This window comes from Tenrec ecaudatus, chromosome 14 (genome assembly GCF_050624435.1).
Source record: "Tenrec ecaudatus isolate mTenEca1 chromosome 14, mTenEca1.hap1, whole genome shotgun sequence".
NCBI classification, from domain to species: Eukaryota; Metazoa; Chordata; class Mammalia; order Afrosoricida; family Tenrecidae; genus Tenrec; species Tenrec ecaudatus.
Genome location: NC_134543.1, coordinates 44,602,087 through 44,746,265, shown reverse-complemented (window position 1 = coordinate 44,746,265; position 144,179 = coordinate 44,602,087). Strand labels below are relative to the sequence as shown.

The window sequence follows — 144,179 nt, the reverse complement described above, 5'->3', positions numbered from 1 at the left end:
CTCTGCCTCTCGCTGAAACGGCAAATTCCATGTCATAAGCATGATGCAAGATGGACCAACACCGTGGCTGCAACAAGGGGCTTGGGCACAGGACCAATTGTGAGGATGGTGCAGGACTGGGCAGTGTTCCGATCTGCTGTGCGTAGGGTCGCTGGAAAATGGAACTGACTAGATAGCACCTAACAACAACAACAACAATCCCCATCCTCCACTCCTCTGTGCCCAGGTCACTGCCCCACGCCACCCCCACCCCACCCCCTCACATGCATTTTCCTGAACCAGGCTCTCCTGTTTCTTTGGAGTTCGCTTAGCGATGGGAACAATGCTACACCTACGTACAATTAGCTTCTTTAAGCAAGGTGTGCTTTTTGTTTTATTTTTCCCCCCAATGTTAGCTGCTCTCTTAGTTTATAGAGTGATTTGGGGCCTGGAAGCTACGTCTTCCTGTTTCCTCCTAAAAGCCTAAGGATCCATGCCAATTGCACATGGAGATGCCAAGCAGCTGTCCCAGCTGTGCAGTCATCGTTTCCGATTGTGCGCTCAGCTCTGCCCTGAGTGCCATTGTTCTGATTGGAGTGGAGCCTTGCAAGGTATTAATTGTGTCTCATCACTGGTCCTTGATCTTCTTTTCGGTCCTGGTCTGTGTGAAGTTGACAAAGGATATATAACCAATAAACAAAACTGTGTGTATTTCTGTCCATTGTTCATGAGGCAAAGCATTTGAGAACTTCATAATTGCACATGTATTTTAGGGCATTTTGTGAGATACTTTTGGGTTTTTTTTAAATGTTTTTAATAGTGAATTGGGTGAAGGTTGACCTGAGCAGATGATCAGTTTTACATTCAACAATTCATACATATTTTGTTTCAATTCTTCCATTGCAATCCCTTCAACATACGATCACTTATCCCCCTTCCTCCCTGTGTCTCCACTCCTCCTTTCTTCACCCTCAGAACTTTGTCCTGGGGGAAGGCTGCCCTTTAGACCTTAAATGGTTACGTATTCTAGCCTGGCGTTTCAGGGAGAGGGTGGTGAGTTGAGGTCCTGATCTGAGAGATGCCTAAGAACAATAGTCTTGGGGATCCCCCGTTTTTGAGGTCCTTATAAAAAATCCGTGCAGCATTTCTATCACAGTGCAACTTCAGACCCGAATTGTGGACCGATTTAACCAGAAAGACAACAATTATGAAGCTTTCCCATGAACATATTACAGGATTTTACGCAGCATTGCCCAACGCTAACGGAATAAAACGTCCAACTATAGCAAAACTGGGGCAGATGGAAAATAGAAAATACAGACGTCGATAAGATTGCTTCAGAGTGACGTCTTAATACAGCAGGATTTTATCTTGTGTTGCCTATAACCTGGATTCCTAGCAATCCCTGGAGTGAAGTAGTAGAACCCAAGACACATTTCAAATATATATTTTAAAAATCTGTGGTATAAAAATACAAATCTTGTTTATAGACCGGATGAGTGTTGCTTCAACATCAAAAGCTCACTGCCACGGAGGTGGGCCAGGCCCATAGTGACACCAGAGGAGGAGTAGGTTTCCGAGACTGAATGGTCACAGGAGTAGAAAGTCTCATCTGTCTCCCTTGGAGCCTCTGCTGGTTTCAAACTGCTGAACTTGCAGCTAGCAGAGCAAAATGTAGCCCTTTAAAGATATTTTTTAAAAATCTGTGGTCTGAAAATGTGAACTTTCTCTCTCAAATCGATAAATGTTGCTTCAATAGAGAGAGACCAAAAGAGAGTAGTTACAAAGTGACATGAGTCACTTTTTAAGACATCCTTGGGTCAGGACCAAGCCCTTGGAGAACTCTGCCTCAAACACACTGTCTTCCTGTGGGTCCGCCAGAGGCACTAGAAGTTAGAAGAAATATGAAGTCCATCAGCTATGAGTTTCAGGCGTGACTTAATAGGAGTTCTTTTACCGGAGAGTAATTTCTGGAATAAAATTCACAGAAGAGCCTTAATTTTTGGATTCCAACATGATCTTTAATTAAAAGAACTGTGCATATATTAGCCTATGTTCCCATGAAGGATGCTCTTACAGGGCTGAGTATGCAGTGGCAATGGAAGAGCAGACGCTTGATTCGGTGTGTGTGCACCCACACGAACCTATTCAGCATGTAAAAATCATCGCCCTGAGCACATTTCCTGTCATTTTAATCACCAACAAAACACAGAGACTATTTTGAGTGGAAAGAAGATTCCAGTCTCAAGGAAAGCATCACTAAGAAGGAAAAAGGGGAGAAAAAAAATCTGTGACAATTATTATTCAGTTTGGGTAACGTTTTCATTGTCCAAGAAAAAGTGAGTGCTTTTTTTGGGCCAATAGCCTATAATTGTGCTTTCTTGGGTTGAAAAAGGTTAATTAGGAATGGGACTCAAAGTTAATTTTGGAAGGTCAGCTGCTATGCTATTGGGTCCCGTGACCCTGTCTTAAGAAATCACAGCATTAACATACAAGTTACAGTTCTCCTTTCACTTGATGACATAATCTCTTTAATTGGTGTTGGGAAGGCGGCATGTGAAAGAAGGGAGGAAAACACCTAGCGACTCTAATTTTCCTCTCTCCATTCAGACGGCAAAAGAAACGGCCCAAAGAAGATGCTAGAGACTCATTACCACCGCCGGGCTGTCAAACAAAGCCCTCACATTGCAAACCAAGAGTTTTAGGAATGAGGCTCTGTTCAGTTATACCTTTGGCTGGTGAACTATTAACCTTTCCGGAGCAACCAGTGAATGCGACATGTCAGATCACCTTCTGTGAGAACGCGCCAACGGTGGATAATGTGGATTAACTGATGAGGAATACAAGGGAGGAGGTAATGTTTGCAAAATTATTAAGCGTGCGTGCTGAATGAAGCTAGGGCAGTGAGCCTGCCTGCCCCTCACGTCCCCACCACCCTCGACGCGCGTGTTTCTTACAGCCCCCGGGCTCAGCAGGCAGACTCGGTAGCCCACTTTAATTTGAGTGTAAATTGATGTCTCACGGGGAGCTGCTCTGCCCCTGGATCAGCGCAGTGGAGACTTTTCCCAAAGGTGTGGGCCCAGTGGCTTATTTTTAATAGCCCTGAAGAGTCCCCATTTGAATCCCAGGTTGCCAAGACCTGCTCTGTGGAATCGGAGGGAGGAAGGGACTGCTTCCAGGCACCCTCCCAGCACCCTGCTCCAGTACGTTGAGGGGCGCTGGCCATTGGCTTTAGTCAACGCGGCCCATTGCAGCGAAGCGAAGATCTTCACAACCACCTGTTTCCACTGAAACACCCCCGAGTACTGTGCCCACGGCCACGAAAGGACGCAGGGACAAAACTAAAGCATGAGTTCAAGTTTGACATTAAGGAACGCAGGGGCACAGTGGTTAAAGATGCTTGCCTGTTAAGCCAGAGGTTGGTGGTTTGAGCCCACCAGCTGCTTGGAAGGAGGAAGTTGTGCAGCCTGCATCTGAGAGATTAACCCATTGCTGCCCAGGTGAGCCTGAGTCACAGCAGTTCTGTAGAATGGGGCAGCGTTGCTCTGTGAGGTTCCAGGTTGAAAATCTTGAAGGACGTGGACTGCCTCCTCTTTCTCCGGCTAAGCAGTTGGTGGGTTCAAACTGCCCACTCGAGGCTAGCAGCCTGATGTGTGGCCCACTTTCCGTTAACACTGTCGTCTTGGGAACCCTATGGGCAGCTCTGCTCTGTCCCGCACACGCGCTGGGAGTCAGAATAGACCCAATGGCAGCGTGGTCTTTTGGTTAAACAACTGAATCTCTGTTCTGAAACATAATGGTGAAAAGCACTGGGCCCGAGGTACCCCAGAATCCCAATTCCTCTTTTCTTAACAGCGTGTAGACGGCCAGGCCCCGGGCTTGTTGCTCTGGGTCAGGGTGGGAGGGTGGTGTGTGTGTGTGTGTGTGTGTGTGCAGCGCTTGTCCTCATAGCACGGGGCATTTTAATTCTGCTCTCTCTCTGTGACCTTTTTGTGCCTCTTGAATCTGATTGGCCTTTTTCAAAATGAGGTAATTCTCCACATAAAGAGTGCTGTGCCTGGAAGACTTTGTTCTGGTTCTTGTAGTTGATGCTATCAGCAATGTGACAAAGGTTGGCCGGGGGCGGGGGGGGGGGGGTTGTCTTGCCTGCAGAGAGAGGAAAGCATCCTTTAGAACTTTTCATCTTTGGTTTCTGCCACTCGGAACTCTCCCTCTCATTCCTCATCTAGACAAAACCTACCCTCACAGTGTGCAGAGAAAGATCGTGGCTGTGTGTGAACAAGCTTGCCTGCTAAGCTAAAGCATGCCTCTCAGGAGTCCTGGAGGCCCAGGTGAAGTGCTCAGCGAACTGAAGGTCTTCAGGCTGAACACACCCAACTTCTCGGCAGGACAAAGACCTGGCTATCTGGTTCCATAAGGATGACAGCTTAAGTAAGGGGAGTAATGATTCCCTGAAGATGCGGGAAGAGAGGGGAAGGGGGAATTGACAGCATTGATGACTGTATAACCTCGCTTGATGGGAATGAACATCAGAATTCTAAGTGAATGGATAACATGGGATGGTGTACGTTACAGCAAACAATAACAACAACAATAATATATAATGTATTAAGGGTTCAGGGGGGTGGTAGGGTGGGTAGAGGGAGGGGATAAAGAAGAGCTGATATCAAGGAGTTCAAGAAGAACAAAAATGTATTGAAAATGATAATGCCAGCAATTGTCCAATTGTGCTTCATCTGTAAGAGTGCCTCATAAAATGTCTCAACATAAATAAATAAAAGATAATGGAATTTTTATTTTTTAAGGATGATAGTTTAGAAATCCTGGAGAAACACCTCTTCACCGTCACGTGCGGTCACTATGAGTCAAAAGAGAGCCTAACAACCACCATCCTGGCTCTGTGTAGGTCATACTTTAGTCTCTGTTCAAAATAATCTTCCTTTTTTTTTTTTCTGTCCCGATGTAGAATGTACACAAGCCATCCACCCAGGTCAGGCACAAAGACAGTCAAACGACAGCTGTGTTTTCATCATCGGGAACGACAGACTCGCACCTTCAAGACTAGAAATCCATCAAATAGCTCTGTTTGCCCCGTTGCTCTGACTAGGCCCTTTTGTGAATCTGCACACCAATGCACACAGCCGTCATCACTTCCTGCTTTATTCCTGTCGTTTCCCCCTCAGCCCTGTTCCCCACCAGCGTCTTCACTAATTCAACAGCAGTAGCAGCGAACTTACACTGCTTGGTTACCGGAGAGCTTCCCTCAGGAAAAAGAAAGTCCTAAGTCGGTTCCTCCAACTGTGATGGTAAATCTTCCCTGAGAAACACCTGTCAGCCTCTTCCCACTCCCTGCAAGAAAAAGTCTTGCACTTGGCAACAGAAGCTGGGTACACTTACTTCTCCACCTTGAACTACACGCCGTGCTCTTTCTCTTTGGACTCTTCGGACAATCTTTTCTCGCCTGGAATTTCTTCTTCACCTAGATGACTTCCACTCATGCACCCTCTAGGCAGCAGTTCTCAGCCTTCCTCCTGCCACGACCCTTTAGAATAGTTCCCCCCAACCATAAAATTATTTCCGTTGCTATTTCCTAACTGTACATTTGCTACTGTTATGAATCATCATGTAAATATCTGATATGCAGGATGTATTTTCATTGTTACAAGTGGAACATAATGAAAGCATAATGATTCCTCACCAAAACAATATGTAATTATATATTGTGAAATATTTATTTCTAATGACAAATAAACGAAATTTTGTCTTGAAGCATGGTGTAGTGTGGGTAATAGTCTTCATGCCGGGTGTATCTGCATGTGGATGGACCCACCTGGAGATGGGATAGAGGAGCGGTGTCTTGTGTCATACGACCTCCAAAAGGGTCGCGACCCACAGGTTGAGAACTGCTGCTCTAGGGGTTAGTTGCAGTGTGAGCTCCTTCGGAAAGTCTAAGCGTGCAAACTCCCCTGCCCCCGCTCTGGGTCACATTTCCCCCCAAACGTTCACTGCCAGCCCTTCTCCGTCATCCTTCATGCCATGGTGCCATTGTGAGCTACAGCTCCGTTTTTGTGAGGGCTACAACTGTGTCCTGGTTATTTCTGGGCCCCCAGCACCTAGAGCCGTGCCTGGTATGGGCAGGTGACTCTTAAGGGTTCCCTGAATGTGCCAAACGGTGCAAGAAGTCGTTTCTTTGGCACGATGAAATCATCACCATATAGGAACCCAGACAACTATGCGAATGGTTATGAATCTATCCAAGGACTCCCTGGCGGGACACATAGTGATGTGCAGGCCTGGGGGTTCAGACCCATCCCTGGGCATCTCGGAAGACGAGTCTGGCTGACAAAGGGTCAGTCCTGAAACCCTACAGAACCCGTGCAGGGTCGCCATCAGTCGGAATTAAAGCGATAGCACCCAATAACAACAGTTTCAGAATAATTACAGTCTTATCTCAAAATCAGTAACTTCAATTCTCTGTTTTTAGAACCCTCTGTTTTAATCGTCACGATTGCTACCATGCCGGGTCTCGCTCTGCGAGGCTGAGAAAGACAGAGGCTGCACGGAAGGGAAGGGGAATGGCTGTACCCGATCAGCAAAGGACAAGCTAGGGCTGGACTCACAGTAGGTGCAGGGAATGACGAATGTGCACCAAATTCCAACGAATGGTCGACGAACGACCAGCCTTGGGGCAGGGTTTTGATTCTTGACAGGAAAATGGTTCTCTGGTCCACTTGCTTTCCAATGTCTTCCAAGTGGGTATGGTGGTGTCTTTGTGGTGACTTCTGGTTCCTTTACCCCAGAACTTTCCTGCTGGGGTGACCTGAAGGTGTACCTATTCTTCCTGCACGTGGTCAGGGGTCTAGAGCTGGTCAGAACTGCTGTCTGCTATGAGGGGGTACTTTCCCAGGAGAAAAGGGCTCAGAACAGACAGCCTTTCGGGAAGGGAAGCACAGGTTAACTATGGGCAATAATTGAAGGACATATATTTTAACATCCTGTGACACCACCACATTTCCTAAAGGTAGGTTCCTTGGAAAGCTGTGGAATTTACAGCCTTACCTAGGACTCGGCAGGCTGGGCAGCAGGTCTCCACAAAGACCCCAAGCTGATTAAAAAAAAAAAATTAGGAAATCAACTTAAACCCTGCAACTTACTAATCAACTTAATACCCTTTAGGGAATGTTTTAAATGAAGAAGATAAGCTATTCTGTCCTCATCTAATCTCTGCCCTGTCCTCGCCATCAGGTTAGGGTTTCATGGGCATCTCGGCGCACATCTTTGAAACCATGACTGAGTTTTGACCAGCACTTCATGGCCTTTTCACCTAGGGCACTGCTGAGAAACCCGGATTCCCTCTGCCATTCCCGTCCAGTTGTTGTGCACATGAATGACTGGACGCTGCCTGGTGCCCGCAGCATTGTGTCAACCACCCTGAAGGGAAGTCTTCCTGTTTACCTTCGATCACTTGTTTAAGGTCTAAGGAGGGACACCTGGCCATTTTGTTCCAGAACGGGTGTTTTCAAAGAACGGGAGGAGGGGCGAAGAAGCAGCGGCAAAACCGCAGTGTTGAGTTTGCACAATGTTTGCCCCTTTTCCCAGCAGGGATGTGTTTTGAGTGCCAGGAGACAAAAAGTGTGGCCTCAACAAGCAGCATTTTAAAAAGAACATCATTTTCATTATGCAGTCAATCTCAATTACAAGCAAATGTTTTCTCTGTGGAGACTCCTCTCCTTTCAGGGCATTGTGTGAGCCTCCTTTGTGGACTGAGAGAAAGGATCAGTGGTCAATAGGGAGCAGAGTGCTGTGTACAGTGGATTTTTGTGTCCCTCGGCTCCCACATAATGTGTTTTGTCAGGAGAACAGCCCGCCATCCTGAGCAGATTTGCTGAATCAAAGAGCACAGCGGGGACAGGAAACTTGTTGCTAGGTGACTGACGGCCGCTGCTTGGCAGGCCTGGGCCTAAGGTGACTCTGGGCTTTTCTTCCACTACTTAATCTGCCTTTTAATCTGCATCTATAATTGACTCTGTTAATGCCACACATCCATTTGTTTCTCCCCCTCTCTCTAAACTGCACTTCAGGCTACCAATTTATCATTATTTAGTCTCTACACTCAAAACAACAAACTATTTTTTCTCGATTAGCGTCATACGAGGCGAGGCGAAACGTTTCCCAGGTTGCCGGAGACTATTCCCCTCCTCTGGGGATTCTCGGAGACACCCCTTGCTCACCTGAACGGACAGCCCAGCCTCAGGAGCACGCCCCGCTTCCTCTGTTTCTCACCGCGTGACTGGGCCTGATTAATTGAAATGTTCTCAGTTGAAATTCCTCTCAGTTGTGATACCAACAAACAATTAGCAATTGTTCCCGCCCCCTGAGCTTTACATAACTGCTTCATCTGACACAACTGCGTGGATGGAAGCAACTTCGCAGGGCACCCTCTCTGTGGCACCGACAACCAGAGGAGACTGGGGGCGGGGCGGGGAGCGACTCGCTGAAGCCTTTTGGGTGAGGGGTGTCCCTGTAGAGTCCGGAGGGGCGGGGCGGCGGACTCCGGGGGAGCATCCAGACCTCCACAGGCTGGTGTGAGTGGTTCCAGTGTGATGTGCCCAGAGAGAGACCGGCAGCGTCTCCAGGAGCCCGGTCTGTGGAGCTCCTTTGCCTGGCTCTGGACCTGGAGGAGTCTGAAGACAGTCTAAGGACCCTTATTCATGCAATGGGTGTGACTTGCCTTTCTACATTCATACAAGCATTCGGATGTGGGGGTTCAAAGGCCTGACCTGGAGACAGGCTGGCTGCCTGGGTTCAAATCCTAGAGCTACCACTAGCACGGCATAGGACTTGAGACCATTTCCTGAAGCTTCTGATGCAGTGTTTTCCGCGTCTCTAATGACAGTAACCATGCCTCTCACCGTGCGTCTTTCAGGAGTAAATGTGTTCATGTATGTAGAACAGCAATTCATGCCAAATAGCAATTGTGATGATACGGATAATATGATGGAGAAAAGCACCAGCCTGGTTTTTGTATGTCTTCATGCCTGCAGACTCTGGTACAGAAAAATCACCCCCGTATGTGGAGGCTAAGTGATTCCTGATCACATGATCTCATTCATCCTCACGCTCTCCTGGCTTTGAAAATGTTCAGTCTGTGTACAGGGATAGGTACCATACCAGAGACAGCTCAAAGTCACACTTTCCTTCAGACTGCATATTTTGTGTGCGCCGTGAGGTTATACTACAGTTTGGATTTCTGAAAGTGCTCCATCTGACCCATCTCAAGTAAGAAAAGGCAGGTTACACAGGCTTTGATGCCAGACATATTTGAAGAGCATTAGGCTGTAATTAGACAAACGGGGCTAGCTGGGGGTGGTGATGGCTATGTTTCAATAGTGCATAAAAGCATCTTGCGCACAGAGAATTAGGAAGACAGAATAAGGACCATTAGGATGTCATTTACTACATTTTCATTTTACCAAATTATGCTCTTTAATGTGATGGCCTGGTTTGCATCCTTTATGCAGGTGTTAATCCTTTGCCTTTGACTCTCTTTAACACATGTCTCTGAAATGTGGCTGCCAGCAAGTCAATGCAGAGAGGAGATTACATCTGGGGGGAGGTGGGCCCAGGCCAGCACTCTATCTCCACCAGCCTACCACAGAGCATCTATAAAACTTTTGTTTCAGAAATTCTGAGAAGGAATCCTGTGTGGTACAAACATTGTGTTTACCTGCTCACACTAAGATTGAGGGTGCAAGTCTGCCCATAGGCACTGCGGGAGAAAGATTTGGCAATCTGCTTCCAATAAAACCAGCCCTGGGAAACCCCACGGTGCATGTGGGGTTGCCAGGAGTCCCAATTAACCTCACGGCAAGTGGAAACACTGGCAGCTGAGCTGAAAGTCTCAGTTGCTAATGAGGAAGAGCACTTGAGTCTGTACAACAAACTGAAGTTGACTTTCTTTCAGCATATTGATTCTTCTTACCTTCTCCCCATTGACCAGCAGGGGAACAGCTGTGCAACATCGCGGCTCAGAGTAAGTTGTTCATCTGAGCACCCACAGCTGATCTTATTTAGCTTAAAAGTCTTCACAGTTAAGAAGGAATTTCCACTTCCTAAGGGAGTAGATGTAAAACTTTGTGGTTGCCGTCCCTGCCCGCATGGCCCCGTGAGTCTCTCACAGGAGTGCAGCAAGCACGGAAACCTCTTCTGTTGGTCTTGCTCCGTGCTAGCTCCTCACTGGTTCTCCTTACTGGTCTGACAAAAATAAGTTCTTGATAGGATGATAGCTGCTTCGCTCTCACACACAAAAAGAAAAGCCATCCTCTTAAATGAGTTTATAGAGCTATTGCACAGAGAGACGGTGAAGGTTTGTCTGCACTACACCAATTCCCAGGTGGTACAGTGAGGTAAGGGGTTGACTGCTAACCAAAAGTTAGTGGTTGGAATCAACTTGATAACACACAATGCAGTGAAAGGGTCAAAGCTGACCTCCTCTGGCTTTCTTGTTTCCAAGGGGCAGGGGGAAGACAGCGGGCAGACAGCTTCCCCCCCTCCCCTCCTCCTCCCCCCCCCCCACCCGTCACCCACGTTCCATGTCTTTACCTACTCTGACACCACCAACTGTTCCTCCCAGGCATTCTACTTTTTTTTTCTTTTCAGTATTTGATTTTTATTTCACAAAAATGGAAATATACAACATATCTAAAAATGTAAATATTGAACATTATAAGGGCATTTTAACTTTATTTCCTTTAAGATTCATTTATTTTGCTATTGTTGGGACTATACACAGCAAAGCATGCACCCATTCCATAGTGTCTACGTACTCAATTTAGTGACACTGATGACATTCTTTGACCTGTGAAGTCATTCTTCCTCTCCTTTGCTGAGGTGGTACTCCTCATTAGCATAGCTCACTGCCCTGGGAGGCTCCTCTCTAATCTTGTAAATTGCTATTGTCAATTTGATCCCACATAGTCATATATGGGATAATGCTTAATTTTTAAATAATCTGAAAATAAATTGTAGTTCTAACCAAAATCATACTTTGGAACTTGACCAAATGACTCTCATTTGAGACATAATAAATTGATGAAAACAGATCAAACTTTTTGAAAAATAAAATGAATGATTAATATATTTTCTCTACCAGGTACTAAGCATCTAAAAGCACTGAGAAGAAACATCAAGTCAAATCGTATAAAAAAGTGGATAAAAAGAACAATAGAAAAATCTAAAAAGCAGATCCAATATTTTTTTAATGTAGTATAAAATGTGCATTTCACATCAGCGAGGAAAGACACAGGGATACTAAATTAACTATTGCAAAAAGATTAGTAAGAGTTCTACTTTTCAACAAACACTGAATTAAATTTTATTTGAAAAAGAAAAACATGGGGGAGGGAGGGGATAAGGGGAGCTGATATCAAGGAGTTCAGGAAAAAGAAATGTTTTGAAACTGATTGTGGTAGCAATTGTACATTACTGCTTGATGTGATTGAACTATGGAATGTTATGATATCTGTAAGAGCTCCCAATAAAAGTATTAGGTAGCTAGATTAGGGATACAGGGTGTGGTTGTGTTCCCTAATGTCAGAGCTACATGAAAATTAGTTGTCCATGCCTCAATAATGGGATTGAAAACAATTCAGGCATACTAATGAGACACTTGAGGAAAACGCCAAACTAAACATGCTCAGACACAAGCCTCTGGGCCCAGGGGGGAGGGTCAGGCGGGCACACTCACCTAGCCACCACCTAGGCACATGACATCACACAGGTGGGCTTAAACTCAGCCAGTTTAGGGCCAATGCCCTAAACCACGTCTCCCCCAGCCAGTGGGGCGGGAGAGAAAAGAACCAGGTACGCAACCTGGCACCGCCTCCTGGTCTGCTGCAGGGGCCTTTACTCTGCTCGTGCTCAGGAGAAACTCTACTTTCAGGCTGGGTTGAAGAATTTGTTGCAATGGCCCCACAGATCCCAGACAACACTCACAGCAGGGGAGGGGGTTATTAGATAAGTTAACAGGAGTTAACCCGTGGAGTTAACAGGTGGAGACCAATAAATAGTAAGGAGACAGTCATTGGTCCACAACAACACCTCTGCTCAGCCAGCAACCAAGTCTCTCTCCAGCCCAAGGCCTCTTGGCCATATATGGTCCCTTGGCCTTGGCCTTCCTGGACCAGTCACTCGGTGTCCCTGTCCCATAGTCTCAGGGCAGATGAAGAGAAGATACCCCATAGTCTCAGCGGCGCTCCTTCCAGTCTCCAGGCCACACTTTCTGGGAGCTCTGGTCGTGGTTGCCATCACCAGAGATCTGCAATGTGCTCTCCTGATAGTCCTAGGCTTTCTCTCTCTGATGCTGCTTCAAAGACGGCTCATCTTCATAGGCTCTTTCTCTTAAAATGACCAATCACCTCTGCGTGTTACACATGCCCTATCTGCATCGGCCCACCCAATCAGTTGGTGGGAATTACTTGGGTACTTGGGTAGAAGAAGCTTATTAGGACATTTCACTCCACCATGCACACCAACACACCAAGCAAGCACAAATGGCCATCAAGCCGGTCGAGCTCATGGCAACCCCAGGTCTGCCGGAGTAGAACTGACTTTTCCTAAGTTGGTCCTCAGGCCTTTCTTCCAAGGTGCCTCTCCATGGACTCCAACCTCTTGTTAGAATGTGAGGGTGTTAATCATTTGAAAGTCCTCATCTCCACTAAGACGTAATAAAACGCTCCTAACTAGGATCAAGTCGTGAGGCTCCAGTTGTGCTCCTTCTGTGCGCAGACAGCCGTGTGGCTGAGACTCCATGAGACTCCAGAGGTCATGTTTTCCAGAGTCACCACCACAGTCCCAACTTTTAGGATCATGCTTAGCACTAGGTTTTTGAACCAATTTATTCCGGTTCAACCACCTGCTGAGAATTTGCCTTTCCACCAGATATACCGAATCAGAATTGACATTTTAATAAGATTCCCAGGTACACACAAAAATCACCTAGGGATCTTATTAAAATGTCTATTCTGATTCAGTATATCTGAGATGAAAAGTGAAATTCTCAACAGAGGGTCAAACGGAATGAGCAGATTTTAAGCCCTACTAGGCACATAGTAGGTGCTTATATGATATCTGTTGGAAAATTTAATTGGTGAGTAAGGAATTAATATATTTAAAAAGAAATGCTGGTATCTCTAAGTTCCCTGGGATTTAGTCTTTTTCAGTAATTTTTAAAAAAAAATCATTTTATTGGGGGTTCATACTACTCTTATCACAATCCATCCATCCATTGTGCCAAGCACATTTGTACATTTGTTGCCATCATCATTCTTAAAAAATTCTACTTGAGCCCTTGGCACCAGCTCCTCATTTCCCCCCTCCCTTCTCCATCCTTCTTCCCTTGTGAACCCTTGATAATTTATCTTTTTTTTTCATGTCTTACACTGAACGGGGTCTCCCTTCACCCACTTTTCTGTTATCCGTCCCCTAGGGAGGGGGTTATATGTAGATCATTGTGATCAGTTCCCCTTTTCTCCCCAACCTTCCCTTTACCCTCTTGGTATCACTAATCTCGTTATTAGTCCTGAGGGGTTTATCTGTCCTGGATTCCCTATGTTTCCAGCTCTTATCTGTACCAGTGTACATCCTCTGGTCTAGCTGGACTTGTAAGGTTAGAATTTGGGTCATGATAGTGTGGGGGAGGAAGCATTAAAGAACTAGAGGAAAGTTGTATATTTCATCGGTGCTATACTGCACCCTGACTGGTTCATCTCCTCCATGTGACCCTTCTATAAGGGGATATCCAGTTGCCTACCAATGGGCTTTGGGTCTCCACACCGCACTTCCCCTCATTCACAATGATATGATTTTTTGTTCTTTGATGCCTGATACCTGATTCTCTCGATACCTCAAAATCACACAGGCTGGTGTGCTTATTCCATGTGGGCTTTTTTGCTTCTCAGCTAGATGGCCGCTTGTTTATCTTCAAGCCTTTAAGACACCAGACGCTACATCTTTGATAGCTGAGCACTATCAGCTTTCTTCACCACATTTGCTTATGCACCCATTTGTCTTCAGCAATCGTGTCAGGAAGGTTAGCATCATGGAATGTTAGTTTAATAGAACAAAATATTCTTGCATTGAGGGAGTACTTGAGTGGAAGCCCAATGTCCATCTGCTACCTTAGTGCTAAACCTATAAATATATGCCCATAGATCATCATATATAAAAATATTTACATATGTACATGCCTGTATTTAGACTTTTATAAATGCCCTTTGCCTCCTAGTTCTTTTCTCTATTTCCCTTTACTTTCCTCTTGTGCCACTATCATGTTCATTTGGGCTTCAGTAATTCCTCTCAGTTACATTGCCCTTGATCAAGTCCTATGAGGCCTCCTACACCCTCCTCACCATCGATTTAGGATCACTTGTTCCCTTGTCCCTGGGTTTGTTAACACCCACTTCATTTCCCTGCTTCCCCATCTCTCGTGTCCCCCTGAATCATCAGTCCCATTGTTTTGTCCTCCAGATTGTTCATTCCTCCTATCTTATATAGATAGACCTGCAGAGATAATAATATGCACAGAAAGCAAGATAGAGAAAATCAAAGCAACAAAACAACAACAACAAAAAAACCAATGACAAAAAAGAGAAAAGCTTGTAAATAGTTCAAGGTCTGTTTGTTGACTTTTAGGAGTGTTTTTTGGTGAGTCTGATGGGGTGCCATGCCCTGGCCCCAAAGTCTATTTTGTGTATTCCCTAGGGACTTCATTGCTCTGTTCCCCTTGCTGTTCTGTTGCACACCCTTGGTGTTTCACCTTGGTGTGGTGGGGTCAGAACGGGTGCGATTCCTGCACTGTGTCACCAGTGTTTTCCCCTGTAGCGCTATGGGTCAGTGAGGGACATCGTGTCTCAGAGTAGGGCTGGCCCTATGGTCCTCTCTGTGCATTGACTGCTCTGAGAAGAAATATCATCCTCAGGGCTTGCTGGGCCAGGTCCAGTGATCTTTAAAGATATTAAAACCTACTCCCTTAAAATGAATTGAAAGCATTACTATAAAGTCAACTTTTCATTTTCTCAGTTTCATTCATTGATGCTGTTGTTGTTGTGAGGTGTCATCAAGTCAGTTCTGACTCCTAGTGACCTTATGTGTGCGACAGCAAGACACGACCCAGTTGTTGCAGTCACTGGGTCAATTCACCTCATTGAGGGCCTTCCTCCTTTACTGAGCCCTCAGAAAGACTTGGGGTCTTTATAATCTCGGAAAACTGCAGGGGCAGTTCTACCCTGTCCTACAAGTCAACATCAACTGATGGCAGTGGCTCTACTTTACTAAGCATGACGTCCTTTTCCAAGGACTGATCTCTCCTGAGTACACATAGAAAGTCCTTGAGACGAAGTCTCACCATCCTTGCTTGTAAGTAGCATTCTGGCTATCATCCTTATAATAATTCCTTTGCTATTCAGTAACCTATAAAGATTTGATTAGTCTTTGGTTTAAAGTCATGGGGAAAATATGAATTCATCAATGTTAATCTATCAGTTTAATTTCTTCATAACAATAAAAATATAATTTTAAATATTCTATATTCACCCCTTCACCTATAGAAATACGTCTACAATTTTAAAATGTTTTTGAAAGTCTAAAGAAGCTTAGTTTTGTTGGTTGTGATAGGGACCCTGGTAGCATAGTAGGTTACAAGTCAATCTGCTAACTACAGGGTTAACAGTTCAAACTCACCAAACTTGGGTTAGTTAGTTAGGAACTTAGAAAGTTCTAAGTTTAAGCTTGGAATTATGGAAATTTTATCATTTTTCCTCTCTGGTCTAATGGTTTTTAAAAGAAATATTGAAAATAATTATGCCTATGAACCAGGCATTTTTATTAAATTAGTTTTATCATTTTCATATAATCATAGAAAATTAACATCAAAATAAATCATTATGAACTTAGATATTTGGTGGCTGATTATCTTTAATTCCACAGCAAAGAGTGAAAGTGCCTGTTTTTCATTTATTACTAAAAATTCCCCTTTCAGTTAATCAGTTCTGTTAATTGACATAAATATGCATAATAACAAGTAGGTACTAATAGGATTATATTAATATTCCCTTTGAATCTGTCAAAGCCTAACAACACTAATCATTAATTATTCTTCTAAAATAATCCTTTGTAACTTTTTCTGCAATTAATGGATAGTTGTTTAGATAAAACTTTCCACATAATTTGATATTTTCCCAATATTTTATCTGTTTCATAAGTTAACTTTACTACTTTCAGTATGAAGTTATATCTAATATGTAAATATCAAATTCAGAAAAATACAATCAATAAGAAATATCTTTTATAATGTTCTTCAGTTTGAGAAAGTAGTATATTTATAACTTGACTCATCTTGTGTCTAAGTATGAATTTCAGTAGCTAAGATCTTGATGAAAAGCTATGTAATTCTTAAAGTATTTAGAAATTGTTTCTCAATTAACAGATTGGGATAAAAATGTGACATATCAACTCAAAATAATATCTGCAGCATTAAGTTACTTCATGCACTGTTATCATGAATGGACTATAACCCTGGCATCTAATCACATCAAAAGGTTTTTTGTTTTTAAAAATTATTATAAGCTATCAGAAGGCAGGTACTATCTCTAGCATATAATATCCTCACAAGAAATCTTTGTTGGGTGACCATAGCAAAACTGATATTAAAGAGGGAATCATAATTATGAGGGCAAATATTTTAAAGTAGCATCTTCTCCACCACAGATGAAAATAGTAAATGAAACACCTATTAGGATACAGAATTTTAACTTTTTAAATTTAGCTCCTCGTATATTTATTGCTTTTGTAGTAATTATACATGTTCTTGGCAGAGAAAATTCAAGCAATTCAGATAGAACATAGAATGTTTTATTATATCTGAGTATTGAAAATCCATTGACTAATGACACTATCAATGTATAGTGGTTAGGCACTGGGCTGCTAGCCGCAAGATCAGTCATTCAAAACAACCAGCCAGTACTGAGGGGGAAGGATGAGACTCTCTACTCCTGTGAAGATTTGCAGTCTTGGAGACTCACAAGAGCAGTTCTACCCTGTCCTATAGGGTCTATATGAGTCAGCATTGACTCAATGGTAGTGGAAATGAGGCCCCAGGGGGATGATTGATAATGTTCTCTAACATAAAATGGCAGTGATGTCCCTAAGGTGAACCAGAGACATATATAATTCATAGATGCTTGAATAGACTTTTGTCTTGAATTTAATTCTATGACGTGGCCCTGCTTAATGCTTATCCTCATAAAGAGATTACTGAAGATCTGGGGCTGTAGCAAAGTGTGGTGAAGAAACTAGATGGTGCCTGGCTATCAGAAGGAATAGTATCTGGGGCCTTAAAGGCTTATCTTCAAACAAGCAGCCATCTGTGTGAAGACTCAACTAGGTCTACATGGAGGAAGCACACCAGCCTGCGTGATCAGAGGATATAATATAATCCAAATCCAAAGGAGGAATTGCTATCAGAGTTAAATTGTGAACACCTGGTTTGCAGAAGGCTATGGATGACAGTGGAAACCCAAAATCCATTTGAAGGGTCCACACACCCAGTAAGCCTCCAGTAAACTGAGGGGTGTGAAGAGCCCTATTTTTAGACAAAGAGCATTTAAAGTAGGTCACAGCAGACATAATTCAGTCACAGTGTGTAATATCATATCATTGGATCTCCTTTTGGCCCATTTTAAAGTTGTTTTGCTTTAAAAAGAAAAAAGATGAAGGGGAAATACACGTGGATTAAGCCTTTGGTGAATCCTCTCTGACTGTGGACCAGGGATGTGAATAGTCTTGCTAGCATGCAAAACGCATTTGAAAGGGTATTATTGAAGATGGAGTTATGTTAAAATTTAGCACCTTATCAGTTGATCTCCCTTATAATACATTTTTAATTTGTTGTAGTTTTCAATAGTTTCTATCTTCTTTTTGATTGAGGTTTTACTTTGTTATTTTATTAAGTTTTTATTTTAATATTTCTTTCTATGTGAAATCCAGGATAGGTAAGTCTATACAAAGAATGACTGGATCAATGTTTCCTAGGGGTGTGTCAGGGGGAACTTGGCAGCTATGAATGGGGAGCTAATAACCATGAGTACAACAATGAAGAAAAGTTCTAAAATTAATTGTGATGATGATTGTACAACTCTTCTTGATGTGATCTAACTATTTAATTGTAAGATATGTCAGTTATATGCCAACAAAACTGTTTAAAATAAAATACCTGGATATAACCATATTCTGATCATTATCATTCAAAACAAATACTTTTTATGTACATAATTGAAAACAAATGGTATCTTAGCATATATGCTAATCTGTCACTGGGTTATTATTAGTAAACTATATCTTAGAGGTACTTCTATAACTATAAACATACACTATCATATTTTAAAATATATGTAATTGTTATTGTAGCAAGAAGGATTGATAGTGTTTCCAGAACCAACACAATATTTATAAAGTGGGGCTTCAAAAAGTTCATTAAAATATTTAGTTAAAAGGCAAGAAAATTTTTCCATTAACTGTTTGAAGCGCCCTTGTATGTGTTTATCTTAATGCCAAACTAGGAGTGTCTGAGTGGTCCAAATAGTTAACACGATCAGTTGCTTATTGAAAAGTTGGAGGGTTGAGTGTACCCAGAGGCACCTTGAAAGAAAGTCCAGGTCATTGACTTCCAAACAATCAGCCATTGAAAACTCTGTGGAGTACAGTTCTACTCTGACACCCATGAAGCCTCTATGACTAGGCATCAGCTCAATGGCAATTAGAGTAGTGGGCTACAAATTGATCTGCTAACCAAAAGGTCAGCAGTTCAAACCCATCAGTGGCTCTGAGGGAAAATGATGGGTCTGTCTACTTCTATAAAGGTAAAGTCTCAGAAACCCAAAGGTGCGGGTGTAAGAGGCTTGGTAGGGCTTGATCGAGGGCAATGTAACCGAGAGGAATTACTGAAACCCAAATGAAAGCTGAGCATGATAGTGGGACAAGAGGAACATTAAGTAAATATAGGAAAGAACTAGGAGGCAAAGGGCATTTATAGAGGTCTAAATACAGGCATGTATATATGTAAGTATACATATATATGATGGGGAAATAGATCTATGTGCATATATTTATAGGTTTAGTATTAAGATAGCTGATGGATATTGGGCCTCCACTCAAGCACTACCTCAATGCAAGAACATTTGTCCTATTAAACTGGCATTCCATGGTGCTCACCTTCCTGACATGATCGCTGAAGACAAATGTGTGCATAAGCAAATGTGAAGAAAGCTGATGGTGCTGGGCTATCAAAAGATATAGTATCTGGTGTCTTAAAGGTTTGAAGGTAAACAAGTGGCCATCTAGCTCAGAAGCAACAAAGCCCACAGGGAAGAAGCACACCAGCTTGTGTGATCATTAGGTGTTGAAGGGATCAGGTATCAGGCATCAAAGAACAGAAAATCATATCATTGTTAATGAGGGAGTGTGTGGAGTGGAAACCCAAAACTCATTGGTAGGCAACTGGACATCCCCTTACAGAAGGGTTGTGGGAAGGAGATGAGCCAGTCAGGGTGCAGTATAGCACCGATGAAATATACAACTTTCCTCTAGTTCTTTAATGCTTCCTCCCCTCCCACCCTCATGATCCCAATTCAACCTTACAAATCTAGCTAGACCAGAGGATGTACACTGGTACAGATAAGAACTGGAAACACAGGGAATCCAAGACAGATGATCCCTTTAGGACCAGTGGTGAGAGTAGCGATACTGGTAGGGTATAGGGAGGGTGGGGTAGAAAGAGGAAACTGATTACAAGGATCTACATATTACCTCCTTCCTGGGGCATGGACAACAGAAAAGTGGGTGAAGGAAAACGTTGGACAGTGTAAGATATGACAAAATAGTAATAACATATATTATCAAGGGTTCATGAGGGAGGGGAAACATGAAGAGCTGATACCAAGGGCTCAAGTAGAAAGCAAATGTTTTAAGAATGATGAGGGCAACAAATGTACAAATGTGCTTGACACAATGGATGTATGAGTGGATTGTGATAAGAGTTGTATGAGCACCCAATAAAATGATTTTTTTTAAAAGAAAGAAAAGAAACCCAAAGGTATTCATCTCATCCTATTTGGTCACTGAGAGTCCGAATAGACTGAATGACAATGATTTGGGGTTCCAACTACCCTGCCTCTATTGGAGGACTTGACTACTAAGAAATGCAAGCAAATCTTGTGAGTTTAAAATCAACAGGACAAAGGCAATGGAAATTGAGGAAAGTGGCTAGAACATGGTATGAAATGTTTTATGGGACACTAGTTCCTTGGGATGTTAATATGAGTTATGCATAATCGAAATTGCTTAAGAAGCACTAGATTCAACACATTGAAAAACAAGTTCTTTATTGTGGAACATCTTGTCAGGACAGCAAAGAAGAGGAGAGCCCTGGAGAAGATGGATGGACACAGTGGCTGCAACAACGGACTCGAACACATGAACTGGGGGGCTGGCGCAGGGGCGGGCAGTGTTTGTCTGTTGTCCCTAGAGGGTCACTATGAGTCGGAACCTGCTGACGGCACCCAACAACAGCATCAATGAATAAGAAACACATGTTAGGCCTTAAGTATTTCACAGAACCAGTCTTTCAGAAATGGACACCTACTGATTACATTTGATGCATCTCAAAATGTAAGATTTCCCTCTAAATCCCAACATCTTCAGATCCAGTTCAAAACTGAACCTTGAAACTGATACAATGGCCTCTGGTCATCATCAAAACTGTGATTCCATTGTTGAGCCCCTGTGAACTGTCTATAATCTACAGTTAACCTTTACATCTCACCAAAGTTTTCGTAAATATCCCTTCGTTTCCCTGCAACAGGCGTCAAGCCACATTTTCATTGTGTTCATGCCCCTTTTGTCCTTTCTTTTGTTGTAATGCTAGCAGTTAATTATAGCATGACTTTGTTTGCTACTTTGGCACAAGTAAGGCAACGTTGTTGTTCTTAGGTGCCACTGCGTTGGTCCCAATTCGTAGCAAGTCCTGTGCACACCCGAGTGAAACCCCGGCTGGTCCTGCGCCATCCTCACGGCGGTCCTGTTCTGAGCCCATGGCTGCGGTCACTGTGTCAATCCGCCGGGTTGAGAGTCTCCTCTTTTATTGCTACCGTTCTGCTTTACCAAGTATGATTCCTATTTCCAGGGATTTGTGGGCCAGTGTCTCCTGATAAAAGTCCAAAGTATTTGAGACAAAGTCTCATCATCTTTGCCTCTAAGGAGCATTCGGTAGAGTAGCTGAGGTAAATGGAAGAAATGATGACGTCAAAGAGCTGAATATAAAAATTTTAAGGGCAGTTTGAGAAGTAAAGGTAAAGTACAATCAAATGTAGAAATGTGCAAGAATTAGAAAAACAAAAGGGAAGAACATGCTGAGCGTATCTTAAACTGAAAAAACACAAGAAAAATTTCAAGCTTTAAGATGCAATATTGAAAAATTCTATGAACCAAATATTAAAACAATAGGAAAAACCAAAAGAAGATGGGAAGAATACACAGTACCAAGAAGTTGATGGCCTATCAATTGACATGTCTCAACAAGCTGATGAAGTACTAGAAGTGTGGTAAACTGAGGGACTAGATGAGATGATAAGCAGTGAAATTCTCTATGCTCATAATTATGGGGTCAGGAAAGCCGACTCGGTTGGGGAAGGCCCTCATGGTTTTGAGATGCAAATAAATCTAAGTATACATTCTCATGACTGAACCCAGACCCGCCAATAAACCCCATCCCCCACCCCTCCCATAAAGGAATTATCATAAAGAGCTACCATAAAAGATGTTTCATACCTGCATCTGGCTATGCTCTGTGCCGGGAGGTTATCTGTAGAGAAGAACAATCAGATTCTATTGCCTGTCTCACCCTAAAGTGTAGCACACTCTCTTCTGATGTCTTCTTCTGCTATTGTTCAGATTACTCCTCCGGGGAGCGTTCAGGGAAATCCAGGGGAAGCCACTGTCTTATTCCATTGCCTGTTTATTATGTTACCTATTCACTGTTTCGTGTTCACTATATTACGCATATGCCTTTTGAAAGATTTATAATCCCCACAATTATATATAGCCATTGAAAATACATTCTTGATCCTGACATAGGGACAGGGAGTCCCTGTGCCCTGATCTCTAGCTGTCATATTTTCCATCATCATAAAGTTGCACCTAAGGATCCATTCAACTGTTGGGGACCGGTCCCCTGACACCGAAGCACTTACTTTCCAATTGACAAGCAAATTGGAAGATAGCTACTTGACTAATTGATTGAAAGAGTTCCATATTTGTAGTCATTTCAAAGAAAGATGACCTATCAGAATGCTCAAATTATATAATTATATCAATTATGTAATGCTCAAACAATATAATTAATATCACATACAAGTAAAATTTTACTGCAGGTCATCCTGAAACAATACATTGCCAGAAGTTCAGGCTACATTAGGAAGAAGACATGGAACAAGGGATATCATTGCTGATGTCAAATGGATCTTGGCTGAAGCAAAAATAACCAGAACGATGTTTACTTGTGCTTTGTTGACTATGCAAAGGCTTTCAACTGTGTGGATCATAACAAACTATGAAAAGTCTTGAGAAGAACGGGAATTCCAGAACACTTCATTGTGCTCACGTACGTGTATGAAGAGGCAGGTGTGTGAACAGAACACGGAAATGCTGTATGAAATGGAAGGCGGGAAAGGTGCGCATCAGGGCTTATCTTCTTACCACGCGCGTTCAACCCGTATGCTGACAAAACCCTCCAAGCACCTGCATTATACTGAGAACAGTGCAGCACCAGGATTGCAGGAACTCTTACTAACAACCTGTGCTGTGCAGGTGGCACAACCTGACTTCTGAGGAAGACTGGAAGCACTGGGTGATAAAGGTCAAGGATTGCAGTCTTCAGTATAATTACATTTCAAAGAAGACCCAAATCCTCATAACCGAATCAGGAAATAACATCATTGTAAATGGAGAAAAGACTGAAATTGCTAACAATTTCATCTTGCTTGGATCCACAGTCAATGCTCATGGAAGTAGCAGTGAAGAAATCAAAGGCCATATTGCATTATGTACATCTGCTGCAGAAGACCCAAAGCAAAGATGTTACTTTGAAGACTAAGGTGTGTCTGACTCAAGCCATGGTATTTTGAATCACTTCATATGCATGTGAAAGTTGGACACTAAATAAAGAAGACAGAAAAAGAATTGACGTATTTGGATTGTGGTGCTGGTGAACATATTGAGAGTACCATGGGCTGCCAAAAGAACAAACAAATCTGTCTTGGAAGAAGTACAGCCAGAATGCTCCTTAGAGGCAAGGATGGCGAGACTTCGTCTCCTGTGCTTTGGACATGTTCTCAGGAGGGGACAGTCGCTGGAAGAGGACCTCATGCTTGTTAAAGTAGAAGGGTAGTGCAAAAGAGGAAGGCCCTGGACAAGGGGCACTGACACCATGGCTGCAACAATGCACTGAAACATAAGAACGATGTAAGGTTGGCACAGGAGCGGGCGATGTTTCGCTGTTATACAGAGGGTTGTTATGAGTCAGACCTGACCTGGAGGCACACAACAACCACATTTACTTATGTTGCTTTTAAGGCATTGAATGTTATAATTCTGTTTAATTGAAGCAATATATTAGAGATACATTCGTTATTCTTGTGGCATGTTGAAATGTAGGAGTTAAATATATATGCATATATATAATTTAAAAATAAGTATATATAATGGTTTTAACTATGTTTGTAAGACCAAGTTGGTTTTATATGTTAATAAATCCATGTTCATATGGAACTGCTGCTGTGAAGGGTTAATTTTTGTTTATTCTTCCCTCGCCCCTTATCTCCTATAGCCTGATGCACTTATTTCTACCTCTTAGAAACGCTGTGTTCCTGCCTCAGGACATTTGCGAGACTATGCTCATTACCAGGGACACTTTATCCACATATACAGGTCTTATTACTGCTTAGTACACTTTAACAAATGTTTCTTGATTTAATTGTCATTAAGTTATTTTAATGATTTCTTTAATTCTGAAATTTAAAAAAATTTTTACCTATCAGATATAAAAAGTAAGGGGAGGACATACTAATTAAAACAGATGCAGAATATGATTGGTTGTATAAAAACACTCATATTGCATTATTGAAATACTTTTAATATTATCAGAAGGTACCAAATTAGTCAAGAAGAGAAAGAAGAATAAAAATGAGGATATTCGTGAGTAAATATTTTAATGTTACTCTCTTATGATGTGTTTGAAGATAGAACTATTACTTACTTGATGTTAGTCTTGGTAGACCAGAGAAACAAATTCAAAGATACTCATGTATATAAGAAAGAGCTTTATATACAAGAGCAATTGAATATTGAGAAAACTTCCAGCCCAGTCCAGGTCAAGTCCTTAAGTCCAATATTAGCCCATATGTCTGATACCAATCTGTAAATTCCTCTTCAGATTCATGCAACACATACAATGATGCCAAATGTACAAGATCACAGCCCAGTGGGTGGAAAGTCTTGTGGATCCAGTGGCAGTGGAAGCATCTCAATGCTGGCAGGGGTCTCCACGTGGCTCCTTCAGCTCCAGGGCTCTAGTGTAGCTCCATGTGTCTTCTCAACAGGAAGGTTTCACAGGGAGTGAGCGTGTGTCCCTCCTCCAATGAGCTACTTATCTCCTTAGCACCTCCAAATGAGGTCAAGCTGGGATATGATTGTCAGGCTAAACTCCACCCCTTCACTCTTAAGTCTCAAATTGACAACCGATTATATAACTACCACACTTGACTAGGAAAAATTTTTTCAGGCAGTTATTTTTCAGGCCCATATGGACCATGCATGAATGAATGAAGTCTTCTTTTGAAAATTTTTCCATCCTCACATGGTCCTTTTAATCTCTTTTATCTATATCATTAGAGAAGTATTTAGTATAGCTTAACAAAATAATATTCAATGATGAACCTCAAATTCTCAGGTTTTGCATGAATAATTCAATCATTTATCTTTTTAAAAGTTGACCACCATTGATCAAGTACTCACTATGAACTAGAGATGTCGCACACTTTACATGCATCATCTCATTAATTCAACAACCCAATTCAAGAGGGCCATCAAGCTGATTTTTTAAAATAAAAGAAACTGGGGCAACAAGGAAAAATCACTTGCCCAGAGCCACACTTTCAGCAGGAATCTTTTACTGTTTAATTAAGACAGTAACTTCAGGGATCACATTCCATGATCCAACACATCCCTCTGCCACACTGCCTTGTGATTTAGTAATTTAGAGCCACAAATATGTTTTGGAGAAAGAAATTTAAAAAATCACTTCTCAAACAAATATGAGTGAGTTAATCCTTTTAAAAAGCTACCTCCTAAAAGTAGAGTGATTAAAAGTTTTAGAACAGTATCATATTCATATTCAAATTTAAAAAGAAATGAACTTAAAGATGTTATAGCTAAAATGGTAAAAAAAAATCCGTAATTTTTAAACATCAGGGTTACGAAATGATGTGTCTCGATTAGTACAACTGCTGAGCTGCAAATGACCTGAGTGTGAGTCAGAGAATATTAGGACAGGCTTGTCCACCCAGGATAGAGATTTGATTGTATGTGACTTGTGTCAGCTCTGGAGAAATCAAGAGCAAACCAGAAAACTAAGGCAATAAAGATGTTTGCAAATGAGCCATTCATTCTCTAAGGCAAGCTATAAGGCAGCAATTGAAATGTAAAAGGAAAGCATCCACCTGCCATCTTTAGCTATACAACGCCTGTCCATTCACGCCTTCAAAAGATTAGAAAAGCTCTATCTTAAAAATAATAATGCCACTCAAAATTTACCAGCACTCTGTAGCTCTCTAGCAATTGTGAAGACTCTAGGTCGTCACCTGTTCAGGGCATGGAAATTCTAATGAGTTACTCAGTTGCAATGAATAAAAACCAAATCTTTATATTTTCCATTCACCAAAAATGATTTGCAACCCTGCAATCAGCAGGGTAGTGTGGAAAGTTTACTGTTTTTTACTACTGTAAATCTACACATTCCAATCTGCTTTAGACCAGACTATTTGTAGGTTATTTCCTTATTATATCTGAATATGATATGCAAGTAGAATTATTTTATTCCTCTAAGTTTTTTAATGTATAGAAATTGCACAATTAAAATTGAACAGAATTCTAGAGAAAAATACTTATATAAAATCAAATGCTCCAAGTCAAGTGATCTTTCCATAGTGATATGATAATTTCTAACTGTTAAAAAGGTCAATCCAATTTAAGCTTCCTTTTGGTCAGAGTACTGAAATGATGCCTAAATTTCACTGTCAGAGGTAAATAATATTTCCTCTTTTCTGGTTTCCTCTAAGACTTTTAATATTATTTTTACTTCAGTGTGTATATATACATGGTAGGACTTCAAAAACTCCATAGGAATATTGAATCAAAAGATTTAAATTATTTTATTTTTTTAATTAAAAGATCATGTTATTGGGGGCTCTTCCAGCTCTTATAAGAATCCATACATCGATCGATTGTATCAAGCATATTTGTACATATGTTGTCATCATTCTTTTCTAAACATTTAATTTCTTTTTAAAATCATTTTATTTGGGGCTCTTATCACAATCCATACATAAATCTATTGTGTAAAGCACATTTGTACATTCATTGCCTTCATCATTCTCAAAACATTTGCTTTCCACTTAAGCCCCTGGCATCAGCTCCTCATTTTTTCCCCTCCCTCCCCGCTGCCCCCTCTCTCATGAACCCTTGATAATTTATAAATTACTGTTTTGTCATATCTTGCACTATCTTATGTCTTCCTTCATCCACTTTTCTGTTGTCGGTCCCCCAGGGAGGAGGTTAAATGTAGGTAGATCTTTGTAATTGGCATCCCCTTTCCACCCTACCCTCCCTCCACCCTCCTGGTATCGCCACTCACACCATTGGTCCTGAAGGGATCATTCACCCTGGATTCCCTGTGTTTCCAGTTCCTATCTGTACCATTATACATCTTCTGGTCTAGCCAGATTTGTAAGGTAGAATTGGAATCATGATAGTGGGGGCCGCAGTGGGGGTGGGGAGCATTTAGGAACTAGAGGCAAGTTGTATGTTTCATCGTTGCTACCCTGCACCCTGACTGGCTCGTCTCCTCCCCGCAACCCTTCCATAAGGGAATATTTCCTCTTTTGTAGATCTTCTTGGTCAACCCACTTTTCTCAGTTCTTTAGATTTTGCTATATTTTCTTTAACATTCAATTTGAACAAAATAAGCTACCTTTCTTGATTCAATGTCGATACTTGAAATTACTTTTGAAAGAAGGCAAATACACCCTAGTTAATTTCCAAATATTTTACTCTGTAATTCTGAAAATTTTACCTTATTGAGTGCATAATATGAGGCTGTTGACTAAATAGGAAAATGATATTTAGCAAGTACAGCACTGGAGATATTGAATGGGTTATATAAATTATAACAGAGTTTATAGATTTTCTAATAATTTAAAGACAATCTTTAAAGTAACACAGACACAGACGGAATGAAGAATATAAATTAAAATAATAAAAATAGCAAACTAGCATGGACTGCTGCTGCTGCTGCTCTCACTCAAAATTCAAACTTAGAGGCATTACAGAAACCAGAGAAAGTTTGATATAACTGTCAAACAAATAGAAACACTAATACTATAAAATCACACCTAAAATTAAAGAAACTCGCTGTCATTGAGTTGATTCCAATTCATAGTGACCCTACAGGACAGGGTAGAACTGCCCCTGTGGGCAGGAATAGAAAGCCTCCTTTTTCTCCTGCGGCGTGACTGGTGGTTTCAAACGGTTGACCTTGTAGTTAGCAACCCAATACATAACCGACTACATCATCAGGGCTTCTCAACAGTTAGGTATGAATACTACAGAAGATTTTCCAAACATGTATAATGAAAACTACAAAACATTAGGTGAAAAATTTAAATTCATAAATACACATACCATGTTAATGGATTGAAAGACTCAAGATTGTTAAGATGTTAAACCTACAGATCCAACACAATCGCAAGTAAAATCTCACAAGCTTCAAATACAAATATTAACAAGGTAATTCTAAAATACAGATGAAAAGGCAAAGAAGCCAGAATAACTAAATTTTTAAAAGAAAGAACAGGCACTACCCAACTTCAAAATTCATTATCAATTTACAGTCATGAAGATAAGATGACACTGGTGAAAGAACAGACATATAAGTCAATGGAGACGAGTAGAGATCGCAGAAACAGACCCAGACAAATATGGTCAATGGATTTTTGACAAAGACGTAAACACATTTCTTTTGGGGAGAAGAAAATTTTCTTTTTTGAGAAACTATAGTCTTTTCAATAAATAGTGTGTGGGTGTGGGTGGGCAAGTGGGAAACTTTGACACATACCTCACATCTTATACAAACATTAATTTAAAATGAACCACAGTTCTCATTGTGAACTCTAAACGAAGAAAACATAAGAGAATGTGCAAATGACCTTGAGTTTAGCAAAGAGCTTTTAGATATGATGCCAAAATCACAACCCAATGATCGATTAGACTCTATTAAAATGTAATGATTTTGCTCTGTGCAAAGACATTATTAAAAGAATAAGCCACGGATAGGAGTGTTTGAAGTCATAGACCTGATAACTTATACAATTCAATTATAGGAAAACAAACAGCCCAAATGAAAAATTAAACTGCGTTTGGATAGTAAAAAAGTATGTGAAAAGATGCTCAAAATCATTGGATATTAGTGAAATAAAAAACAAACCTACAATAATATGTAACTTACTGAGTACTGATACAGATATGAAGCGATTTGAACTCTTATAAATTGCTGATGGAATACAAAATGACAGTACTTTTGGAAAACAGTTGGGTAGTTGCTTATAAAGTTATGCATACATTTGTTATATAAAACCCAGCAATCTCACTTTTACCTATCTACTCAAGTGAAATAAAAACTCATGTATTTATTAAAGCTTTATTCATAATCATAAAAAATGGAAAATTGCCCAACACCTATAACCAGATAAATAAATGAAACTAACTGCACCACATATGACTCATAGCAACCCTATACTAGAGAGTAGAAGTGTAAATCTTTACACAAGTAGACAGCCTCATCTATATAGTGTATACATACATTTATTTCGACAATGTCTACTCAGGGACTCTCCCTTCTCCAGCAATATCCCAGTAATAAATGTATTTGTAAATTTATTTCCTTTGAGTATAAATCAGAATTTGGACTATAGTATTACTTATATTCTTATAATGCTTTTTGTTATTATATTGAGAAAATTTATCTAGTCATATTCAAATAAATTTTCTCAAGCATGATTAGATATCAGTGTTCATTTTTCAACTAAATGAGAGTTCCAAGACTAGACCCTCTGTTTCCAAAATATTACTAACTAAAAGTAGTAACAAAATCTTGTTTGGGATGATAGCAGATTTTTTATTTTTAAAGATTGCTCTTTAGAAAACATTTTCAGAAGGCCATTTAATTGTCCAAAGCTCTTCTTGTGGTCTGTGTTATAAACACTGTACGTGAGTAACATTTGGATAATATGCAAGCCTCAATGTGCTGCACAAGGCCTCCTTAAAGTGTTCAAGAATAAGAAGGTCACTTTGAGAGCGACAGTGGGCCTGACCCAGCCATGGCATTTTCAATCACCTCATATACATGTGAAAGTTGCACAATGAATAAGGAAGACTGCAGGAATTGATGAATTTGAATTATGGTGTTGGTGAGGAATATTGAAAGTACCGTGAGCTGTCAGAGGAACAAACGAATTTGTCTTGGAAGAAATACAGTCAGAATGCTCCATAGAAGTGAGGATGGAGAAACTTCACCTCAAATATTTTGGACATGTTACCAGAAGAGGCCAATCACTGGAAAATGGCTCATGCTTGGTGAATTAAAGGGACAGTGCAGAAGGAAGATTCTCAACGAGATAGGTTGATACAGTGACTGCAATACTGGACTCACAATAACAATTGCGAGATGCAGGACCGGGCAGTATTTCACTCTGTTACACATCGGGACTCAACAGCACCTGACACTGACAAAACTATTCAAACTCAACCCGACAGCTCTGGTTCCTTTATCCTTTTACTGTATGTCAACATGGCACACAGTCACCATGTGTTTCTTTTAAACAAGAAATACTTCTCCAGTTTTAGCAGTATCAAACCACAAGACGACCAGTTAGCTGTTATCATTCCGAACTTAACACTGCATACTTGGGCAAAGGTGTCATCTCCTAATGGATTTATCTAACTCTAATTTCTCCCAGTTTTGATTTTATTGTCAGTTTAATTTTCCTTAGCCATTCCTTTTCTCTTGCAATTCTAAAACTCAAAGTTATTGTTGTTAGGTGCTGTCAAGTCAGTTCTGACTCATAACAACTTTATGTACAACAGACTGAAACACATGTTATGTGGGGATGTTTGAGTTCATTGTTGGAGCCACTGTGTCAATCCATCCCATTGAGGGTCTCCCTCCTTTCCATTGATCCTTTAATTTATCAAGAATGCTTCCCTTTAGGAGGAAAGTTAAGGGATATAGAGGAAAGAGCTAGGAGGCAAAGGGCATTTATAGAGGTCTAGACAAAGACATGCACATATGCAAATATATATATGGGGAAATAGATCTATGTGCCTATATTTATAGGTTTAGTAATAAGGTGGCGGAAGGACCTTGGGCCTCTACTCAAGCACACCTTCAATGCATGAATACTTTCTTCTATTAAATTGGCATTCTATGATGCTCACCCTCCTGACACAACCACCGAAGCCAAAGCGGGTGAACAAGCAAATGTGGTGAAGTAAGCTGATGGTGCCCGGCTATCAAAAGAGATAGTGTCTGGGGTCTTAAAGGCTTGAAGATAAACAAGCGGCCATCTAGCTCCGAAGCAACAAAGCCCACATGGAAGAACACACCAGCCTGTGTGATCACGTGGTTCCGAAGGAATCAGTTATCAGGCATCAAAGAACAAAAAATCATATCATTGGGTGTACACCTCCATGACACGATCGCCGAGGACAAACGGGTGCATAAACAAATGTGGTGAAGAAAGCTGATGGTGCCTGGCTATCGAAAGAGATAGTGTCTGGGGTCTTAAAAGCTTTGTCAGGGTGCAATGTAGCACCGATGAAGAATACGGCTTTACTCCAGTTCCTAAATGCTTCCCCCCGCCCCTCTAACTACAATGATCTGAATTCTACCTTGCAAGTCTGGATAGAGCAGAGGTTGTACACTGGTGCAGATAGGAGCTGGAGGCACAAGGAATCCAGGGAGGATGATACCTTGAGGGCCAGGGGTGTGATGGGCGATACTGGGAGGGTAGAGGAAGGATGGGTTGGAAAGAGGGAACCGATTACAGGGATCTACATGTGACCTCCTCCCCGGGGAACAGACAACAGAAAAGGGGGTGAAGGGAGACGCCGGATAGGGCAAGATATGACAAAATTATGATTTGTAAATTATCAAGGGCTCATGAGGGAGTGGGGAACGGGGAGGGAGGGGAAAAAAGAGGACCTGATGCCAAGGGTTTAAGTGGAGAGCAAATGCTTCGAAAATGATGAGGGCAGAGAATGTACAGATGTGCTTTATACAATTGATGTATGTATATGTATGGATTGTGATGAGTTGCAATAAAATGTTTTTAAAAAAAAGATGAGTTGTAATAAAATATTTACACACCAAAAAAAGAATGCTTCCCTTTTCCAGGGGCTGGTCCTCCTGGTAACATGTTCAAAGTGAGATAGAAGAAGCCTTGCCAACTGTGCCTGTAAGGGGCATTCTGGCTCTACTGCTCCGAAGAAGAGAGTCGTTTATTTAAAGTACAAGGTCTCTGTTGCCTAAGTAATCTAACAAAAACACTTCTAGTCTTCTATAATCAGTCCTCCTATGCATATCAACTCATTTCCCCACTATTATTCGTTACTCTAAGTAGGTCAATGGTCTCAAGTACAACATAAACTCCTTGAAGGTAAAACTATGTTCTCCAGCTCTTTTGTATGTCCACACATTCTGTAGATACTTTAGAAACACCGGTTATATTTCATCTCATTTACTGATAAATGATCATTTTGACTTTTCTGTTGTGCTAGGTATATCTCAGCTTAAAAATAAACTATCAGGTAACTAAATTGCTGAGGCTAAAGCTGGTTAATCTCTTGATTAACCAATCCCAATTTATTTTTCCATATATAACCAGTCTTTATAATATAAAAACTATAATTTCATTCAACCACACAAATCAAACATTTGATATGAAAATAAAACTCTAGCTTTTTAACTGAAATTTTCAGTATGTTTTGTGTTTTTAAGAGTCTAAAGGTGTCTTAACTTCCATCATTAGCTAAACCATTTTTCTGACTCTCTGTCTCTTTTGTTTTTTAAGTCACTCAAATCGCTATTTAGGTTTCAGGGATAATGAATCTGCAGTAATTTTTTTAATTTTGATTTTTAAAGAAGCATACTATCTATGTAACCGGTTGCCAATCTTAATAAATAAAATTAATAACAATATCTTGTTAAATCATATTGTTATTGATTTTATTTATTGAGATTGGAAAGTAAAAGGAAATACAATAAAGAATTAGGAGGCAAAGTACATTTATAGAAGTAGAAATACAGGCATGTACATATGTAAATATATTTATATATTAAATGACAGGGACATAGATCTATTCACATATGTTTATATGTTAAGTATTAAGGTAGGAGATGGGCCCTGGGACTCTACTCAAGTAGCCCCTCAACATTAGAATACTTTGTTCTAATAACGGTATTCTGTGACACTCACCTTCCCAACACGATTGCTGAAGACAAAGTGGGTGAATAAGCAAAAGTGGTGAAAAAGCTGATGGTGCCAGGCTATCATAAGCTATAATATTGGGGTCTTAAAGGCTTGAAGGTAAACAAGTGGCCAACTAGTAGGGAAGCAACAAAGCCCACATGGGAGAAGCACACTAACCTGTGTGACCATGAGGTGTCGACAAGATCAGGTATCAGAAGACCCAAAACCAAAAAAATCATATCAATGAGAATGAGGTGGGTCAGAGTGGAGACCCAAAGGCCATCTGTAGACAATTGGACATCCCTCACAGAAGGGTCACAGGAAGGGACGAGCCAGCCAGGGTGCAGTATAGCACCAAAACATACAACTTTCCTCTAGTTCTCTAATGCTTCCCACCTCTGCACTCCCCTCTCCCCACATTATCATGACACCAGTTCTACCTTACAAATCCGGGTAGACCAGAGTATGTATACTGGTACAGATCAGAGCTCTCGATACAGAATCCAGGACAGGTAAAGCATCCAGGAACAATAATGGGGGAAGGTGGGGGGGAAAGGGGTAACTGATTATAATGATTGACAACCCCCCATGACAAAAACAGAAACATGGGTGAAGGGAGACAGCAGACAGTGTAAGATATGAAAATAATTTATCAAGGGTTCATGAGGGTAGGAGGGTGGGAGAGGGAGTAAAAAATGAGCTTATATTAAGGGCTCAAGTAGAAAGAAAATGTTTTGAAAAGGATGACGACAACATATATACAAATGTGCTTGACACAACAGATGTATGGATTGTTATAAGAGCTTTAAGAGACCCCAATAAAATTATTTTTAAAAGTATTTTTAAATCTTGTTAAACTCTCATTCCAGCCTTCCCTTCTCCCTGTTCCTGTCACCATCCCAGGCCTCCTCCTCTTAGTCATTAAAGTCTTGTCATTGGTGTAAAAAATGTTCCTTCTTTGCTTTTTTCCTTTATAACAATGGTGATATTAAATATTCATCTTTGTGAGGTTGACTGAGTTTGCTAATAAGCATAATGTTCTCTAGATTTGTCCGTGTCTTGGGGTGTTTGAGTTGTCTTTGCTTTTTATTGATGCATAAAATTCCATAGTATGAATGCACAAGTGCTTCTTTATCCATTCCTCTATGATGATGTTATGTGCCATCAAATCAGCTAAGACCCACAGCAACCCTATGCACAAAGAATGAAACACTGCAGGGTCCTGGGCTATCCTTGCAATTGTTCCTATGCCTGAGCCCACTGTTGCAACCACAGTGTCAATCCATCTGCTAAGGGCAATCCTCTCTTTCGATGCTCCTCCGCTTTATCAAGGATGATCTCCTTCTCCAGGGACTGTTCTCTTCTGACAACATGTCCGAAGTGTGAAGTCTTGCCATCCTTGCTTCCAAGCAGCACACTGCTTCCAAGACAGGTCAGTTGGTCCTTTAAGCAGACCATGATACTGTCAATACCCTTCTCTAGCATCACAATTCAAATTCATTGAATCTTTCTTGGTCTTCCTATTCAATGTCCAACTTTTACATGCATTTGAGGAAATTAAAAATACCAGAAATGTGAATGGAGGGAGACGACAGTGTAAAATACAAAATAATAATAATAATATATAACTGATCAAGGATACATGGGGGTGGGAGGTAGGGGAGGAAGGGGAAAAAGCAGAGCTTATACCAAGGGCTCAAGTAGAAAATGTTTTGGAAATGATGACGGTAACATGTACAAATATGCTCGATACAACTGATGTATGGAAACACAGGGAATCCAGGGCGGATGATCCCCTCAAGACCAGGGGTGTGAGTGGTGATACTGGGAGGGCCTAGGGAGGGTGGGTTGGAAAGGGTTAACTGATTTCAAGGATCTACATGTGACCTCCTCTCTAGGGGATGGACAACAGAAAAGTGGGTGAAGGGAGATGTCGGACAGAGCAAGATATGACAAAATAATAATTTATAAATTATCAAGGGTTTATGAGGGAGGGGGAGTGGGGAGGGAGGGGAAAAATGAGGACCTGATGCCAGGGGCTTAAGTGTACAGCAAATGTTTTGAGAATGATGAGGGCAATGAATGTACAAATGTGCTTTACACAACTGATGTATGTATGGATTGTGATAGTTGCACGAGCTCCCAATAAAATGATTTTTAAAAAGAAAAAGAAGAAAATTGAAAAAAATGAAAAATCTAAGAAAAAAGAGAATGATGAAAAGATTGAAAAAAGAAAAAAATCTAAGAAAAAAGGAAATAAAAAATGATGAAAAAATGAAGAGATTGAAAAAAGGAAAAAAGAAAAAAACCATAAAAAACAATTGATGTATGGAATGTTATAAGAGCTGTAAGATCCCCCAATAAAACGATTTTTAAAAGACAGTAACTACCACAGTATAATTATCAAATAACAAGTGTTAAATCTCAATAAATCTATTTTTAATAATAAGATTTTAAAAATACCACGGCTTCAGTCAGGTGTACCTTAGTCCTCAATGTACCATCCTTGCTTTTCACCACTCTAAAAAGGTCTTGTGCAGCAGATCTGCCTAATGCAACACATATTTTTATTCTTAACTGGTGTTTCCATGAACACTGTGAGATAGTAACTTTACTATACCAACCTGGCCGATAAACACATGTGGGATTAATTGAAGGGCAGAGGGATAAATGGCTCGGTGAGCCTCGCCTTTTGAGTTCTCAGGTCTCTTGCTTTCTGATGGTTGGACCAGGGTGCTGCTGCCTTAGCCAGTTCCCTGCTTTTGCTGGCAAGGCTAATTTCCTGCAAGACATCCCTAAGAAGCCACATGGATCTACCCCGATGCAGCCCTGGGTGCTGAAGCAGCACTGTGGAGACCCCTGCCAGTGCGGAGATGCTTACATATGCACTGACTCAGCTTTCCTCCTGCAGTCTGCATCATTGTGTCTGTTTTGTGAGATGGACTTTGTGGATTTGTGTCAAACATATGGGTTAATGTTGGACTTTGGGGCTTGGACAGCACTGGGTTGGGATGTTTGCTTGATGTGCACTTAACTTTTACATAAAACTCTTATACATGAGTTTCTGTTTCTTTAAAGTACCTAGACTAACACACACTGCTTCTATAAGCATCCAAACAAGACAAAAATCCTTGGCAATTTTGTTCTTTTCTCCATTTATCATGATCTTATCTATTAGCTCAATTGTGAGGGTTTGGGTCTTGACATTGCATTGTAATCCAGACTGAAGCTACAATCCTTAATCTCCATCAGCAAGTGCTTCACATTCTCCTCACTTTCAGCAAGCAAGGTTGTGTCAACTGCATATTGCAGGTTGTTAATAATCCTTCCTCCAATCCTGATGCCACATTCTTCTGTATATAAGCAAGCTTCTCTGATGGTTTGCCCAGTATACAGGTGAACAAGAATGAGAGAATACAACCTTGATGCACACCTTTGCTGATTTTAAGCCATTCAGCATTCTTTCGTTCTGCTCATACAACTACCTCTTGATTCATGTAAAAGTTCTGCAGGAGCACAATGAAGTGTTCTGGAATTTTTCTCAAAGTTAGGCATAGTTTATTATGGTCCACACAGGCGAATGCCTTAGCATAGTCAATAAAAACACAAGTAAACATCTTTGTGGTATTCTCTGCTTTGAACCAAGATCCATCTGATATCAGCAAAGATATCCTTTTTTTCCACGCCCTCTTTTAAATACTGCCTGAACTCCAGGCAGTTCCCTGTCAGTGTACTACTGCCATCATTGATCTTCAGTAAAATTTTACTTTCATGCAATATCAATGATATTGTTCTATAGTTTGAACATTCTTCTCTTGGATCACCTTTCTTTGGAATGGGCAAAATATGTATCTCTTCCAGTCAGTTGGCCAAGTAGCTGTCTTCCAGATTTTCTGGCATAGACAAGTAAGTACTTGCAGGGATTCATCAGCTTGCTGAAGCATTTCAATTGGTATTCCATCAATTCCTGAAGCCTTCTTTTTGGTTAATGTATTCCATGCCACTTGAACTTCTTTCTTAAGCACTATTGGTTCTTGCTCATATGCTACCGCTTGAAATACTTGACTATCAACTAGTTCTTTTTAGTATGGTGTATTTTTTCCATCTTCTTTTTATGCTTCCTGTATCATTCAATATTTTGCCCATAGAATCTTTCAAAATTACAACTGGAGGCTTTAAATTTTCCTTTAGTTTTTTAAGATACAATGAGTGTGTTCTTCCTTTTTGGTTTTCTAATTATCGGTCTTTATGCATTTCATTATAAGATTTCGCTTTGTCTTCTTGAGCTTCACTTTGAAATTTTCTATTCAGCTCCTTGACTTCAGCCTTCCTTCCATGTGCTTTAGCCAATCTACAATTTAGAACACGTTTCAGATGTTTTTTTCCCCGATATCCACTTTCTTTCTTTCCTTTTTAATGAATCTTTTGTTTTCTTTACTAATGATGGTCTTAATGTTCTCCCACAGCTTATCAGGTCTTCTGTCATTAGAATTCAGTGCAGCAAGTTCATTCTTGAGATGCTCTAAAAATTCAGGTGGGATAGACTCAAGGTCATATTTTGTTTCTCATAAACTTGTTATAATTTTCTTCAGCTTTATCCTGAATTTAAATGTGAGCGATTGATGGTCTGTTCCACTCAGCCCTTGCTCTGGTTTTAGCTGCTGGTAACTGAGCTTCTCCAGCATCTTTCCACAGATCTAGTCACTCTGATTTCTGTGGGAAAGTCAATGTGCATAGTTGCGTTTTGTGTTGTTGAAAAAAATTTTTACTATGAAAAATTAGTTGGTTTTGCAAAATTCTATTATGCAATTGCTAGCTTCAATTCTATCACAGAGGCCATATTTTCCAATTACTATTTCTTCCTATTTCCAACTTTTGCATTCCAATCACCAGTAACTATCAATGCATCTTAATTGCATATTTGATCAATTTGATTGAAGACATTGGTAGAATTCTTCCAATTTCATCAATAGGTTTTATGGTTGGTGCATAAATTTGTATAAGCATTGTATTGATTGTATTTCCTTGAAGGAAATCCTATCACGCATGGACTTGTACTTCAAGATGGATTTTGCAATGTTCTTTTGAGTGTCACTCCATTCCTCTTGTTATTCCCTGCATAGCCAATCATAGGATATTCTGATTTTCTAGCCATTTCAAAGTGGCCAATACCATTCATTTCAGCTCACTAATGCCGAGGACATCAATCTTTATGCATTTTTATGGTGTTTAAGAGGTCAGATACAACAAAATTGCAGCAGTACATTGACAGAGCTGTCAGAAGCTCAGGTAAAATTCAGAAGAGGATGTGGAACAAGGGATACCATTGCTGATGTCTGATGGATCTTAGATCTAAGAGAATGCCACAAAGATGTTGACTTCTGTTTTATTGACTAAGCGAAGTAATTACACTGTGTGGATCACAACAACCATGAATAGCCTTGAGAATAGGAATTACTGAACATTTAATTGTGCTTAGGTGGAACTTGCATATGGATTAAGAGGCAGTTGAGCAAACAGAAAAAAGAAATACTGCATTGTTTAAAAACAGGAAAGGTGTGTGACAGGGTTGTATCTTCTCACCATACTTAATTTGTATGCTCAGTAAATCATCAAAGGTGGCTTATATGAAGAATATAGCATTAAGATTGGAGGAAGGCAAATTAACAACTTACAATATGCAGATGACACAAAAGCACATGCTGATGAAGATTAAGGATTATATCCTTCAAGATGGATTACAATTCAATGTCAAAACCACTCAAATCCTCCCAACTGAACCAATGGTAACATCATAAATGGAGAAAAGATTGAAGTTGTCAAGGACTTTTTCTTGCTTGGATCAACAATCATTGCTCATGGAAGCAGAAATCAAGAGATGAAAGATGTATTGTATTAGGTAAGTCTGCTGCATAAGACTTTAGAGCAGCGGTTCTCAACCTCTTAATACCATGACCCTCTAATACAGTTCATGTTGTGGTGACCCCGAACTATAAAATTATTTTTGTTGCTACTTCATAACTGTAATTTTGCTAGTTATGAATCACAATGTAAGTATCTAATATGCAGGGTGTATTTTCATTGTTATAAACTGAACATAATTAAAGCATAGTGATTAATCACAAAAATATTAATTATATGTTGTGAAATATTTATTTCTAATTACAAATAAATGAGATTTTGTCTTGAAGCATGATGTAGCATAGGTAGCAGTCCTAATATAACAACAGTAAAATACATTGCTACATTTTGCCACAAGATGCATAAAAAACCAACATCAGTGCCAAGGTTGAGATGGCTTCTTTCTGACCAGATAAGTTTATCTGTATGTGGGTGGACCCGCCTGGAGACAGAGGAGTGGTGTCTTGGTTCCTAAGACCATCGGAAATATGTGTTTTTCAATGGTCATAGGTGACCCCCGTGAAAGGGTTGTTCAACCCCCCAAAGGGGTCGCGATCCACAGGTTGAGAACCACTGCTTTAGCGTATTGAAAAGCAAGAACGTGACTTTGAGGACTAAGGTATGCCTGACCAAGGCCATTGTATTTTTAATTCCCTCAAATCCATGTAAAAGTTGGACATTGAATAAGGAAGATCAATGAAGAATCAATGCATTTGAATTGTGGTGCTAGAAAATAATATTAAAAAGTACCATGGACTTTCAGGACAAATTGATCTGTGTTGAAGGGATTATGGTCAGAGTGCTTCTTAGAGGCAAGGATGGGGAAACTTTGTCTTACATACTTTGGACATGTCATCAGAAGAGAACACTCCCGCTTATGTGGAGAGCAAATGTTTTGAGAATGATGACGGTAATGAATGTACAAATGCGCTTTATACAACTGATGTATGTATGGCTTGTGATAAGACTTGTATGAGCCCCCAATAAAATGATTTTTTAAAGAAATATTTCAAATATATAAAGAAAAAACGAGAACACTCCCTGGATAAGGACATGATATTTGGTAGAGGGGCAAGGATAGAGAAGGCTACCATGATGGCAACAAAGGGCTTAAGAATAGCAACAATTGTGAGTATGGCACAAGACTGCCCAGTGTTTTATTCTGTTGTACATCGGGTAGCTATGGGTTGGAATCAACTCAATGGCAACTAAAACCAAAGGGTGAGGCTAGGGTGGGAACTCTTGGGTATGGTTTGAACTTCCTGTTGGTGTCAAAGCAGGAAGTACTTGGGATTTCTTGTCAATTTTCCCAGTGTGGGCAGGAGAGGAAGATGGAGGAGTGAAACGTGTCACTAATCAAATATCACAAAATGGAGTCAGAGTCTTTATTTTATGATAATGCAACACAACTAATTACAAAATACAAAATACAGAGATAATGAGTAAAAATATAACATTTCATCAAATTATATATGTTCTCATTTAAAACACACAACTAATTGAAAAGCAAATATTGCATAGAAAATAAAGTAAAAATTTTTCTGTTGAAAATAATAACATTTTTAATATGCTTGAAAAAAAGTTTAGTAAAAATTAAATAGTATCAATACTGATACAATAATCAAAAATTCAGAAATCACTCTAGCCCTTCACTTTGAATTTTTCAGTAAATATACTGGAATAACTTACTGCTCCTGATTTTACCATTTATTGTTAGTAGAATAACAAAACTTTATTTACTATCATGAATGTAAATCTTTGAGATTATTACTAGAAGACCACTCTGTATAGTATAATAGTGAAATATAAATGAAATCTAATGAGTTTAAAGAAAACTGTTAGTATCTAAAGTCCACCTCAGTACTAATTCTGTAAAGTTAGCATTCAAAGGTCTCCTGATAGCCTGACGTAGTTCTTGTTCTTAACAAAGCACCTGAAGTACTACCAGAATGAAACAGAGAGAAACTAGGGATTCTCCTGTGGAGAATCAGCCTTAGTATAATATAATAATAATCTTATGATAAAGATAAATGAAAAAAGCATTAAATTATATCAAAGTTAATAAAAATTCTGCCCTGAATATGGGCTGCAACATAAAATAAGATTTAGTTAAGGTCATTTTCACAATTAGATAACATCATCTTAATTTCTATAATTTCATGTAAGCAGGCAACTCTTGCAACCTATTATTGATTTAATAAACAATAAAGTAGATAGCCTTCATGCTTTTAAGTAATAATATAAATTTATGATCTAAGTAATTGAAGAACAGTAAAATAACTCAAGAAATTAGTAATTGGTTCAAAAAAAGGGAAACTGGGTTGTATTTTGTGAGGAAGATGAAACATGTTTTAAAGAGGAAGAATGTGTGACATTTTGATCTTGTCCAAATGAAAATGGAAAGCTAAAATCATCTTTTTCAGCCCCAAATGCATGAGTTGAAGAATCTAATGATAAGGAAAATCTAAAAGCATCTTCTCCTTCTGGTTTCTCAAATAAGTTTCCTGAGAAAGAGAAATATTACAAATCATGTTACTCATGTTTTTTAATGTTTGAATAACTTATCACTGAATTTCACCATGCCACATATACAATATCTAGAATAAAACTGAATCCATTATCTAATGAGATATTTAACTATATCCTCTTATTGCGAGGTACTGTCCTGAGTACTATCAAAGTTTAAATTAAAATGAACTCAAACATAAACCCCACTTTAAAGTAATTAAAAATTTTAAAATCTGAAAACTAATATATAGAGAGAATAGCACAGAGGCAGAGAAATAGTCATGCATAAGACGTATAAGGGTAACAAATCAATGTAACTTGGCAGGAGCACTTAAAAATAATAATAATGTGTAAATGATTACTGAAGATGAGCTTCAAAAAATTCCTGAATGCTCAACTGTAGAATCTGGCCATTAAAGATTTTTTTTTTAAAAAGCTAAGACATGTTGTTTATGAGAAAAACTGTGTAGAAGTGCTGGAGCCAGAGTAGCTAGAGGTGGAAGTAACAGAAAAGAGGAAATATCTATTGCCCAGGAAAGAGGTAATGAAAGTCTGATCTTAGAAATGGGAATAAATAAAACTGTCAGACCTGAGAGATTTGCTTAAGTCAAAGTTATTCAATTATGATTAACTTAGCAGCTACATTTTATGAAAGCATTGTTCAAGGACAATGACAAAGCAGTTCAAAGAGTTCTATAGTTTTAAAGGAAATTTTTAAGTAAATCTTACATATAGAATTATTTGGTTAGTGATTCTGAATTGTCATTAAGGAAAAATAATGTTTTTTTAAATTATTATACTACTTAAACATATAAATGTAAAAAATCTCTATTTTAACATTTTAATTTGAATTTAAAATCAAGTCTTATTAAGCCATTAAAATGTACAGCAATTAAAATTCTTACTTGAAGCAAATCTTTAAAGTAATTATAGTTTTTCAATAGGGAACCAAATCAAACAGTGCACCAAACAAAATAATTTACTTTGTGTTGCTTTGAAATGTTCACGACTTTTTTGTCTTCATGACTTTTTAAACCCTTTATTTCCCTCTAAAAAGAGCATAGACAAACAGTTGAATGGTTGAGGTGATTACCAGATCCTGAGTTTTTCCTCTTGTCTCTTATCACATTTACTTTTCCACTGACTTCAGTACATCTCCGTAAGACTTAAGCAAAGACAAGAGCTCTAATGTATATATAGATCAGGAGGGGGAAATATTGATTTTCCCTCTCAATAAATAAATTTGAATTTTTTTAATTTCAAAAGAAAAGAAGTTCATATAAGCTCTCATCGAACTCCTTTTCTACCAACGTCTTCGGTCTGAAATTGATCAAACATGCAGTCAAGGTGCACTGAGAATTGTGGGCGATTGAAACACAAAAGTTGGAGACAAAGGGGAACAATGGTTGGAAATACAAACTTGGTCATAAAAATGAAGCTAGAGATCACATGATAGAATTTCGCAAAACCAACAACCTCTTAATCACAAATACCTTTTTTTCAACAACATAAAAGATGACTATTCACATAGACTTCTCCAGATGAAATACACAGAAATAAAATTGACTACATCTGTGGGAAGAGGTGATGGAGACACTTATTATCAGTAACTAAAAACCAGACTAGGGCCTGACTTTGGAACAGACCATTAATTGCTCATATTTAAGTTCAAGTTGATGCTGAAGAAAATGAAAACAAGTCCATGCGAACCAAAATACAATCTAGAGCATATTCCATCTTAATCTGAGAACATCTCAAGGGCAAATTTGATATTTTAAGTACTAATGACATAAGACCTAATTAGCTATGGGATGACAAGAGCATCATATATGAAGAAAAGGTCACTTAAAAGAAAATAGAGAAGAACTCAAAGTGGATGTCAGAAAAGACTCTCAAACTTCCTCCTAATCATAGAGTAGGTAAGGCAAATGGAAGAAATGAAGTCAAGGATCTGAACAAATTTCAAAGGGCAGCTAGAGAAGAAAAAGTAAACTATAACAATGAAATGTGCAAAGACCTATATTTAGAAACACTCTAGTATGGATGCCCTACATTAGGGTTGGTAAAGGGGACGTGCAGCTAAAAAGAAAAACGCCCTCGACAGGATGGATTAACAGAGTAGCTGTAAAAATGAGCACAAACCTAAGATAATTGTGAGGATAATGAGGAACCAGGCAGTGTTTTGTTCTGTTGTATATAAGATCCTTATGAATCAAAATTGACTTCATGGTTCTTCATAAGAACAAGTGAACTCCCTGTAAATAAAGTAATAGAATATCGTACAAGGTAGTATTCTAGGTCTGTGGGAAATTAAAAGGTAAATAAAATAGTCCCTGCCTTCAAAAAGGCTTTCCACTCTCAAAAAGAGGTAAAGTCCTGGAAACGTAGGGTTGCTGTGCGTCAGAACTGATTCAAGGTCAGTGAATTTAGTTTTTTGTTTGCCCTCAAAGGGCCCATGATTTAGAGATTTTTATATATATTCACAGATAACTATAATAGAAGTATAATGTAAACGACTTCTTCTAAAAGAAAATAAATTCAGAATGAGGTAGAGATTTTATGGGAGTTGAAGAATGAAAAAGGAAATAAGGAAAAGGTTTATGGAAGAGAATTTGATCTTGAAAGATAGAAAGAGGTTGAAGTTGATTTTAAGAAAGAAAACGTGGTTGAGAAAGTGTGGACATATTTGAGGGTTTTTAATTTTGCATGAAAAAGGTTATGTGAATAACTTGCTGGAGGCTAAGCTAAAAAAGTAGAAGCAGCATGTCATTTTCAGTGGGGAGGCATTACAGTGTAGGTATTTGACTAGAGTAGTAACATAGTGTTAAGCATAAGGAAGATTAATTAGGCTGTGATCTTTAGGTAAGCTGAAGAATGAAAAGATCAGTTCAGATATTCCTGTTATAGCCTAAGTGAATTGTATTCACAGTTTAAAATACAGTGTAGTCAGGGAAAACTAGAAGGAAAAAGAAATATGTATTTTGGAAACAGAACTGATCAAACAATGACTAGTGGAAGGTATTCACAAGAATAGAGAAGTTAAAATTATCACTGAGTTTCTGTATGTTAGCAATGAGAATAATAGAGAAATCCTTAATGGCATCAGAGGAAGATAAGTGTGATTTCAAATATCTTTATGGTAGCCCTGCTGGGATAGTATTTACAAGTTAGACTACAATTCGAAAGGTCAGCAGTTTGAAACCACTCCAGTGGGGAAAGATATGTATGTATATATACTATATATAACTGTATACCTTAAAGAGATCTGAATTATACAATCAGAAATCATATCTTAGTTATTGGGGAAGACATAAATTTGGTCTTTTACTATAATTTTTGAAAGCACTTAAGTGAATGAGAATATCAAAAAAGAGAATGTAAACATTTATATTTTTTATGTGGCAGATATTTAAACAATGTTTATATTTAGTAGATTCCTTCAGCTCTAATATCATCAGATACTATCTAGGTTAATTCCAAAATGCATGTCTCCTCCTCCAATGAATTAAAGATAAATATTTTCAACATTCTACTCTACTTTCAGGAGCCCTGGTAGTATAGTGGTTAATCATTGGGCTGAAATCCGCACACTCAGCAGTTCAAAACCACCAGCAGTTCCCAGAGAGACTGGGTTTTCTACTTCCAAAAAAAATTATAGCCTTGAAAACTCACAGGGGGGTTGTGTTGACTTACTGGCATTAAGTTTGAATTTTGAGATTTTTCTTTCACTTTATTATCTAGTAATTGATGCAGTTCTCAAAGCAGATTTGAAATTAACCTTTCAATTTAGGTCAATATACAGCCTTTCTACAGTTTCCTATTTTAATAAACGGCAATTCCATTCTTACAGTTATTGAATTCAAAACCTTGATACAACCTTTTTTTCTTTCTCTTTTTATATCAAGTCCATAAGCAAGTCTTTTCAAATCTACCCTTAGAAAGCTTTATAACCCAAATCTGACCCACTATCGTCAACTCCATTGCTACCATCCTCGAGTGAATTCTGACTGAAAGTGCCTTTACACACAACAGAAAGGAACAGTGCCTCATTCTGTACTATCCTCATAATTGGGAGGTTTGAGCTCATTGTTTACAACCACTGTGCCAATGCATCTCACTGAGTTTTCCTCTTTTTCACTGATTCTGTACTTTACAAAGCATGATGTTCTTTTCTGGGGTTTGGCTTCTCCTGATAACATGTCCAAACTTAAGTGGGACAAAATCTTGCCATCCTCACTTTAAGGAGAATTCTGGCTGTATTTCTTGCAAGAGTGTTTCTGTTTGTTCTTCTGGTAATCCATGGTACTTTAAATATTCTTTTCCAATTTTCAAATGCATCAGTTCTTCTTATTCATTGTACAATTTTCACATGTGATAAGCAACTGAAAATATCATGGCTTGGTTAAAACTCATCTTAGCCCTCAAAGTGATATATCCTTGCTCTTCAACACTTTAGAGAGGTCTTGTGAAGAGGTTTGCCCAAGGCAATATGTCATTTAACAACTTGACTGCTCCTTATGTATTAATTTTATATCCAAGCAAAATGAAATTCTTGACAAGTTCAATCTTTTCTCCATTATCATGATAGGATTTTGTTTTTCTTTACACTGAGTTGCAATCCATACTAGAGGCTACGGTCCTTAATTTTCATCAGCAAATGTTTTAAGTCCTCCTCCCTTTCAGCAAGCTTGTCATCTGCATATTGCAGGTTGTTAATAAGTTGCCCTCTAATCCTGATGCCACATAGTTCAGCTTCTCTGATTATTTGCTCAACATACAGACATAGTAAATATGGTGAAAAGATTCAACCTTGATGCACACCTTCCCTGATTTTAAACTATTCAGTATCCCTGTGTTCCTTTAGAATGGCTGCCTCATGATCTGTGAACAGTTAAGTGCTTAGGAATGCCCATTCTTTGCGATGTTATTCATAGTCTGTTATATTCCCCACCGTTGCATGTCTTTGCTTAGTTAATAAAACATTTCTATTTTCTGCCAAGATCTATTCCACATCTTTTTCTGAATCCATCTTGAATTTCTGGCAGATCCCTGACACTGTACTGCTGCAACTGTTTTTGAATTATCTTCAACAAAAGTTTACATTTGATATTAATGATACTGTTCAATAATTTCCATATTCTGTTGGAGTGCCTTTCTTTGGAATGGAAATAAACATGGATTTCTTTCAGTTCATTAGGCCAGGAAGCTGTCTTCTAAATTTGTTGGCATAGACCAATGAGTACCTCCAAAGTTGTATCAATTTGTTTTGACATCTCAATTTGTATTCTGTCAATTTCTAAAGCCTTGGTTTATTTCCAATTCCTTCAGTGCATCTTGAACTTCTCCCTTCAATATCATTGATTCTTTATCATATTCTGTCTCCTGAAATGTTTGCATGTTGATTTTTATGTTTTATATAGTGACTTTATGTGATCCTTCCATCTTCTCTTGATGCTTCTTGAGCCATTCAACATTGTGTTCATAGAATCCTTGACAATTGAGACTTTCGGGAAGATGGCAATAGAGTAACACATACCAGAGGGACTCCGCAGAATTAAGCCCAAGAGAGTTGCTTAGAGGGAAGTTCAACACTTCTGGAATGCAGGAGGAACATCATAAAGATAAATAGGCACAGAGCCACAAGGTTTTGAGGGACTGGGGGCTTATGGCTTACCAAAGTGGAGGTCAGCTAGGGCTTGACCTTAGCCCTGCCACTGTTTCTGCTGGAGCCAGGACAATTTGGAGCCCATGAAAGGACTTAATCTCAACATAGCCACAGCTTGCCGCTGTCTTGGGGCAGGGACTAAACCCTTGCAGCCCGATGGGCAGGAACTGGGGTTCAGCTACATTCTTCTTTTGTTTCCCTCTCTTCTCTATATCCCCGCACAGTCTCAGGGGATTTACTTTTTAATTTGTTTTCTCCTCTTAGTCTCTTTCCTGTTCTCTCACTCCACTGCTGACCTCCAGACCACTCACCTTAGCCTAGGGCAATTATGCCTGCACCACACCCAGCTAGGTGACCTCCACCCTGTGCAGCTAGTCCAAGGCTGAGGAAAGCCCTGTCAACCTCTACCAGGGATACTCCACCCAACTTCTTACCAGGGAATTTGTTCCTGTGTGCCTGAGGGCCTAAGGCAGCTTGGCAAACACTCTAAATGTTCCAAGTTGCTGCAGGAACCTCTGCCCAACCACCGCAACACCAAAGCAGGCAACCTACCAGCCTTCTGGGGCACTCCTCTGAGAGCGAAACCACAGGAGGATAAAGTGGTAAGTTAATTCCATCGTGAAATTAGCTGTAGGCAGTTCAAAGAAGCATTCCTACAAGTCTCCCAGAGAGAGCCAGTGCTCTTCAACTCCCTGGAAAATGGCACCTGGTCCCTCTAAAACAACGCAACGCAAACAGCCATCAGCCCCCAACGACCTCAACGACAAAACAGGAGAAACAAAAGGCAATGGCAAAAGATGTACTGAACATAACAACATACACAGAAGAAGCAGACATTGAGCTGTCACATAAAGAAATTCTCAGAATGCTGCTTGGAGTCATACAGCATATGAGGGAAACAATACAGAAAAAGGATGAAATGATAGAGAAGATAAAGGCCATACACCAAAGGGAAATACAGGAGCTTAGGGAGGAGATAACAAAAATCAGTAGCAGGAACACAGACCTCGAGAATCGACTGGAGAAAGCAGAGAACTGCATCAGTGACTTGGAGGACAGCCAAGGAGACTTTAACAAACACTAACAAAAATCTAATAAGATCATCAGAGAAGCTGAAGAAAACTTAAGAGCTATGTCTCATGCTATGAAGCAGAACAACATTAGAATTATTGGATTGCCGGAGGAAGATACAACAAAGAAGTCATCTGTAACAATAGTGAGAGAATTACTGAAGGAAAACTTCCCCAGCTTAATGAATGAAAATCAGGCAACCATTCAGGAGGTTGAAAGAACACCAGCTAGACTGAATCCCAAGAAGAAGTTACCAAGTCACATAATAGTTAAACTATACAACTTTGAGGAAAAGGAGAAAATCATGAGAGCAGCTAGTGAAAAACAAACAATATCATATAAAGGTTCCCAAATAAGAATATGCTCAGACCTATCAGCAGAAACTATGAGGAAGAGGAGAGAGTGGAGTAATATATTCTAAAAATTGAAGGAAAACAACACAAATCCAAGAATACTCTACTCAGCCAAATTATCGATCAAGATAGATGGAGAAGTAAGGGTCTTCCCAGACAAGGAAAAGCTTAAAGAATACGTTAGAAGAAACCCAGCCCTACAAAAGATCCTTGCCAACCCTGTATGGACAGAAGAACAACACTCACCAAACATAAATAAGAGACCACCACATAGAACAAGCTCATCCAAAGGGCAAGTAAGAGAAATGAGGCACCAAGATAGTACTGGCTTAAATATGCAAAGAAGTCAAGAATGATATACACACACGCGCATGCACACCTTACTAATGAGAAAGGAAAGTAGGAAAACACCCAACACAAAAGGCATCAGATGACATCACAGAGTCTGCAGATTGAGATATAACCCTGAATATCAATGGCCTGACCTCAGGCATTAGACTGAGACTAGCAGACTGGCTTAGAAAACACAACCCATCAATCTGCTGCCTACAGGAGACACATCTCAAGGCTACAGACAAAAATAGGCTAAGAATCAAAGGCTGGAGAAAGGCATTCCAAGCAAACTGCAATTCAAAAAAAGCAGGGGTTGCAATCCTAATCTTGGATAAAATTGACCTCAAAGTTCAAACCATAAGAAGAGATAAGGAGGGACACTATATAATGCTCAAGGGGATGCTAAACAAAGAAGCACTAAGCACTGTAAATATATATTCCCTGAATGAGAGACCTGCTGAATATGTCAAACACTGCAAAAGATGAAAAAAGAAACCACAGCCTCAACAATTATAATGGGTGACTTCAATACACTGCTCTCTCAGAAAGAAAGATCACAGGAAAAGAAACTCAACAAGGAGGCTAGAGATATAAACACTACAATGAGATAATTTGACCTGATAGATATTATCAGAGCTTTTCACCCAAATACAAAAAAATAACATTCTTTTCAAGCCCGCATGGCACATATTCTAAGATAGACCACATACTGGGGCATAAGGCGAATCTACATAAATTTAAGCACATTGATACCATGCAGACTTCTATCTCTGACCACTGTGCCGTAAGGCTGGAAATCAACAAAAGGAAGACAAAGAAAACAAGAGCAAACAATTAGAGGATGAATAACTCTCTACTGCAAAAGGAGAGCGTACTGGCACAGATCAGAAATAAAATTAGGAAATTTCTAGAAACCAGTGAGAATGAGCACATGATGTACCACAACTTATGGGACAAAGCAAAGTCAGTTATCAGAGGAAGTTTCATAGCAATTCATGCACATTTGAGAAAGGAAGAGAGACTCATGAGTGATGTGCTGGCATAAAAATTATAACAACTAGAGCAGAGTCAGCAGGACAATCCTACTAATAGCAAAAGAAAGGAAATAATAAAAAATCAGGGCTGAGATTCAGGAGAGGGAAAATAAGAAAACTATAGAAAAAATTAATATCGCTAAAAGTTGGTTCTTTAAAAGGATAAACAGACTCGACAGGGCGCTGGCAAACCTAACCAAAGAAAGGAAGGGAACAAATTTCAATAGCAAGAATAAAGGATGAAAGAGGGGACATTACAGCAGACCCTAATGAAATCAAAAGGTTAATTACACAGTACTATGAAGGACTGTACTCCAATGAATTCAGCAACTTGAAAGACATGGAAAAATTTTTGGTAAACCAATCCCTCTCCCTAGACTATACCTGATGGATGTCAATAATCTCAACAAACCCATAGCAATAGAAGAAATAGACAAGGTTATCAAGGGATTACAGAAAAAAATACGCTGGACCAGATGGCTTCACTGGAGAATTCTACCAAGCATATAGGGAAGAACTAATACCAATCTTACACGAACTCTTCCAGAACATAGAAAAAGACGGCAAACTCCTGAATTCCTTCTGTGAAGCTAGTATAACTCTGATACCAAAACCAGGCAAAGATCCCACAAGAATTGAGAACTACGGACCAATCTCAATGCAAAAATCCTTAACAAAATACTAGCCAAAAGAATACAAAAGTATGTAAAACAAATAATTCACCATGACCAAGTAGGATTCATACCAGGGATGCAGGGATGGTTCAACACACAAATGACCATTATTATTATTCATCACAGTGACATGAAAAACTATAAAAACCACATAATAATATCGATAGATGCAGAAAGAACATTCAACAACATCCAACACCAATTTCTGTTTAAGACACTTGAGAAGGTAGGAATGGAAGGAAAATTCCTCAAGACAATACAAGCTATATATGAAAAACCAATAGCCAACATGGTAGTCAATGGAGAAAAGGCTAACACAATCCCACTGAAAAAATGGGACCAGACAAGTATACCCCTTATCCCCACTCTTATTTAATATTGTGCTGGAGGTTTTAGCTAACAGCATAAGGCAAAGAAAGCACATCAAAGGTATTCGTCTGGGGAAGGAAGAGGTGAAACTACCATTATTTGCAGATGACATGATTTTATATATGGGAAATCCCAAAAGCTCCCTAAGGGGATTAATGGAAGCAATAGAGGAGTTTGGCCGAGTGGCAGGATACAAGATCAACAAACAGAAGTCCATCGGACTGTTATACACATCGGGTAAGACCACAGAAGAGGAGATCAAAAAAGTGGCACCCTTCACAATAGCCAAACACAAATTGAAATATCTAGGGATATACCTGACTAAAAGAACAAAAGATCTATATGGGGAAAACTACAGAACACTATTACAAGAAACCAAGAGCGACCTCAACAAATGGAAAAATATCCCATGCTCGTGGATTGGAAGACTCAATATAGTCAAGATGTCAGTTCTGCCTAAGGCACTATATAAGTTTAATGCAATCCAGATACAATTACCCTCATCTTTCTTCAAAGAAATGGAAAAACTGAATTCCAACTTCATATGGAGAGGGAATAAGCCCAGAATTAGCAGAGAACTCCTCAAGAAGAAGGACACAGTGGGAGGGCTTGCTTTACCTGACTCTAGCACATACTATACAGCCACAGTTGTCAAAACTGCATGGTATTGGTACAATGACAGATACTGAGACCAATAGAAAAGAACCGAAATTCCAGAAATAAAATCATCAGCATACAGACAATTGATCTTTGATAAGGGCCCCCAAAAAATATCAAATGGGAAGCAGATAGCCTCTTTAACAAGTGATGCTGGAAAAAAAATGGATATTTACCTGCAGAAAAATGAAGCAAGACCCTTATCTCCCTCCATGCACAAGAATAAACTCAAGGTGGATCACAGACCTTGAAGTTAAACCCCAAACTATTAGGGCCATCAATGAGGAAGTTAGGACCAACTTGAGAACTTTGGCACAGGGAATACATAGGCTATCAGAAATAGGAAAAGACACAAACACAGGGGAGACACAAATTGACAAATGGGATATACTGAAGATGAAACACTTGTGTACATCAAAAGAATTCACCAAGAGAGTAATAAGAGAGTCCACGAACTGGGAAAACATCTTTAGCAATTACACATAGACAAAGGCCTTATTACTAAAATATACAATATTCTGCTAGCTTCCAAAAAGAAAAAAACTAATTGCCCACTGAGGAAGTTCACAAAGGACCTGACAGTAGTTTCACAGGGGCAGAAATCCGAATGGCCAACAAATATATGAGAAAATGTTCCCGATCTTTAGCCATAAGAGAAATGCAAATTAAAACAACAATGAGGTACCACCTAACACCCTCTAAGATAGCCCAATTCAAAAAATCAGAAAGCAACAAGTGTTGGAGGGGCTGGAGAGAAAGGAACTCTCATCCACTGCCGGTGGACCTGTAAGTGTGTACAGCCACTATGGAAATCGATCTGGCGATATCTATATTGAGTTACTATATGACCCAGCAATCCCCCTACTGGTCTTATACCCAGAAGAGGCAAGAAACAAACCAAGGCCAGACATCTGTGCTCCAATGTTCATTGCAGCACATTGCAAGGAGTTGGAAACAACCCAAATTTCCATCAACTGACGAGTGGATTAAAACGCTGTGGTACATACAATGGAGTACTACACATTGGTAAAAAGCAGTGATGAACGTTTGAAGCACATCGCTGCATGGGAAGAACTGGAGGAAATCATGCTAAGTGAAGTAAGCCAAGCACAAAAGGAGTCCGCTGAGGTAACCTTTTAAAAAAATGCAAAAAGGGCATAGGGAAAAAGCTACAAACATTCCTGGGGTGAAGACCAGGTAGTACAGCAGGGACCAGACCAAATACAGGGATACACATGGTAGACAACTAAAAAAGGTGGGGAAAAGAAAAAAATAGTAATAAAAAAAGAAATGGGTAGTGGGGGCACAGGGCACTAACACACACAAAGGGAGGGTGTATTGTTTATATCTCCACAGGGAATGAGGGACTAAACTTCAACCCAGTGCTCCAAGATGTGAATGCAACATGCCTTTGTGGAGTAGGGAACCAGTGTAGAGGTCTGAGGTGCTGGAATCAGTGGAGAGGTCTGAGGGGCCAGCCCCAATCCCAACTACTACGTGGATACCTGCCCCTCCCCGCAGAAGAATTTGTTTCAAAGGACAGCACTGAAGATGCAGCTCCAGGCGAGGGACATATCTGATCGGAGCACATGGGAGCAGATGAAGAGAGAGGAGGGGAGAGTGGAGCACATCCTGGCCCACCAGGCCTTGAGGACGATGTTTCCAACTAGAGCAGCCAGTCCACAGAGAGGACCACATGGCCGGCCCCACTATGACACACGACATCCCTCACTGACCCATAGCCCTACAGGGGACAACACTGGAGACACAGTGTAGGAATTGCACTCGATCTGATCCTGTCACACTGAGGCAAAACACTAAGGGGTGCAACAGAACAGCAAGGGAATGGAGTGGCAAGGTCTCCAGGGAATATTGAAGGTGGACTTTGGGGCCAGGGCATGGTGCCCCAACAGACTGACTGGAAAACACTCCTAAAGGCCAACAAACAATCCTTGAACTAACTACAAGCTTTTCTTTCTTGTTGTGTTTTGTTTTGTTGTCATTGGTTGGTTGTTGTTGTATATTGTTACTTGGTTTTGTTCTGTCTTGTTTTTGTGCATGTTATTATCTCCGCAGGTCTGTCTAAATAAGATACGCTGGATGAACAATCTGGAAGAGAAAACAACGGGGCCGGGACCGACAGTTCCGGGGGACATGGGAGAGGGGGAGATGAGGGAAAAGGTAGTGGTGTTAACAAACCCAGGGACAAGGGAACAACAAGTGATCCAAATCGGTGGTGAGGTGGGTGTAGGAGGCCTGGAAGGGTGTGATCAAGGGTAATGTAACCAAGAGGAATTACTAAAACCCCAATGAAGACTGAGTATGATAGTGGGACAAGAGGAAAGTCAAAAGAAATATAGGAGAGAACTAGGAGGCAACGTGCATTTATAGAGGTATAAATAAAGGCATGTACAAATGCAAATATATTTATATTTGAGGACTGGGAAATAGATCTATGTGCATATATTTATAGGTTTAGTATTAAGTAGCAGAAGGACACTGGATCTCCACTCATCAGAACAAAAAATCATATCATAGTGAATGAGGAGGGGGGATTACAGAGTGGAGACCCCAAGCCCATTTGTAGCCCACTGGACATCCCCTTACAGAAGGGTCTCACGGAGGAGACAAGTCAGTGAGGGTACGATGGAGCAATGATGAAACATACAACTTTCTTCTCGTTCCTAAATGCTTCCTCCTCTCCCACTATCATTATCCCAATTCTATCTTACAAATCTGACTAGACCAGAGGATGTACACTGGTACAGATAGGAACTGGAAACACAGGGAATCCAGGTCAGATGATCCGTTCAGGACCAGTGGTGTGAGTGGCAATACTGGGAGGGTAGGTTGGAAAGGGGGAACCGATTACAAGGAAGTACATGTGACCTTCTTCCTGGGGGACGGACAACAGAAGAGAGGGTGAGGGGCAATGTCGGACAGGACAAGATATGACAAAATAGTAATGTATAAATTATAAAGTGTTAATGAGGAAGGGGGAGTGGGGAGGGAGGGAGAAAAATGAGGAGCTGATGCCAGGGGCTTAGGTGGAAAGCAAATGTTTTGAGAATGATGAGGGCAATGAATGTACAAATGTGCTTTAGACAACAGATGTATGTATGGATTGTGATAAGAGTTTTATGAGCCCCTATTAAACGATTTGAAAAAAAGAATCCTTCACAATTACAACTGGACAATTGAATTTTTCTTTAGTTCTTTTAGCTTGAGAAATGCTAACTGCGTTCTTCCCTTTTTGTTTTCTCACTCCAGGTCTTTGCATATTTCATAATAATGTTTTTTGTCTTCTGGAACCGTCCTTTAAAATATTTCCTTCCACTCTAAACATACCCATTTGCCTGCACTTCAGTAAACATGTTGAGCATGCTCCCTTCTCAACACCTTAATACTGTCTGATACAGCACTTTTCCCATAGCTTGTATCAGCACATCTCTCAGGTCTCTGTTCCAATGTTCCCTTTTCAGTAACATTTCTGATTTCCTTGCTTTACACAGCAACCACCTTCCCAAACCAAATATTTACCATTCCCCTTATTCTACTTTACTTCATAGAACACTTAGCACCATCTGTAAGCTAAGTCTTAACATCAATTCTGAGCTGACCCAGGATTGAGTAGAGGTTAAAGAATTTTTCTTTAAAGAAATGAGTTCAATTAAGTGTAGAACAATGGTTCTCAACCTGTGGGTCGCGACCTCTTTGGGGGGATAGACCAAACTTTTCACAGGGTCGTCTGATTCATAACAGTAGCAAAATTTCAATTATGAAGTAGCAATCAAAATAATTTTATGGTTGGGGGGGGGGGTCACCACAACATGACAAACTGTTATTAAAGGGTTGTGGAATTAGGAAGGTTGAGAAGCACTGGTGTAGAGTGTTGTGTCACTTTTTATCTGCTGGAAAGTACTACATTGGAATTGAATGAATTGTGAATTAGCATGCATGCTTTGGTCTTTATGATCAGGTAATAAAGATTGGTAGGAAACTGAGGCTGCGGATATTCTGTGTCAAGTTTGACTTACCCCTTTTGTTCATAGCAATGATAGTTGTATGTGACCCATGTGGGTGAAGCAGCAAAAGACAGCTTATATTTGGAGAGCTGATAGGCCTCTCAATGAAATAATACAGTTGTCTCTTATGCTTCATCTCTATAAAACTATTATATTATTAGATTAAAAGTCGACCGTAACTTGTGAGTTTGTCTGCCAATTCAAGTCCTTACAACTATTCTTTAATGTACTACTTGACATATATTCAGTTGTCTACTTTTCAGTCTCTCTTACTAGAACTAGATATGAACTATAATTATTTGTGTCCACTGCTCAATCCTCAGCATCAAAAGATGGAAGAACTAATAAAAAGTAAGCATCAAAGACAAGAAATCCAAGACTCTAGAAAGGTAGGAGTAGTCAACTGTATCAAATGCCACAAAACAATTGAAAAATAAATGCAAAAAGTATAATATTTGACCATTAGAAAGTTACTAGTAGTCAGGAGAAAGCAAGTTTTGATACAGTAGTAAGAAAAAGAAATAAAAGGTAATCCATGAGAAGCAGAAAAGTAACAATAATCCTAAAAGCTAAACAACACCTAACGGAAAATATTTTCTCTCAAACCATAAAAAAATGTAAAGAAAAATCAATTAGAGGCAAACTAAAGACTAAGTGAAAAAGTTAACATGTTTTTCTGTGTTGAAAATTTAAATCACGAGAAGTTTGAAACCATCCTCAGGAAAAGGATGGGATGATCTACTTCCATTAACAATAATAGTCTCACTGGGACGGTTCTGCCCTGTCCTACAGGGTGACTGTGAGTTGGCACCAACTTGATGGCAACAAATTTGGTTAGTTTGGGCGACTGAAAAACGTGGTCAGGCCTGCATCCCAAGCTCTTTGCTCCCTGACTCTGGAGTGAGACTACTTTTCCACCTGTAATCCCCTAGCAAATCCAGGATGGAGCTCCCTGTTCAACATTATTTCTCCCTGTAGGGGGTAGTAGGCAGGTGTAGTTGGAAAATCTTGGGAATGGAAGCAGTCTGCTTAAATGTTGGCCTCTTCTGGTCCTTGGGTTCAGTGCTTTTTCTGTGATAGCTTTTGGTTCTTAGCTTATCCTGTCAGTCTTTCTGTGGGCAGGCAGCTCCAATTAGGACAGATGGACTTAAAGCTTGATGTCTTGAAGTTTCACAGCAAAAGTATTCATAAAACTGCAAAGCCAAATGTGAACTTGCTGCCCTCATGTGGATTATGACTCCTAGGGACCCTATGGATCAGGGTAGAACTGCCCTGGGAGTTACTGTTTACGGGAGTAGAAAGCCAAATCTTCCTCCTGTGGAGTAACTGGTGGATGCAAATATAAAAATGAAAGAAAAAAAAAGAAAATTTAAATCACTTACCAATTTCTTGTGATGAGAGAGGATTTAAATTTGCTGCAGAATAATTTTCATTAAACTGAAAAATAATTGTAATTAAATATTGTGAGATCAGTAAAATATACATATATCATTTATACTTAAATTTACATAGCAAAGTACACATAAAACAAGTTTTGCCTTATAAACCTAGTTATTCTAACAGAATTAGGGCAAAATGAAAACATTTTATATAGTATATTATTGTGCTTAAAAAATATATCTTCAAATCAACCTGTAATTTACTTATACAATGAGACTTCTAAATTAATGGATGGAGAATGGATTAAATATTAATAAGTAATATATAATAAAGATTTCTACTTTAGCATACTAGTATGACCTAATATTCTAGTCAACATTATACTTTATTCTGAAGGCTTCAGCACTTTAGGTTAATGATACTGCTTTTTCACTTATAAAGCCAATAAGAAGGATGCTAACTTCATGTAAGTTGGATCACGTTCTGCTAACAAAAGAATACTTTTTCTGCAGACTTAAAAATATAATCCTAATCTTATTTGTGAGTGTTTTTCCATGTTGCTATTCAAACATGGTTTTAATGACAATACAGTGCTCTGCCATGTGGACATGTGGTATAGTAAAATACTTGCCTGCTACCTAAAAGCTGGCAGGCTGAACACAGCAGTCATGGGAGAAAGATTTTGAGCCTGCTTCCTTAAACATTAAAGCCTTGGTAAATTTATTCTGTAGTTCTACTATGACCTATAGGGTTGCTATGAATTGTAATGAACTGTTGAAGTTTAACAAATTATGGGTACCATACTGAATAAATATGGGGCAAAGATATAATTCTGATGTACACTTTTCCTGATTTTAAGCCAACTGGCACTCCCCTGTTCTCTCATAACAACTGCCTCTTAGTCAATGTCCAGGTGATGGAAGTGTTTGGGAATTCCCATTCTTCATAATGTTACCCATACTTTGTGACGATCCATAAAGTGAAAAACCCAGATAAACACCTTTCTGGTATTCTTAGCCAAAATCCATGTGACATCAGTAATAACATTCCTCCTTTCACATTCTCTTCTGAGCTTGAATGTCTGGTAGTTCCCTGTCACCGAGCTACTGTTTAATTATTTTCAGTGAAAGTTTACTTGCATGTACTCTATTTCCTCTTTTATGGAATCTGTTCCATAGTAAGGAACTAAAAATTTACTTGGGTTTACAGTGCATAATTTATAGAAATATTTAAAGAAATAAAAAGTTCTACTAGTTTCTCATATACCTGATCGGATGGGTTTTCTGAATCAAATATAGAAGAATCAAATAAATTCAATCCAGGAGATCTAGACGTATAACTCAAAAGAAAAGAAATTTCTGGGGATTCTTTTTGTGTTTGAGCTTCAGGTACTATATTTCTATTTCTGTTACAGAAAAATAAGAAATCATTAAAATTATTTTTAAAACATATTATTAAACATTATAGACTGATGAGCACTAGAAGCAACAGCATAGACGTGAGAATTAGAACGGTAGGAAACAGTAGGAAGTAGTTAAATAACAAATCTAAGAAAATAATATGGTTTTAGGTGGAGAAAAATATAGAACAATCAATTTGGAAATAATAATACTTAACACCTACTGCTACTGTACTGTCATCCTCTATTCCAGGTACTTCCAAAGCCATTAACTTATTTCTCACAACAACCCCACGAAGTAGGTAATACTTTGTCACTTCCATTCGACAGAAGAGGATATTAAAACATAAAAAAGTTAAATGATCTTCACAAAGGCACTTAAGTGTCAGAAGTGGGATTTGAATAGAGCAATCTAGATTTAATGTCCAAGCTCTTAAGCCTGATGCTATACTGCCTCTAAGCTCTTGAAAACCAATTACAAAATTTTAATCTCGATGTGAAGTCAGGCATTACAAATTGTTGTATTATGGAGTTAAATAATAAAAATAATAATTTGGGAGAAATAGATGAAGTATTGTATAAAACAGTGGTTAAAAACATGGATTCTAGAGCCACACTGTCCAAGCTTCAATATCAACTCTATGATCAATTAGCAGTACCACTTGTGATTCTGTTTCCTCATCTATAAAATAAAAATGTACCTGATACCTCTTAAGGATGCTGTAAATATTAAATGATCAGTATTTATAAGATACATAGGATATGGGCTTGCACATGTTTGGTAATACTTAAGTGTTTAAACAGATAACTAAAGATACTGCCAAACTAGATGTTTTATCTTGAATGAATCACTTAATTTCTATAGACCAGAGTTTTGTCATTAGCAAAGGCAGATTTTACATATGATCACATTCTTTTTCAGATTATCAGACCTGATGAGATCCACTTCAAACATGTACTTGAGTTAACAAAATTACATTCATATATAAAACTCTTATTAGCAATTTAAAAGTCATACACAGGTCCCTAATGACATGGCTTAGAAGAATTAGAATTTAGAACTAAGTAAAGGATAGGACTAAACAGTTAAATGCAGCTGTATATTATAAATTTATGACCTCCAAATTTATTAATTAATCATGATGGAAATATTTGTGCCCCCAAATTATACTTACCAGAATGAAATTATTGCTTCAGACACTAGAATATATGGAAAATAACAACTAGAATATTATTCAGTAACAGGTCCATACTAAGCCATATGTGGTAATAGTTTTATAATTTAACATTTTTAATTCTTCCAGAATTTAAAAATTCTTTTGGAAAATATTAAATCCATAAACTCTGTATTATCCTAGGTAAGTAATCAGGATCTATTCCATCTTCAGCTACATATTATAGGAAATTTTTTTCTTTTTTTTAATAGGAAAATTTTCAGAGAATTTACAAAAAAAAGAAAACAGGACAGTAATTGTTCAAAATGGGTGACAGATACACAGTAATTCATTATACTAGTCTCTTTTCTCTGTACTTTTGAAATTTTTCATAATGAAAACTTTTCATTACAGGTAGTAAAGAATTTTACTACTTCTATCAATTATTTAATAGGCAATTTAATTATTTAATAGGCTATAATTTAATAGGAAATTTAATTATAATTATGTAATAAATAATTAAAATCCTACATTTCAGCTGATGGTGTTTTAGGGTCCTGAAATTTCTGTAAAGATTCAAGTGATTTTGCAGTTTTCGGAGTTCTTAAAGGTAAAGGATTTCCAGGTTTTTGAAAATTCTCAGAGATTTCTTCTGTTTCATTATTTTTACTTTCTTCTGGCTTCTCAAAGTGCTCTGAATATATAGCCTGAAAATTCAGACAACAGAAAACTCTAAAAAGGAATGTTACTATATTAAAAAAAAATCACATATCTAAAAATATAAGAGATGGAAAATACCAGATTCATCTATGATCATACTGTCATTTCACATGAAAAATATAAACTGTAAGATACATAAGTAAAAATTTATTATCTACTTATTACATTCATAAGTAAAATATAAATATGTGAAAATGATACCAAAATATTAATGTCAAAACTTGAAACACAACTATTTAAAAATATCTAATTACCTCCTCTCCCCAGTTTTATCTCCCTCAACCCCTCCTGAAAAAGTAAATGATAACCAGAACATACTCAAAATGATGAGGAAAAATGTTTAGAAATTTTTTCTTTTAACTTTTCTATATTACGCTCTCTTGGTGAAAGGCTTTACATGCTACCTCCTTGAAAAGGAGCCATTTACTTTGAAAAAATTTTGACCTCATTGTTTTATTAGTCTTTGCAAGCTTTTTGCCATTAATAGTTAATTATCATACTATTAGAGCTTAAATTCTGAGCTCTAAGTTTGTAGCAGGATACGGTTATCTTGAACAGAGACTGTAGTGGGTTATGTTTTGGGATGCTAATTGCAAGGTCAGTTCACAAAGTTTGAAACCACCACCTGCTCTTCCGGAGACAGATGAGGCTTTCTGCTCTCATAGCGATATATTGTTGCAGAAACCAACAGGGGAAATTCTACTGTCCTACTAGGTCTCTATGAAATGGAGTGGACTCAATAGTAGTGAATACATGAATTAAGCCTCAGTTAAATTCTGATCATTAAGCAGTAATAGCCTTGCCCTCAGGCAGAGTGCACTAGAAAGTGTATTACTAACATTTCCCTAGCCAGTCCAGGAAGGGGTAGCCAAGCCCTGGGTGCATCCTTCATGTAAATTGGGATACTAGGGTCACATTGTAATGAGTCATGTCCTGATCCTCCTGGTTACAGGGTCCTGAACCAAACATATAAGGTGTTCTATCTAGCCTAATATAAGTGTCCCAACCACGGACCCATGCTTCTGTAGCCTCACCTCCAACTGTGTATTGATTCTGTTGCCAATCATGCTTTTGTGCCAGTTTCTCCTATAAACCAGTCCTATTTAGGTGGCCAGTTCTCTGTAACTCCTTAGATAACCTTATGGCCTTATGCTAATAGTATTGCTTTTCTAGGTAAATTGTCTTTGTCCTGTTTAAGACTTAATAAATGTGCCTCTATAAATTATATTTGAATATGGAGTCTTTGTCCCCTACATTATACTACTTCAGCTGTAAAATTTGAAAAACTGAATACTAAGTTTCCATCATCATTTTCTAGGCTAGGAATATGATCTCTCAAGTATGTTTATTATGTCAAATTCCATTATAAAAATAATTTGGATCCTCCTATCAAATGGGATTTTACCTGTATTTCTTTACAGCAGAATACCAGTAAGTTGTTTCTCTTAACTACTGCAATTTTTAGGTGCTATCAAGTGAACTCTAACTCATAACCACCCAACGAACAACAAAACAATGTCGAGCTCGGCCTCATGCTCACAATTGTCGTTTGAGCTCATTGTTGTTTTCTCTGTGTCAATCCACCTCCTTAAAGCTTTTCCTCTTTTCCACTGGCCTTTACTTTAGCAACCATATCTTTTTCCAGTTACTGAACTCTCACTGAAACACGTGCTAAAACACTTGAGGTAGTCTCCCCACCCTCTCTTAAAAAGAGCATTCTCAATATACTTCCTCTAAGACAGGTTTGTTCATTCTTCTGGAAGCCCATGGTACTTTTTTTTTATTTCAATATCTTTCAGCAATACTATAATTCAAATGCACCAACATGAGGATTTCCTTATTCATTGTCTAGCTTTCACATACATATGAGGTGATTAAAAGCACCATGGTTAGGACAGGCACAATTTATTTTTTTCTCAAAGTAACATCTTTGCTTTATAATATTTTAAAGATGTCCTGTGAAGATTTACCCAATACAATTAATCTTTTATCTTTTGACTGCTGATTCCTAGAGCATTGATTGTGGATCCAAACAAGACAAAACCCTTAGCAACGTCAATCTTTTCTCCATTTATCATGATGTTGTCTAATGCTCCAGCTGTGAGGACTTTTGCTTTCTTCACACATTAGGAGTTGTAACCTCATAATAGAGACCCGTAAAGTTTGAACTTTAGCAAGTGCCTCAAGTCCCCATCGGTTTCAGTAAGCAAAGTTGTCATCTGCATATAACAGGTTGTTAATGAGCCTTTCTCCAATCCTGATGCTTTATTTTTCTTTATAGTCTAGTTTCTCTGATTATTTGTTCAGCATGCAGACAAATGTGTAGTAAAAGGAAACACCTCTGACATATTATCTTTTCCTTTTTAAATTATGAAGAACCTGGTTCATACAACTTCCTCTTGGTCCATGCACAGGAAGAACACAATTAAAGAATTCCCAATTAAAATAGTTCCCAAATGATTAAAAAAAATTTTTTAATTACCCATAGTTTGTTATGACCCACCAAGTCAAATGTCTTTGCAGAGTCAGTAAATATCTTTCTGGTACTATCTACTTTCAGCCAAGATCCATGTATCAGCAATATCTATCCTTTCTCTTCTGATTCTGGTTTAAATTTCTGACAGCTCTTGTCAGTGTAGTAGTACAACTATTTTTAAATTGTCTTCTGCAAAATTTTAGTTGCATGGGATATTAATGATACTGTTCCTTCTGTTAGGTCAACTTGGAATAACTCAAAAATGAGTCTCTTACATTGGTTGGCCAGGCAACTGTCTTCCAAATTTCCTGACAAAAAATGAGTGGGTCCTTCCAGTACTGTATCAGTTTGTTGAAACACTTCACTTGGTATTCTTTCAATTCCTGGGGCCTTGTTTTTCATTAATGCAGCTTAAACTTCTTCTCTCAGTACCATCAGTTCTTGATCATATGCTATCTCTTGAAATGGTTGAACGCTAACCAACTCCTTTTGGTACAGTGTCTCTGTGTATTCCTTCCATCTCTTGATGCTTCCTACATCATTAAATGTTTTGCCCATTGTGTGCTTGAATATTGCAGCTCAAGGCTTGAATTTTATCTTTAGTTCTTTCAACGTGAGATATGATAAGCATGTTCTTCCTTTTTGGTCGATTTCAGGTTTTGTTTATTAGAAAACTTTATTTTGTCTCCCAGAGTTGCCCTATAAAATTTTATGGTCACTTTTTTTATTTGATCATTTCTTCCATTCACTATAACTATGCTATGTTAAGAGCAAGTTTCAGAGTCTCTCTGACATCTGCTTTAGTCTTTTCTTTCCTAGTTAGTTACTTTTTGTTTTCTCCATGGATGGTATTCTTGATGTCATATCACAATTCATCTGGTCTTGGTTCAATGGGTCAAATATGGTCTTCAAGATGGTCTTTACTTCTGGTGGGATTTACTCAAGGTCTTACTTTTGCTTTCATGGACTTTTAATTTCCTTCAACGTCTATCTGAACTTACATTTGAACAATTGATCATCTGTTCCAAAGTTGCCCCCAGGCCTTGTTCAGGATGATGATATTGAGCTTCTCCATTGTCTCTTCCTACAGATGTAGCCAATGTGATTCTTGTGTGTTCCATCTGAAGACCACACATAGAAACTGTTTACAGTGTTGAAAATAGATAGCTCCAATGAAGAAGTCACTGATCTTGCAAAATTCCATCATGTGATCTCTAGCTTCACTTCTATCTCTAACAGTTTTTCAGCTACTAGCCCTTTCTGTTTCCAAGTTTTACATTCTAATTGTCAATAATTATCGATGCATCTTGATTACATGTTTGGTCAATTTTATGCAGAGAAGTTGGGAGGATTCTTAATTTCGTCATCATTAACTTTAATGCCTGGTATGTAAATCTGAATTAATATTGTATTAACCTGACTTCTTGTAGGTATATACGAGGGGGAATCCCCACAAAAATGGAATCCCCCACCAAGACTATGTATTTAAATTTTTTTACAAATCAACCTTATCGTCTTCAAAGTACTCTCCATTATACTTACCACATATACTCAAGTATAAGCCGATCCAATATTAGCCAAGGCACCTAATTTTACTACAAAAATTGTATTAAAAATGTGCTGAAGAACTCAGCTTATGCATGCATATATATGGCAATACATTTGTCAAATCTGCAATTCAATTCTTGTGAACATTTTTCAAATACATCTGTTTGAATGGCTTACAGAACCTCCCTTATTTTTTTCTTCACTTCTTATAGTTTGTCAAATTGCTGTCCTTTCATGATTCTTTGCATTCAGGGAAACAAAAAGAAGTTGCACTGAGCGAGGTCAGGTGTGTAAGGTGATTGGGGCAAGAGAAGAAGGCTGTTTTTACCCCAAAATGACACACTGAGATAGCTGCGGGACCAGGTGCATTGTCATGGTAGCAAAAGCAATCCCCCATTTGCCACATATCAGGCATTTTTTTGCATACTGTTATGGTATCTTTTCAGAACCTCTAAATAGAAAGCTTGATTAACATTCTGACCTATTGTAATAAACTCCAAATGTACTATTAGTTGACATTTTCATCAGTTTGGGAAGTTGACGGAAGTCCAGACGATGTTTGTCATCAATCAACATTTCACCTTTTTTGAAACATGAAAACCACTTGTACAGTTGAGTTTTTCCCATAGTGCTGTCCTTGTAAGCTGTATTGAACATCACAACAGTTTCTATGGCATTTTTCCAGAGCAAAAAACACAAAATCTCACACAGCGCATGCTTTTTTCTTAAAACAGCCATCACAAAAAACAATGTTCAAGCGAAACCATTATTTTTTTATCATTTTCTTGGGGGCTCATACAACTCTTATCACAATCCATATATACCTTAATTGTATAAAGCACATGTGTACATTCATTAACCTCAAAACATTTGCTCTCTACGTAAACCCCTGGCATTAGCTCATTTTCCCCCTCCTTTTCCCCTCCCCCTCCCTCATGAACCCTTGATAATTTAGAAATTATTTTGTCATATCTTACACTGTCCGACGTCTCCCTTCACCCACTTTTCTGTCATCCATTCCCCAGGGAGGAGGTCACATGAAGATCCTTGTAATTGGTTCCCCCTTTCTACCCAACCCTCCCTCCACCCTCCCAGTATCACCACTCTCACGACTGGTCCTGAAGGGATCATCTATCCTGGATTCCCTGTGTTTCCAGTTCCTATCTGTTCCAGTGTACATCCTTTGGTCTAGCCAGTTTTGTAAGGTAGAACTGAGATCATGATAGTGGGTAGGGAGGAAGCATTTAGGAACTAGAGGAAAGTTGTATGTTTCATTGTTGCTACACTACACCCTGACTGGCTCGTCTCCTCCCTGCAACCCTTCCGTAAGGGGATGTCCTACAGCTGGGCTTTGGGTCCCCACTCCTTACCCCCGCCTCATTCACTCCCCCTCATTCACAATGACATGATTTTTTGTTCTTTGATGCCTGATACCTCATCCCTTCGACACCTTGTGATCACACAGGCTGGTGTGCTTCTTCCACGTGGGCTTTGTGGCTTCTGAGCTAGATGGCTGCTTGTTTACCTTCAAACCTTTAAGTTCCCCAGACAAGTGAAACCATTTTTATGAAAAAATTCAATGTGCCCAGGGAGAAACTTCCCAAGTGGCACCAATGGGTGCACTAACTCAGAGTGAGTTGCTTGATACTCAACTAGCAAGAAAAATGTGTACTACAAAAGCTTTGCTAGGCAGAACTTTTTTCCCATTTTGGGGGGTACCCCTTCATAGGTATTATCCTATCACAGATAGTATCATATTTCAAGATAAGTATTGAAATAATTCTTTTCTATGATGAATGCAAAATCATTACTTTTGTATTTGTCATTTCCAACATAGAAAGCTATATGGTCTATTCAAAATGGCTAATACTAGTCAATTTCAGCTCATTAATGTCTAAGATATCTTTGTGTTTTCCATTTTGCTTCCAACAGCTTTCATTTTCCTAGGCTCATATTTCATAATTCCATGTTCTGATTAACATGTTTGTTGTTATTTCTTCTCATTTTGAGAAGGTCCTATATAAAAATAAAGGTCCTGGAAATAGTTTGTCCATATCATTAAAATCAACTCTACTTTAAGGATGTGTCTTTTCCCCAGTTGTATTTTGAATAGCTTTAAACTTCAGTGGCTTCTCTTCCAGCTCTGTCAGACACATACTGCCGCTATTCATAAGGTTTTTAGTGGCTAATTCTTCAGAAGTTGATAAGTCTATCTTTCTTCCTAATCTTTTAGTGTACAAAAAAACCCCTCCAACTCTGATATATGATTTAAGGAGAACATTTATTAAGTCCTAATGGGATAAAGACAACACAGATCATCATTCGAATGAGAGAGGTCATTAGTACAAGGTTAAAATGGAATTGGAGGATTTGCAACTGAGAAGCTAGATAAATAAGGCATGGAACAAAGGGAACTGTCACAAATTCATGATTGGTAGCAGATCAATACACCACAGTTGCAGGTGGGCCTACAGAAGCAGAAACAGGACCATGACTTGGAATAACAAATTATTAGATAGAAGAGCTTACAAGATTGGTCCCGGGCCTTCCCACTAAGGCAGTCAGGGAGAGATTGATAAGCCATGATTCATGACTTTTCAACTGTCTGTACTCTGCACAGTATGGTGAACCCCATCAAGGACATACCCAGGCAAACCCCTAAGAAATAGACTTCCCTTCGTTGGGTTGGCTGGAGAGGAGTGGAGACAATCTATTTCTAAGGTACTCTGCCTGAGACCAAGATTATCTACATCCTTGGTAATGTTCAGAAAGAATTCAATGGAAACCATCTTTTTGGGGACCCTGCAAATAAGAAATCTGGGCAAAGTCAGCGCTGTAGTGTAGAAGTTTCCCTTTGGAATTATTCTAAGACAGCTCTTGAGAGTCTCAAAGAAAACCAGGTTGGTGCCATGATAGAAAGAACCAAAAAAGGTGCAATTTTCTTGGCTGCTTTTTCATTAACACTGTTTCCAATTTGCTTTTAAAATCTTCATAATAAGCCCCTGTTGTTGCCCTGTGTCCTTAGAGAAAATTTATCAAGATAACGCACTGTAATCTCCCCCAAAGAGTTGCCATGACCTCCTGAGCTGATCCTTCTGCCTTGAGTTTAACTGCCCAGCATCTATGCTTACAAGACACTGTTCTTTGTTTTGTTTTGGTTTTTAAGGCACCTTAATGAGACTAATCAAGTGTAGTACTGAGAGAGAACTTGTCTACAGTCATCCAGAGAGCAGAGAGACATGTTTAAACACATTTTGTTTGGAATAAGCCCATACATGTAAGAACTGGAACCCTAGATAGATTATATTTTTTACTCTCATATATTGTCTATCATAATGAAAGCTTTATGCTATTATAAAATAATTTCAATGTTTGTTGCAATCACTGATCTTGAATTGCCACACAAAATCATTCATTTCATTAAGTAAAACTTTTATGCAGTATAATTTAGTTGTAGTCTCAATGTATATTATCACTTAATGATCATTCTTTTTGCATGTTTTCATGTAAACATCTGTGGCTTTGTTATCTTAATTGTTTTAAGAAATAGAATCTCTCATCACTCTAACAACCTAACAAGCTAATAATTTCTAGTTCTAGTACAGTCTTTACTGTATTAAATCTAAAATTTTAATGAAAAAAGAATTTACTAAATTGATGTTTTTCTTAGAAATTAGAACCCAAGCATTTGACTTACATGTGAAGTACATTTTGATTCTCTTAATTGTCTTGATGTCCATTTATCTCCACATTCAGCATCTGTTTATTATGAGAAAAAAAATTTCTATTTAAAATAAAACATTTATTGCAACATATGAAATTACAACATTTTACTATTTTTAACCTACAAAACATTTAATATGCTTCAGGTCAATATAAATAGATAGGAGTTTGAGATATATGAAAAGATAACATCTCAGTCAGTGTAATATATGACAAAATAATAATAATATATGAATGATGAAGGGTTCATGAAGTAGGGGGAAGTGGGGAGGGAGAGAGAAAATGAGCTGCAGATATTAAGGGCTCAAGTAGAAGGCAAATGCTTTGAGAATGATGATGGCAACAAGTACATGTTTGTTCTTGACACAATGGATGGATGTATGGATTGTGATAAGAATTGTATGAGCCCTTAATAAAATGATTTTTTTAAAAAACTTTGGGAAACAAAGGACTGAAAAAAAAAAGAAAACATCTATGAAACCACCACACAGGTAAAGAAATTGAACATTAGGAGAACCCATGAGGCCCCATATCCTCCTACTCAGAGGTAACAACTATCTTCACTAGTGTTGTCATACATAAGCATTCCTAAATAATAATTTGTAAATACTCTTAAATACTGTATGATGAAATAATATGGCTAACCACATCAGCAGTTCCAATCTACCAGGCACACCACAAGAGAAACATGAAGCTATCTGCTCCTGTAAAGATTTACAGTCTTGGAAATCCTATATAGGGTCACTAGGAGGTGTACTTGACTCAGTGGCAGTGGGCTTTTATGTATTTTATGTACTATCATGCAATTTTGTTTTATTAGCCTATATTTAGGAGAGTCATCCATATTGCTGTACAGTCTTAGTTCATTTGTCTTACTTACATAAACTATTTCACTAAATGAACACAAGATATTCTGTCACAAGTAGGCATTTGGGATGTTGCTGGTTCGAGGCTATCACAAGCTAACAACATTATTATTAACTTGTTTTACATTTATCACTTTATATATGTACATATATTTTTCTAGGTATATGTATCACTACGAGAATTATGAGATATTGGGTATGTGTGTCTTCCATTTTTTTCTACAATAACAAACATATACAGGTTTCCCCCACTTTCTGAAAGTAGAACAATCTTATGAAACGTTCTGTATGCTAAAATGGCATAAAGCAAAGAAGCAAGTACTACTAGTTTATATGGAAAAATGAGCAGCGAGCATTCTTAAACCCAAAAGAATACATGAATCCTAAAATAACATTAATGTATAGTAAAAGCAGGAATGATATGATAAATACAGTCTATATAAAGTAGAAATTATGCCTGTATGATATATAGTTCCCAGGGAAGGGAACATCATTCTCACTGTTCAGAGATGTTCACTTCCTCTTCAAGCGTTCACTACAAAACCAACACTGAATGTTAGCTTCAATTTTACCCCTTTTTCTTTAAATGGAAAATCCTCTATGGATTTCTTTCTATTTACTAAGACAGGTGTTAATATAGACCTTTCATTAAAGTGAAGTAGTGTGAGGCAAATTTTTGAGAAGCAGGGGATTTCTGTATATTCTGTGACCCTTCATCTAATTGATTCAAAGAAAATAGTTTCAGTTAAAAGAGTACAATAGCATCATTTATCATAGCAAAAGAAAAAACCCCAGAATAAAATATCCAATGTGAGAGAATAGCTAAGTATACTATTGCATAGCCACACAATGGAACACAATATAGTCACTATAAAGAAAATATTTTAATAACTTAGGGAAAGGCCCTAAATAGTATATCAAGTGGGAAAAATCAGGATACCAAAAAATACATATAAAATAATGATTTATGAATTATGTAGGGTTCATGAGGGAGGAGGGAGTTGGGAAGGAGGGGGGAAAATGAGGAGCCGATATTAAAGGCTCAAATAGAAGGAAAATGTTTTGAGAATGATGGCAACAAATGTACATATGTGCTTGACACAATGGATGTACGTATGAATTGTGATAAGATTTGTATGAGACCCCAATAAAATGATTTAAGAAAAAATACATATAGTCAGGAAAAGAACAAAATACACATGCACAGAAAAAAGACTTAGAATATGTATTAGTAGTTAAGAGTAGTTACATCCAGGTAGTTGTATTTTTGTTTCATTTATTTTTCTGTCTTCCAAATTTTTCACAAATAGTTTTTCTTACATTTAGAGAAAATGTATGTAAAAACTAGGCATGCATGGTCAGTTAACCAGAAATACAAATACTCTAAATAATTTATTTAAGTAGTATAGAAACCTGATATAATGTTACCCATACTTTAAAAAAAAACACTTCTGATGAAAAGAAAATAATAATAATAAAGTGGGAAAAAAACTTCATTGTGAATTAGGTGAAATTTTACAGGGCAAATGGTCGGTTTTACATTCAATAGCTCGTTAAACTTCTTATTATCTTGTTCTATTTTTCCAACAATTTTATTGGCATATAATTCACACATCATACAAATCAACAGTTTGATCATATCAAGAAGAGTTGTACAATCATCACAACAATCAGTTTCATTCTTGTATGCATCATCATCTATTTCCCCATTTCTTTTTAATGCACACACACTTAAGGAAAACATGAACAGCAAATACCTGTATCTTCTTTTTCAAACCACTGTTGTTTCTGTGGTGTTAACAATCTAAAACACAATAAATATAAATCTTATATTATTTGTTGAGTTGCTATTCATAAATCATTTTAAAATGCAAACATTTTCTTATTTTTAAGTTACCTGAATCTCATTAAATTCTGTAAACATTTCTTAGATGGAACGTGTGAATATTCTGACTGATTATTCACAACTGAGTCATTAAATATCTAGACAAAGGAAAAACATTAGAATTAGCTATACAAACAATTTAATTTCTTTTCTTGCCAGAGCTACTCAAAGTCTCATCATTTAACTGCAAGTGTCATTCCCATCCTCATCATCAGTATCAAGTACAAACATTAACTGAAACCAACGCATATGAAATTCTAAGTCAAACATTGAAAATTAAGGTTTAAAACGCTCAAGAAACTTGACATTCTTTGGTAAGTATAAATAATCCTGGATGGTAATATTTCTGTTGAGGTAAGCGGTCTCATATTCTTGATTCATCGAGTGACCCTTATCATTACCTCAAACTGGTTTCTAAGTCTAACTTCTGTAATCTTTTAAATTGAGCATAGTAAACCAAAATAATGAGTTAAAAGATGAGTATGTATTTATGAAATTGCTAATATTTTATCTTTAACTAAATTCTATTTAATAGATAAACCTCTGCTTTATTAATGTTTGCATTGTCTGATTCACCTTTCATTCTCTCTTATTATTCTGAAGAGTCTCCAATTTTTATTTATTCCAAAATGAAGGCATTTTTATTTTAATGGGAAATTTATCCCTTATTTTTGTTGTAATTGGTCTGAATTTTATAGGTCTTAAGAATACGTTATCAACCTCTCTTAAGAATCAGTATTTAAAAAAAGAACTAGTGTTTTTACTGTTTTGAGTATATTTCAAACAATCTTATGTGTACATATTCACATGTTTGTCAGTGCACATATTCAGATGTTTGTTTAGAGTAGATGCCAAGAAATGAAATTGCCAGTTATGTACAGTTTTATATTTTTAATAAGTACTGTGAACCAGCCCTCCAAAGTGCTTGTATCAAATTACATTTCAACTATAGCCCTGGTGACATTGTAAGCTAAGTACTGGCTGCTAGCCACTTGGTGTCAGCAGTTCAAATTCACCAGTGGCTCTGAGGGAGAGGTGAGGAGGTCTGATCCTATTAAGATTTAGTCTCTGAAATCCTTAGGAGCAATTCTACTCTGCCCTGTCCGGTTAATATGAGTCTGAGTCAACTCAATGGCAGTAGGTTTTGGGTTTTCATTTTTGTTGTTTATTCATGACCACAATAGACTCTAAAAAACAAGTTAAGGTCTGCATACCTAATAGATGGGAACTGGGTACCTTGTTGGTTTAATCTGCGTTTCTCTGTAGTCTTGGGGTGGCTCATCTTGTTAAATTTAATGCTCCTTTGGCTTTTAGTTCTGTAAATTGCCCTATCCTTTGTTCATTTTTCATTTGTCTCTTTTTTTGGTTTCTATTCAAAGTTTTAATTACCTTAGAAGAATTGCCCTAAGTGATCACAAAAATTCTCTCAATAGATTATTTCAAATTTAGGTTATTAGCAATTAGTATTCCTTGAGATGCTCCTCTCTCTCTACCAGTATGGTTATTAGCAATTACAAATCTGAAAACTTTAATAAAATTATTCATACGATTGTGCTTCAGAAATTTGTGGGAAAATGAAATAGAATTTTCCCATAAATTTGTGAAGTCCCCTAACAGCTCGTTTGTCTCTTTTTAAGAATTGCTATATACCTCATTATGTACTATATATTCTAGACAGCAATCTTTTACTCATTCGGTCACTGTCTTCTAACTCGGTTAGTGTCATATGAAATATTTTTAATTGTGATGTAGTACATTTATCAATTTGCCTTTTCCTACACCAATTATAATCACTATATTCTGATAATTCTTTAAATGTTTTGGTTCGTGACCACCCAGGGACGCCAAAAAAAAAATGTTTGGGGTGAGAAAAAAAGTTTGAAATTAGATATTGATAACTGATCAACCTTGTGAATCTATAAAAACCACTGAAACCACTTTAAAATGGTAGATTTTATAGCATGACAACTTTACCTCAATAAAAACTTAAATAAATAAGCATTTTGATACATATTAAGTAGTATACATCTCCTTTAGTATTCAATTAAAATTTTGTGGCTTTAAATTTTCAAATATTAAACCATTATATTTCATAGGAAGATGATAGTTGGTCATGATATATTATTTTAGTATTATACTGCTAAAATTGACTTAATAATGTATTTTTTAATCTTGATATTGATGTATTTTTTTCTTCATTATCCTTGTGTTTGATGTTGGTTTTCCTGACACAGTTCAATCTGACTTATAGTGACCAAAATTTACTGAGTCATTTCTCAACTTTCTATACATGTAGTCCCAGATTAACATGTAGTTCATTGTATTCAAGTTACAATGGTTTGCTTGTTTGTTTTTCCTTCACATCTTATTGCTAGTACTATGTTGCAGTATATAATTTGCAGTTGTTATCATTCTCAGATATTCTCTTGCAGATGATTCCAAGTCCCAAAGACAAATAAAACATGAGATTTACAAAGATACTTATAATAAACAATGATCATAATGCAGAATTGACTTACAAAAGAGTTGTCTGAATGGAATTTTGTTAATTGAGGGCTACTGTACTCTGGAATCATTTGTATATGACCATTTAATTCAGTGATTCTCAACTAGGGTGGTTTTTCTTCCATGGGGCATTTGACAATGTCTGGAGACACTTTTGATGGTCCTAACTTGGATGCGCAGTTATGAAAGGGGAACTTTGCCTCTGGTAGGCAAAGGTCAGGACAAGGATTATTTGGCCAAAATGTCAATAGTTCTGAGGTTGAGAAACTCCTATTTAATTTTTAAAATTTTTATAGAATTAACCTGAGGGGGGAGGGGATATCTAAAGGCTCCTGAGGTCGAGGGGGGTAGAATGAAGAGATACAGTAGGAAGAGGAAAATCTACATTTTCTTACAATTGTTTTTGTCTATTGATATTTATATTTTTGTTTTATCTCTTTTTCAGTCTATTTAGCAATTTATATTGCTCTAGAAATGATCAGTGGTTTTCAACCTTCCTAATACCACGACCCTTTAATACAGTTCCTCATGTTGTGGTGACACCCCCCCAACAAAAAAATTATTTTTTTTTTCTTTTTTTACATTTTATTAGGGACTCATACAACTCTTATCACAATCCATACATATACATACATCAATTGTATAAAGCACATCCATACATTCCCTGCCCCAATCATTCTCAAAGCATTTGCTCTCCACTTAAGCCAAAAAAATTATTTTTGTTGCTATTTCATAACTGTAATGAACAGGCGACCCCTGTGAAAGGGTTGTTCGGCCCCCAAAGGGGTCACGACCCACAGGTTGAGAACCCGCTGCCCTAAAGACTACAAGTTCACTGATATTTTACAATTTGACATAAATTTTATACAACATTACCTGAGGATTTTCAATAAATTTCTGTATTCATAAACAAAGACCAGTCTTTTCTGGCTTGTCTTTGGGGAGGGAGTGGGCTTCTCTCTTTTTTGTTTTTATCATACTTTAAAATTTGATCAACATTTTCAAATGTTGGCTTTTGGTTAAGCAACTCAAGTTTGTAAATTTTTCTTTTCTTTTTATGAATACATACTTCCTTTACATGTATCATTTTATATATTAATTTTATTTAATTTTCAATACATCTTAAACTCCAATGTTTGTTTTCAAATATAAATGTCCTTCTGAGAACCAGTTTCCTTATATTCTCCATGATTGAAGTTTACAGTATTATTTTAAATAGATCTAGTTTTATTTCTTCTACAATGCAAAAGCAGTATGAGAGTGTGTCAATTTTTTTCCTTAAAAATTTTTTTGTTGTGGTGGGGGTTCAATGTTTTTGCTTGACTTCTTTTTTCTATATATTGTGCTAAGTAAAGATGCTGGTAAACAATACTGAAAGTACCACAGACTGCTAAAAGTATAAACCAATATGTCCTGGAAGAATTACAGCCAGAGTGCTTCTTAAGAAGCAAGGATGGCAAAGACATGGTCTTACATACCTTGGACATTTTGTCAGAAAAGAGCATTCTTTGGATAAAGACGTCATACTTAGTAGAGGAGGAGCAAAAGAGGAAGGCCCTCAACAAGATGATGGACAGAGAGGCTGCTACAATGGGTTCAAGTATAGGAACAATTGTGAGGATGGTGCACGACTGGGCACAGAGTAGATGATGTGTAAGAACTGCTTCAGTGGTACACTGTTTCTACTACATGTTCAATTTTGAAGACTACTGAGGGAAAAAATGTTATTATATGTATGTTGAAAATAAAGTTTACTAATTGTGTGCTTCAATCCTCTACATTCTTGTTTTCGTCTTCTTGCTTTGTCCCTGTGGCAGAAACTGCCAGTGGTTTATCTTGCCTATTATCTTTCCTTTTATGTCCTACTTTCAGAACCAAACAAAAATATCCGTATTTTATTTTTCAGCTTCTCCAACAGATAGACATGTCCATGAGACTAAATTCTAGCCAATGAAATGTTATCATAAATTGTGTAAAGGACTTCCATGAAGGACAGTTTAAAATAGGGCTGATTCAGCTAGCCCTTATTGTATTCTATCAATATATATTTCCTGCCTGCCTTGAAGTTAGATACAGTGGTATAGCTGCAACAAATGTATTTTGATCATGAGATGACCTGGAAGTAAAAGCTGGACATTATGTATGAAAGGCAAATAAAACAGACAACACCTGAGAAATTACATTTGAGAGAATATTAAGCAGAGACCAAAACCATGTATTTTAGAGCATTGTGATTGATAAGGGAACATGATATTATCTTAAGATATTATTAACTAGTTATGTATTGATTCACATATAGCCAAACTCAAGCCCTACATCGTATTTTTTAATACTTTTATAGGGAGCATGTACAGATATCATAACATTCCATAAATCAATGAAGTCAAGCAATATTAAAGTTTCCTGTCATAACTGTGGGTCCCACCATTTCTTTGAAATGCTATCAATATTTGCCTTATATATTTTGAAATATATCATTTGGCACATCTTTTAAAAAAGAAAAAAAACTTCACCACCATCAAAGTCAATTCCAACTTATACCCACCCTATAGGGCCAGGTAGAATTGCCCCTGTGGATTTCTGAGACTAATTTTAAGGGAATATGAAGCCTCCTCTTTCTCCAGCAGAAGAATTGGAGGTGCTGAACTTGTGGTTAGCAGCCCAATGCATAACTATTTCACAACGAAGGCTCCTATTACAGTTGTTAAGTGCTATCAAGTCAGTTCTAACTCACAGGGACAACAGAACAAAACACAGCCTGGTCCCGCACCAGCCTCACAATTTTTCTTCTGCTTGAGCCCATTGGTGTTAGCAACCACTGTGCTAATCCATCTCATTGAGAACCTTTCTCTTTTTCACTGCCCCTCCACTTTACCAAAGATGATGCCCTTTTCCAGGGACTGGTCTCTCCTGACATGTCCAAAGTACCTAGGATGAAGTCTGAACCATCTTCTAAGGAACATTCTGGCCATTCTTCTTCCAAGAGATTTCTTTGCCCTTTTGGCAGTCCACAGTACTTTCAATATTTTTTCTCAGCACCACAATTTAAACACATTGATGCTCCTTTGGTCTTCCTTATTCAATGCACAACTTTCACATGCATCTGGAGCAATTGAAAATATCGTGACTTGGGTCAGGTGCACCTTAGCCCTCAAAGTAACATCCTTGCTCTTCAACACTTTAAAGAGTTCTTGCATAGATTTACTCAATGCAATTCATCATTTGACCTCTTGACTGCTGCTTCTATGAGCACTGATTAAGGATCCAAGCAAGACAAAATCCTTAACAACATTAATGTTTCCTCCCTTGACCATGCTATCTATTGGTCCCACTTGTGAGCAGTCTGGTCTTCCTTACAGTGAGTTGTAATCCATACTGAAGGCTGCAATCCTTGATTTTCATCAGCAAGTGCTTTAAGTCATTCTCATTTTCACCAAGGCTGTGCCATCTGCATATCCCAGGTTGTTAATAAGTCTTCCTCCAATCTTACTATCCTTCCTATAATCCAGCTGCTCTGATGATTTGCTCAGTATACTGACTGGATAAGTATGGTGAGAGCATACAACCCTGGCACATATATTTCCTGATGTTAAACCCTTGTTCTGTTTACACAACTGCTTCTTGATAAATCTACAGGTTTTTTCATGAAGTGTGCTGGAATTCCTATTCTTCTCAAGACTATCCATAGTTTGTTGTGACCCATACAGTCAAATGCATTTTTATAGTCAATGAAACACAAGCATATCTCTGGTATTTTCTGATTTCAGACAAAATCCATTTTAGATCAGCAATGATATCCCTTGTTCCATGTCTTATGCCGAATCTGGTCTGAACCTTTAGCAGCTAGTTCTCTGTTAATTTACTGCTACAACTATTGAAGATCTTCAGCAAAATTTTAATTGCATGTGATATGAATTATTCTGTTCTATAATTTTCAAAATCTGTTAAGTCACCTTTCTTTGCAATGAGTACAAATATGAGTTTCTTTAGTCAGGCAGTCAGGTCGCTGTCTTACTGAGTTCTTGGCATAGACAAGCGAATGCATCCAGTGCTCCATCACCTTACTGAAGCATTGTAATTGGTACTGTCAATTCCTGGAGCCTTGGTTTTGGTTGATGCTTGGATTTCTTCCTCCAGCACTATTGGCTTCTTGTGTGCTACCGCTTTTCATCTCCTTTGGATGTTTCCTGTTTCATTCCTCATTTTGCTCATAGAAGTCTTTCAAAAGTGAAACTCAATGCTAGAATTTTTTTCTTGAGTTGTCAGTTTAATACATGCTGATTGTGCTCTTCCTTTTCGGTTTTCTAACTCTTGATCTTTGCACATTTCATTACAGTTTACTTTGTTACTTTGTCTACTCAAGCACCCTTTACAATTTTCTGTTCAGGTCTTTGATTTAATCATTTCTCATTTAATCATTTGCCTTAGCTACACTATGAGCAAGCTTCAGAGTCTCTTCTGACATCCACACTGATCTTTTCTTTCTTTACTATCTTTTTAATGATCTTTTTTGCTTTCTTCATGAATAATTTTTATGTCATTCCATAACTCACTAGGTCTTCTTGTCACTAGTGCTTAATGCAGCAAATCTGTTCTTGAGATGTTCTCTCAGGCAGGTACTAGTGGACTTGTTTTCATTCTCTTCATCTTCAATCTGAACTGGGATATGCGCAATTGATGCTCTGTTCCAGTCAGCACCTGGCCTGGTTTTAGCTGCCAATACTTTTAGCTTTTCCATCAGCTCTTTCCACAGATGTAGTCCATTTGATTTCTGTGTATTCCATCTGGAGAAGTCCATGTGCATGGTTGCCATTTGTGTTGGAAAAGGGAATTTACTATGAACAAGTTGTTGGTTTTGTAAAATTATATTACTCAATCTTGAACTTCATTTCTATCACCAAGACCATATTTTCCAATGATTATTCCTTCTTTTTTATTTCTAATTTTTGCATTCCAATCACCAATAATTGTCAATGTATCTTGATGGCATGTTTCATCAATTTATTTAGTGGTTGGTACACAAATTTGTATAGTAAGTTACATTGGTTGCGTATTTTTGGAGGCAGATAGATATAATCCTATTATAGACAGCATACTTCAAGATAGATCTTGATATGACTTTTTTGACAATAAATTGAATGCTATTCCTCCTCCTTGATGGTATAATTTCTGGCATAGTAAATCATATTCTTTTCTGATTACAAATTGTCAATACTAGCTCAGTTCAGTAACACCTAGGATACTAATCCTTATGTATTATTCCATTTCATTTTTGATGACTTCCAATATTCCTATTATTTTGTCCATTCCAAATTCAGATCATTAGCAAGCAGCTGTTTCTTCTCACTCTGCATTATGCCCCATCAGCAAATGAAGATTCTGTAAGCTCCACTCCCACAGGCTTTACTTGATTCCTGTTCTCAATTAACTCTACTATAAGAAAGCAGCTCCTGTTCACTTTGGGTGCCCTGCTGGTATTTGAAATACTAGTGACATAGGTTTCAGCATCACAGCAACACACAAACCACCACAGCAGGACAAACTGACAGACAAGTGGTGGACCAGAGTTCATAGTTCTTAAAAATTACTCATGAATTTTTAAAAAATGAAACATTTATTCATTCCTGCTAATGCTTTTCATCTTGAAGTCTATTTTATTTGACATTGATATGTTATATCTAATGATCAAATTTGTCTAATATTAAGGTGCTTCAAAAAGTTGCTGGAAGTGTAAGATAAAAAATAACAATAATAATACATGAAGTTGGAAGGGCGGGGAAGGGAGGGAAAAAGAGAGGAGCTTATACCAGGGGTTCAAGTAGAAAATATTTTGGAAATGATGATGACAACATATGTACAAATATGCTTGATACAACTGATGTATAGAATGTTTTAAGAGCTGTGAAAGCACCCAATAAAATGATTTTTAATGTAATAAAAAGGTAATTACATTTTCTATGAACTTTTTGAAACCCCTTTATATCATCCATTTTTGTTATTTTCAACCTTTTCAAAGTCATTCACTTCTTCTCTTTTAATAAAACACAGTGTTCCAAAGAAATACTTCTGTCCTTTAACAGTTACATTTTTATGACTTATTTCCTTGGATCTATTCTAAGCATATTATTTATCTTTTAATTTATTATGATTTCTACTTGGTTCCTTTTTTCTCCATTCCTACCTTTAAGTGGATTGATTCCCCATTCTCTCTTTTTGTTGTTGTTGTTTTAAACTTTTACACATTCCTTTTATTTTCTGATATTATTTCCCTTAAATTTTTAACACACATGCATAAATTTATGTTTGTTAATACATACACAAACAAGCAATGGATAGCACTAACTAGTAAGTATTCAAATTTTCCCCTACTCCTGTATTAAAAAAACAAAACTTTGATAAATGTGTACTTTCTTCAATTATATTCTCATCCTCCTTGCAAGCATCTCACCTGGACATATTACACTTCAAGTGTACTGTACAACATACACTTAAACTTAATATTCTACTAATTATTGTGGTCACCAATAACCTGTGTCTGTGTGTGTGCTTACTGACCATGAATGAAAAAACAATTATATTTTCCATCAAGGATTGCCCTCAGGACTATTTTCAGAAAGAATAGTGATGTGCCATCTCAGGGGATAACATTCTGAATGGTATACTCTTTGCTCTTCATGGGCAGCAAGAACCACCCAGGGCGCCACCTGTCTCTCTCACAAATTCAACCTCTTATATTTACTGCTTCCACCTGGAGATAATCACGGAATGATGCTGGGCCAAAGCAGGATTTCAAACAGGCTCATTCCAGTTCCAACCCCCTATTGAGAATCCATATTTCTTTTTTTTTTGAGAATCCATATTTCTACCCAAGATATACTGACTGATACAATTGCCATATTTAACTTAACATTTTAAGACCGTTTCTGGAAGATCCTTATAGATCCACAGGTGATTCTTAGCTATAGATCAAAAAACCTAAGGATCTTGTTAAACTGTAGATTTAGATTCAGTATGTCTAAGGCAGAAATACAAATTCACAGCAGAAATATAAACCAGTTCCAAGCGCTGGGCCAAAGGCAGAATGACTATGAGATGAGCACGTATTAACTCAAATAGGAAACATTTAAATAATTCACCCTATACCCTACTAATTACCCCAGTAATTTCTATTTTCTGCAATAGCAAATACTATGTAGCCTTCTCCTATGCACATTTTGGGCAATAATTTCCCTTTCTAACTCAGTCCTGTTTCCCACATCCGAGATGTCTAAGTTTTGGGGTTGATGGTCACATAGCTTAGTATTTTAAAACATATTTTCCATAATTTTAGGGTAAAAGAAAAGACTACACTATTTGCTGAAATTGCCAGAATGAAAACCCTTTAAATTTATTTAGATTCTGTAATTCTACTAATGGTTAATTTAATATAATACCAAAACAACCAACTTGTGTTACAAGTACAACACATTTATTATTTCACTTTGAAACCCAGTACAATGCTTATGAATATTTTATCTATACTATTAAGAGAGAAATACATACCAGTGCATCATTTTCCTTTTCTCTGAAGTCAGTATTGGCAAGTTTCACAGAAATTTCTTCTTTTTTATCTGGATGAACAAATAGTATTACTTCAAACCAATCCCACAGATAAATATTTAACTTAACTTCTTAATTTAAAAGATCAAGTATATATTTTGTTTAAATTTTAAAATATAATTATAAAATAAGGCCAATTAGGTAATATATAATTATTAGTAACTCTTCATGTGAACCCTGAACATGAAAAGAAAACCAGTTGACAAAACTACAACTTTATTACAGAAAACCTATAATACACTGGGGTTCAAACTGTTTCTGCCAAGTTCAGTCATGGCTAACAAAGCAAAACCTAAATGAAATGCCCTGCTATAAACTTAACCTCCCTCCTAGATAACAAAGGCAGCATCTGCATTGCACAGCAACCAAATCTCTTGACTGGCAAAGTCTCAAACAGTAGTATCCGGTATTTCAAAGATGATGCTAACCAAGGTGCTTCGAACGTGTACCACTCTCTACTCCGCTGGTGGCAGTCACCAGTATCAGGATCCGGAATGGGCTGACTACACCTCTTTTGAATCTTCCATTCCAGGACTTTGATTTGGAATTTTTTCCCATGTCAGTTATTGTTCCAGTATACCCACATTTTACAAATTTAAAGTCCTCTCCAATTTTGCTGCATAGACCATGACTGAACTGGTTCAAACTAATTTAAAACCATCAACAACTGCAGACCAAAAGGATGAGCCTAATTAATAGAGTGAATCTAATCTGTAGACTCATTAAATTTAAATATCTGTTAAGTCACATACATCATTAACACAACTACCTACTTCAATAACAAATTCTAATAAAACTCCTTAAATAAAAAGTAAATAATTCTTCATCTTCCTGTGGCATTTGTGCAATTGACCACATCTTTATATAAGTGTATGTATGTGTGATTGCCCTATCAAAGAAAAAAAAGGTATAGGATGGCCTAACTTGCTTTTCTCTCTCAAAAAGAATAAAAGTGGTACTTTCCTGAGTCTATAAGCCTCCAAAATTGATTTTTATTTAATGTAGCAAATGGTAAGTAAAATTGCTTTGCTTTTCTACAGAGGTTCCAAAAAATTCATGGAAAAGTGAAAATAAAATATAATGAAGTTTCTCCATGAACTTTTTAATGCTACCTCATAATGGGAAAGTTAGTTTCTAATAATAAATAGGTATTGTACCTGTAACTCTTAGTTCAGAAGAATGCGTCATTATTGGTCTGACTAGTTTCTGAGATTCATAAGAAATAAATAATTGCTTGTTTTGATGGGTTTTATCCAACACAATTATATGTTCATCCTTTTCAAACACTCTGAAAAATGAATTTTAAAGAATTTTTAAAACATCAAAAACACTTTAAACCAAAATTTTATTCACTAAAAAGCATGCTTTAGATTTCAGAGTACTACAAACTTAAAAATTTATTCACAAACAAATCAACTAGCCTTACTGAAATAATCAAAGCATGAGTCTTTTAAGATTTTTACTGAAGCATTATTTTACTGAGTTTTTATTAAATTCAAGTAGAATAAAAACTATAAAATATAGAGTAAGAAAAAAATTGTTTCCCTCAATATGCAAACTGTTTGTTTTAAAGATTGTCGATAAAGTAAAATTCTAGACATTGACCTATTTTCCATTCAATTTCATTTAAAAATTTAAAACATATTACCAGAGATATGAAACATGGGAATAAGATAACAAAGAAAATTAATGGGCCAGGTATTAACTTGAGAAAGGAGTATGTTGAAAACTCTGAGTAATGGCAATGGAGGCTGAAGGAACTAACATAAGAACAGGCAAGGGTATAACCTATTAGGATAAAAGGCAAGGACACATATGAAGTCACAGATTCAGGAGCAACCTGTAGTTCATCTGTACTCTCTATGGCAAAGGAAAATTGGTCAAAATGGTAACAGGATGATATAAAGGTTAAGATACTGCAACTTCCACCAACGGAGTCTTTTACTCTGATGACTGACACATCATGAAAAACTGGATGGAATGTACAACTGACAGGTTATTGGAAAACAGATATGCTACTGTTTCCCTATTTCTCTCCCCATACTACCCTTGACTTTAAACAACAGTTTTAAGTATTGGGTCACAGTATTTGAAGGTATAAGTTAAAATTATTCATAAGAAACTAGAAAATACCCTGCACAAACATATTCTTATATACTATGTATATCCTAATGGGTTAGGATAGAATAAGAATCAAGCTTTTAGGTTTAGAGTGTTTGCTCATATAAAATTCCATGTTAATTTTACTCAGACCTTTCTTTCAAATCCTTTCTCTTTTCTGTAATAGTATTCTCTTCTTCCACAGTTTCTGTAAGTTTCTTAGCTTCATAAAGTCTTATAATCTGCTAAAGAGAAAAATGACCCAAAACCCCCAAAATAATTATCTGCAAAGTATTAAGAAACATGTTTTATCTAGTTGATAAAATTATTCTCTCCCTATATCAGAAGATTCATATTTTATAGCATTTTCCACCTTTTATTTAAAATTGCTAAAGCAGTCAAAATTAACAATAAATCACAGCCTTTTACTTTTCTTTACATTTCTCATAGCACACTTACATTTCAATGGACTTCTATCTTCTCTTTAAAAGAGGAAAATGTAGACTTTTGATTTCTTACATAAGCACTCAGTTACCCTATTTTTAAATAGCATCTTCTTCTTACTTATATCAGAATATTACTATTATTTTGCATCATACTTATGAATATTAAATATATAATCTTTTTTAATGTTCTCAAATTTTTAGAAATTACTGTATATACTCAAGTATAAGCCGATCCAAATATTAACCGAAGCACCTGATTTTACCACAAAAACTACATTAAAAATGTGCTGCAAAACTCGGCTTATACGCAAGTATATATGGTATATTACTTTCTTACAGTTGGAAAAGGGCTTTTATGGTTCTCCTATCAGTGTGAATGAAAGCCCATAAAATTTGATGAATGATACTAATGATATAGTTAAGAAAATATCATGCAACCATACTTAAAGCTAAACTAGTTCTAGTGTAGTTCTATAAAAGTTATGTAGTCATATGTTTATGAAAAAGTTCTTTAAACAATTTGGCCTTTGCTCCCTTTTTGAGAAGGCTTTTATAGCTTTCCTTTTTAATGACTTCTGAGTGCCTATAATTAAGCTACATCTTTTCCTCACCTTCTTTCATCAATTCCCAATGAAAATTTAACTATTCCCCAAAATTCAAAGTTTTAATATATTTAGTGGCTATAACACATTTTGACTTCAAAGACACTGAGTCAAATAAAACTAGTATAAATATATTATAACTTCTCTTAGAAATATACTCAGTATTTAAAAATATTTTCCAGGATTAATTTTTACCAGTAATTTATAATTAAATTTATTATTTTTACTCAAGAATATTGGACCTGTATTTTAAAATCTGTCTGTGTGTGTGTGTGTGGGGGGGAAATTAAATTGTTTACAGGCATACAACTTTTTTACAGTAATTTTAATAACTAGCTGTGAAATCCTAACCTTAGTGCAATTTTTCCATCACTTTAATTTCCCTTTTCCCATTCTCTCCTGTACCTGGCAATCACTAATAAACTCTGGTCTCTATACATTCATCTGTTTTGGTCTTTTAGTATGTCAGATCATGTATCTGTTCTTTTGTGATTGACTTATTTTGCTCAGCATGTCTTCAAGTTCCATTCCTAATGTAGCAGGTATCAAGACTTCCTTGTTCCTGCTTGCTGAGTAGCACTCCGCTGTATCTATGTCTAGCTTTTGTTTATCCATTCATCTGTTGATAGGCATTTAGGTTGTTTCTACTTTTGGCTACTGTGAAAAATACTTCAGTAAACACACAAGTTTTTCTTTCAATCTCTGCGTTCTAGTCTTTGGATTTAGGAAATTCTTAATCTCTGATCTAAAGGAGAAAAATGAGGGTGTCTGCTCCCATGTATGTAGATTTACATTCAGCCTAGGAATCCTATGGAGCATTTCTTCTCCATGAAATTCACCACGAGTCAGATTCAACTAGTTGTCAGTAGGTACATGAAGGTAGTTGTATTTTTTCAGTTTTTGAGGAATCTCCATCCTGTTTTCCACAACAGTTGTACCATTTTGCATTCCCACTAGCTATGTGATAAGGACTCCAATTTCCCCCACACTTTTAGTGTTTTCTTCTGAGTGGGAATTAAATGGTATTTGTTTACATTTTCCCTTACATCTGACAGTTAAAACTAGGTATCTTTACATGTATATGGTAAATGCATATTCAAGTCCTTTGCCCATTTATGATTGGGTTATTTGAAGAAGCTGTTGGAATTTTTATCAGGATTGTGTTGAATCTATAGGCTTCTCTAGATAGTATTGATATCTTAATGCTAAGCCTTCCAATCCATAAAAATGAAACATATTTCACTTAAATAGTCTTTAATCTCTTTCAGTAGTTTTTCTGTGTAAGTCCTTTACATCCTTAGATTTTTTTCCTTGGTATTTTCATTCTCTCAGATGGTATTATAATAAATAGAATTGTTTCCCTAATTTCCCTCTCAGATTTCTCACCAGTAGTATATAGAAATTCAACTGATTTGTTTGTTGACCTAGTAGTCTAAAATTTTGCTAAACTCTTCTATACTACCAAGAGACATTTTCGTGTGGACTCTTTGGAAGGGGGGAAATTAGTCTTTGAATTGAATTGCTTACGTAGTTATCAGGTGTACTTAACTACAGATTTTAGTTTTAAATGCAAAATTTTCATTTTACATACACAATTAATGTTTATGTACCAAATATAAATTCAAATTGAACTTAAAACAAAAATGTCACACAGGTTTTTATGAACATTCAACTCTAAGAGAATCATCGCTTTAATATTGTTTTAACCATGTTTCTAAATTCAATATGATCCTTTTAAATTAATTTCAATATTTAAAATGTTATCTTAAACCCTTTTCTATGTTTAAGCTCTCTTGAAAATAGTTATAAGGTTACTCTTACCCATTACACTTACACATACATTAGAAACATAATAAAATGTATACCTGGTTTAAGTAATTAACTTCTATTTCCATTTCATCTACTTCTGTTTTCATTCCGGATGAACTTTTGGTAAAATTACTAACAAGTTTAATAAGTTCTTGCGTTTTCTTTCTCGTATTAACCCTTTTATGTTAAGGAACTATGTCATGAAAGTAGGTATCATATTTATAATATATGTATATTATTTCAAAAATAATATTACACAAAATAATTTATGTGCATGTTCTATATTAGTAATAGCAATATTAATAATCACTAGAAGCAGAGGCAAGATTAATATAAATATTGGATAGGCTGATAATTTATTATTTATCAATGTTACATATTGAGCTTAAAATTAACGTTTAATAAAAAATATTTGTTAGGACTTTTTTTCCAGTTAAATATTTCCACGGGATATTTTGTTACCCAAGACAATGCTATTTATGGTGACTGATGATATGTAACTAATTTGTATTTTAACTTAACTCCTTATATTTTCATTACTTATTAGTTCAAAACTAATGTTAAAAGTCACCCAATTTCCCCTTTCTTGCTCTATAAAGTTTATAAGCACATTCTGTGAAACTAAGAAGATAGCTAAATCTTCCATTTGGATTTCTGCTTGACCCAGACTTATGTCAAATTTCAAGGATAAAATTTCTTAGTTATTTAATAGATATAATGCATAGCTTTAGTTAATATAATTTCTTAAATTACAACCTATTTAGCAGAATTAAGAAAAGATAGGCAGTGATCAAAAACTTCAAAGAAAATTTGTCAAACATTTTCTAAATGCCTTAAAATATTATGTATATACTAGAAAATAAAACTTCAAATGAATATGCTTTCATAATACGATTTTTATGAAAATTCTTAAGTTTTATATATGTACATATATATATTTGTTTGGAGGATACATATATAATTTTTAATCTATCCTATCTCCAGTCATTTCTTCCTGTTTATCATATAACCTTACATTTCATCCCATGTCATCCCCTCTCACATCCCACTCCCTAAACCCCACCCCTGTGGTACTACCAACCTTTGCCCAGCCCCACCAAGAAGTTAAGCACAGGTAGGTAGCAAATGGACATCTCATAAAAGAATTGAGTAAGGTCAACATAGGGATGAACAAGCAGTACAAGAATTAGAAGAATGACATAGGATGAAACTGACAGGCAACATGGACAAAATACAGGAATAAAGGTTATGGACAAAACCATAGATTTATAATTGTGTAAGGAAGCATATGAAGACTGGTAGAACTTGGAAAAAGATTAAGGTTCCAAATTTTTTGTAAGAGAGGATTTATGTAGCAAAATAAGCAAGACATAAACCAATTATGAGTTACTTAAGTATCTATTATAGTGCAACTGTATTAGATTATTTCTTTGTATCCTACTAAATAAACTGAACTCCTTGGAAGAAAGCTTTGTATCTTCTTTGTAATTCCCTAGCACAAGGTAGGTTCTACGGGTTAATTAAAAATTGTAACTCATCTCCTTACCAGCTTCCTATCTAGTAAGTAATAATTAATTTATTTAATTGAAACTCATTCTTTGATTAGGACAGAGCATGATGATATTTCCATTAAGACATCATTAAAAGACTGGTATATGTACCATTTTATCTTCATCAGATTGTTTGCACTGATGGACATGTATGACAACAAGTCCCAATGGCCTTGAAAGTAAACTCAAATTTAAATTAAACAGATCCATGTGACTCTCATAAGGGAAAGCTAAAATATAAATAGAGAAACAATACTTATCTAATAAAAATTATTAAGTAGAAATACAATTATGGATACATGTGTAATGTCCATTTAGCAAGTGATGGAAAGGGAGCAGGAACTGAAAAACAAAACCATATTTTGATGGATTTACATACTATATTGTTTTCATTACAAATATACCATCATTAAAACAATATGTTTTAAAACATTAGTACCTAAAAATTCCATAAAAATAGTTTCATTATGTTCTAGTTGTTCAGAGCATGCCAATACCCTGCTTTTAATTTCATCATGTTCTTTTTTCTTCTTATAATATTCATGTGAGAAGGGTGTTTCCAAATATTTTCGTTGATACTGTTTCAAGACATCTTTATACTGGCATATATAGCCCTGATACATTTTCCTGTTGAAATGAAAAGAAATAACTATATATAAGCAAATTTACATGTAAAATCAATGTAAATTTTCAAGTGTTAAAGTCAACTAAAGTAAACATAAGCCCAGAGAGAAGATAAAACCCATTTCTACACAGTTGAGTCAGAACTACAGCAGTCGAGTAGAACTGCTTCATTTGATTTCTACATTAATTTTTTCATTTGATTAATCTACAGCAGTCGAGTAGAACGGCTTCGTTTGATTTCTGAGACTTTCAATCCTTAGGGAGAAGACAGTCACGTCTTTCCCTCACAGCAAAGCACTTAACCCATTTTGCCACCAGAGCTCCTTAAGCACAAAAAGCAAATAAAATATCTACTAACGCTGTTTTCCCCAATACTATTTGCAATTCAAACTTTCTATAACTCTACTATATTTCTTTTTCTCCACTAAGATATTCAATATTCATCCTTAATCCTCTTGAAGACAACTTCCACTCAAGATTCTAATGAAACTCCCTTTTGTCAAAATTATCAGTGATCTAATTTGTCCACTTCATATTATCTTGTTAGTATTTATCCTAGTAGGCCCTACAGAATCTTGTTCTTTTGATAATTTATTTTTCCTTAAGCCTCTATCCTTCTTGGGTTTGAAGCCTCTGTTCTACCCGCTTCAGATATTGCGATGACTATGACTTTTTAATCTCCTTTAAGTGGTTATGTGTTGGAATGCAATTTGTGTGGTCTGCAATTTGAAACCACCAGCAGCTCCACAAGGAGAAAGACTGGACTTTATACTTCCATAAACAGTTACCATCTCAGAAACCCAGAGGTCACTATGAGTGAGAGGGAGGAAATTATCACATGAATTAATATTTTATGTTGTATCACTCTATAGTTATCATTCATGTATACCCCAAAACTATTTTATGAAGAAACAACATTGTTAGAAGGAGCTCTTCCAGTTCATCTCACCTTTGCAGGCACAAGTCTTGAGTAGGACAGTTAATTCTATATCACATAAGTCCCTCTCTCCTAACCTGTGCTTGATTTGTAACAGAGGTCAACAAATTATAGTCCACAGACCAAATAAGCCTGCCTCCTCTTTCTGTACAGCCCACAAACTTTTACATTATTTTTTAAATGGTTGGTGTGTGGGAGAGGAAACCAAATAAAGACTATTTCAGGATACATTAAAATTACACAAAACTAAGATTGCAGTGTCCATAAAGTTTTATTGGAACACAGTTCACTGATTTCCATATTATTAAAAGCGCGTTGGTGAATAAGTATAGAAACGTAGAAGAAACTAGCGGGTGCCTTTACTTCTTTCATTGTCTATGACAATAAAAAATGGACTTTCTTTTATGAATGCTTGATATTGAGTCAATTCAATCAACCTATGTGGTTGTGGTTTAGGAAAAAATAGAAAGCTGTTTTCACTTTAATATTTCTGGCTAGCTCAGAGAAATCAGTCACAACAAACACTATCAGAGAGTTGCCCATTTGGACTGGATTGTTTCCTTCTTTCCTTTCTTTCTTTAAAACATTTTATTGTGTTTTAGTGAAAGTTTACACAGCAGATTAGTTTTCCATTCCATAATTCATAAATATATTGTTCTGTGGTATTGGTTGTAATCGCTACAATATATCAGCATTCTCCCCATTTCCACCCTCGGTTCCAGATACCAGTCTTCCAATTTTCCTGTCTCTCCTTCCTTCTTGCTTTTGGGCAAATATTACTCGTTCAATCCCTTATAAATCAAACTCACTGTTATTAAGTGGATGCCTTCCCAGTAGAACAGAATAGAACTGCCTCTGTGAGTTTGCAAAAACTGTAGCTCTTTACAAGAGTATAAGGTCCCATCTTTCTCCCCGACAGCAGCTGGTAGTTTCAACTACTGACCCTGCAGCCAGCAGCTCAGTACATAGCCACTACACCACGAGGCACTTTTAGTCTCATATAGCTGGGTTAAAAAAAAACCCTTTCTTCATAGGTTTTATTGCTTATTTTATAAGGTGGTCTATTATTTACTAGGTCAAGAGTTAGCCTCTGGGGGTGACTTCAGTTCCACATTAGAAGACTGACTTAGGGTAAACAGTCTTGGGGGTTCATCCTGGATTGATTTTAGTGCCGAACAGAATCATTTTTAAGAATTAACATTTTATAGACCACACAATTTAGAAAATGTTGACACACTATGATAAATAATGTCACCAAATAATTTATACATAAAAATTACGAGATCTTAACTTGCTGTGTAAATTGTAGCAAATACTTAATTCTAAACCCCAGCATTAACTCTAGATGTAACCATAGCCATGAATCATAATCCTAACACTCAAAAAATGGTTTATAGACATGGTCTGCATTGAGAGATGTCAGAAGAAGCAGTTTCATATTTGTGTATGTGTAGTGGTTATTCTGAGGAGGCCATTCAATATATTTACCACAATATTGCATAATTTTCCCCTCATTAAGACCCATGGGAGAAATTTCTCTCAAGCCATAAGGGGGAAAAACTCTACTTATCCTAAGCCAGGTGAGCTGATTTTAAAGAAATACTCTGAATTCCGAACTGATCACATCCTCTTAATACTTTGACTATTAGGAATTTCAAAGCCTAATTTGTATCTATATTCAACAAATGTGCACAATCATATAACATAAAATTATGGTTCTTACTTGACCAAAGGATTCATCTAGTGTCCTTACTTTCCTGAAGTTCTGACTTTTTTGGGGGGGGTTGTTAATATTATAATATTTTATGTACCTATAGACACATCATCTTAAATCTTTTTTGGAATAAAGCAGGGTCAATAAATAGTCAAGTAACAGCCTCCTTCACTGATTCTACCCTCTGACTACCAGTTAGATGACCAAGCTTCACCTTGTGCTCTATATATTTCTCTGGGAAATCCCATCAATTTCTATGATTTAAAAATACAAAGTAATTGAAATTTTTAATCTTTATCTGAACGAATACTGCATTCTAGATTTATGTGTACATAATTAAGATAAAAATAGATACAATTTTTGTTCAATTGTGTTAAAAAATTTAAATTTAAAAAATAAATAAGATAAAATATTATAGTGTTCAAATTTCCTTATTTTACTTTTTCATTATCTTCATTAACTATATTTAGTCTCCAAGAGCAAGACCATGTGATTATACACATAATAAAATAATCCCACATAATTTAGTCCTTCTCCATTACATATAACCACCTCATTAAATCAGTGAAGTCCCATAAACCAAAATGTGATGTAAAAAACCTTTAGACACTTATCTCGCAATTAATGGGAAGAAACACAGGGAGTTGGAGGAAGGGGAGACCACACCCAAGGAGGTACATGTGAGTGCAACATGAAGAAGGGGAAATGGGGAAGGAGGGGAGAGAATCGGGGTGGGGAGAAACTGAGATGATGACATGGGTGGAACAGGGCACTAATCCACCCAGGGGGAGAGTATCCGTTGTGTCCCCACAGAACTGGAATGTACATATAGACCCCACCATGACACGCCAAACCAGGAGAGCAAAGTAACAAGTGGAGGAATCCATAAAAAGACTGGACTATGTGCCCGACCCCAACTGGAATCGGCCTGACCCCCATCATGGAAGGGAGTGCCACAGAAAATGAAAACAGACCATCTGGTGAGGGAAAGGAACCCACCTACCAAACCCAGAAGGAAGCTGAAGCAAATGAAGGGGGAGGAAGGGAGTGGCGCACACCATGGCCCACCGAGCTCAGAGAGCAATAGTCCTGCTCAGAGCAGCCAATGCACAGAGAAGACCATATGGACAACCCCACTGTGAGATGGGACATCCTGCACTGTCCCATGGCCCTGCATAGGACAGCACTGGAGACACAGTGCGGGATGTGTGACCGAGCTGACCCCACCACACTGAGGCAAAACACTAAATGCGTGCAATAGAGGGACAGGGGGAACCAAGCAAGAAAGTCCCGAGGGAGTATCAAAAATAGATTTTGGGGCCAGGACGTAGCACCCGATCAGACTCATCCAGAAAACACTCCTAAAGGTCAACAAACAGACCTTGAATTATTAACAGGCTTTTCTTTAGATTTTGTATGTCAGTGGCTTTTTTGTTTGTTAGTTTGTTGTTGTTGCTACTGTCGTCCACCTTGTTTTTATATGTCACTGTGTTTGGTGCTGTCCAGGCCACCTGCAATTTTATGTGCTTATTCTTATCTCTGCAGGTCTATCTAGATAAGATAGGCTGGATAAACAATGTGAAGAAGAAAAAAATGGGACTGAAGGTTCAGAGGGGACGTGGAAGGTGAGGGAAGGGAAGAGGTGTTAACCAACCCAGAGACAAGGGAACCAGTGATTCAAAGCCAGTGGCAAGGAGGGGGTGGAAGGACTGGTAGGGAGTGATCAAGGGCTATGTAACCAAGAGGAATTACTGAAACCCAAATGAAGGCTGAGCATGGTAGTGGGACAAGAGGAAAGCAAAAAGAAATAGAAGAAAGAAGTAGGAGGCAAAGGGCACACATAGAGGCCTAAATACAGGCATGTACCTATATAAATATATTTATGAGTATGGGGGAAATAGATCTATGAGAATATATTTATAGGTTTAGTAGCAGATGGACATTGGGCTTCCACTCTTATACTCCCTCAAAACAAGAACACTTTGCTCAACTAAACGGTCATTCCATGATGCTCACCTTCCCAACATGATCGCTGAAGACAAACGTGTGCATAAGCTAAATGTGGTGAAACTGATGATGTCCAGCTATCAAAAGATATAGCATCTCTTTTGATAGCCGGGCACCATCAGCTTTCTTCACCACATTTACTTGTTCACCCACTTTGGCTCCAGCCGTTGTGTCGGGAGAGTGAGCATCATAGAGTTCCAATTTAATAAAAGAAGGTATTCATGCATTGAGGGAGTGTTTGAGTAGAGGCCCAAGGTCCTTCCGCCACCTTAATACTTGATCTATAAATATACACACATAGATCTATTTCCCCATCCTCCTATATATATTTGCATGTACATGTCTTTGTCTAGACCTCCATGAATGCCCTTTGACTCCTAGCTCTTTCCTCCATCTCCCTTGACTTTCCTCCTGCCCTACTACCATGCTTCATCGCCATCTGGGCTAGAGTATACCTCTTCTCTAAGCAACCTTACCCTTGATCATTTCCCACCATGCCTGCCACTCCCCCTTCTCTACCATTTGGGGTCCCATGTTTTTCCCTTGTCCCTGGGTTTGTTAACACCACTTCCTTACCCCCCCTAACCCCCCACCCCAAGCCCCCCCAGAACTGTCGGTCCCGTTGTTTTTCCTCCAGATAGTTCATCCAGCCTGTCCTATTCAGACAGACCTGTGGAGTCACTAACATGCACGAAAACTAGGCAGAGGAAAACAAAGCAACAGTATACAACCAGACAACAAAACAACAAAAACAAACCACTGACAAAGAACAGAACAAAACAGTTCACAAGAGAAAAGCTTGTAGTTAGTCCAGGGATCGTTTGCTGGCCCTTAGGAAACTGGGGTCTTAAAGGCTTGAAGATAAACAAGCGGCCATCTAGCTCAGAAGCAACAAAGTCCACATGGAAGAACACACCAGCCTGTGTGATCGAGTGGTCCCAAAGGGATCAGTTACCAGGCATCAAAGAACAAAAAATCATATCATTGACTGCACACCTCCATGATAGGATCGCTGAAGACAAATGGGTGCATAAGCAAATGTGGTGAAGAAAGCTGATGGTGCCCGGCTATCAAAAGAGATAGTGTCTGGGGTCTTAAAGGCTTGAAGGTGAACAAGCGGCCATCTAGCTCAGAAGCAAATAAGCCCACATGGAAGAAGCACACCGGCCAGTGCGATCACGAGGTGCCCAAGGGACCAGGTATAAGGCATCATGCAAAAAAAAAAAAAAGATATAAGTGTGTGTATGTATGTGTATATATGTGTATATGTATATATGTATGTGTATATATGTATATATATATCATATTAAATGAAGGGGGAAGTGCAGAGTGGAGACCCAAGGCCCAAGTGTCGACCAATGGAGATCCCCTCATAGAGGGGTTTAGGAGAGGAGATGGGTTAATTAGGGTGTGAGGTAGTATCGATGAAGAACACAGCTTTCCCCCAGATCCTGGATGCTTCCTCCCCCCAACTACCATGATCCGAATTCTACCTTGCAGGGCTGGATAGGACAGAGGCTGTACACTGGTACATATGAGGGTTGGAGGTACAGGGAATCCAGGGTGGATGATACCTTCAGGACCAAGGGTGTGAGGGACGATGCTGGGAGAGTGGAGGGTGAGTGGGTTGGAAAGGGGGAACTGATTACAAGGATCCACATGTGACCTCTTCCCTGGGAGAGGGACAGCAGAGAAGGGGGGAAGGGAGACTCCGGATAGGGCAAGATATGACAAAATAACTATGTATAAATTACCAAGGGCATATGAGGGAGGGGGGAATGGGGAGGGAGGGGGGGGGAAAGAGGACCTGATGCAAGGGGCTTAAGTGGAGAGCAAATGCCTTGAGAATGATTGGGGCAGGGAATGTATGGATGTGCTTTATACAATTGATGTATGTATATGTATGGATTGTGAAAAGAATTGTATGAGCCCCAATAAATTGTTAAAATAAAAAAAAATTGACTAATGGCAGTAAAAAAAAAAAAGATATAGCATCTGGGGTCTTAAAAGACTTGAAGGTAAACAAGCCGCCATCTAGCTCAGAAGCAACAAAGCCCACAGGGAAGAAGCACACCAGCCTGTGTGATCACGAGGTGTTGAAGGGATCAGGTAGCAGAGATCAAAGAACAAAATACCATCATTGTGTGCTCACCTTCCCCATATAAAAGCTGAAGACAAATGTGTGCATAAGTAAGTGTGGTGAAGAAGGCTGATGGTGCCCAGCTATCAAGAGATATAGCATGTGGGGTCTTAAAGGCTTGAAGGTAAATAAGCGGCCATCTAGCCCAGAAGCAACAAAGCCCGCATGGAAGAAGCACACCAATCTGTGTGATCATGAGGGGTCCAAATTACCAGATATCAAGCACCAAAGAACAAAAACTCCTATCACTGTGAATGAGGGGGAGTACAGGATGGGGACCCAATGCCCATCTGTAGACAACTGGACAACCCTTGAAGAGGGGTACTGGGGAGGAAATGAGTCACTCGGTGCAATGAAGCATTGATGAAACACACAACTTTCTGCTAGTTCTTAAACGCTTCCTCCCCTATCCCCGTCATGATCCCAATTCTACCATACACACCTGGTTAGACCAGCGGATGTACAGTGATGCAAGTAGGAACTGGAAACACCGGGAATCCAGACCAGATGAACCCCTCTCAGTGGTGAAAGTGGTGATACCAAGAGGGAGGAGGGAAAGGGGGAACCAGTTACAAGGATCTACATATAACCTCCTCCCTGGGGTATGGACAGCAGAAAAGTGGGTGATGGGAAATATTGGGAAGTGTAAGATATGATAAAATAATAATTTATAAATTATCACGGGTTCATGAGGAAGCAGGGAGTGGGGAGGGAGGGGGTAAAAAAAAGAGCTGATTCCAAGAGCCCAAGTGGAAAGCAAGTGTTTTGAGAATTATGAGGGTAATGAATATATAAGTGTGCTTTACACAATTGACGTATGTATGGATTGTGATAAGAGTTGTATGAGCCCCAATAAAATGATTTTAAAAAATCAAAACACAAAATGTGTAATAAACTAATTCTATAGATTCCCCTCAGATGTTTGCTCAATCAGAAAACCCATTACCAGAAGCACTCTGTTCTCACTGCTAAGAAAGTTTTAAATATGAGGATACATCTAAATATAGCAAGAGTTAGAGAGAGCATTCCAACAACAAATAAGTAAACCTCAAAAGTCACAGAGTTCATATACTTAATATACTCAAAAATATTTTTAATCCTCCCTTAGAATACTTTTTTTTCCAATTAACATTCTGGAAAAGTATAATGTTCTTCTGACACTACAAACGGAATTGAAAAGTTTAAATTAAGGTATATACTATACTTGTCTTTTTCAAGAGCTTCTTGATAAGCAGCAAATTGGTTCTGCATATAATCTTCATGTTTATGAAAAACATCACATGTTGGCTTCCAGCTACAGAAAAAAATCATATTTATAATAAGCATCTTAAATGATAAACAAATTGACAAAGATTTTTAAGTTAACATAATTATTTAAAATTAACAGGATCATTCTCTTCCTGAAAGAACTTATATCAAGAAAAATATTCTCATTTCCCCTAACTACCCCATGCATGTACTTATATGTATGCTCAAATATCCATTGCTTTTTATATAAAACCTATTTGAGAATCAAGACTAAGGAAAGATCAGATGTGGCATGGCATTTTTACACGTTCTGAAACACTCCAACATCTTCATTTTTTCAAGCATTCAAAGAGCTAGGGTAGAACTAAAGTGACTTTTATTATCCTCCCTCAAAACTAGAAAGAGACGATGCTAATATGAACTCTAAAATTAGATGAGAACAATACCATTGTTTTATTGCATGACTTGAAAAACATTATCAATATAAAAAATCTACAATTAGCATTTTCCATGGCAGCTTCCATTTTAACTATTGCTCTGTTTCCTCTAGCCCAGTGGTTCTCAGCTTTCCTAATGCCATGACCCTCTAATATAGTTCCTCATGTTGTGGTGGCTCCCCAACCATAACATTATTTTCATTGCTACTTCATAACGGTAATTTTGCTACTATTATGAATTTGGTGACCCCTGTGACTCAAAGGGGTCATGACCCACAGGTTGAAAACCGCTGCTCTAGCTCTTTTTACTAATCTTTTCTCCACCCCTTAGATTTAAAAATTATATATATCCATGAAAAAACAGAAAAGTATATAGGAGAAATAAATTTTGATCTGTGCACTCAACATTTAATAATAACTAGTATTAATAAATTGACTCTAGATTTTGTTTCCATTTTTAACATTGTCAAGGCCATACTCACATATAATGTATCCTCTTTTATCATTTACTTTTAACCTATTTTTCCTTGTCACTAAGGACTCATTGTAGATTTTAAGAATATACACTATTCCATAACACAATCATTCCCATATTTTTTATTGTGCTTAAATAAACTAGGTTTCTCTATCATAAGCATGACTTGTACTTAAAATATTTTTAAAATTTCTGTTCAATTCCGTAACCTCCCTGGCGGTAACCCCGAGTGTGACTCGGGGTAAATGTTAACAGAAGCGGTAACCCCGAGCCACACTCGGGATTACACTGCAGAGAAGTCCCTTAACACAATTACTGACATAATTAGACCACCAGGAAGGTTACAAATTTTCACCAGAAGGGAATTTTAATGTCAAAGATAAAAAAAAAAAAAGGATTGCTATAACTCATGGAAACCTCGTAAAACACAAACATCAAAATGTGAAATGACTGCTTACGGATATATACCTCTACCTAGGTATATACACTTCTGAAGGCAAAGTTACCATCTGTTGTAGTTACATGGTGGGCTGCTTACTATGAAGTTAGCAATTTAAAACCAACAGTCACTCCACTGGGAAAAGACGAGGTTTTCTATTCTCATAAAGAGCTGCAGTCTCAGAAGTCCACAGGGGCATTTCTACCCTATCCAATAGGGCCATCATTAGTTAGAACTGCCTCGATGGCTGTGAGTTTGGAGTCTGGTAACCCTTCCCCCAAAGAATCCTGCGCTCTTCAATTTACACCATCCTCAAAATAGTAATTCTGTTGTGTTTGAAGGACTAACATGGTATTTCTTTTAAATCTTTTAGTTGAAGAACAAAACTAAGTTTGAAGGTACAAGATCAGGGCAGTAGGATAGATGCGGTAAGAAATTCTCACAGGACAGCCCTTGCTACCTAAAAAGAATAAATATGTGAATTATCATGATGGGGAAAATATAACCCAATATTTAACTTGGTTTCTCAACAATACAGTTTTTAATTTTCTTTAAACTTGTTAAGTCACCATGATCATCACATCCATAGAGAAAATCTATCAAACTGACTCCTTGGGAATACAAAAACAATTCCCATAACTTTGTGAGCTGACCTCTCTGCCTTGAATTTAGCTGGCCCAACAAATCCTTCAGAAGCTACTATTTTAATGGGATCTTATTTTATGGCACTCTTACTAAACTAAGAAACCTTGGTAGTGTAGTGGGTTCCGTGTTAGGTTGCCAACCTCAAGGTCAGCAGTTCAAAACCAGCAGCCATTCATGGGCGAAGAGGCTTTCTATTCCTGTAAGATTTACAGTCTCCAAAGCCCACGTGGGTGATCCTAAAGGGTCAATATGAATTGGAATCAACTTGATGGCACTAAGTGAACTAGATTAAGGCAGTGCCTTACTTAGAGAACAGGTCTACAGCTATCCTTTGATGACAGAGGAATACTGAAACACGCTTTATTTGAATCAAGTCTGCACATATACAAATTGGAACCCTTACAGTAATATGGTAGGTTTTGAGTTAACCTCAGATATGTATGTATGCAGTAATGATGGTAAATGTTAAACTGTTAAGACTGACTACCTAGGATGAGAAATTAGCAGTAAGAAGGGAAAAACTTTTTACTCCATTCATTTGTATATTGTTTTATATTATACTAGATATGTTACTTTTATCATCTTAAATAACCGATAAAATGGGGGAATTCAATAGGCTTATTACATTTTTAAATGATATTTTAAATAAATATTATTTTATAGTATTGTATTTAATAGAGAGGCAATGGTCCACATAAAATTGAGTTTAGACACCATGACATTTATTTTTAAGTATTTGTAATATACAGTAAGGCTCTATGTACAGTAAGTCCTTTTATCTTTTTTTAATTGTAGAAAATGTGTATGTAACAAAACATTTGCCCATTTCAACATTATTTTTTAAATACTATTGGGAGCTCTTACTTATCACAATCCATACATTCCTCCAATATGTAAAGCACATATGCTGCCATCATCATTTTCAAACCATTCTCTTCCTACTTGAGCCCCTGATATCAGCTCCCCATTTCACAAACCCTTGCTATAAATTATAATTATTTTTTCCATATCTCACATCGTCCTCCGTCACTCCTCACCCACTTTTCCGTTATTTGTCCTCCCTGGGAGGGGGTTCTAGATTAACTCTTGTGGTCGTTCCCCAGTTTCTCCCCCCACCCTCCCCTAATCCTCCTGGTTATCTCTACTCTCCTTGTTGGCCCTGAGGGGTTTATCTATCCTGGATTCCCTGTGTTGTGGGCTCTTATCTGTAGCATTGTGCATGCTCTGGTCTAATCCGAATTGTAAGAGAACTGAGGTCATGATAGTGGGTGAAAGAAACACCAAAGAGCTAGAGGAAAGCTGTGTGTTTCATCGATGCTATACTGCACCCTGACTGTACCCTGTGACCATTTATTTGAACATTCTTCACAAGTCTTTGTTTCAAAACATTGGTCCTATAACATATACAACTACTAGTATACAGAACTCGAAGTCATGATGGAAGAATTCCTTACATATTAAGTATTTTAATTTTAAAAAACTATTAATTTTAGGTTAGATTTCCTTATGTAATAATAAAATTCTAAAAATTCAAAGATTAACATTATTTTCAATTTACCTATATTTCTCTAATGAGAATCTTATATAAAGTCTAAATTAGTTTAAATTACATATTTAGATTCATTGGAACTGCACTAATGAGATCTTAAATCCCTTGTCTCTAGTTTCCTTTTGAACCTTCCGTAATTTTTTTTCTATAGTGATATGTAACTGGGAAATTTAATACTGGATCCATTACTGTTCCAGCAGAAAATACTAATTCAAAGCAACATTATTTTTAACTACACACTCAGAAACCTTGAACAAATTAAGCTTATGACAATTATTGAAAGTTCATTTATTTCTTTCAAATACTCACTTATTATAGTTCTCTTTGATGTCCTTACTATGCTTACAGTAATAACTAATTTCTTCATCTGTTTTATTTATATTTTCATGTAGCTTACAAATAGTTGCTTTGTTCTCTTTAATATCTTCAAGGCATTCTGGAAATCAGAAATGTTCATTTTCTTGAGAGAAATCACAAATTCAAAATAAGCAAATACAGTAGGGAAAATGTTCTGTTTCTCTTTGTGAAATTCATGTCAATTTGCTATTAGATATACTTTCAACTCATTTAGGTAGCAGTGTTTATAGAGGAGCCCTACCAGTACTGTTGGAGAAGCACAGCTTGGCAGTTCAAACCACCAACCACTCCGCAGGAGGAAATGAAGTTATCTGCGCTCATCAAAGTGTACAACCTCAGAAACCCTACAAAGTGGCACTTGAGTCAGAATTGACTGGAGAGCCACGGGCTTGGGTGTTTTTTCAAACATATAAAATATATATAATTACATAACAATATTAGAATAAATTCTTAATACTATGAATTTGTTATCACTAAAAATCCTACTTTTTTAGAACTATTAAGAAATTAAGTTCTGAAAAAAAGAAATTAAGTTCTATGTTAGATTCTTAGACATGCTGTATTTATATAATTGGTCTTATCATTTAATTCATAATATTTCTCAGAATTATTATTCCCAGAACTGTGTCATCTACCAATCATGGTTCCTAAATTTAGGTTATTACTTTTATAACCTAAATTTACTCAGATATTTGAAAGTCTGCATTGTGTAGCATAGCGCATATTTTCAACGGTACAAGACATCGATTTTGCTTAAGGCAAAATTCTCCAGCACAAAATAATTAAATGCTGAATATAGAAATTTAAATTATCATTAAATCGTGACTATTTTGCCTTGGGTAAATGACTCAGTATTAATCAAAAAGCCATAATGCAAACCACAATTTACCCTCACAAAGACATTTGTATATTCATCCTCTATGCCATTAAAAATGCAAAAATAAAAATATATTTGACTCACTATTAATCCGTTGATTCATATCTTCTTTAGTTCTTATAGCTTGATCATACTGGAAAACTAAAATAAATATTTATGACTTCACTTCAACCATTAACATACCAAATAATAATACAAATAGCTACCCATTTCGCTATTTTCATTTTATACCTACCGAATTCTAGTAAAAGTTTGTCCAAACTGGCGAAGAGACTGTCACTCATCTTGACTACTAAGTTAAAAAAAACAAAGGATATCAATAAGTTAAGATTTTCTGAAAAGTTATGTATAAGGTTACCTACCACCTTTAATATAGCACTTGTCACAGAAAAAAATGTACAAAAACGGAACTTAGAGAGCGACCTGGTCAACCTACAGCTACATTCCTAGCCTAATACCTTTTATAGCTTAAAAAAAAAAAGTCCTGTAGTCAACGGACTCATGTCCCCCATGCGTGTCATGAGCAGAACTGCGCGCCAAAGGATGATTCTCCCAAAGGAGACCACCAGGCCTCCGTGTGGGCTCACATCCCACCGCAGTCCCTGCTCGCGCCACCCAGGGGCCGCTCTGTCCTGTGGGACCACCGAATGGATTCCGACCCATGGAAACCAGCAGCCCAGCCAGTCCCTTAACAACCAGGGTCCGGGGAGGGGAGAGGGGGGACTTAACCATCGAGCCACCAGGTCTCCTTGGCCACACCACCACCAGCGAGTTGGTACCAACCCTGGCTAACACGAACCCACTGCCCACGAGTTGGTGCCAACAAGGGCGACCCTATCCGGCAGGGTAGAACTGCGCCCCCCTCCGCGTCCCCAAGATGGAACTCTTTACAGGAGCAGAAAGCCCCGCCATTCTCCCGCGGGGCAGCTAGGGGTGTCGAACTGTGGACCGCCCGCCCGCCCGCCACGGAGCCACTGCGTCCTCAGGGCTCCTCGGGCCCTGGAGAGGGACTTGTTGAACCCCACTGCCTGGCTGAAACTCGTGGGCAAGCGGGAGGCCTCTTTCCATTGACCCCGACGGCTTGGGGCCTACACTGTACAGACACCCCGGGTGCCCCAAACCATACTCCCTTCCCGCCGGCGGGCCTGCGACGGAGGCCCCGCGCCAGTCCGCTCGCTCTACCGCCAGGCCGAGCCGTTAGCAGCAGCGCCACGTCACGCGGAGGGCACCGCCCCACGAGCGGTTCCCACGGCTGCCCATGGGGAGGGGTGCGCGTGCTAGGCTGCGAGCCCACCACGGGCCAACAGATGGGAACTCCCAGCCGCTCCGCGTGAGAAAGAGGGGGCTCCCCCCAACCCTCCCCCCCCCCCCGCGAAGAGTTACAGGCTCGGGACCCAGCGGAGCAGTTCCACCCTGGCCTATCGGGTCGCCAGGAGTCGGCCTTCACTCGACGGCAGTGGCTTAGAGTTTGAGTCAGTGCTTTGGCCAGGCGTCGCCACAGGAAGCTGGGGGTTCCCGACCCAAGTTCCCCGCAGACTCCAAGCTCTGCGCCCCCAAGTTTTCAGGGGGGGGCGTCGCTCACGGACTTACTCGCTCAGAGCCGCCTCGCTCCCCTCACACGAGCAAAACACACACCTCACGGCAGCCGCGCACCTCGGGGGTGCGCCGCCAACGTAAGTGCGACGTCGCGCTTCGCCGTCGCCCGACGTCACCCGACGTTGCGCTTCGCCGCCGCCCGACGTCTCCACAGTTCCGCGGGGCCAAGCACGTAGCGGCGCCCAAGCCTCCGAAGGGGAAACCGGGGCGGAAGGCCCTCGGGGAAACCTTTCGCACAGGAGCCACGTCCCCTGAGACGCTGCTGTTTCCCATTCCCGACCTAAAGGGCCCTTGGGAGCCGTGGAAGGGCGGAGTGCCTTGGATCCCTTGCTTTCCCTAGGATCCAGGAGAGCGGAAGACCGCACACCCTCCCAGCCCCACCGGCGCCGGACCCCTGGGTCCCAGGTCCTGGGTCCCCCTTAGGCTGCGGCCATCCCTCCTTCCTCGGATCCAGCCGCGGACCAGGCCAGAGGGGAATGCTCTTAGTGGGTAGCTAGGGGCTCTCCTCCTGCCTTGAGAACAAGCTTTTTTAAAGGCTTCCTCATTGTTGGAACACAAAGTGAAGCTTTGGAAACTATTTTGGTGAACAGCAGTCAAATGGATGTGCCCTTGGACGTGACAGGAAAACAATCTGAAATTATTAAGAAGCAAAATTCCAAACATCCATTTCAACTTTTTTTCAAAACATCTCGAAAAGCGAGCCAAAGGATGCCCGTGCACTTTGAGATGTGTATAGCTTCTTTTTCTTTTTTAACTTTTTATGGTGAGTTGGGTGAAGACTTACAAAATAGATCATCAGTTGTATGCACTTTGAGTCAACAAACATTTTAACGCATTTGTTTGGTGTCTAATAAAGTGCACATTAACATTTGGGGGCCAAAATGTTGTCTCTAGATAATTTATACCCTTACTTTGTGTCTGCCTATCTAAAGTAAGCTCAGTTAAAAAAAAAAGACACTTTATTTAAACAAAGCCGTCCCCCCAAATTTCCTCTAATATTGTGATTGATGATGTTTTTAAACCTCAGTGACCTAAATAATTGCCTTAATTCATCAGAACCTAAATTGTTCCACAAACTATTAATGAAAAAAGAAACTGAGAAGGTAAGGACCTCAGATCAACTAGGCATTAAAACTGTCATTACTAACTTATTAGCCACTAAAGTTTATGTAAATTTAGAAAGGTAAGGGTTTACCATACTTGTTATACTTGTTCATATATATTTACCCCCTTTTCAGAAGGCATGAGAGAATTAATATGAAAAGTAAAACTATAATCTTGCTGGCACCCCTTGCTTTAATGATCAAAAAAATCTGATAGGTTAAAGTTAGACCACAGCAACTTAACATTAGACTTTCTCTCCTGAAAATGTGTGAACATTTAGAAATCCCATCTTACCGAGACCGGAAAGTCAATGTAATTGCATTTAAGTTTACATATATGCATCTCCCAATTAGTCTCACAAAATTATACCTGAATGTACGGCACGATCACAAGCAATTACCCCATTCCAAAAATATCTGGAAGAAGAATGAAGATGCTCCACCTACTGGAGGGTTTGAAGTAATAAATTTCATCCTCACCTCCACCTCTCAAAGAAATTACAGTGCTTTACTGAGAAATTTCTGTCATAACATTTTTTGTACCTATGATTAGCCCCTTACTCTGCCTCACAATTCAAGTCAGAATATGAAGAAATCCTTTATTTAAATGTGCTGCCCATTCTGATGGCAGGATAGTCCTTTTCTTCCTACTGCTGCCAAATTAGTTTTAAGAAAAAGCCTGGGTCTCTTAACTACAGTTCCTCCTCAGTCCTTTCCTCATTGGCCTTTTCACCTCATCCACTGTCCCCTCATATTTAACTGCTTTCTCACAGGTTATCAATAAAACATTCTCACTCCAAATCTAATGGTCTTTTTCTGTCCTTTTCCCCTCAACGTTCTTCTATGTTTGATGCCATTATAACTCTCTTTACGTCTGGCTTGCAGGTCTGGCTTCCAGGTCTGACTTCCAGGTCTGGCTTCCAGGTCTGACTTCCAGGTCTGGCTTCCAGGTCTGGCTTCCAGGTCTGACTTCCAGGTCTGGCTTCCAGGTCTGGCTTCCAGGTCTGGCTTCCAGGTCTGGCTTCCAGGTCTGGCTTCCAGGTCTGGCTTCCAGGTCTGACTTCCAGGTCTGACTTCCAGGTCTAGTCTTCCCATCTCTCCTACCTGCCCTCTGGTCTTTTCTTTCTTTTCCCCTCCGCTCTATGACCACATCCTAACTTTGGATTCGTTTTCTTTTAACAGTTTTATTGGCATATAATTCACATATCATACAATTCAATACTTCAATCATATTACAGAGTTCCATCAGTTTTAGAACATTTTCTTCGTTCTTGTACTCATTGTTAGCAGCTCCCCATTTCCCCCCAACTCTCCCCCTGCGATAACCCAAGAAAACCCCACTGAATGAACTGGACTTTACCTCAAACTCATCCGTGGCCCATGGACTTAAGACTGTAACTCCTTAATGTTTCAGACCTACTATCCAAAGTTTATAGAACTGGCGATCATTGGACTTTGGTGTGGATCTCTGGCCTTGAGGTTGCCTAATGAATGGTGGCCTGGAACTACCATATATTTATTATTTTAATTCTCTCCTTGCTTTATCATAGCATATATTAATCTGGAAGGTTCTGCCTTCATGACTGAATGTTATTGAAAGTGTTGACCTACCATCAAAACTCTTATTTATGAACATACGCAGTCACTCAAGAGTTTAATCTGTACAAGTAAACAATTCATGTATTGTGGTTCATAGCTAGCCTAGACTTGTTTAGTTTCCTTTCCCCAACAGTGTTTTAAAGTCTACAATGTTGGCTAGATTAATGTCACTATCAATGAAATTACCAACTGTGGACTCATATTAAGGCTGTTTCATTAACTCTGCTCTCTTCTTTGGTTTATTCCTTCAATACTTGTTATCACTTCCATGCTATGACTCCCAAATCTGCTTTTCAATCTTACCCTATTATTTGGTAGTTATCTCGAGAATGTTCAAAATGTCTACCCAATGTTTTCAATTATGCACTTTACTTTTACATCAATTTAGTTTCACCCCAATTCAAATCCCAAGTCTAAACTCTCCGTCTAACAAACCTGCCTCTGTGACACAGTAATTTTCTTCTCCCAGAAAATGAAAACTTCATGTCTTAAATGACTCATTATTAGCACATCTCACAAATAATTACTCAGAAAACCTTATTTATTTTTAAAATCCCTTGTATTTAAAATAGCCAATAGTCTGACTATTAACAGTCTTTATAATTAGAGAATTATGGATTCAAATTATGATTCTATTACTTTTTACATAATTATTCAAATTATGGTTCTATTACTTTTTAAATCAAAGCTTCAGGTAAGTTTCTGGCATAACCTTCAGTTTCTTCAACAGTAAGGTGAGATATTTCCAACATCATAAAATGGTTGTGAGGATTAAATTATTTTCATAAAACCCCTCATATAACACCCAAAACATAGTATAGGAAATTTCCAGCTACCAAATGTGAACCTACTTAAGTCTTCACCATTCTCTCTGCTTGATACAATAATAGTACAGCAGTCTCTCTTCTTACGTAAAGCCAATTCCATGTGGAACGCCATCCCCACTAACCTCCTGCTATTGTTAGATGCCCTCAAGTCAACTCCTATTCATAGCGACCATATGCACAACCGAATGAAACATTGCCCAGTCCAGAGCCATTCTCACAGGTGTTAAGTTTCAGCCCATTGTTGCAGCCTCTGCATTAATTCATCTCATTGAGGGTCTGCCTCTTCACTGCCCCTCTGCTTGACCAAGCAGAATGTCCTCTTCCTTTTCTAGGGACTGGTCTCTCCGGATAACACTCCCAAAGTATAAGAGATGAAATCTCGTCATCCTCACTTCCAAGGAACATTCTGACTATACTTTCTTTTAAATCATTTTACTGGGGGCTCATATAACTCTTATCACAATCCATACAACCATTGTGTCAAGCACATTGGTATATTTGTTGTCATCATCATTCTCAAAACATCTGACTATACTTTCAAGACATTTCTTTGTTCTTAACTCCTAAGGAGGGCTAAAATAGCAAATATCATTCATGTAGTAGAACCAATTTCTTTCATTCATTTGGATCTTTCACATCAGGTTTGTAGGAGCAGTGGATTATTTAATGTAGTTCCTCTAGCCAAAGTCTCTGACTTCCACCAAACAACCCTTTCCTGCATGAGTGTGGTAAGAATGTGTGTGTGGGGGGGGGAGATACTTTAGGATTCACCTGTGTGTGATTATGAACAGGATTCCCTGCAATGCCATCCTCCTGCATATAAAATGAGCTCTCTGAGAAGCAGGAGGTTCTCATTAGCAGCAAGAGCCAGGAGTAGAGCTTGTCCCCTGAACTCTAGATTCCTGCACCGCAAGCTTCCTGGGTCCAGTAACAGCTATAACATCAGAGGAGCACTAGCAGAGCCAGAGCATGGCTCTATTACTTTGTAATAAAGTAAAATAGTTTACAACCCATGGAACCAGCTGAATGCTTATGTGCAGGAGGCTGGCTTGGAGAGAAGGGTGTCTCTGAGCACTTAATTCATGGAGTTGGGACTGCTGACCCACAGCGTACGCCGAGTGCTTTCAGGTTGAGGCTTACCATGAGTGAGTGGTGTGCCCCATTGTGCATGTAGTAGCAGACCTGAAAGAACGTTGTAATATTTCCTGATAAACAACTATCCTGAACATTTCTCACTGGCAGTACAACTTAACTTCCTTAGTAAACCCTGTCACGCGCGACCCTCCCACGGCGGAAGATAAGAGGATGAACGCGACACACGACGAGGCAAATTGACCAGGATCCTTCTGATAGCGTGATAAGCGGAGTTTATTGAGAGCTGCCTCTGGATCCGAGGTCAGCTATGGAAGACCCCGGGCAGGCTAAAAACCCTGGCTTATATATGCTTCGGGGTGACGGGGCTCTCTCAGATAGGCGCAAAGCTCTCCTGCGTCAAAGTCCAGACTGAGCGCATGCGTGGCATAACTTGTTATCACTAACCCTGAAGATAAGGGCGCGGTCCAGCGCCATCTTGTAATGGCATCCACAAAACCCTATATTCATGATTCCCCCCCCCCCGCCCATGAGTTCTGTGTTGCCATTGTAATGGCTACTAGAACCCAGAGAGGTAAAATATGGAATATTAATTAAGAGAGCACAAGGTTTAAGATAGTCAAGTCTCTCCTAGTGAAAAGGGGGAAAAGAAAAGAGAAATCTCCCCTAGACACTAAAGTTCTTATCAATCAACATCATATTTCTTTCTCCCCCTTACAGTCAATCTGTTTTCTAAAAAGTTGCCTATGCTCACCCTGTCCGTTGTCTCTCCTAGTCAACTCTTTACTTATTCCGACTTGACTTCCATCACTGCTGCCCCGGTGTGGGACCAAATCAATTCAGACTCATGGTGACCCTATAGAGTTGAGTAGAACTGCTCGGTAGGGATTCCTAGGTTGCCAGTATTTACAAGAACAGGTCACCAGGGATTTTCTCCAACAGAGCCTCTGGATGAATTCAAAATGTTGATCTTGGTTAGCAGCGGAGCATTCAAACATCCCCAGCATGGCTCCTGTCTATCACCATTACTTCATAGAAATTGCTCTCGTTAAGGGTAACAATATCATGTCACTAAATCTAATGAAAGTGCTTCAGTACTTACCTTTCATGACCTCTCAGCACCATCCAATAATATTTCACTCCTCCCTCTTAAAATGCTCTCTAAGAGTATTTAGCTGGTATTTCTCATTTATCTAGAGAACTTCTTTGTCTTGTTTTTCAGCCTCATCCTCTCCCACTCAGTCATTAAATGTTATTAGGTCCTTGAGTTCAGTCCTAGGTCTTCTACTCATTCTGTACTCCATCTTAAAGTAATTGCACCCATGCTATGCTTGCAATACCACCACTACAGGGATGATACATAAATATAGACTCTAAACCAGATTGCTGCTATCAATCCAGGTCATAAATTGCAAGCCACAGAAACTGACTCTGGGTGATTGGAGTAAAGATGAACTTGCTTAATAGATACCTGGCATCACAAACTCTTTAGACTAACTAAAAAATCAAGCTCTAAGATTGCACAGCATGAAGTAATGGCTGAGCTCATGCCCTGGGACTTAGTCAGACACCACCACCACCTGCAAGCACTAAGAGCTACAGCTCACACCACTCCCACTTGTACAATATGCTTGTGTTATGAGCACTGCCGCAGCTCTCCTAGGAGCTCACTTTAACTGCAACTGCTACCACTGCTAGAGAAGATTTGAAGGCACCCGTCATGCTACTTACTCCCAAGGAAAAATGTTGGGTGGGAGCCTGTTGATCATGAGGTGTCGAAGGGATCAGGTATCAAGCATCAAAGAACAAAAAATCATATCATTGTAAATGAGGGTAAGTGCAGATTGGGGACCCAAAGCCCATCTGTAGGCAACTGGGCATCCCCTTACAGAAGGGTCACAGGGAGGAGACACGCCAGTCAGGGTGCAGTGTAGCAATGATTAAACATACAATTTTCCTCTACTTCTTTAATGTTTCCTTTCCCCCCACCCCACTATCATGATCCCAGTTCTATCTTACAAATCTGGCTAGACCAGAGGATATACACTGGTATAGATAGGAACTGAAAACACAGAGAATCCAGGACAGATGATCCCTTCAGGACCACTGGTGAGAGTGGCCATACCGGGAGTGTGGAAGGAAGGTAGGGTAGAAAGGGGGAACTGATTACAAGGATCTACATATAACCTCCTCCCAGGGGGATGGACAACAGGAAAGCAGTGTAAAGAGAGACGTAGGACAGTGTAAGATATGACAAAATAATAATAATTTCTAAATTATCAAGGGTTCATGAAGGAAGGGGGAGTGGGAAGAGAGGGAGGGAAAATGATGCGCTGATACCAAGGGTTCAAGTAGAAAGCAAATGTTCAGAGAATGATGATGGTAACACATGTACAAATGTGCTTGACACAAAGGATGTAAGTATGGATTGTGATAAGAGTTGTATGAGCCCCAAATAAAATGATTTAAAATAAAATAATCCTATAAACAAAACCAAAACAACAACAAAAACTTGGGTGGGTAGATTTAGTTAGAGAAGCATAGCTCATCTGCTAAGTCTCTGCTTCCTCCTAGGCTTTTAAAGAAGATTCTTCAAACATAATAAATGAGTTTAAATAGTCAAGAATAATAGCAACTTTGTATAATATAAAAAGGCTTATCAAAAAAATAAAGATTAAAAAAAATTTTTAAGGGTTATCAATCCTGAGATCAGATGGACCAGAAAGATGTATATTTGTTGTAATAAAATGCAAAGGGATTCAACTGTATGGATCATAATAAACTATAGATAGCCTTGAGAAGAATGGAATTCCAGAACATGTCATTGTGCTAAAGCAGAACCTGTACATGGATCAAGAGGCAATTATACAAACAGAACAAGAAAATATTGCATGCTTTAAAATCAAGAAAGGTGTGTGTCAGGGTTATATTCTCTTTACCATACTTATTCAGCTGGTATTCTAAGCAAATCAACAGAGAAGCTGGATTGTATCAAGAGGAATGTGGCATCGGGATTGAAGAAAGGCTTATTAACAACCTGTGATATGCAGATGACACAACCTTGCTTCCTTAGGGTGAAGAGGATTTGAAGGACTTGCTGATGAAGATCTAGGATTGTAGAATTCACTATGAATTGCAACTTAATGTAAAGAAAACCCAAATCCTCACAACTAAATTAGTATGTAACCTCATGATAAATGGAGAAAAGACTGAAGTTGTCAAGGATTTCATCTTGCTTGGATCCACAATCAATGCTCCTGGAAGCAGCAGTCAAGAGATCAAACAATTCATTGCATTGGGTAGATCTGCGCAAGACCTCTTTTTTTCTTTTTTTTTCAAAATCATTTTATTGAGGGTTCTTACAGCTTTTACCACCATCCATCCATCCATCCATCCATCCATCCATCCATTGTGTCAAGCACATTTGTACATATGTTGCTATCATCATTTTCAAAACATTTTCTTCCTACTTGAGCCCTTGATATCAGCTCATCCCCCGCCCCCATGAACCCTTGATAAATTATACTTTTTTTTCCCCATGTCTTACCCTAACTGCTGTCTCCTTTCACCCACTTTTCTGTTGTCTGTCCCCTTGGGAGGGGGTTATATGTAGATCATTCATTGTGATCTGTTTCACCTTTCTCCCCCACCTTCCCGTTCCCCTTTTGGTATCGCTACTCTCATTATTGCTCTTGAGGGGTTCATCTGTCCTGGATTCCCTGTGTTTCCAGTTCTTATCTATACCAGTATTCATGCTCTGGTCTAGCTGGATTTTTAAGATAGAACTGGGTCATGATAGTGGGGGGTGGGGTGGGGAGCATTAAGGACTAGAGGAAAGTTTTGTCTTTCATTGCCACTATACTGCACCCTGACTGGCTTGTCTCTTCCTTGTGACCCTTCTGTAAGGGGATGTCCAATTTTCTACAAATGGGCATTGGGTCTCCACTCCACATTCCCCATCATTCACATCGATATGATATTTTGGTTTGGGTTTTTGATGCCTGATACCTGATCCCATCTATATCTCATGATCACAGGCTGGTGTGCTTCTTCCATGTGGGCTTTGTTGCTTCTCAGCTATCTTCAAGTCTTTTTTTTAATTAATAAATCTTTTTATTGGGGCTCATACAACTCTTATCACAATCCGTACATACATCAATTGAGGAAAGCACCCTTATACATTCATTGCACTCGTCATTCTCAAAATTTGCCTTCCACTTGGGTTCCTGGAATCAGCTCAGTTTCCCTTTTTTTCCCCTTCCCCTCCCTCCCCGCTCCCCTTTTCCCTCTGGTCCCTTAATAGTTTATAAATAATTATTATATCTTATCTTATACTGCCCGGCGTCTCCCCTCACCCACCTCCCCATTGCCCATCTCCCAGAGAGGAGGTTAGACATAGATCTCCAGGAAGACCTCTTTAAAGTATTGAAAAGCAAAGGTGTTACTTTATGGACTAAGGTGCACCTGACCCAAGTCAATACCCTCATCTGCATGTGAAAGTTGAACACTGAATAAGGAAGACAGAAGAAAAACGGATGCCTTTGAATGATGGTGCTAGCAAAGAATTTTTAAAGCACCGTGGACTGCCAAAAAACAAACAGATCGGTCTTGGAAGAAGTACAGCAAAGATGCTCCTTCGAAGCAAGACTAATCAGACTTTGTCGTGTTGTCCGGAGAGACCAGTCCCTGGAAAAGGACATCATATTTGGTAGAGGCAGTGAAAAAGAGGAAGACCCTTGACAAAAAGGATCGACACTGGCTGCAGCAATGGGCTCAAACATGACAGTTGTGAGGATGGTGCAGGACCAGGTGCTCTTTCATTCTGTTGTTCATAAGTCAGAACTGACTCGAAGGCACCTGACAACAATATAATATCTCTTCTCCAGTTCCAATTGCCTACATGATAAGTGAAAGCACAACTCATGTTTTGTTTTTTTCCCTACTAATCCTAGACCTCTTTCATTATGCACTTTTCAAGAATGAGACCAGTATCTGTTAGTATAGATCAGAAACCGAGGCATGACCCTTACTAACCTTCCTGTCCTTTCCTACCTCATATCTAATCCACCACTAAGCTGTGATCAATTGGAGATAAATTTTATTCTAAAAATTTCTTCTTCTTTTATTCTTAAGTTACTATCATTCTTTCATTTAGATTACTGTAGTAATCTCCAACATAGTTTTGTTGCATATCTTCTTTGGCTCTCTTATCCAGTCTTCTACCATTCTACAGAGAGATACTTTTAAACACAAATTTTATGTCCTCTTGTGCTCTATTTCTCTAACTCATACACATGCTCAAAAACACTTTAATGGCTTCCTATTTTCTGAGAGTAAGTGGAAAGATTCCTATAAGTTCCGTTATGGTCCTGTTCCTAGATACTTCTGCATCTGTAACAAGTTTCCTTTCTCTCATCACTCTAGCTATATGCAACATCGTTAAGGTCTTCCCATGTTCTTTTCCATCACAAGAAACTTGCCTTTGCTGACTACTCATTCTAGAATGCTCTATCTTTCTTCATTTATAATCTATTCATTCTTCAAATCTTGACTTAAGTATCAGCTCAGCATATACATTATAAATGCTCATTGTTTGGGTACTTCCCCTTCATAGACTTTAAAACAGTTAGACATTATTTATATAATTATTATCTAAATATCTATCTCATTAACTATACTATAGGATTCATGAGATCAGGCTCAATACCTCTCCTACACCTACTAATCTCCCACCTTGTTGATCTCCCACCTGACCACCCCCACCCCCACCCTTCAGCCACAAGGACTAGGATAGAGGATATAGTTGTTGGTCTAACTATAATCCCAATTTAATTCACAAGCACTGCCAAGGGGATAAATGCCCCTTTGCTTTATCTAAGAACCATCCTTACAAGGAAAACAAGTCATAGAAGAGGAAGTGAAGTGATAGGAACCCACTAAAACCAATATTCTTACAGGAATAGCAGACAGAGCAGTGGGAAGACATAGGACACGAAGTATGCCAGGGTCTTCAAATATGCATTACTAATTTTACATTTTAACATTAATATAAAAGTACCTTCTGCTTTATTTTGTCATGTGGTTCCCAGTGGGGAGATCAGTGTTACTGGGCACTTTCATCACTCCCTTGAATCATTATGTCAATAAATCAGGGGTAGTGGTTTGACACTTGTACAATCCTTTCTTGATAAGAATCCTAATCTTAGAGGGGGCAGTGAGGAAAACAAAGAGGACCTGATGCAAAGGGCTTAAGTGGAGAGCAAATGCTTTGAAACTGATGAGGGCAAAGAATGTACAGATGTGCTTTACATAATTGATGTATGTATGGATTGTGATATGAGTCCCTAATAAAATGTTTTAAAAAACCCAAAAAAACAAAACAAAAGACAGAGGATGATCATGGGCTTATTATGATGATTTCTTTAAAGATCAAGTTGAGCACTGAGTTGGTGATAAGAAAGAAGGAAAATTGTACCAAGTAATTTCTCCCTATTAAAAAAAGAATCCTAATGTTAGTGCTTTCCTTCTGAGTATGTACAAATCATATTAAGCAAATGAAAAAAAAAGAGTTTTGGTTGGTATACCTTGTCAGATGGTGTTGAGTCAATTCTGACTCAAGGGATCCTAAAGACACCAGAAGGAAACATGGTCTGGTGTGGAGCCATGCCCACAACTGTTAACTTGGAGCCCATTGGTCCATGCATCTCATCAAAGTTCTTTCTCTTTTTCACTGACCCTCTTCTTTGCCTAGCGTAATGCCCTTTTCTAGATTCTGGAATCTCCTGATATCATGTACAAAGACAATTCTGGGTGTACTTCCTCAAAGGTAAATTTCTTTGTTCTAGCAATCCGTGGTATTTCAAGTATTCTTCATCAACACCATAATTCAAATGCATCAATTCTTTGAACTTATTCATTTGCCAGTTTTCACACATGCATATGAGGCAATTAAATATACCATAGCCTGGATCAAGAATGCCTTCCTTAGTCCTCAAAGCAGTATATCGTTGCTCTTTAAGACTGTAAAGAAGGTTTTAGCAGCAGACTTAGCCAGCACATACGTCATTTGATTTCTTGACTATATTTCCATGAGCATTATGAATTAAAGTAAAATTCAATCCTTGATAATTTCTATCTTTTCTCCGTTTATCACTAGTTGTCTATAGGTTCAGTTGTGAGGGTTTTGGCTTGTTTGTTTGTTTACCATTGAGTTGTAATCGATAGTGAAGGCTGTGGTCTTTGATATTTTTCAGTAAGTGCTTCAGGTCCTTTTTACTTTCCTCAAGCAAGGTTGTACCATCGACATATTACAGGCTGTTCATAAGCCTTCCTTCAATCCTGATACTGTGTTCTTCTTCATAATGTCCATCTTCTCCGATTTGTTCAGCATACCGATTGAATAAGTATGATGAAACCACATAAACTTGATATATACCTTTCCCAATTTTAAACCATGCAATATCCTCATTATGTTCAAACAGTGACCACTTGGTCTATGTACAAGTGCTGCATGATTACAACAAAGCATTCCGAAATTCTCATTCTTTGCAATGGTAGTCTAAGTTGGATGTAAACACAGGAAAATAGAGATGCTGCCATTTTGTGTCACTACACTAATATCACTCGAAAACTTACTTGGACTAAAATTCCAAATGTCAAAGACAATTAAACCTTCTTTGTACAGCCTTACAAATTGATCATAAACATGCCTGTGTAGTTTTTTTTCATATTTGGTCTATGATCTCTTGTATCAATTTTGTTTTTCCTGTTGCATTTTTCCCTATAAAATGAAGAATCATGGGTCTTCCTCGCCATATCATTAAAAATTTCTAAGTCCTTAGTCCAATAAATTGCTGAATGCTTTAAGATCACTTTAGGGTCCAGAGTAAGCATAAACTTCCCACTTAAAGAGAACTTACCTTCCCAGGCTAATCACTCTGCTTCATTAAGTAGTATTTTGCAGGCTTCAGCCTCTGCATTCACAGGAGTCGAGAGGAGGAGAAGAGGCCAATTATCACAGCCCTTATCCACACCATTCTTCAAGCTCTAACCACAGTTTCTACCCCTCTTACAACTGCAATTATCTGTACCTACCAACTTAGGGGAACTCAATGGGAAAACTTTCTCATTCATTTTAAACAATGGGGAAAGTTAATTGTTGTACTAATCTTAATACAATAATGCCTTCAAATTCTATAGAATTGTGTAGGACTTACGGCTATTACAACAGTAACCTCCAATACTGACACATTTTCAATTCTCATGTCTGCATTTTCAATGTAAAGAAAACTTTTAAATTTATTGAAGAGCATTTGAATAATTGAGAAACATTTCATACACCCAAATGGGAACATTGCACATTGTGATATCACTAATCCCTAATTAATTTGGACATTATCAAAAAGGATAAATATATATGATCACTCAACATGTAGAATACATGTAAATTTATTAATAATTGAAAGAATGCCATTTTTAAATGAGGAATTACCACCACCAACCTGGCAAAGATTTATTTACAAAAAGAATAAAGGTCTGCGTGTGTAAGAATTGGTTATTTAGAAACAAAACTTCTAGATGACAATTTGGAAACATATCAAATTTTGAAAAGCATAAGTCTTTTGACCCACGTATTTGCCATATAATAGTTCTAAGGGGAAAAAGGGAAAGTGTGTGACAATACATATAGCTGTTCTTTACCTCATTGTTTATAACAGCAAAAAACTTGAATTAATAACTTAAGCTAACATCAAGAGGAAACTGGTTAAAAAACTAAATAACTTAAACATCAATAAGAAACTGTTTAAATAAAGAGCAGGAAATTTAAGAAATAAAAATTATCTAAAATTTTAATCCTATTTGGGGGAGGGTGAAAGTGGATCTTGATAGAGGGAGTATTCCCTGTCATCTTTATAAATAATAGGAGGCCTGGTGGCATAGTGGATTACCCATTGGTCTTCTAATCACAAGGTCAGTAGCTCAAAACTACCAGCTATTCCTTGGGGAAAAGATAAGATGTTCTACCCCCATAAAGATTTAAAGCCTTAGAAACCCATGGGGGCAGTTCTACCCCATACAGTTATGAGTCAGAATTGACTTGATGGCAGTGAGTTTATAAATAATAATAGAGTCATAAATATAAATTTTAAAGTCATAAATATAAAATTTTAAATGGAAAGGAAAGATGCCATAAATGGAACAGGAATTTCTGTACACATGTTAAATTAATAGGCGAAGAAATTGAGTGTTGGAACTTACTCGACCAACAAAAATTAGAAAATGGAATATAAAAATATACTTACCTGGTAGCGGAGATACCATGATCAGGAAGGTGGTTTTCCCAGGGCGAGGAAAACCATTGCACTCCGGATACGCTGAGCAACCCCTGCACATCCATTGCACTCCAGATGTGCTGACCCCTGTGGTTTCCCAAAATGTGGGAAATTTGACTGCATCATTTGTGGGAATGGAGTACTTGTTTGTGCTCTTCCCTAGGAAAAATAATATATATACCAGGTAAACAATGGTGTGGGGGAGAGAAGTTAATTGTCTGAATTAGAGTTGCGGGGTGTGCTTTTGAATCAAGCTAGTGAGTTGTGGTACATGCATTTTTTCAATATCTAGTTGTTTTCCACATAAGCAAGAGCTATATAATAGCAATGATATTATTATTAATGATAATTTAACAATTTTTATAGCAATATATGTGTAGGGAGCTGCCAGAAATTCAACCTGGATTTAGAAGAAGACATGACATGAAGAATATCATGGATAACAGATCTTGGTGGAAAGCAGAGTATACCAGAAAGATATGTTTTATTGACTATGCAAGAGCTTTCAACTGTGTGGAGCATAACAAATTATGAATAACATTGAGAAGGATGGGAATTCCAAAACACTTCATTGTTGATCATATTGACCCTGAACATGGAAGAGGCAGTCCCACAAACATGCTAAAGGAATATTGCTTGGCTTAAAATCAGGAAAGGTGGGCCCAAGAGTTGTATCCTATTCCTATACTTATTCAATATGTATGCTGAGCAAATAATCTAAGTAGTTTGAATACATGAAGAAGAACAAAGCATCAGAGCTGGAAGAGGTTTAGTAACACTGACCTCAGTGCTGAAAGTGAGGAGGAATTGAAACATTTACTGATGAAGATCAAGGACTGCAGCCTTCAGTGTGGAATACAACTCCATGTTAAGAAAACCAAATTCTCACAAAACGAAGCAAGACAATATCATGATAAAGGTAGAAAAGAATCAAATTGTCAAAGATTTCCTTTTCCTTGGATCCACAATCAACGCCCATGGAAGCAGCAATGAAGAAATCAACATAGGGGGAACCGATCTCAGGGATCTACATATAACCTCCTCTCTGTGGGATAGACAACAGGAAAGTGGGTGAAGGGAGACGCCGGGCAGTGTAAGATAAGATAAAATAATAATTTATAAATTATTAAGGGACTCAAGAGAGAGGGAGGAGTGGGGAGGGAGGGGAAGGGAAAAAAGGAAAATGTGCTGATTCCAGGAACCCAAGCGGAAGGTGAATTTTGAGAATGATGAGGACAACGAATATATAAGAGTGCTTTACTTAATTGATATATATATGGATTGTGATAAGAGTTGTATGAGCCCCTATAAAATGATTTAAAAAAAGAAATAGAAGAAAAGTCACTTAGTAAATATCGTTGTGTATGGTGTATCAAAGTAGAGGATTCGATTCACTTTTCTCATGCCTATTAATTCTAAAATAAATTGTTATGAAAAAAAAGAAATCAACATATTATATTGGGCAATTCTGCTAAGGGGACCTCTTTACATTGTTGAAAAGCAAGATGTCACTTTAAAGACTAAGGCGTGCCTGATTCAAGACATGACATTGTCAATCTACCTCACATGCCTGTGAACGTTTAACAATGGGTAAGGAAGACAGGAGAACTGGTGAGTTTGAATTATGGGGTGGGTGAAGCAAACTGAAGTACCGTGGACTGCCAGAGAAACAAACCAATCTGTTTGTGAGAAGCACAACCCAAATGCTCTTTAGAACTAAGGGTAAGACTTCATGACGTGCTGTGGACATATTGTCAGGAAAGACTAGTCCCTGGGAAAGGCGTCCTCGTCGGGAAGGCCAGGGAGAAGAGAAGATCCTCAAGGAGATGGACCGATGCAGTGGCTGCAAGGATGGACTCAGGCTGAACAACTGGGAGAGTGGCACAGTCTGTAGCCTGTGGGGTTGCTCAGAGTCAGAACCACCTCCACTGCAGCTTCCAACAGCATATTCTTATGAATAACCATACAATATCCAGGAGCCCTGGTGGTGCAGTCATGAGCACCTGCTAACCAAAAGATGAGCCATGCTAACGAGCATGCTACGACTTCCAGTGAGACAGCTGTGGCATTCTGCTTCTGTCAAGATTCCAGCCTCGGGAACCCCATGGAGCAGTTCTCCTCTGCCCTACAGGATAATGAGCCAGAATCAACTTGACAGCATACAACAACAATAAAATATATGTGTATATTAACTTATCTATGCAATGATAACCTGCTGTACTAATTACTATTTCTCCTCTGATAAAAACGGAAAAGATGAAGTAAAATCAAATACTCTTATCTGAGATGGATTTTTACCAAGCACACATAACTAATTGCAATAGATTTTCTGAAGAAATCATCACTCTTGTAAATTCCTTGCCACAAAATACTTCTGAGGACATGTGTCCTATTAGAATAGAGATCACTTTTTATATATTTTATATATTATCATCAGAAAGTAAGAAGATTTCCATTTCAATTCACTGGTATGAAGGAAATATAAATAAACACAAATCCCTTTTAAAATATTGTACTTTAGCATAAAGAATTCATTTTTCCCATAGTCTAGTAGGATAAATGTATACAGAAAGGGATGGACAGGGTAACATATGACAAAATAATAATTTATGAATTATTAAGGGTTCATGAAGAAGAGGGAGTGGGGAGGGAAGGGGAAAAATGAGCAGCCGATATTAAGGGCTCAAGTAGAAGACAAATGTTTTGAGAATGATGGCAACAAATGTACATATGTGCTTGACACAATGGATGTATGTAGGGATTGTGATAAGAATTGTACAAGCCCCCAATAAGATGATTTAAAAAAAAACTAATAAATAAAAGCCAAAATTAAAAACCTTCTAGAAGAAAAAAAAAAGGGATGGAATCTTCTCTTTTATATCTTGTCCTATGAGATCACTCACTGCCATCGAGTCCATGCTGGTTCGTAGTGACCCTATAGGACAGGATAGAACTGCCCCTGTGAGTCTCTGAGACTCTAACTCCAACGGGAGTGGAAACCCGTCTTTCTCTGGCAGAGCAGCTGGTGGTTTCGAACCGCTGACCTTGAGGATTGCAGCCCATGGGGTAATCACTACATCACCAGGTAGCTTTTATCCCATGAGATAAATCTACTTTATTCATATCTATACTATTCCCAAAGCTTTAAAAGTAAGGCTCAATGTTACATACAAAATTAAGAGTTAGGGAAAATTCTGTTTTATTTGGGCTTTTGCCAATCTTGACAATAAGTAATGCTTAGATGAGAAAATCTATGATTTTTTTTAAAAGTAGATTATTTTCATACTACTAGATTGATTACTTGTAATGTTCTATTCTCTCAACTTACTTCCCAAAAGTAAACTAATATACTTGTTATTAAATTAACATGGTAGGTTGGAAGCTCTCTCACCTGCTCCAAAGATAATTACATCTTAATCTCCTGAACATGTTGCTATTACCATCTGTGGCAAGAGTGGTTACTACATTCTAGAGCAAAAGACATAATTCAGGTAAGGATTCTGAGAGCATGGATTTATCCTGGATTATCTGGATAGACCCTAAATGCAATTGCATGTATCCTTACAAAACAGAATAGAAGGAATTTTCAAAGAGAGAGAGAGAGAGAGAGAGAGAGAGAGATAAGAAGATAATCTAAAGAAACAACCATCAGATACTGGAAGAAACAAGAAATAGATTCTTCCCTAGAGGTTTTTTTCAAGAAACACAGCTCTGCCAACACCATGACTCACTCTTGAATATGGTGTGTGTCCTTTTCAGAGAAGACAGCCAGGGACAGAGGGGAAATGGCCATCTGAGGGGGAAGACAGGGATTTGGGGTTAGGCTGGCATAAGCCAAGGAACACCTGGACATCGTGAGCTAAAAGGCAAAGAACAATTTCCCCCTAGAACCTTCCTAATGTCACGCCCCTTTAATACAATTCCTTATGTATTAAACCATAAAATTATTTTGTTGCTACTTAATCACTGTACTTTTGCTACTGTTATGAATCAGGTGACCTCTGTGAAAGGGTTGTTCAACCCCCAGGTTGACAACCGCTGCAGAAGCTCTAAAGCAGGGGTCTCCACCTTCCTAATGCCGTGACCCTTTAATACAGTTCCTCATGTTGTGGTGACCCCCCAACCATGACATTATTTTTGTTGCTACTTCATAACTGTCATTTTGCTACTGTTATAAATCAGGTGACCCCTGTGAAAGGGTCATTCGACCCCCAAAGGGGTCGCAACCCACAGGGTGAGAACTGCTGCTCTAAAGAGTGCATGGCCCTGGCAACATGTTAATTTTTTACTTCCAGAGTTCAGAAGAAGAATCAGTAGTTGAAAAATATGGCCGTGATGAAAAAAATGAAGCTGGAGATTGCATAGCTGAATTTTATAAGATAAATGAATTCCTCATTGCAAATACTTGTTTTCAACAGCATAAATAGTAACTATACAAGTAGACTTCATCGGGTAGAATACACAGGTATCAAATTTACTGCCTGTAGGAAGCGACAATGGGAAGCTCAATATCATCAGTCAAAATAAAACCTAGGATTTGTGGAACAGACCAATTGCCCATATGCAAGTTCAAGTTGAAGCTGAAGAAAAGGTATACAAGTCCATGATAGCCAAAATATGACTTTGAGTATCTACAAAGTGAATTTATAAATCATCTCAAGAACAGATTTGATACATTGGACACTAATGGCCAAAGAACCAGAAAAGTTGTAGGATTATACCAAGATCATCAGACACAAAGAAAGCAAAGGAACATTGAAAAGACAGGAAAGACCCCAAGAAGGATCCATCCACAATATCTACACAAAGTGAATAGAGACCTGAATCTGATACAAAGCAGCGAATATTAAAAGTTTAGAATACAGGCACATTGAGTCTGTAGGGATATCACAATACAAGATGTTACAGTCCAATAGGATACAGGGGGGGTGGGGTATCAACATCAATGTGTAAAAGAAGGGGGGAGCCCTAAAGTTGATTGTAATGAAGATTCTTGACACGATTGAACCATTGAGTTGCATGATATATTAATTATAGCTTATTTTTTTAAACCAGGACAGGAATCAAAAAGGAAAGGTCACAGTGACTATCACGAGATGCTGAAACTTGCTGAGTCACCGAACCGAAAACAATTGGTTGACATTCAACCATTTCAAGAAGTAGCATATGATCCAAGACCAAGGATGTGAAGTAAAGAAAAAGCCAAGATGCACTGGAAGTCTTTGTGAAAAACACGTTCTCAGGAATTGATTGGCGACTAGTTGAAATGTTTCAACAAACTGATGCAGCCCTGGGAGCGCATTTCATGACACCAGCTGTGGTATTTGTTATGGAAGCCACAAGAAACTAATACATGAGCATTTTATTTAAGCTACTTACTGACGGCTCTAACCTTACTGCAACACTTGCGGACCCCAAACTAGGGAAGAATCTACTTCAAAGTAATCCATTGCTTGGAACATTTCAATAGAATTAATTAGAACATCACAGAATTCTGAGATCAAGGACAACATGGAAAGTGAGACGTCACTAAGATAAATATCTAACTCATGGATGAAGGGCATGGTTGTCCACAAGAGAAAAGCTATCCGATGAAAGAAGTAACACTTTCTTTAACAGATAAGGAAACTGGGGTCCCAAATCATTCAGTTAGTACAATTCGTTAAACCAACGTTACTTGATTCGCTAGTCCTTACTATGTTCAGTTTCTTTGCCTCCATTAAGTTTAACTTGAGAAGCATGACTCTCCCAAAATACCCCTGTAATGACACTGCCCTTCTCTTCTTTGACAGCCACTCCCCTTACCCACGCCATCTTCTTAGGGGTGAGCTCTTCAGCTTTGGGGACCTCATCATTTCAACCAGGGCTAGCCTAGTGAGGAGGTACCTGGAAATAGAGAATGAAAAACATTTGGGACAAGTCATCCAGCGGGTCTCAACCTGCGAGTCGTGACCCCTTTGGGGGTTGAATGAACCTTTCACAGAAGTTGCCCAATTCATAACAGTAGCAAAATGACAGTGATGGAGTAACAACGAAAATAATTTTATGATTGAGGGGGTCACCACAACATGAGGAACTGTATTAAAGGGTTGCGGCATGAGGAAGGTGGAGAACCACCGGAACAAACAGAAAAGAGAAGTGAGAACATAAATACAGATCATCATAATACAGAGAAATTCAATCACTGGGGAAACAGACAATTTTCAGAGACAATGAAGAGCACTGATAACCTCAAGGATAAAAGGGTAAACAAGCAGAAAGAAGATGAAAGGGGTAGGAAAATGTTACTAAATTAAGAGTATGTATTAAACTACTTAAAATTAATGCAGCCCCAAATATTAATACCTAGTCCCTTCATTAATTTCACCAAATCTAGGCGCCAAAAGAAAATAATAATAACTAAAATACAGATAAAGAAAAAAAGATGAGATAAAGGAACTGAGGAGGGGGCAGGGATGAACTGTTAAAACAGACATACACATATTTCTTTATTATTATTTGGGGGAGTAAATTTACTCCCACTGTCTATCTATATAATTCCCTGGCAGAGCTTTGCAGCTGGTCCCCACTGAGGCTTAAGCCGTCTCCTCTCTGTGTTTCCATTTAAAAATCTTTATTTCAATAGGTGGGCACAGAGCATCTGCACTTCCAAAATTACCACACAACTGATCCAAAATGATTGAAACAAAATTGGTTTCAAAAATTGTCCTTAGGCTGAAAAGAAGATAAAGGCTAACATTTCAAACCTAAAGAAACATTTATCACAATTCTGAGGTCTGTAATAGACTTTTGTGGTCAGTAATAGCAATGTTGACAGCTTGTTAATTATAGAAACACTAGTGGGCATCACCGTGATTCTTTTGAAAGACTTGACAAAGGAGTTCAGAGCTTTTTTCCATAAACTGAGTCCTTAGTAGACACCACCTCAAATCCAATCTCTTCTCCCCAGAGGCTAGCTTCTGTTTCATTTCCCTGCTGGTATACAGTGCGCTGATTCAGGAAAGGGTCTTCAATAGGCTCACAGTCCAACAGTTCCCCTAAGAAGACAAGGAAAGCCCCACAGCCATGGCTGAGAGTCAGGGGCTTGCAAAGGCATACCACCTGGCGAGATACAGAATAGTTGAAATAGTTCACATCTTTTTGAGGTCCTTGAGCACCAAATTGAGGAAACAGGACATGGTAGGCACCCATAAATTATTTCATATAGTTCAGAGCCCTTGTCCTCAGTTGGAACTGGAATTAAGCCATCTTCCTGTGTGGAGAAAACAAGGTAATGAGGTATATAATTGTTAGAGGTGTGAATTTGTGTTTTAAACTGATCTCGGCCCCTTGTTATATAATATAGATATTTTTTAATCTCTTTGCTCTTCATATTTTGCTCATTTGGCAATAACTTTCGATGTTTTCTGTCCCACCAGTTACTCCAAAAATATAAATTCCACCATGATAGAAACAAAACTCTACTTTTATCATAGGTATTGGGGTAGGTTTACCATTTATAGAAAACATCAGTGTTCCAACGTTGTGGAAGGTTCACTGGGAAAGTTTTACATGGGGGTCCTCACTCAACTCGCTGCCCTCGAGTCCATCCATCCCAACTCACAGTGAGTCAGCCGGACAGGACAGACTGCACTTGGCAGTGCTTGAGACTATAACATTTTTTTTAGAAAGCCTCATCTTTGTAAGTCTAAGGTAAATGACAAGTGCATTAAGTCCTTTGAAAGTATTTCAACCTCAGAAGAAGTAGACTTTGAGCAAGTTTCATATGTGTGGGTCTTATTAGTATTTTGTTGTGTTCATTTAAAAAGATTCAGCAGCATCTCAGGCCTCCCTTACAAAATGCCAGCTCTCACAACCAAACAGGTCTCAGAGACTGTCAAAGATCACTCAAGGGGATGGGCGGTACAAAACTGACCCCAGCTAGGAATCAATTCTTTAATGAGTAAAGCAATACTTGAATGGGAAGTCTGACTTATGAACATCCTCACATTACCATCGAGTTTGCTCAGACTTGTAGCGACCTGACAGGCCAGAGGAGAACAGCCCCATGAGTTTCACAGGCTGTTCATCTTTAGGGATAGAGAAAGGTAGTTTTGAACTGCTGGCCTTGTGGTTAGCAGCCCAAAATGCAACCTGCTAGGTCCCCAAGGCACCTTTTAATTACATAAAGTATGTACAATTAATACATATGTGAAATCCTCACAATTTAAGGTGAATAAGATATTCACATTTCTTATTCTATTATATGAATTTCTATTCTTTCACTTTGTTGCAATTTAGGATTTCTATGTACATCAGAAAGATACTTTGTTCTTCACTTTGAGAATGGCCAAAAATAACTTGTTGGCAAGTACATAAATAATAATGTTCCAGTAGAGAACTATGAATTGATCATTCTTTCAAGCACTCAACTAATGTTTCATTACTGACATGCTGGTTATGTTTCAAAGCATTAATCCTGCAGATAAAAATCCACTGATGCACAACAGTAAGCAAGCAATACCGTGGTGTGGGTAACTGCACATTTAAGTTTGCCCTAAAGAAGCAGACAAGAATAGAAAAAAATTTAATTTAAGACCACAGCTTTACTGAAATGTAAATTGTAACATGCTCTTTGGCTTATATACAAGTTTTTTTTCCACCCAAATGCCCTGAAGCAACCACAAATGAGAGATCAAAATAGAGTTGCCTAGTCTACCTAGCAAACAAACTGAAAAGCATGACGGCTAATTTACCATTGTTTTCAACTGAGAATCCCACCCCTCTTCACTTATTAAAATCTCCTACACTTCAAAACACAAATCATTCTGAATCATTTTTAAAAAATTTTAACAATTATCTGGTGAATAAATATGCAACTAACAAAAAAATCCTAATCTCTTAAACTTAGATTAACCTATTGTCATATTTTTGTCCATTTAATTTGACAGTGCTAGGAACCTGCAAAACATTTCTCAAATGGTGGCTGTTCTCTGAAGTTTACAAAGAAGCTGCTTCTCTGTTCTTTGTTACTGGGTACCTCTTGGCAGGGGAGGAATTTGTGAAACAGAGCAGTCTGCTTTGAGAATTTATAGGAGAGTGTATCAAAAAGGCAATAGGATATTGAATTCATTCCAGAGCTGAAGGTGGAGCCCCTGGAGTACATAAACAAGTATACATTAATGTTTATGCTGATGTGGCACCTGGAATCCAGAATGGCAAATGTTTGGAGAGTGACACTTGCAGATGGTAATACTGAAGGCTGTGAAATAGCATGGCTAACTTTTTCTAGAATGTTTTGCACTTAAAAATATTAAGAGTTGTGGTTTCCTTTTTTGGTTTAAAATCTGCTCTCATGGCAACACACACTGTGATAGACATGAAAAGGAACCCTAAATCTCTTCCCTCAAAAGTCAAAATTGACCAACACAAAAGACTGGGTCCTAATTGTCTGCTACTCCGAGATGCTCAGTTAATCGAGAGCACAGACGTCTTTATTAGGTGATTCAGATGCATTTGATCACGACATTATTAGGACCTCTGATGATCATCTCTGAAATTGGGTGAAATTGGGGAGAGGCGGTCAAAGTCAAAGAAAAATAGAAAGTCAAAGAAAAACTAAGAGAAGATAGCGAGAGAAAGACAAGACTGCGATGGGAATCCAAAGGTAAAAATATATTGACCTCCCAGCTCGGGCCTCCTCGGACCTGGTGGTCAGCAGGCTGTAAGCAGGGCTTCACAGGTCCTTCCACTGCTCAATCCGAAAGAACGGAAGCAGAGGAAAGACAGCCTGGACACTATCTCTGTGTGAGAAGTGGCAGGCTGAACTCTGAAGGGTTCTCCTTGGAACCAAACATCTCTGCGTGGACTCTGCCTAAATCCAGAACCAGATGGAAAAGACACGGAATGTGCCTGAGGGCATCATCTTCCATCTCATTGTTTGCTCCATACATCCCCAAAAAGCAAACTTCTAACCTCAGAAAGCAGGCTAGATGTCGGTGGATTCCCAGTGATAACTAAGCAATGGCCCAAGACCTTAAGTGCCCAAGTCGGCTAGTGGCTTTGGGGGACAGGTGTGGTTGAGGTTTCTCAGTCAAAAAGCTGGAGTAATATGAGGTGAGAGAGAGAGGGAGAGGAGAGGAGAGGAGAGGAGAGATGAGATCATGGGCGTAGTCCCAGGGTTGGTGCAAAGCCCCAAACTCAGTTAAACAAACCCAAAAACTACCCTTTCGTAAAACTAATAGTAGCCAACCCATACAGCAACCCTTTTGCCTGAGACTCCCCAGGAGTAGTGCGCTTTTATTAAGGTGAGCTGGGGCTCCTTGATTACTCCTCAGTAGGGGCTTTGTAAGGCAGGACCCTTCCCCCAGGGTGTGAGCCCGTCCCTGCTCCTATGGTCCTTTCCCACCAGAAACGTGACTCAAAGTGGTCCCAGCAGACGCCATCACATCTGCAGCCCCAGCGCCGTGCCTCTGGGTGCCTTTCAGGGCTCCTCACTGGCACCCTATGCCGCATCCGGCCAGGCTCAGCTCGGCTGGCCACTGCCCTTGCCCGGTGCCAGGGTGCCTGTCTCTGCCAAGCTTGTGCTGGACAAGCAGACGCTAAAGCAGTCTCTCTAATCTTCAATGAGAACAGAATATATTGTCCAAGAAATGGACTAAATGGTAAGTATTCCCATTCCTTAGAAAATGCCCTGGTTAGAAGTCACTTCTCCCTCCCACATCCGCTGTTTTTCAAAGGGTGTGAGCAAGGCGCTGTTGGCTGGGGATACAGCCAACCCTGGGACTTCTGTGGGGGTGGGGAGACCCAGGGCTCCTCTACTTGTGGCCTCTTCCCCAGTGGAAGACCCCCTGAAAGTGTCTTCCAGGGATAACCTGGAGGGGAGACAACCTGGAGGGGGAAATAAGACACTTCTAAAAATTGAGGCAAAGGTCTGTGAATGGACTGTACTCCTGTGTCCCCACTCTTGATGCCTGAACAGGGGTGCTTGCTGAGGACAAAGCCCTGCCTCCCCCAGAGCCCCTTCAACCCTACTCCTCTCCCCACAACTGCCTGGATTTTCTCCTTCCCGCTGATTTGGAAGTCATCACAACCTAGTGAGGAGGTTTGTGCTTTGTCCTTAGCTTCATGGCCCCCTTAGCTTGCCCCTGCCCTGTCACATTTCAAGAAAATGAGCTTAGAAAAGAAAACCTCTCCGTTGGGGCCGAAGGCCACCTCACTGGAATGAGGTTGGTGTTTTTTGTTGTTGTATGTTCCTTCCCCCTCTTTTCTTCCACCCCTCCCCCTCATTGAACTGTGAAAATAATATCAAGGTTTTAAGTCAGAGCGAGCCTTGCCCGGCACTCGGGCGTAGTATGATCTGACCCGACACCTCCAACCATCTGTGCTATCTATCTGCCTTCTGATTTACCAGATCTGGGAGAGCCCTGGACAAATTGTGTTTGATACTAAAGAAAAGATAAACCTTCCCAATCCGGTTTGCCCATGAACCTTCCCGTTTGACCTGGGCCTCCCAGGTTTCCTGGCTTTTTCGTTGTATCCCCTGTCCTGCTTATTCAGAGTAGCTACATGTTACCAAATGCCCGGATGATACAGTTGGGTGGTTTTTTGTTTTTTTGGGGGGGTTTTTTGCTAAAGCTTCAGGGGAAAAAACGGTGTGACCTGGATGTCAATTGGGAATCAATAAAAGTTGTCAGTTCAAGCTGATGGCTGGAAGGCAGAAGTAGCCCCTTCCAGGAGGCCCTCCCCTCTGCTGAGGGGTCACTGCTCAGAGGAAGCGCTTTCTAGGTCCCCATATTGTGCCCGCTCCCTCTTTCTTTATGTGACTTTGATTGACTAGCATTTAGGCTAAAAGGCCAAGGTTAGAGTTCCTTTCCTCAGCTCAGGGAATTATATATTGAAACACCTATTCTAACACAGAGTAGTCGGCAAGGAGAGGAACAAATCAATATGTTTTTTTAAAGACCTTTGAAATAAGCTTTTAAGTTGCTGTCCTGACCAGCCAATGACTTCTCACTCTGGGCGCACATTTGTTGGAGTCCATTTAACTGTGGGAGGGGGTGGGAAGATGGAGCTGCAAAGTTTACGTTTTATTTAGGCGACGCATTCCTATAGCCCCCCTTTGATTCAAGATCTTGGCTTCATGGTCAGCACCTGGATTAACAGATGTGAGCCTAGCCTTGCTCAGAGTTTTAAATGTTTTCAGGAGGCTTTGTAAGGAAGGGGGTGGGGGGTTGTTCCAAACTGACCTCTTCTACAGCTCCCTGGTCCCGCTCTTTCTGCTCCAGATTCACTTCCCATTCGGCTGCTTTGGCAGCTGGAAAACCGGGGAACGGGGAAGCAAGCAGGGATGGGTGTTTGGGGAAGAATGGGGTGATTCACCCTCTCCACTTCCTGGCCCTCTCCAGTCCGAGCGCTGCTTCTTTGACAACTAAAGTTGGAAATTCCTGGAGGATTTCCATTTGGCCCAGGCCTCTTTGTTCTCTGGAACCCCCTCGACCAAAGCAATGACTCGTCCCCAAGTGGAATCCTGAAGCATCCGCCTCTTCAGGGGAACAGAAAAGGTGTGTGGTGGGTGGAGTGGGGGAGTGAAACGCTGCTGCTCTCGGCGGTTTCCCACACCATTCGGAGGCCGAGCGGTGGGCGCTGTCAAGCGTGGGGAGGTGCTGAAACGGCCCGGACTAGCTAGCCAACGTCTTGATTGGCAGAGCCGGCCTGTGACTGACAAGGGGTCTCCATGGCGCCCGTGTCGCCAATCCGCCCACCCCAATAGCGGCGCCGGTCCGCGGGAGCTAAACCCAGCCGAACGCGACCCGCGGAGGCGACACCTCCCTGCGTGCCCCTCCTTGTGCCCCCAAGCCGCCGCACGCAGGAGAGCCTGGCGCACCCGGCCGGGCCCGCGGGCATCTGCTGCGCGTCTCGCGCAGTGCCCAGCGCCGCCGCCGCCGCCGCCTCGATGTTCCAGCTGCCCATCTTGAACTTCAGCCCCCAGCAAGTGGCCGGGGTATGCGAAACCCTGGAGGAGAGCGGAGACGTGGAGCGCCTGGGTCGCTTCCTCTGGTCGCTGCCCGTGGCCCCGGCCGCCTGCGAGGCCCTCAACAAGAACGAGTCGGTGCTGCGCGCGCGGGCCATCGTGGCCTTTCACGGTGGCAACTACCGCGAGCTCTACCACATCCTAGAGAATCATAAATTCACCAAGGAGTCGCACGCCAAGCTCCAGGCACTGTGGCTGGAAGCGCACTACCAGGAGGCCGAGAAGCTGCGCGGACGGCCCCTGGGGCCGGTGGACAAGTACCGGGTGCGGAAGAAGTTCCCGCTGCCGCGCACCATTTGGGATGGCGAGCAGAAGACACACTGCTTCAAGGAGCGCACGCGACACCTGCTTCGGGAGTGGTACCTGCAAGACCCGTACCCCAACCCCAGCAAAAAGCGTGAGCTCGCCCAGGCAACCGGACTGACCCCGACGCAGGTGGGCAACTGGTTCAAGAACCGCCGACAGAGGGACAGGGCGGCGGCAGCCAAGAACAGGTGTGTACCTAGCAGCCTCGCTACGTGGCCCGGAGGGGGCGAGCGGCAGCACCTGGGCCCCTTCACCTGCCTGGGGACGCCTCAGAGCCAGCAGTGGTTGGAGGGAGCCAGACCCCAGCTTTCTAGCCCCCAGGGTGGATGGGTGAGGGGTCTGGGGGAGCCTCGCTGCAGAGTCTTGGTGCACAACCCTCTCCCGCCCTGGCGCCTCGAGGTCGCTGCAGCAGTGGGTCTGGGTCACCAAACCAGGGCTGCATTGAAAGAGAAAAGAAAAAATTAAACCCCCACAACAATGAGGGACTGACAGGCTTAAAGCAAATTGTTTCAGCCTGGGCGGAGGCTCCTGCTATGAGCCGAAGCCTGGCTTTTAAACAATGGCGGTTTAGTGTTAATTGTTATTTAAAAAGCCCAGGTGCATCCTACTCAAATGCTTCGAAAACAGTTTTCGGGAGACTGCAGTTTCTAAAAGGAGGTCAGAAGAGGAGTTTTCTCTTCCCCAGCTTGGTCCCTCCCGTGGCCAAACAGCAAAAGACGGGTACTCGGGTTCGGATTTCCACTTCCTAGCGTGTACATCGCGATTAGCCCGGACATTTTTTGGTCAAGAACCCAGGCTAGTCTTCCAGACCCAGACTTCCCTTGCGTTGCTCCAGCGGTCGTTTGTGCCTGCAATTGGGCCCGCTCCGCCCCGAGGTCCTCACTCTGGCGTCCCGGGCAGGGCGACTCCAGTCCCGAAGGCTAATCCTCCCTTTGTGGTCCAGACATTGCTATTTTCTGATAGGCCTATAAGCCCCCGCCCCCCACCACCACCACCAAAAAATAGGCAACAGCTGGGGAACCCCTTCGATCGCAGCATCCCAAAGACAGGGTGTGTTGGGGAGGTGGAACGCCGACAAAAAGCCCGAGCAGGGCTGAGCAACACGGAGCGGCGGCCGCAGGCTCCTTCAGGCCTCCACCGCCCAGAGCGAAGGCGATGGGCGCCGCAGCAGGGTGGGCACGGCTGGAGCGGGGCGCCCCTGTGATCCGTCTCCCTTTCCTTGCTCGCAGGCTCCAGCAGCAGGGGCTCCCTCTGGGCTCTGGCCGGGCGCTGCGGGCGGAGGAGGCGGGCACGCCCGAGATGCTGGGGGCCGCGGTCAGCCCCGCCGCTAGTTTGTCAAGTAAGGCGGCCACCTCGGCTATCTCCATCACGTCCAGCGACAGCGAATGCGACATCTGAGCCGCCTGCTTGGCGGCTCAGAAACGGAATCCGGTGTAAAAAGGCGACCAACAACCTGAAGGAGGACGACAATCCGTGCAAACCCAGCCCCCGTGGAAGCCAAGCAGCCAGAGGAACCAGTAGAATCGGGCTCCACAGCCGCCCTCGCACAGCGACCGCCCGCGCGGGCCGGGAAGGGAGGCCCAAGCCCGCGCCTGGTCCTCCCGGCTTCTCTTTTTCGAAAGACCTTGCTGCCGCTGGAATCTGAACCGCACGCGGAACGTCTGCCCTCCGAGTCCCGTGGGCATGTCACGTCGAAAGGACGCTGTTATCTATGTATAACTTTTGCTTTAAAGGTTTGTGGTTTTTGCTTTTTGTTTTTTTTAACAAAGCATATATATGTTGTTTATTTACTTATTTAAGGGACCCCTGGGTAGGTTTCTCAATAGCTTGGGGGAACTTGCGGCTCCTAATGCGCTTTGTGGCACAAATGGGTTTGTGTGGATGTGTGTGTGTGTGTGTGTGTGTGTGTGTGTGTGTGTGTGTGTGTGTGTGTGTGTGTGTGTGTAGCAGCAAAATAATAAAGCAAACTGGTGAGCGAGCGACTGTTCTTACTCAAGGGAGCTGCTTTCACATTCCTGCTGGGCCAGGAGCCTTGTGAAATGAAACGGTTGCACGGGGGTCCTTTCTATACTTGTGGCCTTTTCTGACATCTCCCGGTCTCTTCTTAGGCAGATCTACACCCTTTCCCAGGTGTATTTATGTCCCTAACGCTATCTCTGCCTCTCCGGTCCATCCCTGGGTGACTCGAATAGTATGGATGAGGCTCCGCTGAAGATCGCCGCCTTGACAATCCCGGGGAGCAGATGGATTCTGTACACAGGGCCACACGCCACTCCGCAGCAACGAACAATTACATATATTGTTTATATATATATGTAAATCATATATATATACATATATGTAAACAGACACTCCCATATGTGTGCATGTGTATTTAAACCTAGAAATTGGCCAGGGGAGCATACTTTGTAAGGCAGCTCCCCCAAAGGGTCCCTAGCACAGGTAACTATATGACTTATCCACGTGACACTTTTGTGTGGTATTCAGAAAGAACAACTTTGGAAGTGAAACCCCAGTACTCAAAGAATGATAAAAATGATAAAAGGCAAGACTCTTGCATGATAAAAATGCAAGACTCTACTGGCTTGGGATGAGAATGGCTGTGTGTCCCCTTCAAGGACCTCACTGAGACAAAAGCAGTGGACAGTCAGGCTCATACGCATGCCACAGTGGGCATATTTTGCCTTGACTGGTTGGGCTTTGATTAAACTTACAGCTCTCCAGAGAGCTATTTCCTAGTGGAAAGGATTGCATATTATAACATTTGACATTGATCTTTAAATCACTTAACCTCTCACATCCCCGCACCACCACCACCAAATGATCTCCTTGCATTTGTCTGTCTTGCCTTAGAAGATGCTATTTGAATCGGAAGTATGTTAACTTTTTTAGGCAAAAAACGCCCAAGGGCAAACGTAATAAAAATAAATGACATCATGGAAGACAAAAAACAATCACGCAGCAAGTTATTCAGTAGAGATCACGGGCATGAACTAAGGATTGATTTTTTTGTTTCTAAACCACTTTATCTCATTGGGGATACAATCTGAGACTTGTTCAAAATCAAACCTCTTCTTTCTTGCCCAAGAGCTCTAATCTGCATAAGGCCAAGTGAGTATGTCAAGTTGGTGCTGATCACTAAAACAAGTAAATGCCCTTTTAGGAGTCCCGAGAAAGTCTAAGGTGGTAGAACTTCGAGACTCTTAATTTGCTTACTAGAACCCCTGGGTTATTCCTGGAATGCCCAAGGGCAAGGACAGGGCTAAGGTGAGGAAAGCAGTCAAATGGCAAGGTAGATGGTAAGGCAAAGGCCGGCCGTACCTAGTGTGCATAACGTAAGGATCTATGCTGACTTTGTTCTTGCATGATCCTGTAAGAAGCATCCTTAAAGTATGTACTCTAGGCACCAGCTCAGGGCCCCCATCAACAGCCTAGCTATAGAGCTCTCTGAAACCAGCAATTGGACAAGTCAGTTGACAAATAGTGTATCTTAAGCTGATGCTTCCAGGTCCAAGAGGAAAGGGAAATAGGATCATGAAATAGGTTTCTAAAACCCCCGCCCCATTCACCAGTTCAGACCTTGTCGGAAACAGAAGGACATATCCACTCTGCGGTCTCAAGAAAATAGGGCAACATGGCTAGCAACTAAATTTCTCTATACAAAAAAAATCCTTTTTTAGATGATGTTTAATTGCTTGGTAATAAGAAGGAAACTAGAAGGCTAAATCGTGGGTTTCCCCTCCCTGCTTCAGTAAAAGCCTTTAAACGCTATCATTTGCTTTAATTAGTATGCTGTCCAAGGATTACATTTTAAAGTAGCTATTTTATCATCAGAATTTAATCAATGTCACCATAGAATCTTAAGGGGACACATTATTTACTATTTTTTAAAAGTGTTTCTGCAGCCTGAAAGCATCTCATTGTCTTTGTAAATGATTAGTTCTTTGCTGACCACCCAACACCAAATAAAACACCAGTGCTGTGGTGCGGTCCATTTGGACTGGTAGAAACCCCATAGGACTGAGTAGAGCCGCTCCAAAGGGTTTCCCAAACTGGAAATCTTTAGAGAGCCCAATGCCACCTCTTTCTCCCACCTATAGCAGCTGGCGAGTCCCCAAAATGAACCTTTGGTTAGCAGCCTTCATTCCAACTCTGGATCTTACACTTCACAGAAAGAACTTTAAACCCTGCGCGTTGGGACTCTTTGGAAGACCACCACATGTTGGAAACTGGTTTAGATTTTCACTGGACAAATTATTTTTGTTTGCATTGGCATTCTATAAATATTTTCTTTTATGCTTCTCCCACATCAGTTTTACTCTAGAAAAGAGGTGTTTACAAAAAAAAAAAAAATCCAGATGGAAGTGATCTGAATTTGGAGAGATTTCCGTGTCGTTCATTTCTTTTCTTTTCTTGTAATCCTCTCTTGCCAGACTCTCTCTCAAAAAAAAAAAAATCAATTACCCCGATGGAGTGGAAATAAGCTGCATGTTTATATTTTAGAGGAACTGATCAATGAGAAGGTTCAACCCCACAGCGCCTCTGGTCTCAACACTGGCGGCCCACCCAGCCCCCCACCCTTCCCTGCTCCCCTGTTTGTTTATAAAAATTAGAGAGGGAGGGGGTTGAGGGGGGGGCTTGCTCTTTGTTTACATTAAACAAATGACCGGCACAGAGCTCCAGCCAAGTCTTCCTTGACCCTGTTCTCGCTCCCTAATTTTAACAAAAAGCGCGGGGAGTGAGGGGGTGCACCCAGTGTGTCCCAGGCGCCTGTGAATGGGGAGGAGCGGCGGCGGCTCCGGCGCTATTCAGCAGGGACCCGGACTGGACGCGACGGGGACCGGCCGGGCGCCGCGGGCTTCCGCCGGCATTGTGCGGCGCGCGGGGGTCGGGCTGGGCTCTGGCGAGCGCCCCGAGCTGTCAGGCGGCTCAGCGTAATCAGGACTAATGACAGCGGCCCGGCCCTCCGCGGGACAATGCGCCGGGGCCGCGTGGTTTTGTTGGCCTGAAAGGCTAATAGGTTTGCCTGGGGGCTGGGCGGCGGCCAGGGGAGAAGGGGGGGGGGGTCAGTGTCCCCGGGGGGCCTTTGGGGGTCTGCGGGGAGGGAGGGTGGGGGGCGGTGCAGGGTTGAAGGAACGGAGGGTTCTGGGGCGACCAATGTTGATCCTCAGGAGAAGCCCGAGTGGGCCCCACAGTTCCCTGGAGGAAGGTCTAGGTCTTTCCAGGGGTACTGGCTGGCACTCTGTGGGGTGACCTGCCACACACGCACCCACCTTGACGCTCCAGCGCCCTGGGAACAACGCTGGGACGCCTGGGCCTGGAGGCCGCTCCCAACGCCAGCCTGTCCGTCTTACTGATCAATAAACTGCTCCCAATCCCGGGGCGCACAAGGCAGTCCCCCGCTTCTGCAGCAGATGCGGGTCTCTAAGTCAAGGAGTCGATGTGTAGGTGAGTGGAACAGGTGGACAGGGTTCTTGATGAACCTCACTTCAGTGAAAGAAGGATTGACGCCTTGTCGAGTCATTTAACCGGTGCACCTGGAGCCGGCGAAGGTAAACCGAATACAGAATTTGTTTCGAGGAGGAATTAAGGAGCCAGGGTGATGCCTTGGTTCAGATTCAGAGCTGGGCTGCCGACCAAACCCCGGAGGTTGGAACCCCGCCCCTCCTGGGGGCTGTGCAGCTGTCCACAGGGTCTTGGAAGCCCCGTTGGGCGTCCTACTCTGTCCTGCCCGGTGCCTATTAGTCCGAGGGTTGGGTATTTGTGTTCGCAGTTGGTTCAATCATCTCAAAGTGAAGGCAAATTGATCTAACAGTAAAGAACAAGTAGGAGCTGTCCCTAAGTTCAGAACTTGTAATAGGGAAAGTGCTGGTGTTAAAAACAAAAAAGGGCGGATTTTAAATAAGAATGTGCCCTCCCCCGGAGCAGGCTGCTGAGCAGGTGAGCCAGACTGCCTCTGGTCCTGGGGTGGGTGGTGTAGCTGACCTGCCTGCCAGAGAACAGCAGTTTGTTGCCCCCAGCTCGGCTCTCAGGTGGTACCCCATGCCGGAGAGCTGGAGAGATGGAAAGGCTGGCAGTGTTTGCTAAGTTCGAAAACCTCTCATGGCCTCCAAAGGGCTGTGCGCACCGACGTGTGCACTGGGCCAGCCATGGGGCAGAGAGAAAGCAGGCGATCTGAGGGTCAAATGCCCACAAGAGTACAATTAAGCCCTGGTGGCCCTAGAAACCACAGCCACAGGGTGGGGTGGGAGGGGAGGCCTTTTCAGAAGCACTGCAGCTCCAATTTAAACTCTTAAAAATCTCCCCAGACTAGATCCTTCCTGCCTTGCAACTCACCGTGCTAGGATTTACATTCCCCAAAATCCTTAGACATACCCTAGTGGCGGGACCAACTGATGTTCTCCCCTTTGCGCCTCCTCTTCGGGAGACAAAGGGTGTGAAGGCGATGCTGGGGCCCTTTCACTCCTCTACAACTCTGCCCAAGCTGTTTCAGCTGGCCTGGGGGTTTCCTCAGTAGCATGAGTGCCACCCCCTACTGCTGCTGCTTACCAGACAATCTAGCCAGACCCCAGGCCTTAGAAGGATTCTCTCTTGAACCAGTAGACTTTGCCACACACAAAGTTTTCCCCTTTGTGATGCGCTTAGCAAACCTGATCTAAACGTCTGTTTTTGTGCTTGTCACAGGGCTTGTGGATGTATTTGTTTACAATTAAACCCTCCTGAAGGGCGAGGGTGGAGACCCTCCCTCAGCCTGTGTCCCCAGGGTGGGATCTAAGGATAGGTGCTCAGTAAAGATTTGGAAAGTGGATGGATAAACGACTTAAAGAATCTTCCTGTAAACCTACCTGCTCCACCTCAGGGCAGATGGACGGTTACAGTTTTGAGCCCCTCTGAATCAGAAAGATGACTAATATTAGCTGAACCGTGCCAGCCTAACTTACTGCCACCCACCTACCTACTTGTCTGGTTCTCTGGAGCGATTCCCATCAGCGCTCTCTCCCGCAAGTCAGTTTGTCTAGGGCTTTGGATTCCACGTGAAAATGATACTCTCACACATTTTCCCCCAAATGGTAAAGATAATCATTCCCTCACATTTAAAAATATTCTACCTATGATACTGTCTGAATCCTGTAAAATAGAGTTCTGAATATTTTGGATGGAGTTCCTGGGAGGCGCAAATGGGTAACTCTCTTGGTTGCTAACAGAGAGGTTGGATGTTTGAGTCACAGTTGCCTCAGGAAAAGGCCTGGCAACCTAATTGTGGAAAGAAAAATGACAACAACCACATTGAAAACCCTCTGGTACACAACCTACACGGGGTCACCATGACTCAGAAACTGCCTGAGGGCAAGGGGCACAGGTGGAAAACAGCAGAGATTTCCCCTTCCAGGAAAAAGACCAGTTTCTTTCTTCTTCTTCCCTCTCCTGGGCCCTCTCCTACCCTTGTCTTGACCCACAAACAAAAAAGTGAACAAGAAATCAGAAATTCAGACAAGAAGCTCAGTGGATTGGCACCCTACTCCCACTCTTGGCTAACCTGGGGGAGGGAGGGGGCTGGGGATGGCAGGGAGGGTTCTTATGAAAGTCTGAATGCATAAGTGCACTGTGAAAGTCTACTGGCTATCCAAGCTCATCTCTGTTTTAAAATTCAGTGGTCAGAAAGAAGCAGTGAACTGTGTGTAACTGCAAATTCTGATAAAATATATATAAGGCTGCCTCCTGGAATGTCATTTTTGTCTAAGACTGTCAACCTGCAACTTGAGAAGTCAGATTTGTTCTTTGTTTTTCTGTCTGAAGAGATTTTAATCTTGGATTTTTGATCATGAAATCAAGCACCAAAGTTCAAGGAGTGCATGTTAATTTGGTACATGAACAGCCTGGTTCATGAACTACTATTACTGGGTGGTAAGCTTATGTCTTTCAAACACCCTCAGATATGTATGCTTCCTAGGAAAGAGTTGGGCATTTAAATTAAGCACCATTCAAAGCATCTTTCATCACATTGGATATACTCCTGACTATCTATAAATTCATAGTTTTTTAGCAAAAGTATGCATGCATATACTATATGTTTTATCTTCATAATTCTTCTGTAGGTAAATGGTTTCCTTGCCACCTAAAAGCAAATGATTCTTATGAAACGTTCCATAAATCAAAGTGACATGAAACAGAGATGCAATTACCATGACCTTACACAGGAAAAACAAGCTTCCCCACAGCCAAAAACAAATATCAAATCATACCAAATAAGTCACAAAACCCAAGTAACACTAATATGTAGTCAAAGCAGGAAAGAGATGGTAAATACACAATCAATAGTCACAGAGTAAACAATACCTGTACAGCGCAGTTCCCTGGAGAAGGAGCATGGCCAGGCCACTGCTGGGTGTGTGTGTGGGGGGGGGGGGGATGCCTCCGTAATGGCTCCCTGAAAAACAAAGCTGAACACTTTTGCTTTTCACACTTTTTCATAAAAGGGAATGTCTTCTGCAGGTTTCTTTGGATTGGTGAATGCAAGTACGAATGTAGGTTTTTCATGAAAACAAAGTGGTGAAAAGCAGAGGGATATTTGACACTGACCGTATCGACTGGATTCATCTATTTAGAACAGACAAGCCAACTGGGAAATGAAAGCTGTGTTGAATGCAGCGAGTAGAAATAGATGGGAAGCTTAGAGGGTTTGATAAAACAGACCCAGCAAGAAATACCTAATCATTGTGACCTTTGGAAGTCATTGAGCTTTCTAAGCCTTAGTTTTTAATTCTGTAAAATGGGTTGGTTATATCCAGGGAATCTGTGGGTATTACCGGGGAAAATGCACATAAACTGCCTTGCATAGACCCTCACATGTAATAGGTATGCAGTGGATGGAACTTCTCTTTTCTTGTTTTTCCTGGTTAAATATTAATTTAAAAGGGGGGAGGCGGTGAAGCAAAGAGGGAAGGAAGGAAGCTCTTGCTACAAAATAATAGAAACCTTTATTAAACAAAAATATTTAAAAGAAAGCAAGCCATACAACTCCCCTAAAATATTAGTAGGTCTCATCCACATATGTGGAATATTGTTGGACTTAAAGGTCAAATGCTGTCCTTAGCCTCAGAAGCAACTGCTCACCGTCCCACTAGGAAGGGACCAAGGAGCTTGTTCTCTACCGTTCGTCATGATTGGGTTTGTGCTCACACAGCATCCGTCCTCCCTGGGTTTTTAACTCAGCACCAGGGTTGCTGGTCTTTGATGGGAAGCTCTCCAAAGATCCTGGCCTGTTGTGGAAGTCAGAAAAACAGAGATCCCACCTCACTTATATCCGTACAGCTCGTTCTGCTAGTACCAGTTGCCATGGAGTTGACAATGAATAAATGATATTCCACAGGATTTGCAGTGGCTGATTTTTCAGAAATAAATTGCCAGACCTTTCTTCTGAGGCTTCTATGGGTGGACCCAAATCACCAACCTTTGGGCAAGCAGGCAAACGTCTACCATCCAGAGACGCCTGATTTTTCGAGCTAATCATAATAACCTGTACCTGCCTCGTGCCACATCCTCACAAGGGCCCAATGAGATAAGTTGGGCAGATAAGGAAATTGACACTTCCATTACTGACTCAAAGGCACTGGACCAGGGAAGAATTTATGTTTTTGCAGTACTTGAAGCTTGTACAATTTATGGAGTGATAATCCATATAACATGAATAATAAAAAATATGATAAAATTACAATGTTTTAAAAATGGCAAATACCACAAACACCACAAAATCCAGACAAACCGTAAACTCATTTTATTAATTCTTACAACACTCTACAACAGTATATATATATATATTAGAGACTATATTATTTTTTACTTGATATTCTTTATCATACAATATAGGACAGATAGCATATTACTAAACTAAAAAGAATCCAATCCTTGTACTATTATAGCTTGATTTTTTAAAAGTTATTGATCATTTAGAAAACTATCTTTCTGCTTTATAGCTCATAATTGGTAATGCTATATATTATTTCAGGATTGTCATCAAACTTGGGAAAACCTCTAGGACATTTCTTTCATATATGAGCAATGAGATTTATGGCACTTTAAATCTCCTTCAGGATTGACACAACGTCAACAATCTTTTCATTGACAACACTCATTAATCAATTTGCCATCACTGGTCCTACATATCCATCGCCTGGTGACACATCAGTCAGTACAGTGGGCAATATAATGTATATAGTAAATCCAAACTACCAACAGCTGCTAACAAAAGCCCAAACTAAATGTATCTCTATTTCAATTTCCCCTTATTTGCTAGAGCCCAGAAATTACAGTGGTGGAGAGAGACAGTGGTAAAGGGTAGCTAAAATCTTTTCTTTGGCAAAATTTCTAAAACCACTTGACTGAATTGGAAACAATGTCCAGGACCCATTGAGGGTTGTGGAAGGGGTTCATGCAAGTGAATGGTGTTACCAAGGTCCATTTGCTTCCAGAGGACTCTGCGGTGGACGGGATTGGTGAGGATGGGCACACGTTTTGTGACTCCCAAGGCTGTACTATTTTTACTTGCCTAAAACACTATTATGACTCTCCCCTCTGCTCCCCACACCCCCGCAAGAAAAAAAAGTTGACAAGTTTCCACAGAAAAGCTCTTTTTTAAATGCTCTATTGATGGAGGGATGGTGAGTTTAAGATCAGAAATAGGGAACGGGCTTTGGGTTGAACCATAAGATTAGAATTTAGTTATCTTTCTTTGGGGAGGAGGGTGTCCTTCGCCTTTCCTCCTTTCAGAGTCCCCATTTCAGACTGCCAAACACCCATTCAGTACTCTTCACCTTCCCTTTATCAAATCTACTCTGAGCTGTCACAAAGAATCAGATAAACCAATTCCCATCAACATACAAATGGCTGCTAAAAGCTTAATGAATTACATCCAGAAGGGGCCCTGCTAGCGTCCTTACTGACTGCTAGGGGATAATCCTTTAATTCAATAACCCAAAATCACCACTGGTAGCAATTCCGGAATCACTAGTAGGCTAAGAGAAAATGATTTTTGGTTGGAAGGGAGCCAAATGTTCTTCAAAACATGGAGCTGTAGGCCTGCTGACTGCATTTATCTCCACAGAGCATCTTGTTGGGCCCTGCAGTAATCAGCATGGAGGGCCATAGCTGACCTCCTCCGGCTTCTCCGTTGCCACAAGCCAGGGGCCAGACATGCCTTCAACCTCCATCCTTCTTTATCTACTCTGACACCAATTGTTCCTCCCACTTGCTTCTATGCGGGGTTCAAGATTTTGTTGCAATGGACACACAAAACTGACAGACAACACTTGAAATGATGAGGCCGATTAGGGAAGTTCAGTGAACAGTAAGGTTGTAGTTTTGGGCCCACAGCAACATCTCTTCTTAGCCAGCTTCCAAGTTGAGCTCTGGTCCTTAGCCTCTCAGCCACCTGGGCCCCTTGGCCTGTGTTTCCATGAAGAAACAAGCTAGCCTGAGTGCCACTCTGTCCCAAACTCCATAGTCTTCTGCCAGATGAAGCGAATGGGACCCACGGTCTCAGAGCTGCTGCTCAGAGTCTCTGTGACCCAGTCACTGATGGCCCTGGTCCCAGCAGCCTCTGCCGCTTCAGACCGAGACTTTGAACGTGCTCTTCCACGGTCCTGCATTTTCCTTCTTTCTGCTGCTACTCCAAACATGGCTCATTGTATTGATGGTAGTATTATTATTTTTAAATCATTTTATTGGGGAATCATACAACTATGACAATCCACACACACATCAATTGTACACTCATTTGTACACTCATTGCCCTCATCATTCTCAAAACATTTGCTCTCCACTTAAGCCCCTGGCATCAGCTCCTCATTTTTCTCCCTCCCTCCCCACTCCCCCTCCCTCGTGAACCCTTGATAATTTATAAATTATTATTTTGTCATGCCTTACACTGACCGATGTCTCCCTTCACCCACTTTTCTGTTGTCTGTACCCCAGGGAGGAGGTTATATGTAGATCCCAGTAATTGGTTCCACTTTTCCACACCACTGTCCCTCCAACCTCCTGGTATCACCATTCTCACCACTGGTCCTGAAGGGATCATCCGTCCTGGATTCCCTGTGTTTCCAGTTCCTATCTGTACCAGGGTATATCCTCTGGTCTAGCCAGATTTGTAAGGTAGAATTGGGATCATGATAGTGTGGGGAGTGGGGGGGCGGGGGAGAAGCATTTAGGAACTAGAGGAAAGTTGTATGTTTAATTGTTGCTACCCTGCACCCTGACTGACTCATCTCCTCCCCCAGACCCTTCTATAAGGGGATGTCCAGTTGCCTACAGATGGGCTTTGGGCCCCCACCGTGCACTCCCCCTCTTTCACAATGATATGATTTTTTGTTCTTTGATGCTTGATACCTGATCCTTTCAACACCTCGTGATCACACGGGCTAGTGCGCTTCTTCAATGTTGGCTTTGTTGTTTCTGAGCTAGATAGCCGCTTGTTTACCTTCAAGCCTTTAAGACCCAAGATGCTATATCTTTTGATAGCCAGGCACCATCAGCTTTCTTCACCACATTTGCTTATGTACCTGCTTTGTCTTCAGCAATTGTGTTGGGAAGGTGAGCATCATGGAATGCCAGTTTAATAGAAAAAGGATTCTTGCACTGAGGGACTACTTGAGTGGAGGCCCAATGTCCATCTGCTACCTTAATACTAAACCTATAAATATATGCACATAGATCTATTTTCCCACCCTCATATATAAATATTTTTACATATGTACACATCTTTATTTAGACCTCTATAAATGCCTTTTGCCTCCTAGCTCTTTCCTCTCTTTCCTTTGACTTTCCTCTTGTCCCACTATCATGCTCAGCCTTCATTTGGGTTTCAGTAATTCCTCTCAGTTACATCATCCTTGATCACGCCCTACCAGGCCTCCTATATCCTCCTCACCACTGATTTCGATCACTTGTTGTTCACTTGTCCCTGGGCTTGTTATCACCACTCCCTTTCCCCCCATCTCACCCTCTCCCATGTCCCCCCAGAACTGATGGTTCCTGTTGTTTTCTCCTCCAGATTGCTCATCCAGACTATCTTATTTAGACAGACCTGTGGAGATAATAACATGCGCAAAAACAAGACAGAGCAAAACCAAGCAACAAAAGAAAACTAAACAAAACAATAACAATAAAATGCCAATGACAAAACAACAACAAAGAAAAGCCTGTCGTTGGTTCAAGGACTGTTTGTTGGTCTTTAAGAGTGTTTTCTGGTCAAGTCTGATGGGGTGCCAAGCCTTGGCCCCAAAGTCCATTTTTGACATTCCCTGGGAACTTCTGTTCTGTTGCACATCCTTTGTGTTTTGCCTCGGTGTGGTGGGATCAGATTGGGCAGAATTCCCACACTCTGTCTCCAGTGTTGTCCCCTGGAGGGTTATGGGTCAGTGTTGGATGTGGTGTCTCATAGTGGGGTCAACCATATGGTCTTTTCTATGAATTGGCTGCTCTGAGCAGAAATATCATCCTCAAGGCTTGGTAGGCCAGGATGTACTCCACTCTCTCTTCCTCCCCCTTCATTTGCTCCAGTGTGCTCTGATCAGACAGGCCACTCTCCCTGAGCTTCAGCTTCAGTGCCGTCCTCTGAAATAAATTATCCTGGGGGGAGGGACATGTGTCCATATAGTTGGAATTGGGGCCAGCCCCTTAGCTCTCTCCACTGGTTCCCTACCCCATGCACATGGCTCATTGTTATAGCCAGGGAGGTGGTAAGGAAAACAGACCAACCCCCTCAATTAATGCTATACCCGACTATTTGCATAGTCCCATGCAATCATCTGGTGGGAGTTCTAGACACTTGGGTAGAAGAGTCATACAAAGGAGCTCAGAATTGAAGTGCACATACAGACACCACCATGACGCACCAAACCAGGAGGGCAATGTTACACGTGGAGGAATCCATGAAAAGACTGGACAGGGCCAGTCCCAACCAGCACCAGCCTGACCCCCACCCTGGGAGTGTGTGCTGCGGAGAACGACACTAGACCTTCTGGTGGGGGAAAGGAACCGACCTGCCATACTCAGAAGGAAGCAAACCAAGAAGGAAAAATAGCAAGGGGCAGTCAGCCTAGACTCCATATAGGCTCACCAAGCCCGGAGGATGAGGTCCCTGCAGGGAGCTGTTAAGGCACAGAGAGGACTATGGGACTGCCAACAGCTCAAGACGTTTCCCCCTAACTGGAGCGTATGGAGACGGGATAATAATTGGGACACACGGCGGGGAGAGAGTGTGGGAATAGAGCATAACAGAAAATCAGTTGGAGTAAAGCCGAGCCACAGAGTCCCCGAGGAGCCCCAAGAATGGACTTCAGGTGAGGAAGGGCAGCCCCTGGATCTCCCACAGGACAGGAGGGGAAGGTGCCATGGGGACCAGCAAACAGACCTGGACCTATCTAGGGTCTTTTTTCTTTTTTCCTTTTCTCTCATATTTTTCTCCTCCCTTTTCTTTCTTCAACCGTAAGTTTTCTTATTGTTCAGACTAGGACATGGATGATTTGCCTAATTATATGGGTTGGACCATGGAAGCCCAGGGAGAAGGTAATGGGGCCAATGGCCTTGGAAAGTAGAGGGGGAAGAAGGAGGTGGGGAGAAGGGT

General features: G+C 39.5%; 2 protein-coding genes and 1 pseudogene across 2 annotated transcripts; 2 read left to right on the top strand and 1 right to left on the bottom strand.

Annotated features, from left to right (window-relative positions):
• Positions 1-41,090: 41,090 nt before the first annotated feature.
• Positions 41,091-100,973, bottom strand: C14H14orf39 (chromosome 14 C14orf39 homolog). Its single transcript, XM_075530532.1, has 18 exons — positions 100,925-100,973; positions 100,774-100,830; positions 99,765-99,891; positions 95,867-95,956; positions 87,680-87,867; positions 87,540-87,582; positions 85,747-85,867; positions 82,987-83,078; positions 81,891-82,021; positions 80,677-80,744; positions 70,642-70,727; positions 70,502-70,548; positions 67,853-67,914; positions 59,943-60,118; positions 58,531-58,536; positions 58,125-58,263; positions 56,861-56,915; positions 41,091-41,293 (listed from the first exon to the last, which is right to left on the bottom strand). The coding sequence occupies exons 1-18, from the start codon at positions 100,971-100,973 to the stop codon at positions 41,091-41,093; spliced, it is 1,740 nt and encodes a 579-aa protein (XP_075386647.1).
• Positions 100,974-116,200: 15,227 nt separating this feature from the next.
• LOC142426914 (U1 spliceosomal RNA) lies at positions 116,201-116,395 on the top strand (annotated as a pseudogene).
• A 12,705-nt stretch (positions 116,396-129,100) lies between these two features.
• SIX6 (SIX homeobox 6) lies at positions 129,101-130,954 on the top strand. Its single transcript, XM_075531874.1, has 2 exons — positions 129,101-129,744; positions 130,786-130,954. Exons 1-2 carry the CDS (start codon positions 129,173-129,175, stop codon positions 130,952-130,954), a joined length of 741 nt encoding a protein of 246 aa, XP_075387989.1. The 5' UTR covers positions 129,101-129,172.
• The last annotated feature ends 13,225 nt before the right edge of the window (positions 130,955-144,179 follow it).

Coding starts and splice junctions, on each gene's coding strand:
- C14H14orf39 (XM_075530532.1), bottom strand. CDS start 100,973: ATGAGTGACAGTCTCTTCGCCAGTTTGGACAAACTTTTACTAGAATTC. Junction 87,583..87,679: donor TATTTTTATGGAATTTTTAG/GTACTAATGTTT, acceptor TTTGTTTTTCAG/TTCCTGCTCCCTTTCCATCA. Junction 67,915..70,501: donor GTTTGAAAAAGAAGATACAG/GTATTTGCTGTT, acceptor CATAATAAACAG/ATGCTGAATGTGGAGATAAA.
- SIX6 (XM_075531874.1), top strand. CDS start 129,173: ATGTTCCAGCTGCCCATCTTGAACTTCAGCCCCCAGCAAGTGGCCGGG. Junction 129,745..130,785: donor GCGGCGGCAGCCAAGAACAG/GTGTGTACCTAG, acceptor CCTTGCTCGCAG/GCTCCAGCAGCAGGGGCTCC.